The 144,179-nt window shown below is 42.0% G+C and overlaps 1 protein-coding gene and 1 long non-coding RNA gene across 7 annotated transcripts; one reads left to right on the top strand and one right to left on the bottom strand.

The window, feature by feature from the left end:
• Positions 1–31,176: 31,176 nt before the first annotated feature.
• On the bottom strand, positions 31,177–110,051 carry deptor (DEP domain containing MTOR-interacting protein). Of its 6 annotated transcripts, XR_011352082.1 has the most exons (11): positions 109,621–110,051; positions 108,881–108,989; positions 75,249–75,427; positions 67,334–67,457; positions 59,289–59,467; positions 44,216–44,398; positions 42,025–42,162; positions 40,185–40,255; positions 39,317–39,421; positions 32,702–32,805; positions 31,517–31,596 (listed from the first exon to the last, which is right to left on the bottom strand). XR_011352082.1 is itself a non-coding variant. In XM_069920597.1 (10 exons), exons 1-10 carry the CDS (start codon positions 110,027–110,029, stop codon positions 31,468–31,470), a joined length of 1,626 nt encoding a protein of 541 aa, XP_069776698.1. In that variant the 5' UTR covers positions 110,030–110,051; the 3' UTR covers positions 31,177–31,467. The 6 variants fall into 6 exon arrangements, 5 of the variants coding, with proteins under 5 accessions (XP_069776698.1, XP_069776699.1, XP_069776701.1 ...); XM_069920597.1 differs by lacking the exon at positions 32,702–32,805 and having other exon boundaries at positions 31,177–31,596; XM_069920598.1 differs by lacking the exons at positions 32,702–32,805; positions 39,317–39,421 and having other exon boundaries at positions 31,177–31,596.
• Positions 110,052–129,383: 19,332 nt separating this feature from the next.
• LOC138752649 (uncharacterized) lies at positions 129,384–141,930 on the top strand. The gene is made up of 3 exons (XR_011350804.1): positions 129,384–129,538; positions 129,652–129,762; positions 141,681–141,930. It is a non-coding gene; the product is annotated as an uncharacterized lncRNA (long non-coding RNA).
• Positions 141,931–144,179: the final 2,249 nt, after the last annotated feature.

The following is a 144,179-nucleotide window of genomic DNA, read 5'->3' as shown; positions in this document are numbered from 1 at the left end:
CCCATCCCTTTCACTAAGCCTAAAATTATTTTTGATGATCTGTGTGTCTGTGGCTTCATATGAGAGGAGCTTCTCAAAGCTGAAACCTATAAAGAACTATTTGCGATCTACCATGGGACAGTCAAGGCTTCGATCTTGCAATATTATAAACTGAAAAGTGAGTTGGCAAAGAGCATTGATCTTGATTAAATGATTCACTAGTTCACAGCTTTGAAGGGTAGGAAAAGAAAGTTCTGAATTAGTTGAGATGGTCGCTAAGAACTGAAATGCTTGTGTATTTGTTCCTGTTTATCTCTTATCTCTTATCGAAATACCACATAAAACTATGAAAATACATTTAGGCTTTGCATTTGATATTGGAATTTAAAAGTGCAATTTTAATTTTGCTAGTTGTTTATATCACTGCTATTGCCCTCACATTCAATGATATATGGGAATTATGATTTACAAGTAACATTAGTACAAAAAAATTACTAAGAATTCTGTATGGTCTTATACAGGAGGAGGCCCATGATGGGGGTTGGGGGGGGGGGTGTGATACCATGAGTTACTGCTCTGGGTGACACCAACCCTAGTGACACTGGTAAATATTTTGTTCCATTTTACTGTCCTACATTTTCAACTCAAACAAGTAATGATATTTGTAATGAATTTATTGTTGTAGACATAAGTGCAATGTACACATGCACTAAAATTTTTACTTGCTGCTGCCAAACATGTAAAAGAGAGACAACTGCATTAGTATACATTATATTACCCCAGGATGGAAAGAGATAATAAATATAAAAGATAGAAAACAAGGGCAATTGAAAAGTGCAGACAGGTCTTTATGTGATTAATGATGAGGGCAGTAATGGAGGTTCAAACGCTTGATAGACATTGGGGGAAAAAACTATTCTAAAACCAAGAAAAGATGATCTTCAGAATCTGGTATTTGCTTGCAAACATTTTTGTTCTGTTCTGAACAAAATTCAGTAACAACTTGTACAAAGTGTATATTTATCTCTGAAAAAAATTGTGAATAAATTTCAGAGGTGTTGGATACAAAACTATTGTGATTTGTGCTGCAACCATCCTTACTGCATTTGTTGGGACCTATGCTGTTATTGGCTGACATGTTGGAGCCAGTGATGAGAACATTTGCAGTCCAGTCGTGTGATTAGGAGTATTTCTCATTTGCCACCAACATTGGAACAAAGTGTGGATTTGCTTGGAAGGATTCCAGAAATTTTTCTGATTGAGCGTGAATTGGAGTAAATGTGTGACGGTCATCCAAGTGACACTGTGATTGCTGCACATTTCTAAGTTAAGTGGCCAAGTGCTTGGTGAGACAATTGCTTCTCACTGGTCATCAGGAAGCAATGCAAAGCAGGATTAGTTTAAAGGAAAGGGGTGGGAGGCCCATTAAGCTAAGCATTGGAAGAGGAGCAGTGGAAAGCATCTTCATGTGAACTGCTACAGAACTGTCACAGAACTGTAGCTCAAAGGTTATGATTGGGTCCCATAACCGCATCTCAAAGAGTTTTGCTAAAATCATTGTTTGTAGATATATTGATCGTGGCCATGCTGAAGGCATGTCTGGAACTGATGACAGACCAGAAAGAAACAGAAGAAGGTTCACCAGCGGCTATATTTTGTGAGGTATCTGAGGAGAATCGATATGCCACCAGAGCCTCTTGAAAACTTCTACAGGTATACCATGAAGAGCATTCTGGCTCGTTCCATCACTACCTGGTATGGAGGCACCAATTCTCAGGAGAAGAATAAACTCCAGAGGGTTGTTAACTCCGGAATTTCTGGCTTCCGTAAATTGGGACCAGGGGTCAAGGAGGCACGACGGAGAACTGGCAGCTGGATATGGAAGCTCAGGCTCAGGCTTGGCAGATTCAGGCCCTGAGGCAACATCCAGAAATAAGCTGCTGGAGTGAAGGTCATAGTGGTCATGGGGATGGCAGTAGAGACGGCTTCTCTGGAGGAAGCAGAGTGATCCTCCACCCATCGTTGTCTCCCAAAAAACTGCTTCTTGTTCCTTTCCTATTTTTTTTTTGCAAGGTGGAGCAGGATTGTGGCAATTCTTTGCTGGCTTTTGAATGGAACACAGAAGAAAGCTTTTCACTGTGTCTTGTGAAATCATAAATAAATCTAAATCAGTTTCTGGACTATCACTCACACTCCTAGCACCAGAAAATGTTCAAGGCAAAGATTCAGATCATAAAATTGATTCAGTGAAAACAAAATGAAACACTTGGCTGTACAGTATTCCCTTTATCCAACTGATTACCTATCAATTCGATTCAATTCAATACAAATCATTTCTCACCTCTCCTCTTATCATATCCAATTAACACCTTTAGGTCTGGTCTCCTCCCCCTGCCAGTCTTCAGTCTTTATTCTGATGCCTATACCTTGATGGAGGGCTCAGGCTTGAAACGTCGGTAATATACAGTATCTTTACCTCCTATGGATGCTATAAGATCAGCTGAGTTCCTCCACATTTCTGTGTATTGTTACTGAAATCACAGCATCTGTGGCTTTCGTGTTTCACTGCCTTCCATTTATGTTCTTTTGAAATTAGTTGTTCTTAGCAGTGTGATATCTTCATTTAACAACTACTGAAAATAACTCACTAATTATTTTTATATTCTTATATTATTTGCCCACCCTTCAGCTCATCTGATTTTTTTCCTGAATTGCATATTTCTGAAGCATATACTTATATTGTAATATACAAAAATTGGATTATTTGTCCTTCTATTTCATAAAAAAATCCACAACATAACATAAATGCGAAGATGTACAGCTCTCTTGGCCACACAATAATACAGTATTGTACAATATTTGTCATCATTTGCTTCACTCCATCAGCCTGCACATTTGTTTGGGAGGATGAGACATAGCAATATGGCATCTGGGAATAATCACTTCTGTGAATGGAAAGTACAATTACAACCATTACAAAGACATTACAAAGGCATGTTGACCAGTGTTACAACTCCCACCACTGCTAATCGGCTGATATGTATGTGTAATTTTGAATCATTTTTTTACCTTGTTTTGATATTACTAAATGCTTGTGACCTAAGCATCATGCTTTATAAACAAAGAGATAACGAAGGAATTATTTGCTGATATTTGGATGCCTCAACCTATTCTTTATTCACATGGGTGATAGGTCTCTTGATTAACCTGCAAACCAAATTCAAAACCAACTGAATTGCTCACTGTCCATATGTCTTTGCAAGGTCCAACTGAATAGAAATGGTTAAAATGGGAGAGCTCCCAGACACTAGTCAAATAACAGCCTGACTATAAACCCTACCAACTAGCAGTTCAGACAGCATTAGGTAATGTACAGGCAGGAGAAAATGCCCAGAGAAATCTCAAGACAATTGGATGTCCCATGGCAGCAGTAAAAATGAATATTTACTGTCATTTGTTGATCCCATGTCTAAAATTTATTTCAGCTGTGCATTCAGCTTTGTGAGCTAGTTAACCAATTTGCATTGAATTCTCACACCTCATCTCATTAAACTAAATGCAAGCAAGTAAACCAAAGAGAAGACAGAAGAGATTGCCTGGAATAAACCAGACAGTGGTCCTGGAATATTGTTATGGTGAGGGTAGATTGGGGAGTTTCCAGATCTTACCTTTCCAAGAAGGACTGCCAAAGTTCATGACCACCTTTTCAATTGGTATTGAGTCAAACTAACAAATCCATGCCCTGTTAAGGAATATAAAGTACTTAAGCCAACCAACAGTTATGGCTGAAGCATCAGGTCTCCACCAAGTTCAAGCTTTGTTGGTACAGGCCTGAAATTATACAGACATACACAGCACTGTGTGGTTAGTTCCTTTACTTATGACCTGCATCTTTATAAATGCGAATGGCCAAGATTCAGGCAATTTGAGCAACAGACTGGATCATCTGCTCCATCTGCATTTTGTCAGCAGCTGACATGAGATCACCACAACCAAAAGTAAGAAAATGGCTGATGAACCATCAATCACTCAGGAGACTATTGAGGAGAAACCAATAGGCTTTAATTCATTTGAGCACATAGCATATCTCTACTGTTCGGTTGTCCTGCACTGAGTTGCAGCGGGCTGTGGAACAGTCACCTTTATACAGGAGCCTGTGGGGAGGGGCCACAGGTACAACCAGCCAATAGGTGTGCCTGGCCATATAATTATATATTATAGTGGTTGATCACAGTGGCATTAAGTAAGAGCCTGAACACATACTGATTTTACTTTGCTCCATTCAACCCCATACTTTTAATTTTGTGTCTCCCTCAACAGTGGCCTTCACAAAATGACTTCAGTGTGAAATGTTTACAGCTACAGCATAATTCAATGCCAAATTATGTAATCAGACCACACAGGCATCTAAATTGTTGAAAATGCCATACTAATGTTGGCCAACATCTTTAGCAGCTGTCAGAAATAGGACTAATTCATCTGTCATTTAGGTTGGATCCAGCACTGTCTCAGATTTTCTGGGGCCAATCTAAAAAATTTAGATTGGTCTCCTTCCATCTTTCCCCACCATGTCAAAATTTGCTTTTTTATTTGTGTCATGTTTTATCCAAGCTCCTAAAAGGGAATAATTTTCTTTGAATATTAGTGTGAGGGAGGGCAGCAACTGCTGACCAGTGAAAATAATGGGAAAGTAATCTTGCCTTTTTCAAAAAATTCCAAAATAAATAAATCAGATGTTTGGCTGGCTTTTCAGATTCAACGTTAGAATATGCTGCTGGCAATCACAACTGTTATTTTCCAAAGAATGAGCATTCTGAGATCTGAAATGTACAGTGTCCTGCCAAGCCGCTGAGATCAGGGGAGCATCGAGAGCCCAGTACCATTTGAAAGTGTTGCAATTGATTTACCAAGCAAAGTAGTTATGGATTCTGATCAGAGGTTTGTGTTGAATTTTAAAAACTTAAAGACAAAAGCAAGCAGAGCTGTGAATCTGCAAGGTAATATTTTCTATAAGGGACTTGATTTTAACCACAGTTTAAATGTTTAAATGTAAATCTCAGTAAAAATGCTACCTTATACACACTATCCTGAAGCTTTGTTGCTTGTTGAACCATCCTGGCAAACGACTAGCTGCTTGCAATTGAGTCAAAACTCATTTTACATTGCCAGTCACTTCTTTATTTGTTGCTGGAAGATAATGTGTAAAGATTAGAAATAATCAAAAAGATGAGATTGTGCCAAAATGTATGTAACCTTTTAAAAAGACGGGACCTCAAGAGCATTTGCACAAAACGCACATGGATTCATTGTCACAGTTGGTGCAAAGCTTCATGAAGGAATACATTTATCAATATGGAGATCAAAGCTGGTGGCTCCATTCAATCAGCACTTTCTGAGATGGCTTGTCTTTTCCCATGCACACCCTATATGAAATTGGAGCTCACATGCAGAATTACTTGCCTTATTCTGAGATGCTGGAGGAAGATCCAGTGCTCCCAATGAGAGTTAGATGAAATGCAGAAATGAGAACAACAGAGCTCCCCTTCATTTTCATTTATTGCCACATCTTTAAAGCTTAATTCTTGAAGTAGAGGTGAAAGATCCACCTCCTCACTCAGAATAAACCTTTTTTTTTTCTGGCAGAAAATAGAGTTGCAAAAGACTAGATTTACAATATGGAGACAAGAAGGAAAAAAGTATGAAAAATAAATACTCAGGACTTTTGGATTCAAACTGCAAGACATTTCACAGACTAATGGAATTATGGCTTCAATGTGCATGGAACATAGCAAAATCCTAGGAACAGATTCATCTCTGCTAGATGGTTGCAAGAAATGGGATGAGGATTTTTCAGAGAGATCTCTTGGGATCCCCATCCAGCCACATAGTTACTTTCTTCTCCTCTCCCCATGTACTGACATTTTTGCATAAGACTGCCCCAATGAGCTGAATGCGTGAATCCAATTTCTGAGAGGTAAAGATAGCAATTTACCTTCCAACAGAACACCACTGGAAATGCCCATTTCTATAGGCTGCTGGCAGAGTGGTGAAACTAGCCAATCACTCCCAGTGGATTGCAGGGGGCCCAATTAGGGCCTGGGCATCCGAGGTAACCAATCGGAAGCTGCTCTTCTCAAACCACACCCCGGTGTGACACGGCCGAGCTGACTACAAAAGGCAGAGCTGCCACTGAATAAACTCAGTGTCGAATGCAGCCCTCGGAACAAGGAAGGGATGTGGCCATCAAAGAACTGTTAACCTGCACTTTCAGGCTCTCAAAGCACGAGCACGATGCCCGACTGTTGCATATCGGTGGTTTGGGATACAGAGCCCCTTCCACCCTCATGAGTGACGTGTTCGCTCTCAATGATGGCCACACCTCCAATCCACTGTTCCAGCAGATCTTCCTGGAGAGGCTGTCTGAGGACGTCCGGCTGCTTATCGCAGAGGAAGACTTCGATGCCCCCAGGAAGGTGGCTGCCTGAGACCTGTTAAGGGTGGCAAAGAGGGATGCCTGTGCTTCGCTCGAGCAGGTGACAGCACCGTGTCATCAGCACCTGGCCAGGAAGACCACCGACCGACTGTCCGACCGACTGACTACCTGAACACCATGCCCCACCAGTGAGAAGTACCTGTTTCTATCACCAATAGTGGGGTTCCGAGGCCCATCAATGCCGTTCCCCCTGCACGTTCCAGGGAAATGCTCAGGCCAGTCATTGTTAATGGCTGCAACGACCGGCCAACTGCATAGCCTGCTACACATTCAAGACTCCCTGTCAGGATGACATTTCTTGGTTGACACTGGGGCACAATACAGTGTCATTCCCCTGACCAGCCTGGAGGCCCGATGTGGCAAGGTGGGCCGGGAGCCCCAAGCAGCAAACGGCTCCAATATCTGAATATTTGGCACCCACACCATTCCCCTACGCTTCAGGGACAGACAATTCACTTGGAAGTTTACGGTGAGGCCGTGCAACAACCATTATTGGGTGCAGATTTCTTGCGGGCCAACTCACTCCTGATGGTTATCAAGGGGCACCAGCTGGTGTACGCCTGGACATTTCAGTCACTCTCACTCAAGAGCACTGAACTCACCAGCCCCCACCTGTATTCAGTGAGTACTGCTGACAATGAATTCGCTCAGAATTCCCCTCCATCACCACGCCTCACTTCCATTCAGCTGAACCCAAACATGGGGTGAGAGACCAAATCATTACAGAGGGCCCTCCCCTCCATGCCAAGCATTGCGTCTCCCCCCGAGAAACTCAACCTAGACAGGGACAATTTCAAAAAGATGGAGAAACTCAGCATTGTGCGGCGCTCTGATAGTCCTTGGGCCTCCCCTCTCCACATGGTCCCCAAGGCACGAATATTTTCAAAGGTGGGCCTCATCAGGGGCTATCACCAGATCTCAGTAAACCCCAAAAACATCTCAAAAACCCCCTTTGGATTGTTTGAATGTCTCCGCATGCCCTTCAAATTTAAAAACGCAGCTCAGTCTTTCCAGAGGCTGATGGATGAAGTGGGCTGGGATCTATCTGCATTTTGCATTCATCTACCTCGATGACATTTTAATTGCCATCCACACCCGCACCGAGCACACCACCCACTTAAAACAATTATTCTCCAGGCTGAGCAATCTCTGCCTTACCATCAACCTGGCCAAGTGCCGGTTTGGCCCATTGTATCGACTAGACCGTTACCCACTAAGATAGATGCTGTTCGCTCTTTCCCCATGCCATTGACAGTGAAGAGTTTACAGGTATGGTCAACTTTTATCGTCGCTTCATAGCTGCAGTGGCCCGCATCAGGAGCCCACTCTTCCCCTCATGGCAGGACCCAGTAAAAACATACAATGGGCCCAGGAGGTGACCGAGGCCTTATAGGCCAGCAAAAATGCCCTAGCCAAAGCCATCCTCCTCATGCACCCACAGGCAGATGGTTGCCATGGTCCATTCACCAGTTGCTCAAGTACACCCTGACCACCCTCATGACAGACACCTCGGAGGAGTCACGTGATGGAGTAGTGGCCGGTCAGGGAATTCCAGCCCTCTCCCAAAAAGTTAAAAAAAAACACAGAAAGCACAAAGGTACAAGATTAAAATTTACAATAAAGTAAAAATAAAGGTGAGAAGAAAATGGCAGCGAAGAGAGAAAAGTCAAAAACAACGGGAAGAAAAGAGGAAGAAAGAATGTCGGAAGAAGAAGGTGAAGGCCTTACCTGTCCGAAGAGGCCCGCCGCGGAGAGAGAAGACCGCTCCCTCAGGTCAGTGGAAGTCCCGGGCTCGGGACTACAAAAATGGCTCATAGAGCCGAGTAAAAGTGCGCAACCGCACATGCAAAAAAACACACTGACGGGAGGGGGGAACAGCTGCGGAGTCGATCTCCACAGCTGAGAGAGACACCTGCAACACAGCAGCAGGTGCAGAACACAGACAATAACGACAGCAAGAAAGAAGAGGGTAAAATGAAAACAAGGAAACAACAGATGGTCAACCCAGAGGAAGAAGAAGAAGAAGAACAGAAAGAAATGGAAGAAGAAGAGAAAGGCAAGACAATGGATATATCTTTTTGTAAAGAATATATGGAATCAGTGAAAGAATGGCAATTACAAGAATTTAATGAGATAAAAAGAAGAATTAAGAATGCAGAAGAAAAAATGAATAAAATAGAAATGGTCATATCAGAGATAGGAAAAAGTGGAAAATATGGAAGAACGAGAAATAATTGTAGAAATGGAAGTAGATGACTTAAAAGAGAAATTAGAAGACTCTAATAAAAAAGTTAAAGAGGCACATAGGCTGTTAGCTCAGAAGATAGATATAATAGAAAACTATAATAGAAGAAATAATATAAAGATAGTGGGCCTTAAGGAAGATGAAGAAGGCAAGAATATGAAAGAATTGATAAAAGATTGGATCCCCAGGGTCCTAGGAAGACCAGAATCACAGGAAGAAATGGAAATAGAGAGGGCACATAGAACCTTAACCCCGAAACCACAACCACAGCAAAAACCAAGATCCATTTTAGTAAAATTCTTAAGATATACAACAAGAGAAAATATATTGGAGAAAGCAATGAAGAAAATAAGAGAAGACAAAAAGCCACTGGAATATAAAGGTCAACAATTTTTTTTCTATCCAGACATAAGTTTTGAACTCCTGAAGAAGGGGAAGGAGTTCAATACAGCAAAAACGATCTTATGGAAAAAAAGGATATAAATTTATGTTAAAGTACCCAGTGGTATTTAAAATAGTTATTCCAGGGCAACAAAACAGACTATTCTCGGATCCAGAGGAAGCAAGAAAATTTGCAGAACAACTACAAAACAAGCAGAGAGATGAAGGCATGTAATGAGAGTAAAAATGATCACGAACTATATGTATGTGTGTATAGGGGTATATGTGTGTATATATATATAGTGTGTATACATAAATGTATCCGTATTTAGAGTATAGATAAGAATTAATAAGGGAGGGAAAGGGAATAGAGGGAATAAGGAGGGAATTAAAAGAGTGACCTTTGTTACATATGAAAATTGAAATCTTTTCCAGGGGGGGCTGGGGGGGAGGAGTTACGGTCACTGCAAAATCAGTTGACATTTGCGAGTGAATTCGCAAATCCAAATGGAGAGGGGAGATGTGGTTGCCCGACAAGGGATAAAGGGCAACTCAGGAGGGGGAGGGGAGAATGGGGTTAAAGAAGTTTTAAATAGGAGAATAAGGAAAATGTTTGATGTTTTAGAAATGTTGTCTTATAAAGTGTTCAAAACAAAAAAGCAGAAATGGATAAGAAGGAAAGGTGATGATGGAGAAACGGAAAGGGAAGATAAACAAAGTATGAAATGGCTACGCTGAACTATATGACTTTAAATATTAACGGAATACATAACCAAATCAAAAGGAAGAAACTGCTAAATTTACTGAAAAAAGAAAAAATTGATATAGCATTTGTGCAAGAAACACATTTAACTGAACTAGAGCACAAAAAATTAAAGAGAAATTGGGTAGGACATGTAACAGCAGCATCGTATAATTCAAAAGCAAGAGGAGTAGCTATATTAATTAGTAAAAATGTGCCAATTAAAATAGAAGAGGAAATAATAGATCCAGCAGGGAGATATGTAATGATAAAATGTCAGATATATTCGGAGTTTTGGAATCTACTCAATGTATATTCACCTAATGAAGAAGATCAAAAGTTTATGCAAGATATTTTTTTGAAGATAGCAGATACGCAAGGGAACATATTAATAGGAGGGGATTTCAACCTGAATTTGGATTCAAATATGGACAAAACTGGGAAAAAAATTAACAGAAAGAACAAAGTAACCAAATTTATAATTAAATTGATGGAAGAAATGCAACTTTTGGATATATGGAGGAAACAACACCCAAAGGAAAAGGAATATTCATATTATTCGGGTAGACATAAAACATACTCAAGAATAGACCTATTTTTGTTATTAGCTCGTATGCAAGATAGAGTAAGAAAAACAGAATATAAAGCTAGAATATTATCGGACCATTCACCCTTGATATTGACAATAGAGTTAGAGGACATCCCTCCGAGAATGTATAGATGGAGATTAAACTCCATGTTACTTAAAAGGCAGGATTTTAGAGAATTCATTGAAAGACAAATTAAAATGTACTTTGAGATAAATACGGAATCAGTGAAAGATAAGTTTATACTTTGGGATGCAATGAAAGCGTTCATTAGAGGGCAAATAATAAGTTACGTAACCAAGATGAAGAAGGACTACAATCAGGAAACAGAGCAGTTGGAAAGGGAAATAGTAAATATAGAAAAAGAATTAGCAATGAAGGAAGATACAACTAAAAGAAGAGAATTGGCAGATAAAAAAATAAAATATGAAACACTACAAACATATAAGGTGGAGAAGAACATAATGAAGACAAAACAGAAATATTATGAACTAGGGGAAAAACACACACAAAATTCGAGCATGGCAGCTTAAGACAGAACAAGCTAAGAAAATGGTATTTGCATCAAGGAAAAAAGACAAACAAATCACATATAATCCAACGGAGATCAATGAAAACTTTAGAGAATTCTATGAACAATTATACCAAACTGAAAACGAAGGGAAAGAAGGGAAAATAGATGAATTTCTAACTAAAATTGAACTACCAAAACTACAAATAGAGGAACAAAATAAATTAACAGAACCATTTGAAGTAGTAGAAATACAAGAGATAATAAAAAAACTACCAAATAATAAAACACCAGGAGAGGATGGATTCCCAATAGAATTCTATAAAACATTTAAAGATTTATTAATTCCTCCCCTCCTGGAAGTAATCAACCAGATTGACAAAACACAAAGCTTACCAGATTCATGTAAAACAGCAATAATTACAGTAATACCAAAGCAAGGGAAAGATCCACTCGCACCAGCGTCATATAGACCAATATCATTACTTAACACAGATTATAAGATAATAGCTAAACTATTAGCAAACAGATTAGCAGATTATGTACCTAAAATGGTAAATCTAGACCAAACTGGATTTATTAAAAAAAGCCGGACAACAGACAATATTGGTAAATTTATTAACTTAATTCATGCAGTAGGAGGGAGTAAAGTGCCAACAATAGCAGTTGCTTTAGATGCAGAGAAGGCCTTTGACAGAGTAGAATGGAATTATTTATTCAAAGTATTGCAAAAATTCAGTTTACCAGAGAAGTATATTAATTGGATTAAAGCATTATATAAGGGGCCATTGGCGAAAGTGACAGTAAATGGATATATATCAAAGCAATTTAATTTAAGCAGATCAACAAGGTAGGAACACCCACTATCACCCTTATTGTTCGTGTTAGCTATAGAACCACTAGCAGAATTGATAAGAATAGATAATAATATAAAAGGAATAAAAATAAAAGACAAGGAATATAAAATCAGTTTATTTGCGGATGATGTTATAGTGTACTTAACAGAACCAGAACTATCAATAAAAGAATTATATAAGAAATTGAAGGAATATGGAGAAGTGTCGGGTTACAAGATTAACGTAAATAAAAGTGAAGCAATGCCAATGAATAATGCGGATTTCTCAAAATTTAAGAAAGAATCACCATTCAGATGGCAAATGCAAACAATAAGATACCTAGGTATACAAATAAATAAAAATCTTGGCCATCTATATAAACTCAATTATTATCCACTAATGAAAAAATTACAGGGCGATTTAGAGCATTGGAAAGATTTACCATAACACTAATAGGAAGGATAAACTGTATTAAAATGAACATTTTCCCAAGGATACAATACCTATTTCAGGTATTACCAATACACGTGATGGAGAAATTCTTCAAGGAGTTAAAGAAAATAATAAGGAAATTTTTATGGAAAGGGGGGAAACTGAGGATAGCACTAGATAAATTAACAGAATGGTATAAACAAGGAGGCTTACAACTGCCAAACTTTAAAAATTATTATAGAGCCGCACAATTAAGATACCTATCAGATTTTTACCAAACAAGGGAAAAGCCAGATTGGACTAGATTAGAACTAGATAAAATAGAGGAAAAGATACCTGAACACATATTATATAAATGGGATGAAAAATTGGTACAACGTAGGAGTTCTCCATAATCTACTCAATATTTGGAAGAAGATTCATGTAGAAAGGAATAAAACAAATTACCAATTACCAAAACTAATATTGACACAAAATCAGTTACTCCCTTTACAATAGATAACCTTTCCTTTAGAGAATGGGAGAAAAAAGGGATCAAAAGAATAGAAAATTGTTTTTCAGGAAATAGATTATTATCCTTTGAACAAATGAAAGATAAATACAATATAACTCAAGATACAGTGCTGGCATATTACTAATTGAGATCCTACTTGAAGGACAAATTAGGAAGCAGTCTGAGGTTACCAGAGGGAAGTTACTTTGAATATGTGATTACAGATACAATGATAATCAAAAGATTTATAACAAATATGTATATTAAACTGCAAGAAAAGGAGAATGTGGAAACAAATGGTAAAACTAAACAAAAATGGGAACAAGATTTAAATATAAAGATAAAAAAGGAAACATGGGAGAAGTTATGTTCTGGAACGATGAGAAATACAATAAATACGAGGTTACGTATGATACAATATAACTGGATACACAGGCTATACATTACACCTCAAAAGTTAAATAAATGGGACCCAACAGTATCTGACAGATGTTTTCGATGTAAAAAAGAAATGGGAACAACAATTCATGCAATCTGGACATGTGAGAAAGTAGAAAAATTTTGGGAAGATCTAAACCAGATATTAAATAAAATTACAGAAAACAATATACCAAAAAATCCAGAGATCTTCCTCCTAAGTAACATAAAAAACAAAGAATTTGGAATTGATTTGGATGGTGCACAAAAAAGATTTGTTAAGATAGCTCTAGCCGTAGCAAAAAAATGTATTATGTCAACCTGGAAATTGGAAGATAATTTGAAAATACAACAATGGTGTATAGAAATGAATAAATGTATTCCATTAGAAAAAATAACATATAGTTTAAGAAATAATATTGAAATATTTGAAAAAATATGGGAGCCTTACATGAAACACAATAGAGAAAACATACCGGGGACATTCACTACCTAAATTAATGAAAGGAGAAGGAAATGAAAAGAATTGACTCAGTGGAATTTCTTGTTTATTTTTATTGAATGACAACATTGTTTGACTGGTTTAATGTATCTTAGATTTTGTACTTTAAATGGATGAGGTGGGGGAGGTAGGGAGGGTGGGATGGGAGTGGGGGGGATGAGAAAATGACACTGTATATATTTGAAAAGGAAAAATGTATGTATCATGGTCAATGTGGTTTATGGTGTGAAAAATAAAAAATTAAAAAAAAAATGACAGACACCTCCAGCTCCATGGTCAGGGGGTGTACTTGAGCAACTGGTGAATGGACCATGGCAACCACTGGCCTTTTCCAGTAAACACCTCAGGCCACCAGAGCTCGTGCAGTGCCTTTGATAGAGAAGAGTTAGCCTTATATCTGGCAAATCGGCACTTCAGTTACTTCCTGGAGGGCAGGAATTTCAAAATTTACACAGACCACAAACCCTTCGCCTTTATTAAGGTGTCAGATTTGTGGTCAGCCAGGCAATAGCAGCACCTGTCCTACATTTCCAAATTTACAATGGACATTGAACACATAGCTGGCAAATCCAACCTGGTGGTCGATGCCCTGTCCCATCCAGATATTTTGATGGTGCATGACCCTACCTCTGCATCGACTATGCGGTCCTGGCTGATGCACAGCAAGCAGACCCTGACATTCCAGCATACCGGACAGCGCTCACCAGCTTACAACTGGAGGACATCAGGATCACCCCCGGCAATCTGCGACACCTCGATGGGTAAACCTTGCCCTGTCATTCTGGCTGCATGGAAGAGGCTGGTTTTCAACTCTGTCCATAACTTGGCTCACTCCACTAACAGGACTGCAGTCAAAATGGTGGTGAACAGGTATGTCTGGCATGGCCTTTCCAAAGAGGTTGCCCTGTGGGCCAGGACTTGTACTCACTGCCAATCATCCAAAGTCCAGACTCATATCAAAGCTCCACCACAGACATGGAGCCAGCACGTCACTGTTTCAGCCACCTCCACATTAACATTGTGGGGCCCCTTCCCATATCTAGAGCTGCACATTATCTTCTCACAATGGTTGACCGGATGACCAGATGGCCAGAGGTGCTGCCACTATCAGAGGCTTCCACTGAAGCATGCGCACGGGCTTTACTTAACGCTTGGGTAGCACGTTTCAGGGTCCCTGAACATCTTACTTTGGACAGAGGGCCCAATTCACTTCCAGTCTGTGGACCACCTTAGCCCACGCCATGGGGACTCAACTCCACCACAACACGGCATATCACCCACACACCATCAGGTTCCAAAAACACCTTAAGGCAGCCTTAATTGCGCTGCTTACTGGACCTAACTGGGCTGACGAACTCCCTTGGGTCCTGTTAGGCATCCGCACTGCACCCAAGGAGGACTTCAAGGCATCCTCTGCCGAATTAGTCTATGGTGTACCCCTAGTTATACCAAGAGAATTTGTGACAGCTCCTGAGGACTTAGGAGAACCCCTGGCGACCACATTGTCCCACTACATGAGTGCCTAAGCACCCTGGCCCCTGCTAAACCTAGACCCCATGGCCAACCCTGCACTTGCATCCCAAAGAACTTTACTGACTGTATGGGGCTCACTGGCCACCTCTACAACGGCCTTACGAGGGGCCATACCATGTCATAAGACACAACGGCTCCACCTGGGCTTTGGAAATTGGTGGCAGGGAAGAGACTTTCATATTCGACCGGTTGAAACTGGCCTACTTGGACTTTGACCAGCCCATCACTCACCCAACCCCACAGCACAGGGGTCGGCCTCCTGTAAACAGTGCCCCAACCTCTGGTCCTGGGGTAGGGGGGGGGGGGTCGTGTAGCAGCCCACAGCCCTCGCCTTGGGCTGACACAGGAAATGACCGTTGAATGTGGCGACCAGCAAAACATCTTGTGGGCTGAAACACCTGTTTCCATAGGCTGCCAGCTGAATGGTAAAACTGGCCAATCACCGCCAGTGGATCGCAGGGGGCCCAATCGGGGCTTGGGCATCCAAGGTAACCAATCAGCAGCAGACCTGCTCAAGCCACGCCCCGGTGGTGACGTGGCCGAGCTGACTATAAAAGGCACTGAATAAACTCAGTGTCAAATATAATCTACTGGTGTGTGTGTCTTTCTTCTCCTGCGGATTCGAGCTACAGCCTTAGGGCTATAACCGACAGCTGTAACCTAGATGTAGCCATAGTGATCTCACTACACACTGCAAATTTCTCAAAAGAAATATACTTCTCTATGACCAATTTCCAACATGCACAATTACCTTAAAGTATATAGAAAAAATTAATATTGAAGAGTAGATTTTCAAAGGAATTTTTAAAAGTCCACCTCATTTTAATACAGAAAATTATCCCAAGATAATAATGCGATCAATGTTGGAACCATAGATTCTGGTACTTATGTGCCAGGCTACGCCTCGGGACAGGTGGATGGGTGTTGTGAGGTGTTGCACTCCTTTTTTTCTGCCATTTATGCTGGGCTTCCATGTGCTCCTGGCCCACGCATTTGATGTTTGCAGCGCTTCCCCTCATTAAGTGGTCATGGGCCAGAGATTCATTCCCAAGAGACACTGAAGGATTGCAGTTTTTTTTTGGGAGAGAAAATCCTTGAATTATACCCTCTGTCATCCTGGTATTTTCTTCCCATGACAGAACCTGGACCAATTTGAGTGAAATGAGGACCTCGAAGCATGGGATGTTAGCCTGGAGTGGGTGATAATATTAATGCTCGTTATTCTTCCAGTTGATTTAGAAGACTTGGCAGAGACACCATTGGTGGCATCAGTTAACTTAGTGGTTAGCACAACCCTGTTACAGAGCCAACAATCAGGACCAGGTTTCGAATCCCATGCTGTCTGTAAGAAGTTAGTATGTTCTCCCCGCATCTGCATGGGTTTTCCCCAGGGGCTCCGGTTTCCTCCCGCCATTCAAAAACTTACTGGGAGTGTAGGTCAATTTGGTGTAATTGGGAGACTCATGAGCCAAAAGGGCCTGATCATCAACTACCCTTTTCATCAATCAAAGACCACATCAGTGCATCGAAGCCAGTGATAAATGTAATTTTGTCTGCCTTTTGCTGCTTTCACAACAAAATGCTTACTGTCAGATGACAGGGTTGTGCAACAGGGGTGGACTGTTAAAGGGCCCAGTCCTGCAAATGTCAAGTGTAAGTTCTGTCTTCCTTCACATCCCAAGTTTGGTAATGGCTTAGGGGTCAGCCAATGAATGTGAGACCACTGAAGGCTGCATTAATCTTGGTGTCATAGGTTAAACAGTTTCCATACATTCTGTGGATTAGTAGAAAGCCTGTTGGAGGTGAGATGCGACAGTGCAGTAAGAAAAATTAAGAAAAGTGTTTGTTTGCCTCTGGTTATCTGTTGCAAACTCATTGGTTAGGATCATGGCTCATATTCCATCATGAAACAAATGTAAGAGAAGGGCAGATTTTAAGGACAAAAGGAGAATACACCACGATCCCTTCCAGTTGATGAAATGAAAGGCTTTACTGAGGTCATAGAGTCATACAATACGGAAGCAGACTCTTCGATGAAAACTGCATGGAAATTTCTGCCCAACTTCCCACAGTGACCTTGGGTATGCTTAGTCAAACCCTGGGGATTTATCCACCTTGATGTGCTTTAAGAGTCCTAGTATCTCCTCTTCTGCAATATGGATATGCTTCTGGACATCACTACTTGTTAGCTTCGGGGGAGTGGCAAGATGGCATTGAAAGAGGATGTATAAAACCATCTCTCCCCAGCTGAATAACCAATGCCCGGAAATTGAAGACAGTTAAAATATTTAAAATCTGTTCTGATTTAAGTTTAAGAGCTACTTACAGTAATAATGAAGGGAACAAAGGCTCAGACTGGAAAAAAAAACACAATTCAAAAGAGCTGAAAGTGTACCTATTCGAAGGATCCATGAGGGTCGATTCTGGAGGCTCGAAACCAGAAAGGACTATCCAGGCCAAGATCTCAGTTACGCCGGTGCCCTCTTTGCGTCTTACCTTGCAAGATGGTGCTGGTGTGGTAAGCCTTGACTCAGGAAAAGGAGGATGTGAGTGTGATTCAGGCCGCACGCCTGAGGAATTGGGGCCTTGCGGAGACTAGGGCTCCATTTGCGAATGCGATCGCGAGTGCGCTGGAGTAGCTGGTGATGTGTCGATCCTAGGCGCAGAGTCAGAAGACCTGCGCTTCCGGGCCCTGGGTGAATCGGGGACGCGCAGAGACTCACTCTTGTACATAACCCCTGAACAGGCCCAGGCTGCGGAGATGACTCTCTCCCGACGGGCTGACAATGTTGGCCCGGTTTGGGAGGGAGTCCAGACCAGAAGTTGAGTGGCCCGGGCTGAAATCATGGTATCAGATTTAGGTGAAGAAGAAGGAGTTTCTTGGGACACCTGAGGAATGGCAACTTTACAGGCTGCGAAAATCATACAAGGTAGGCCTCAGACTTAAATCTCCTTCTTTACAGACATTCCAAACTGTATCTGTGGAAGGGCATACTACATTATCTGTGTCCGAAGAGTTTATGTGTCGGATGGACAATATGGCGATACAGATACCCAGGGATTTAAGGAAAATAAGATGCAATTGACCGAATTGAGAAAGGAAGTGTCTGGAATTAAAAAAGATGTAACCAAATGTTTGGGAGCAGTGGATGTGGTGCAAGATGAATTTAAAGAAATTAAGCAGGCGTTTTGTGACTGTAATGATACAGTGGAGAGATACACGGAGGGAATGGATTATGTGGAACATTCTATTACAGGTTGGGATATGCAAAAATGAGAATTTTTGAAAAAAATTGATTCTTTGGAGAACCAAAGTCGGCGCAATAACGTTAAGATAGTTGGATTGCCGGAAGATATTGAAAGAACGGATCTGGTGAAGTTTTTTCAAAAATGGATACCAGAGATGATGGGAAAAGATTCATTTCTGGAAGGATTAGAACTGAATAGAAGAGATAGGGCGATACGGCGAAAGCTTTGTTCAGATCAACTGCCATGTGCGGTTCTTATTCGCCATCTACAGTATCAAGTCCGTGAGATGATATTATGTCTGGCAGTGCAGAAGGCTCCACAGAATCAGGGACCTTTGGTGGTTCAGGGTAATAAAGTTTTTTTTTAAATGCTGATTTGAGTCAAGATGTTATAAGGAGACTTAAAGAATTTAAACCAGCTAAGGCAGTCTTATGGAAGAAAGGTTACAGATTTGCTTTTAGATATCCAGCTGTGTTGAAAATGTTTTATTGTAATTTTCAAGCTCAGTTTTTTTGAAGATGAAACTGAAGCTTTGACTTTTGCTAATTCTTTACCAAATAATCCACATAGTTTTGAGTTGCAGAAACAATTGAAACGGCAGGGATCTCCAAAGAGGAATGGGAATGGCAATGGCAAGAAGAAAGCTGAAAAACAATAATTGATCGAGATGGGAGATGAAGGTCAAGTTGCTGGTGCTGTTGGTGTTGTGGATCAAGCAGCTGGTTCTATGGGAGTTGTGGACTGAATTTTCAATTATGAACAAGTTTTTTTTTCCTGATATTGGACTATCGGCTGGGGAGGGTGGATGGCTCTTATTCTTCCGAAGTCATCTGCCACTAGTGGTTTAGACCACACCCGGATAGTAGAGGGGGGTTACCACTTGGTGGGTTTTTTATTTCGGTGGGAGGGGGGTTATATATTTAGGTGGAAGGTTTTCTTTTATATTTTGTTTTATTAGTAGATTTAAAGGGTTTTTTTTGGGAGCTTATATTTTGTGTAAAGGTTTGTCGTGTTGGGTGCCACTTGTAAGGGAAGGATGAGTAAATTGAATTTGGCAACATTTAATGTCAAAGGGATGAACCATCCAATAAAAAGGAAATGTGTGTTGGATTATATCAAAAAGATGAAGGTGGACATTGCATTTCTACAAGGGACTCATTTGATGGAGAAAGAACATTCAAAATTGAAATGAGATTGGGTTGGACATGTGATAGCATCTTCATTTAAGTCCAAGGCTCGTGGAGTAGCAATTTTGATACATAAAAAGGTGCCTTTTGTTTTAGAATCATTTTTCTGAAAATGCAGGTAGAGTTTTGAAAGTTAATTGTAAATTATTTTCAGAAGCTTGGACTTTGGTGAATTTTCATGGGCCAAATGAAGATGATGTACAGTTTGTTACTGATGCAAATGAGAACATTATGGTTGGAGGGGATTTTAATTGTTGTTTGGACCCACTGTTGGTTAAATCTCCAAAAACTGTGGAAAAAAACTAGAATGGTGAAAATAATAATTGAGTTGAAGGGGGATTTAAATTTAGTGGAAATATGGCAAAGGATGAGCCCAACTGAAAAGGATTTTTCATTTTATTCAGCACGTCATGATTCATTTTCAAGAATAGATTTCTTTTTGATATCAGCACATTTGCAGGGTAGGATTGAACAGGCTGAGTATAAGAGTAGGATTTTGTCAGACCACTCATTGTTGTTAGTTTCTTGTAATGTTGCTGAGATGGTGGGAAATAGTTATCGTAGGAGATTTAATAAGATGTTGTTAAAATTACCTGACTTTATTATGTTTGTAAGAGATCAGATTAAGTTTTTTTTAGAAATGAATGAGAGATCAGTTCAAAGTAAATTTATGTTATGGGATGCTTTGAAAGCATATTTACGGGGTCAAATTATTAGTTATACAGCAAGAGTGAAAAAGCAATATAATGTAGAAATTCAAGATTTAGAAAAAGGGATTGCAACGTTAGAGAAGACATTTCAGAAAAATGCAACAGAAGACCATAAGATACAGCTGTCTAAGTTGAAGTTTCATTATAATACAAAGCAGACATAATTATGAAAAAAATTATACTACTTTTTAGATTTCTGAGCCTCTCCAGGGGAAATAGAGATAGGAAATATTCTTTTAAGACCTCACCCATCTCCTTGGACTTCACTCATAAACATCCACATTGATCCTGAAAGGGACCTATTCTCTGCCTGGTTATCCTTTGCTCTTAATATACCTATAGAATCCCATCAGATTTTCCTTAACCTTGCCTGCCAGAGCTATGTCATATCCTCATTTTGCTCACCCGAGTTCACTCTTAAGATGTTGCTTCTAGTCCTAAAGGAGTTCACTTGATTCCAGCCACCTTCCATCAACCCCCAGTTGTCAAAAACAATTGGAATGGTAGCTTTTCTTCCCTCTTGGTCAGCAGGGAACTAATTGGGCTTTGACAATGAGTTGCAGAGTTCATTTATTTTTAACTGATGCCTCAGTACCACTTTCTTTTAGGTGATTTGTTTTAGTTGCACCTGTAGGTTTTCCACTAAAGATCCCAAGCCACCAAATAAAGAACAGTACTGGGAATATATTAATTTATTACCACTAATAATATAAAATCTTACTTAAATTAACCCCAACTATGTGTGAATATGCTTATGTGTGTGTGGGATATACAAACCATTACAACTTAGGCACAACTCTGCAAAGTCATTCCAGAGTTTCAGTCTGAGAAATCCTCAGTTGAAACTCAAGACTTTTAAACTGATGCCCAGAAGTAATCACGAAGGAGATGGGAGAGACTGAGTGACTGACCACTGAAAACTCATGAATCCTTGTTGAGTTTCTTGCTGAGAAATATCCTTTAGGATGAACAGTTTTCACAACTCCCTTTCCTTACGTAGGAGAAATGAAAAGAGTGACTTCCGTGATGATTCCAAAGCCCAGGCACAGGTCAGTCAAAATGACCATCACCTTGGCCATGATCCAATGCAGCAATTCTCCTGCTTCATTTACCCAGATATGGGTCAATCAAAGTGACATTTCCTTTGGTCACAGTGGTTCAATAATTCCCTGGACAGGGAGAATCAACTAAATTGTCCATTTCACACAGAGTCACTCCACCTACATGTTCATCAGATGGCTGGTGGTCAATAATAAAATTCTGTTTCTTTAATTGTCCCACTCACATGACTCTCACCACCTGTTTTCCCAAATAACCAACCATTGTTCTTTCTCTTCATCCAGAGTATCAACTTTGAATGTAGTCTGTACTTGACGGTGCTGACCAATCTCTCCACAACTGTGAATGGTTGCAACCTATACTAACCCTTAAAGGACAGTCACACGATATGAAATGGGAGCTCATAATAGAGCCCACTCTGAAATTAAAGCACGACTTATCCATCTGGCTCAGCTGTAATGAGGAGGGTCAAGTGACTGCTTCGGTAAGTCTTATCAGAAGTCAACTCACTTGCTATTCAAGGCCTAGCCCACCCACAAGTGAGCACACACCTAATGATTGGCTCTCTTAATCATCATGCCTCATTTTGGCATACCCAAGCTGACCCCTCCAGACAACTGTAGTATAAAGCCCTCCACCTGGAGCAGCTCTTTCTTTTTCCCCGGAAATGAACCCTCACTCCACTTCAGGTGGCAAGTTGTGGGCAACACTGGAGAGACCATTGTACGGTGTGTGTTGGTAAAGGGTTGGGAACTATAGTAGGTGCACACTTAAGGACTGTTGTGACTTGTTCATTATATCTGTAACCAATCTGGGTGCCGTGCCTGCTGGATAGTGGGTGCTAGTTATGTAATTTATTCATATTTTCTGTGGAAATTGCGGGTTGTTGCAAATATTTATTGTCCAGTTGTGTTTGATGTGTATGAACTGTGTCTGATCCCCTTGCTTGTGTGTGTGTGTGTGTGTGTCTGATCCTGGTTGCGACTTCCCTGCGCGTAAATTAAGATCCTTATTTGTGATTAAACTGTGTTCAAACTTTCTTGGCACCTCCAAATTTGTTCTCCACAGCTTAAAGTTCTGTCCATGGTTGTTTAGGAAACCAACCCATTATACCTGGAGACACAAGAGACTGTAGACCAGTGGTTCAACTTTTTCCTTAAAGTACTTCCTTATTAAGTATTCCCTATGCCATAGGTGCTCTGCAATTAGTAAGGGACTACTTAAGTTGGTATGTGGGTGAAATAAAAAGTTTGAAAAGCACTGTTTTAATCGTACCTCAATGACTCGTTATGTGCACGGTTTCATAACTCCAAAGGAAATGGGCCAATGACAATTTTCCAGAAGCAAAATATTTCAGTAACCAGTGATTCTCAACCTTCCCATCCCACTCACATACCACCTTAAGCAATCCCTTACTAATCACAGAGCACCGATGGCATTAAGATTACTTAAAATGGTATGTGAGTGGAAAGAAAAAGGTTGAGATGCTGGAATCTAGAACAAAAATCAAACTTCTGCAGGTCAGGCATAATGAAAATGGACAGTTGACATTTCAGGTCGAAACCCTGCTTCAAAAGGACTAGCCAGTAAACTTGTTTTGGCTAATCATTTTCTTTCTTCATTCATTTGCAGGTGTTTGGAGAAAATTTAATCAACGGTCAAAGTTCAGATTTATACATGACGTCACATACAACCCTGAGATTCTTTTCCCTGCGGGCCAGGCAGAATTCCTACTTAAAGGTAACTGTAAACTGTACTCAAGAAGGAGGAAATGTAAACAAACTGACAGTGTAAATATAAAAGTATAAATATTCAGTCATAAATAATGAGCAAAGCATGAGTCTTTAACATCGCCTCCCAATGAGCCTGTGGTTCAGAAGTCTGATGGTTGAGCTATAGCAATTATTCCTGAACCTGGAGGCACTTGTACCTCCGTCCTGATGGTAACAGTGAGAATTGAGCATGTCCTGGGTGTGTGGATCACTGAAGATTGCTGTTGCTCTCCAACAGCAACGTTCCATGTAAGAGTCCTTGATGGTGGGGAGAGTTTTGCCTGTAATGTTCTGGGCTGTGTCCACTATCTTTTGCAGGGCTTTCTGGTGCCTCCATAGCAGGCCATGATGCAGCAGGTCAGCAAGTTTTCCACTATCCACCTGCAAGTGTTTGTCAAGATTTCCGATGACATACCGAACTTCCGCAAACTCCTGAGGAAGTAGAGGTGCTGACGTGCTTTCTTCACGATGGCATTAATATGATGTCCAAGAAAGGTCCTCTGAGATAGTAACCCTACCCTCCCCAGGAATTTAAGGTTGCTCACCATCTCTGTGGATATGATGGTAATCACTAAGGCAGGTTAGCATATTCTTCTTGGGCGGCTTATTTGTGACAATTGTCGATCCTGCAATGCAAAACCTCAACTACATTGAGATAGACCATTTGGCTTCTTCTCCCTCTCTGTGGCTCCCAGAGTATCTGACTTCCTTCTCAGACAATCCAATATTCGAATCCAAACTGAGCAGTTTGGACAGACTTTTACACGTTACTATGATTAATAGATTTTACTTTTCTGCAATTTTATCAGCACCATTTACAATTCAGCTGCAAATATTTGAAGTTCATCCAGCAACTAAGAACAGGTTTTAGTTACTAAACTAATTGGTTTCTAGCAAGCAAACAGCAACTTCTGTCACTGATCAAATCTATGCCAAACATCTTTTAAAATTATTTAATTGATTCATAATATTCCTCACAAACGCATTTGTTTCATGCCTCCATCCCTCTTAAATCAGCATTGAATTCACCGCAAGAGCCAGGGGTGTCAAACTCAAATTCACGGAGGGCCAAAATTAAAAACTTGGACTAAGTCGAGGGCCGAACTAAATATTTATTGAAAATTTTCAACAACATCTGCATGTTTTCTCTTCTTTCAACATATGTAATGTTAAACTTTTTCTTATTAAAATAAATGTTTAATAATAGTTTTGGATAAACTCTTTCCAGAAGCATTAACAAATGAGAAATAAAATATTCAATAAATAATATTTCTCTATAGAGGATTTGTCAAATGTTGCTAGTGTGCTGTCGAATAGTAAAATCTGAGGGCTATTGAGAATGTGGGAGAATAACATGATTCCTGAAACAATTAAATGGGTGACTGATTGTGGGCATGAACTCTAGCAGGGTTATTTGCCATGCCCTTTTTCCATTGGTACAGATATCCTTTGATTTACACACTTTCCAAGTTTTATGCCCGCGGGCCAGAATTTGAAATGTGTGCCCTATGCCATCGGAACTCTGTAATTAGTAAGGGATTGCTTAAGGTGGGATGAGAGTGGGAAGGAAAGGGTGAGAATCACTGCTCTAGACCCAATTGTTACTGAAATATTTTGCTTGAGAAAAATTGTCATTGGCCCATTTCCTTTAGCGTTCTGAAACCATGCACATGACGAGTCAATGAGGGATGATTAAAGCAGTGGTCTTCAAACTTTTTCTTCCCAGCCACAGACCACCTTAAGCAATCCCTTACTAATCACAGAGCACCAATGGCACAGGGACGCGAGTGGAAAGAAAAAGGTTGAGAACTGTTGTATTGTGGTAACTCCACATCTGATTAGGTTAATTGTTAGGCAAGTGGTCAGAGAAGGAACTCCCCCCCCCCCACCCCAAGAAAGGCTTAAATCACAGGAACAAAATAAGCTTCTGTCTCACTGCTCCCAATCTTGCACACAGTCCTGATGTGGAATGTGGGGTCGCAGCTCCACGTTCACCCGAGTTCAGGTGCTGTCTGTGTGGAGTTTGTACGCTCTCCCCTTGATTTGGACCAACAGGTCGGTCGCCTGACGAAGGCACCTGAATCCCCCGTTGAAACGCCGGCGTCCGGGGCAGTGGAGGAATTGGCTGAGAAGAGCGCGTTGCTCCCACCCCCCTCCCATGGTTGGAGAGGGATTAAACTGCAATCTCACGGTGCCGGGCTCGTCTCCAACAAAAGGAGTGGGAGGCAGGGTCCGCCGCGCACGGAGCGAGGGGGAAGGCATCGCCAACGAGACATTCGGTCTGGCGTCGCCACTGAAGCGCAGACCCAGCGAGGATGGTCCCCAACTTCAGCCGCGTCTGTGTGTCCGGGAGCCGGGCGGGCTGAGTGCGGCACTCCGATCCCCGGGATTCAGTACTCTGAGATCCCTCCACACCTCCAGCGTCTTCATGTTCATCTTCAGTGTGCATGCACTATACTGGCGCGGCGGCCAGTGGGCCAACTCTAATTATATTGGCCCGCGGGCCAGAGTTTGACATGTGTGGCAAGAGCTAACATTGTTAGCCAAATAACTAATAATGAGTTCTAATACAGGATGAAGATAAGAGAATTTGACTGTGCAATGACACTAAAACAACAATCTTGCACTCAAAAGACCAAATAACTTGTTGAGGACTTTGAAGGGTCCACACACCTATCTTCATTGATGGAATGGCACACACACCAACGTTCTAAGAAGCCTGAGACTTTGACTGGTTATCGAATACACTATTGAGCTTCTACACATGTACTGTGCAAAGCAGACTGACAGGTCGCATCACAGACTGGTTTGGTAATTCGAGAGCCCAGGAACACAGAAATAACAAACCTAGCCAAGTCCTTTCAGGCTCTGACCTCCCATCCTTTGAAGACGTTATTGAGAGACATTGCCTCAAGGCAGACCCCTTCTCACTGTGCTTTCAGGCATAAAGTACAGATATCTGATATCCAGCACCTACCCCTACATTGAAGAACAGCTTTTTTCCCCTAAATAGTAATCAACCTCTTGAAGCTCCCCCAATGACTTTACCCATAAACTCCTACAAGACCATAAACACAGCTACCTATTTATCTATCCTTTTATATAATTACCTCTCTCTCTCTTGGTATATTGTACTGCCATAAGCAACCCCATACTAATCACAGAAAAAAGGTTGAGAACCACTGAGGGAGGCCCTTCACAGGCATTGCTCATGGATAGAAAAACTGAATCTATTAGTCTCATTAATAGCAAGGAACTTGAAAAGGAAAGTTGAAGTTGTTATATTCAGCTCAAAATGTGATAACAAATCTTGCTAGACTTGAGTTGGTCTTAGTGAATGAAAGATCTGAAAGTCTTGATTGTATTCCAAGTTGGATAATTACTGAAGTGACAGGATACACTACACGTCACAATGATCTGTCACTGGACTCTGGGCTGGCAGAAGGAAAACAGGAGGGTTGTTTAATATTTTTAATAAATTATTTTTCTTAATAACTTGCTTGTATTGAATGTCATAAATTCATATTATTAAAGTGCCTGAGCATTTTGACAGATAAGGATCTGTCTTCTATTGAATCCATTCAGGGGCAATTTGGGTCTGGGGCACCAAGACTAGGTTGCCTGAGGTTTAATAATTGATGACATCTCACCTCCAAACTGGAGGGTTCATAGATGGGCAGCCAGATCAGTTTTATCGCTTGGATGATGTGAATGCAGGCAAGTAGTGAGATAGCTAGTTCAAGCAGTGGCGTCAGTCCTGTGAAATCTGATCCCAGTCCCATACCGACTTTGGAACATTGTATTTCCACTTACTGAGCATTACTTCTTTGGAGATAGACCCTGTTAATATTACAATGAAGCTCCAACTGATAATATTCAGGATAATAAATGTGTGAAATGTTTGACATTTATACAAGAGCTTAATCTGGAAATTATTGCAAGCCAACATCACCAGGGAAGACCCATCTGTCATCCATTTCTTAACTGATCACAGTGGTGCGTCCTTTCCACAAGAACTGAAGGTTTTGAACTCGGCAAAACTGCATGTCATTTTCTCGAGCCATTGATTGTCTGACCTGGGTCTTGTCTGCCTGACTGCAGCACATTGGTATCTGGGAGGTGCTCTTCCTGTTCTGGATAGCAGCTGGAGATCACTGGTGAGCAGATGGCAGGAGTTCACTAACCGCTTTCACAGCAAAACATATTCTAAATGTTCACAGGTGAGTTGAGAGTATTAGGGTTCTAACAGCATAGTGCCCAGGGTCATAATGGCAGTAGATAAGGCCTCACACATTCACATCTGCTGTGCTGTTATGATCTGATCTTCCTCATTTAAGCTTAAAAATGGATCCCTAAATAAAAACAAATTTGCTTTATATGCAAGTTTTATGCTTGGAAAGCTTCAGGTGTAATGCAAGGCAGAAAAGAACGTTATCACAATATATCAAACATTCCATCATGCGTTCAGAAGGCAAATGCATCTCTGACATAACAGGTCAAGTTGTGAGCTGAAGAATTCATTCATTCATTTGCAAGAAACAAGAAAGAGCCAGATGCCAAGACCTTCCAAGAATTGTTAATAAAGCATGGGTTCTCACTGCTTAAAACTCAAATGCACTGCAGACCCTCAATGGAAAACTTCAAAAGATTACCAGCTGTGATGTTAGCAATCCAGTCACACACAGTATACCATGCCTGTAAGTGACTCAAACGCCTCACTACAGCATTCAATCAATTCTGAGCATTTGATGTTCAGTGTGTTTAGGTTGTCAACATTTATTGTGGCTCAACAAGAGGCTTTCGGTATTATGCTGGTTCTCAGGGTTACAAACACATTTGGCACATTCCCTCTTCCCTTATTTATCTGCGCTCTTACAACATATTCTCTCTTCCATATACCAATTAACATCCTTAGACTGCTTTTGCCATTACATTGCACCAAGGAGCAACTTGCAGCAATCTACCATAGATGTGGCAAAAAGCAGAAGTGGTGAAGGAAACCCACATGAATAGCCTCCAGAGATCAGGGTTGAAACTGGCCCCTGGACGAGTGAAGCACCACCCTAGCCTGAGAATGCTTCACAAGAGCTCTCTGAACACAAGTTCTTGAAATGCAACTACACACATCAGATTGCATCAGACTCCACTCGCTCTGGAGGCTGGAACCTTAGAACAACCAGAGATCAAAAATGGAGCTAAATGGTTTGGCTCCTTTTGATATGATGTTACAGTCTTTGTTGGAGCTCAGGATAAATTAGGAGGATCAACACGTTAACCACTGCATTACCCGATGCTGCTTATTGATTGAGCTAATAGTCCTTGACCATTCATGCAGAGATCATATTTTTCTTGTTCCCCACAGGGCACTGGTGCCTGTGCTTCCCATTGCCATCCAGTCCCATGCACCTTTGAAACACACTGGAAACCCAACCACCACACTTCTGAGTCCTGCTGGCTTTGATCCCTTTATTATTCCTTGATGAACTGGGGCCCGAAGTCCCTCTGATCTGTGAAAAGTCCTGGGTTTTACTGGTGAATTTTATGACATCATGAAACCCTTCTGACTACAAGCTGCCAGTCCAGCACTGCCCAAGATCTGAGCTTTATCGAAGCTTTCCAGTCCTTTAAATTTTGGCATTGGAAATTTGTTTGAAAAATCTAAGTAGTACTGTTTTTTTTTTAAAACCCAGCAGTACTACCAAAATCTTCAACTTTCAAATCATCTCAAAGCCGGTAGCTGGTTAAATCAATGACAAAAGACTGGGTCAGGGTGGGAATGGTGAAGCTCACATTTATCAGAACCCAACATTTTAGTGTGGTGCATAGTTACGTGTTTAATAGTGGAAGAGTTAAAATATTTTGAAGACCATGTAACTGCCAAAGGCATGACCATTGGGAGGTGCGCCCCAAAATACCAATTTCTCATGGCTGACTGGTTCCATTAATTTTCATTTTTGTCTTAGAGAATCTGAGCTTAAGCTGTAAGATATCACCCAAATCCTCAGTCAGCCTGTTATTTGCAGGTCTTGGCAGTTAAATAAATATGATACTGTAAAAGGAAGAAATGGCAAATCATTGCCTGTTAACACATTCCCACCAGGAAACATTCACCTCAGCAATGAAAGATCTAAATCTTCATAGAATGCACATCTGGTAGACTTGGCAACTTGCCCAAGATACTTTTTAAAAAAAACCACAAGGTGAATTTCAATAACTTGGTTAATGTACCTACAACTTCCCTGGCGATAAATTGGGGAGGGGTGGGGGGGGGAGAGAAGAGGCATAATCACAACTGCAAGCCTCAAGGAACAATATCATAATTTTCCTCCCTCATTTTTGTGCGCAAGGCAATTGCAGTCAATAGTTACGGATTGGTTGGAGGATCATCCTTCAAGTTGCCCAATTCTAATGTCCCATAATCTTAAAAATATATTTCTTGCAAAGTACAACTAAAAACCAATGGTTAATGTCATGGAATAATTCCACTGGCAAAACAATCCCTGCTTCCCAAGGCCAGGTAAAGATGATGCAATACTGGTGTGATGTTCAAAATCAGGCAGTGTTCCCCGTGGCCTCTAGATTGGTGAGGACATCAGAAAATGCAATGCTAACAGCTTCCAGAGATGTGCACATAATGAAAACCAGTGGGAAGGCAGATTGAATACAGGGGCTATCAAACTAGAGCTCAATGGTTAAGACACCACCAGTAGCTTTACCCACACTCTTTTCACAAGTCACTAATAAAACCAGTCATCAATACCAGTTGCTATCTGCAAGCTACCACTAAATGCAAAATTAGCCTTCACAGCAGAATAAGTGACCACACCCACACTATTGCATAGATTGATGGCATTGTTTTTTTCTTTGAACTCCCCCCCCCCCCCCATTCCAGTAACCCATAGCACAAAATATAGTCAGTCAGTGGATGCAATTTTTCTACGAACAACTGCTTTGTGCAAGATTAAAAAAATGGGTAAACACACTATTTAAAACCAAACAAGTTAGTCGTATGTTAACTGTTCTTTTATAACCTTAATACACAAAAGACATGTACCATTGGTTAACACAACTACTGAGCTAAATACTGTATCTAAAACTACAAGATCAAATTTCAAAGCTTCAAACTGAGCCTGCACAAAGTGTAAGATTGAGGTAAATACAGGCTTGTGTGAATCAGTTTCTAGAAAATTTAAATCACAGCTCAAGAAAACAACCATTTAACTAAAAAAAACAGTAAACAAACATTGCTCTCATTGAACATAGTTAACATTTAAATTGTAATCACCAATTAGTCATTTAGTCAAATAAAACAGTTCAAATCTTGGCAACAGCTTCCTTCACATACATTTGGGTGGTGGGAGGGGGAAGGAGAGGAACCTGCAAAACTGCAACAATCCAGACCAGACAAGGTAAAAATTGAACCATTTCGATTGGAATTTCATTAACATTTTTTTCCCCCAAATGAAAATGTGGCAAAAAGCAGAACAATTTTGTTTTTGTTTTCTTCCCTCCATTGAAGATAAACCATCTACTTTTACTCAACTGTTGGCACCTGGATAGGAACGGTCCAAAAGTGTTCCATTTCTACTTTCAGTATTTTTTGGTACTCTCATCCTGGTTAAAAGTAGAGAAATTTGTCCAGAATATACTTTTTAAAAAAATGTTTGTTGAACAATGATTATTCTAATAAAGGCAGATGATTTGTCAATGCGTCATTAGTACAAGCAGATGGAGGTGGAAAAAAAATGCCTGATATTTGTTAACAGAGTTTATTCACAAAGGCAAAATTATTTTTCCTTTTTCAGAGCTTTTTTTTTGTCCGTTTATATTGTGGTCAGCAGGAGTTCCCATTTTAGGGAACTTCATCCTATCATTTCCCAAGGTCCTGTCCACTGCACAAAATCCAGATTGGCAAACTCAAATTACTTCAGACTATCTTGCACAAGGACCTTGTGTATATTCATTTAGCATTGTTGAAATAACACTGAACTCAGTGGCACTTTGTTTTCAGTTGGCAAAATACAAACACTTAATCCAGAGTTGAGGTATTTCTGTCACACATAGCAAAACATTTAATATCCTACACCCGACTGTAAACAATGAACCCAAAAAAACTGAAGTACAAAACATGCTTTGAAGTATCTAATACTACAACACATCTAGTTCCAGTGTTTAGAAAATTTAAACGTTCAAACAATGAGGCAGTTCTAAGCACATTAAAGTTTATATCAACAAGGCAATGTTTAACTGCTGAAGAGTAATGGTGTACTTTCCCTTCTAGTTTCACATTATCTTCCCATGCCACTTTAGGACTGATAGCGTATTTCCAAATCATCTGTTCAGAAGTTGACTTCCTCCATGATCTCCATTACAACAGTGCGTTGACCAGTGAGGATAATGTTGCTGACAGTTCCGTAATCTACATGAAGAACATTCAGACCATTTACAGCAACAACAAATTGGCGAACCTAGAAAAGAAATGGAGATTAACAAATGATACCGTTTCCAAGTGGAATTCTTAAATAAAAAGACGGCATTATTTTCCCACTTGCAAATGAGAGTTGCTTCATTAAGGCAAACCTTCAATAACTATCTACATCTGTTCCAGATCATCAGGTACTATTTTATAATCGATGTAATCTTCAAGTGTGCATTTGACATTTGTGCTTTCAGATATCACAAATGCAAGTTGGACGATGAGAAATTTACTGGAAACTTTTAATCTATTCACTGGCAAAAATTAACATGACTTTAAATTCATGGATTGGCTGTTAAATGTTAGTGCTGGACATTGGAACTATTTATCAGTGTCTGCAAATATTCCAACATTAGATTAGAGTATCCCTGCCCCCAACTCAACCATAGTTGTCCTCCTCTTGCAACTTTGCCTTAAATTTCAGAAATATGTTTTTTTTAAAATATATAGCTGTTCAAGATATTTTTCTGCCCTCATCAGAAGTCCCCACTATCCCTGGAAGACTGCAAATTAATAGATTTTGATGAGACAGAATAGTGAACTTTCGACGTGGTCCAAATGAAGTGATATTTTTTTGTTTGATGGGAAATCATCAAGGATCCACACGACCCAGCACACGCTCTGTTCTTACTGCTACCATCAGAAAAGAAGTATTGTTGCCGTAAGACTCTTACCACTAGGTTCAGGAAAAGCTACCCCCCCTCCACCATTAGACTCCTTAACAAAATCAATCATCTTTCTTTTGCACTGAATTTTTTCCTGTTTTATAGTTTGTTTACATTTCTTTATTTACATGTATACATTGAGTAGTTATTTTTTGCACGACCAATAAGTGGTAATTCTGTCTCATCTGCAGAATACTCAGGGTTGTATAGGATGTCATGTATATACTCTGACAATAAATTGGAAATTGAATCATTTTCCATTTTGGAGGTTTGTTATGAATCTTTTACAGTAAAATTGTCAGAGGATAATGCAAGGCAATTTTGTTGTACACTTTATTGAAGCTAAACAACCCACTGCCTCACATCCCCTTCACGTTCCTCCCCTCACCCCCACCCACACTTCACAGAAATTTGCATAGCCATTTGCCGTACATTTTATTCTTCAATTAAATGCATGATTTTCTGGTGCTTGGGGTCTTGTTAAGTGGAAGTTAGAGAAACAACTCGAAGATACTTGTGTAAAAGTAATCCAAATCCTTGTAATAAAAAGATATTAAGTAAACAATTATTCACACATTCAATAAAACAAGTGTCAGGTACAAAACTAGGAAGGAGACCTGAAGACCATATAGGGTTGAAAATAAGAGGCTACATTTCTCTTTCTTTAAAAAAATATTTGTAGCAAAATTTGATTACTTCCAGTAGTGTTTGAGTGGTTCTCTCACATTATGTCCTGTTTAAGTTTAGAAAAAAATTAAATGTCATGTATTTGATTCATTGGTGAAATTTGAAGATACATGGCAACCTTTTGTCTTATTTTCATTTGATGTAAATATTTTTAATGTGATTAGATGCATTTACTTTTCTACATTAGATACAGTCTTACCTTTGTTTTATTTTTGATTCACAGTATGAATCAAAAGCTACAAAATATGTAACCCTTAGGATAAGCTGCTCAGATGATTTTTTGGTTAGTTTTCTCTTTTTTTAAAAAAAGAGTGGGTTGGGTGGGGTTTTTAATTTTTTTATATTTTTACGTCTTTTCTGTGTTCATCCAGTGCAGTGGAAAGGGGACCAAGTTGATTCTTTTTGAAGTTTTATATTATATAAATAAAACACATGTGAAACTGTTTTTTCGTCATTGTACTGTATTTATTATAAAAAAAAAATCAAAGATTGAAAAATAAAACTCAATTAAGTCCAAATTGTGCAGGAGAACAGCAACTTGGAGATTCTTATCACCTCAATGCTTGGAATGTACAACAAATGTTAAGATTTACCCTGTAATCCAGATGCTGCATGACTGAATGATGTTTTGGGGGGCCCCCTCTCAGCACAAAGCATGATTGAATCATACATAGTCGGTGATAAATCTATAAAATTTATCGATAAATCTATAAGAGTCCCTGCTAGAAGTTCTGATATAAAACTTAAAAGTACAGATAAAAATTAACAGAACTCATTTTTGGGTAAAAGGGTAGCAGCATGAGGGGAAAAATGGCCAGAACAAATCAGCTGATTATAAGTATTCCAATTCCCATTTGTGATAAATGGTTAATGCCATTAAACCAAAAACCGGCAGCTTCCAAGGATAACAAAGAGAAGACAACTGGAAATGAAAGGGAGCATTATAAATGAGAATCCAGATTACTGTGTTGAAATGAGCACAAAGCCTCAGGCAGCATCCAACGGCACCGAGCATCTGGTACTTGGTCAGGACCCAGAGTGACCTATTGTGCTACTGTGACAAATCTAGCATCTCTTGCTGGTAGAAATCTTGTTCTGAATATACAAGATAATTTAATAAGTTTTAATTTTGTACACAAAAAAAAACAAGGCATCTTTCAAAATGAGTACAAAGTAAGTTGCTCCTGGTTATACAACACAATTTCCAATCATTTACTTATTGAGATGCTGAATTCCAAATACCCTAAAGAGAGAAAAATCAATGCTGTCTCAACACCCATCCTTGATTCCTGGTTCTATTTATTCCAGATACCATCTGGTCCCTTGTCTGACTGGCAATTGTTCAATACAAGCATCAACAGCAATTAGAGACAATAGCAGATTGTAAAAAATTTCTGCAATAGTACTGGGTCACTCCCAATTGTCTCATTCCCAGAAAGCACCCAAGTTCCACAAGATCTAAACTGTAATATTTGCAGCAAGTGTCAGACTTTGACGTACAAAACAGGCTTAACAGAAGGAATATAGAATCTGTTCCATAATGTGAATTTTATGCAAGCCAAAGATGAAGAGAGCTCTATGTGTATTTACAATCTTATATCAATGTTTCTACCTTGTTATCACATTTTTATACTGCAGGAATGTATTCTGCAATGAATTAATGGAGATAGGATGCTGGTGGTGACAGAAGAATCCTAGCTCCTCAGGATTGTGTATGATTGGTGTGACCCGTTGATCATCTGAAAGGTGCTCGCTTTTCAATCTTCATTATCAACTTCCCCAAGGAAGACCACACCACACAGCAGCCACTCATTTCCACTGACTAGTAAATCTGGAGGCTTTTAGTTCCAATGGCTTTCCCAAAGTCCTTCACTGTGAACCTTCCCGCAGTTCAAGCTAGAGTCTCTGCAGTGACCTTTTGAGCCTCCTACTCCAATCAATAAATCCTCATTCATCAGCTTTTGAAAGAAAGACTGCACCACGCATTGACATCAACTTTCACCTCAAATTTGAATGATGAGTTGGAGCAACAACTTTCCTCAAGACTTGACCAAACACTCTTGCAGAAGCTGGAGATGAGCTTAATTCCAAATCCAATTCAGTTCATCTCCTGTGCTCGTGATCATCTAAAATTCCTTCAGTGTCTTTCTTCAAATTCGTCTCCCCCTCCCTTCCATGATTCAAGAAAGGTTTCTTTCCCACTACCATGAATTTAGAATGGCTCTCAGAGCCTCAGGCAGGATCCAACATCACCGAGCATCTGGTACTTGGTCAGGACCCAGACAGCCAAAAGATGATGCCCTTGCTTTTTTATAAACTATTTTTTCTCTATTCCCTACACTGTTTTTGCTTAAAGGTAGAAGGCAACTGCCTCACCAACCCACATGACCACAAATTACTCCCACTAACATATACACATCCACAAAATCATGCAAATTGATTTTTATTTACGTCAAGTTGAAATTGTACAAGTGACAGGCTTTCTGAGGAATATTGGAACCCTTCAAATATCTCATTAATCATTCAATTAAACTTGAACACTTTGAAGGGTTAGGTCAAAGTATTTATCTGTAGATAGGCTGAAAAATGGTCATCTGTATTTTGGTTGCATGAAAGCATTCTCTTGAGAGTACTTGCATGCAGCAAAAAACAGATTATTATTCTCAGGGTGCCACACAACATACAAATGCTCAATTCAGGTTTATCTTGGTCTGCTGAAAATTCCTTCCTGCTTTCTTCAATTTCATGAAAATACTGAAGGTGGTAATTGATACAAGATACAATGAAGCTCCACATGAGCCAAAGTTTACAGACAGTGAGAAATGGAAAGTTACCTACCTCAAATAGTCAATAAAAAATACTGTGCCCAAGGTTTAGCAACATTTTGGGGCTATTATGGGAAGCAGCCTCATGTTAGGGTCAAAGTGTGGCTTTTGATATCAAACAGATGCAAAAGGTTCCAATGAAAATTCATGACCAAGGCCAAGAATGAAACTAAGTAAGTAACTAGGGGACAAAGTTTGTGGCTAAAGCAAAGAATCCCAAACTACAATGCCACGCTCATCCACAATCACAACTGTGCAAGCTGCCCAAAGGTGCCGAGGTACAGGTAATGGAGGTATCCCCCGCATGCCTGCAGCATAGTTTCTTCTTCGTAGTAGAGGTTGTGGATCTGCCAGGTCCCACATGCCTGTAGCATAGTTTCTTCTTCGTGGTAGAGGTTGTGAATCTGCCAGGTACTGTTGGAAAAGCACTGATGACTTTCTTCATTGCATTTTGTGGGTGTTGCACACTGCAGCCATCATACACAGGTGGGAGAGGAAGGAATGTTTAGGGGAGTGAATTGAATGCCAATTTATTCACTGACTCTGCCCAGGATAATGTTAGGTCTTTGAGAATTTTTGGAACTGCACTTGGCTTTAGAGAGTGATTACTTATTTAATGAATATTCAGCTGCTGACCTCCTCTTGCAGCTGTAAGTACTCAGAACTGCATCTGTTAAGCTTCTCGTCAGTGGCTCATAGGATGCCAATAGCCAAGGATTCAATGGAGATTTTCCAGGTACTATCTCATCAGTGATCTAGCATTTCAGCAAGCAATTGCAACTCTTGCACTCTTATTGTTGTCGCAACAAAAAAGCTAACGTTTGCTGTAGTACATATTAATTTTTTTAAAGTAATGTCTAAAAGGATGTGGAAATCCCTCTAAACATGAGGTTTGGTTTCTCACCACTTTCAAAAACTGTTCTCTGAATTTTTCTTGCACTTGACTTCATCTGCTGTATCTTGGCACATTACCCCAAAGCTTTTTTTGCATCTTCCATACAACTGATTGCAGTGGATTAGACGCCAAGGAAGGATATCTTACTCCAATTAAACAGAACCACTGTGAGATTACATCTAGAATGTTGTGTACAGGCCTGGCCTCCTCAAAAAGGAGGATCCATGAGTGACAAAGATAAGATTCACTAGACCGATTCCAGGATGGGATCTTGAGCGCCTTTCACATTTGCCAGTGATCCCAGGAATCGAACGCCAATCAGCCTTTAAAGTAGCAAGTGTGAAAGCAAAATCTGCTCAATAGTGGCGTCAGATGACGTCATCTCACACTGGGTATTGCCGGCCTCGACCCCAGTACAATCCCAGTGAATCTGCAGACGCTGGCATTGAGATCAGGCAAGAGTGAAACAGGCAATTGCACTGCAGGCACTTCCAATTAAAGGTATAACAGACCAAACACCGGAGATAGACCCTTGCAAGTGTGAAATCCTTCAGTATCCCAGTTAGGAGTGGTCTAGTGTGAAAGGCCAAACCCCCATTCCTATCCCGGGACACTGATTTACTGGGATGCAAATGTGAAAGGGGCTTTGGTCACCAAGTACATTCAAAGCTGGGACTGCTAGATTTTTAAATATTAAAGGAATCAAAGGATGTGACCATCATTTCTCCAGTTTTTTTTTGTGAATCAATTTTTAAATTTTCATTTCCTCCCTCTCTCTCATTTTGGGTTGCTCTTCATTATTTCCCAGAGCTTTTTGTCTTAACTTCCATGAAAGCAGAAAAAATATTTATTTAAGTTCACTGCCACTTCCTTACAACACCCTCCCCCCCATCCCTGATGATTTTTCTTGTCTTGCTCTGCGCGACACAAGTTTTTTTTTTTAAATTTGAAACGCAAGACATACAGACCCTTCCGACCCATGAGCCTTTGCCGTCCAAATATCAAAATTAACCTACAACATCTGTACGTTTTAAAAGGTCAGGGTTTTGTCATTCAATAGAAGCTTGTGTACTGCTCATGTTTCTTACTACTTGTATTCCACTTCCCCTTTCTTTATTAATGCCTTTGCGGTCTTATACTAAAGTCTGAACCTTTCCTCATCCTTTGGCTAATTGCTCTTGGCAACATTGCTAACTATAAAGCTGTACACTGATCATTTAGGTGCAGATATGTTATGAGAAACCCACATCATCCTCTGAGAAAGACATCTGCCATTCATTGCTCAGTGTTGTGTAGCACACAGCAACTCTCCAGCAACGCGAGGTATTAGAGCTGTTATGTCTCCCACTTATTTTAGATTTTACTGCACTATTTACTTACAAATTTTTAAGCACTTTTAATTAATTCCTCTGTGTAATATTCTTGGGTCTTTTTGCAGAGTGACAGGTGCCTACTAATGGTACACTGCAGGGATCAATGCTTGTGCTCAAGTCATTCACAACATAGATCAATAATTTTGATGGGGAACCAAATACTTTTGCCAATGAAACAAAACTAGGTGAGACCAAGTTCTCAGAAAGGGCGAGGGGGGTTGTGGAAGGTATTTACATGATTAGGCAGATACATTTTTGAAAGATCAGTAAATTTAGGGCTATGCGGAACTGGCACAAAAGAGGAGTGGAGGCTTGAAACAGATCAGTTATAATCATACTGATTGGTGAGTCAGCTTGAGGGATCTTACTTCTGTTTCCTTGTGAGAAGACAAGTGGCTTTAAGGTCATTTAAACAAGTTGAGCAAATGGGAAAACATACGACAGCTGCAGTGCAAGGATTAAATTGAAGTTATCCACTTTGGAAAGAAAGTAAGAAAGGCAAGAGAATATAAGTAGTAATAGATTGAGAAATATTGACATACAAAGGGATCGGAGTAACCTTGCAAGTTTCTGACCACACACACAATGTTGAGAGTTGATTGTTATTTGCACACTTACAAATGCACCAAAATTCTTATCCGCTGACAGGTACGCAAGATCCACCAACAATAACAAATTAAATTACAAAATGCCATGAGACAGAAAAGATAAATAAATATAAAAGGATGATATTTGCTGTGTTCCTATCAAAGAGAACGTAGCAAATAATCAACTGCTTTATTACTGCAAAGGTGGCTCAACCAAGCATGGAAAGATTGGTTGTATTTTCTAATTTAAAACGACAAGGTCACATCTGAGAGACAGATGGAAGATCACCATCATTGTGTTAAATGGCAGGAGACTCAACAGGGGATCTGCTTAATCCTGTTCCATTTTTCTACATAAGAAACCCAAACTCAGATTGCTTATCTGAATATCTATGTCAATCCCCAAGATCTTGAAAATTACCAATAAGTAAATTGGGGTGATTGAAAAAGGTTGAAGTAGTTCTGGGTAATTGCTGTGTTGACGATCTGCAGCAAGCTCTGCACGCCTTTCAAAACTGTCCCTTAAATTTGTAAGTATGGATTCTTGTATCATCCTTTTTCAGGATGAAGTATAAACTGTAAAATCAAAATAAAAACCATTGTTCAAACCTGGAACTCTCAGAGACTCTCAATGCTTGGCCATCTGCACTTGGGAATGAGCCAGGAAAAATAAAAATTACCTTCATTCCAGCTGCAGCAGCTGGACCACTGGGATCCACTGCCTGAATATGGCATGGTTTATTTCCACGTACAACAAATCCCCAGCCAACTGCATCGCCCACAATCTGGAAAGACAGCCAAGATTTGGGGAAAAAAAACACAAACATTCTTCACCAAAAGCTGCAATTAAAAGAAAAAGTTCCCTGCTGCTCAAACTAGTTTTTGTACTTTTCAAAGTTCAAAATGTACACAGTCACCACTTCTTATAATCAAAAGAAAAATGTTTGAGGAAGATCCTTGATGTTTTCAAAGTTGAAAAATATGAAATTTTGTCTTTTATTTCACTTTCATTATAAACTTAACATTTATTCAAGTGTAATAAAGTCAAAAGCTTCAATTAAGAGAGTTGTGAAGACAGCTCTGATCATCATGCAAAGCAAATTGAACGCCATCTCTACCTCCCACTGATTTGGGAAAGCTGCCAGAATATTAAAGGACTCCTCCCGTCCGGTCATACACTCTTATCTGCTGTTCTCTTGGGCAGAAGATAGACAACTTTGAAAATACAAACCTCCAAATTCAAGGACAGCTCCTTGCCTGCTATTTTCAGTCTCTTGAATGGACCTTTCACTGGCAAAACATTATGCCTCTTGCATTATTTCACCATCTTCATACCCTGCCCTTGATCTTAGGAACACTGTATAACGACACTTTGTTCCATATTGCACTAACTGTAGCACTATGTATAGATTGACTTGCCTGGAGAGCCCACACAATAGTTTTTCACTGTATTTCTGTGCACAATAATTAAAAATTATTGTTGAATTAAAGTACTTATTGTACAAAGTTAAGCATTGCATTGTACACAATTTATGTAATCAGACTTACTGTAAGTGTCTTCTTCATGTATGGGGCTCCAGGGGCGAGAAGTTCCTCAATAGTAACTGGCCTCTTCAATACTGAAGAAATGTTCAAAGTCAGCAAATTTTAATTCAACTTCTAGTACAGTGAATATGTTATAAAATCAGAACAATTTAGTGGCAAGTACAAATGGATCAGGTAAGCAGCATCTTGCAGAGCCTGGACCACTGAAGAGACACAACAGTTGCCACCCACAGGCTGGGTGATTATAATCTCAGTGGCAAGGCGAGCAGCCAAGTTTGCCAGCAGGCAAGAGGATGGAGATTTAGCATTCGTGCAACCAACAGGGAGGAGGGAAGTCTGGCAGAAAATTGGAAAGCCTGCGTCCTGTTACGAATCAGTGTGATTGACAGGCAGATCTACAAAAACAAAGCCAGGAAATTCTGGTCAGCAGGTCAGACAGCATCTATGGAAAGAAATCGCTGATATTCCAGGTCAACTCTTCATCAGAACTGTTCACTCTGATCCATTAACTCAATTTTTCTTTCTGTAGATTCTGGCTCACTTGCTGAATTTTCCAATACTTTATTTTAATTCAACGCTTCCAGCATCTGCAGGGTTTTAAAATCTTATTGAATATTAGATGGTATTTAGATCTTACGATAACGTTCACTACATTTCAGCTTTTTACTGGAGCAAAACACTATATTCTTATGATATCAAATTTGTTGTTTCTTTCCAATAGCTCAGTGGTTAGAGCATTGGTCTAACCAGGGATCACGAGTTCATTCCTTGCTGGAGCCTCATTTCTGTGAGGGACGCTGGACAAAGAGGTGACTCTCTGTCTTCCTCATGGTAGACAAAAGTTAAAGAATTTCATGTTGTTACATTCTAAGTGAAGTGTCACATGACAATAATGGAACCAAAAGTGTGGATAAATTGATGCAGGATAAAATTTCAGACTGAAGCAAGTGTTTTAAAATTAATTTTTCCAATTAAAAGTTAAATTTAACAAATACATCTGCTTCTTTTGGATTAGTAAGACAAGACATGCTCCAATTCAAAGCTTCTTGCCTTCCCCCAAGAACAGCCTCCCAGCTTCCACTTTTAAAAAAAAATGACATCCTTTTGGGGCCAGTACCAATTGCTTTCATCATGGCATCTATCAAGGATTTTCACATCTCCCCCCCACTACCCCCCCCACACACACACACACACCATCCCAAAACAGGGGGAAATGCCATATTTTGACATGCAAACTGAACTGTGATGCAAGCTAGTTAATGCACTCAATGCAAGAAGGGCTAAAAACGATTTAACATTTATCATTTGAGGTCAGGAATTTTACTGAATAGTTATTTCTTTCAATAAATAAAAACTAAATTTGCCATCCATTCTACCCATGTCATGGAATGGTATTAATTTTTTTTTTAAAAAACAGCCTCTGTGTGACATTCCTAAAAATATCTCAGCTGACAACCTGCTCCATATGAAGCCGCATGGTAGTATTAGAGGTGCCACCTTTTGAATGGGGCATTAAACCAAGCTCATGCCTTGCTTCTGAAGAATGCAAAGAGATCCTTTGACATTACACGAGCAGCAAGTTATCATTTATCCCTCAACATGCCACATCAAAATGCCTTCGATCTTCATCACTGCTGCTTGAGGGAGCTTGATGTGTGAAAGTAGTGTTTGCGTTTTCTATAATTCAGCAGCAAATGCTTTAATTAACTACAAAGCACTCCAGACTTTTCTGATAGGTGCAAAGGCATCAAATACAAATCCTTCATTCCTTCCCACCCCCCCACCACCAATTTACAGCATCCCGAGGAACTTTATTTGGTTGTATATGGACGTGTGCCCTTACCTGACTTTGGATTAGACAAGACAGGAGGGCTGCTGTTCAGGGTGGGGCTACTGCTGTAGTAGCCACTGCTGCCGCAACTGCTGCTCAAGCTACATCGACGCATGGCCGAAATGATTTTGATCTCCTTTGTTGGGCTCACTACGTGAAAAGACCAAACGTCGATTCAAATCAGTGAAGCAAGGTTGGGTGAAAAATAAATTCAAGCTATAATGATTACTTTTACACGTCTAAATGATATTAGGGGCAAGGTTGTTTCCACAATAGGGGAGCCAAGGACAAGAAAACACAACTTCAGGATTAAAGGGCATCAATGTGAAACAGATGCCGAAGAAATTCTTTCGTCAGAGGCCGAGTCTATGGAACTTGTTGACACAGGTGGGCTGTGGAAGTGAGGTTGCTGGGCAGAGATTGACAAGTATTTGATTAGCTGGGGCATCAAGAGTTATGGGGAGTAAGGCCAAGTGGGAGGATGGATCATCTCATGATAGAATGGCGATGGGCCTACTTCTGCTCTTGCATCTTGTGAACAGAATAACCCCCTTGGTAAAACTTCATTTGTTAACTTCCTCTTTGCTGTGTTGCAAAGCCGCAGAAATAAAGCTTAAACTTATCAAAGTTCATATTCCACCCATACCAAGTGCGTGGATCTTGGTCTGTGTAATCTCGGGACACATCCATTAGCAATCTGTACAGAACAAGGGGATTCATTTGTCCAGTTAGCCCATCTAGAATTTAAATGGAATCATTCTCTGGCTGAGAGTGACTGGATTATTCCCAACTCCAGTGATCCTGTTTCTGTTTAATTTCAGAAAACATTATTAAATGTATTTTTTTTTTTTAAAGATACAGAAAATGATTAAAATACATTTAGAATAAAACATAGAACAACCAAAAGAATCCAATAAACAAATACAAAATGTATTTCCACAGCTGAAATTCACTGGATTTCTGATGCCTTAAATACAAACATTCAGTCCATGACCCACAGCAAAAGCTACTGCTTTGTAACTAACAAAACTCCATTCACTTCCGTTGGTGAATGGAGTTTTAGAATGGAAGCCTTGCATCTGCTTGTTTTCAGAAAGCTGACAATGGACTGTTTTATTATCTGGAGAAATTCCTGTAGGACACTGCCTTAACAGAACAGCCCTTCTGCTGCAGATGTATAAGCATTTCTCAGAGATGCAAGTTTAAAGCAAAGTTGCTCTGGGACGAATGTAAAGTTAAATCTTGGAAAAAAAGAAAAATGGGAGAAAATGAACAACAAATTATTGAGCGGTATCTTCCAATTTAAGAATAAAGATCTCCTTCAGTCAAATTATTTATAACGAGGAACAAAATAAGCAATTGGAATTCAAGGATTACTGCTGAAATTTTTTTTTTGTTAATAGTGAAAATTATCCAGAACTGGATTCTCCGAAATCCTCATTTATCCAAAAAAATTAAAATAATTCAGATAAATTATATCTGAAACAATCAGAGATCCTCATTCATCTGAAATGTTTTTGGAGGCAAACAGACCTCACAGGTTGGAAAAAAAAATTCACCTGACATGAAATTAGAACGATGATTGTCCCAGTTTCAGGCAATTCCCTCCCCTCTCTCTTTCCATTTCTTCTTTACATTCCTCTATTGTCTTTTCTCTCCAACTCTCCCTCTCAAACTGTGTGCCGCCGTCTCCCAGCCACAAGTAGTCAGAAGAATCCTTTGTCCTGGTGTCATCAAGGAGAGCAGCCTCCCGAGCAGCAGCAGGTCCTCTGCTCCCAGCAGCAATGGGGCCTCAGTGGGGAGGTATTGGTGATCAGCGGCAGCTAGCATTTTTTTGTGAAAATTAATGCTTAAAAAGCCTTTTCTTGTTGTTTAAACACTGCTGTGATTGATTTGCTTTTGCTCTGGGCTGTTAATAGCCAGTTATCCAGAAAAAAGTTTATCCGACATAGACCCGGTCCTGACCATTTTGGAGAATTGGAGTTGTATTTTTGTAAAGAGAAACTTCAGCTAGACATTGCTAGAGGGCAGAAAAACAAGGAGTGGTTTCAAACCAGAGGGAATGAATGTACAAGCTATTCCATGCTGAGACTAGCTTTGAAAAGAATGGGTGTAAAATGATTAGTGAAGTAAACAGGGTCAAAGAGGTCAAACAGGAATTGTCAACATTGAATTGACGAATGACAGAACAAACCATTCTTACCCGAGAGGAAGCTGGAGCTGGTGTTGTCAGAATTCTGCTTGCGCAAACAAAATGGGCTTTCGTGGCTATCAGGAACCAAGGGCACATTTTCATTTAGCAGCTCCACCAGACGTCGTCTTCGGCGAAAATTCATACGGAACTGGTACAAGTTGTCACCATCCACGAAGTGTTCCTTTTTGGCCACTGTGTGCGATTGGAGGAGCATGGCATGATTGGAGATAGGTCTAATTACAATGCAGTAACATTGGCTGCTTGTTCGAGAAACAACAGAAACAGAACCTGAATTGGATAGCCAATGCTGAGCAAAATAGTTAAATTTTATTTGTTTTTTTCTCCATTTCAATAAAATCTACTTTCATTATTTGTTTCCACTAAACCTCAGTTCTAGAAATGTGATGGTAGAATTTGGACTCCAAATGAATTCACACCACCTTTCTGTTATTTCTAGTGGTCCCATTCATGTTTTATTTGGAAATCAATTACTTTTTACATTTCTGCCTAATGTTGAAAAATCCTGTCCCAAGAGGAGGGTTATTAAAAATGAAATCTAAAACCTGACAATCCTGTATCTTTTGCCATCAACACCATACTCCATGACTGATTCCATTACTCATCCTTGGCAAACATTCAACAATGACACACAATGTAATGGAGGATTAAAACTATGTACCCAGATGCTTTTTGCTTATGTGGAACTGACGACACTGGGTCCACACGCAGGTCACCTTACTTTCAGAACTAGCAGATGTAATTAAACTCAGCCATGGGGACTTATCTGAAGATACACTTTGAAATGAAATTCCACTGTGAGGCCCAGGGAAAGCAGTTGTCAAATGCAACACTCTGAAATTGACGAATTGGTCACAACCTGTCTTGCTCGAGAAGTTTTAATAAGTCTTCGTATCTACGAGATAAACCAGGAAATCATAACATCCTGGTTCCATATAATTAATCTACTAAATTGTAGAATGTAATGTTCAGTTTTGATTTTGACTGACAAATATTAGAAGGAGTAGGCACATGATTAATTGTTTTTGGGGTATATAAGCCTGTGGTCCTACTGCTGAAGTTTAGACTCTCCGAGGGGTGGGAACACCCCTTGTCAAGAAGGAAGAACAGCCAGAGTCCGAGCAACGTCCCGGTCGAGGGAGGTGGAGAAGCTGCTACCAGCGCCCTGACAACCTACTACAAGTGTGCAGTCGTTGCCTCGCTTCGGCAGTTGGGACCAGTCCAAGCGTTGATAAGTATAGTTGGGAAGGGCTTGCATATTGTAATGTGAAATCAGCTTTTGAATTAGTAATAAACATTTGTATAAACTGAACTGCTCTCGGTGTGTGTGTCTATTTTCTTTCGGTAGCTCAAACACTGTGACCAATCTAAAATGAACAAAATGAGAGGTATAAGTTTACCCAAGACAATTGGCGCTGCGAGCAGGGTTGGTCTCAAGATGTTTCGCCGAAAGAAAGAGGTGAGCCCTGAGCAGTTCTTGATTCCTGGATGGACTTTCAAAGACGATGGGTTTGGCATGTTGGCCAATACCCTGTCTTTGTTGGGACCATCCATTAGTTGGGATGAGAAGTTAGACCCATCAAGTGCACCTCTGGGAGAGCGGGCTGCTACTCTCCTTCGAGAAAGTAAATTTCCTGATAAAAAGGGAACGCTGACGAATAGTTTTTGGTTGCTGGCCACAGCATTACGCCACTCCGTTCAGCGTGAAGCAGAATTAATTCAAAGAGAAGTAGAATCTCAGTGCAAAAGAAAGCAATTAGAGGAGGAGCTAGAAGTCCTGCGACAATGCTGTTCCATGATGAACGAGATTGTTCGCACCAGTCAGGACAGAGCCAAAGAATGGGAAGATAAGCATGTCCAAATGATTTGCCATAATATTAAACTCCGGCAGCAGCTCTGCGCAGATAAGGAAAGGCATGGAGTAGAACCCGATCCATATCGTATTCATGCCATGATAAGGAATGGTGACGATCCTGATGTAATTGAGGATTGGGATGGGAATATTTGGAATGAGAATGGTAATAATGCAGATTCTCCTCAGCATGTGTCTAACATACTACCCTCTCCATCTGCTGTTCACGCCCACCCTATAAGGCAGCAGATTTCCCAAACAGACAGAAGGGGGGATGATGTAAGGGTAGAGATGGAAGGGATAGATACCCCGGTTTCCCATGTGGACCCAGGGGAAAATACCCAAACCCCTGCTTATGCTCTATGGCCTACTCCCTCTGTTGGATGGCCTCGACCTCCTCCCCTAGACTGGGTGGAGGGCCCTGTGGGCCAAAGTGGGAACAGGGGTCGGAAACAGTCAATGATACGTGACTTCTCTGTAAAAGAGCTGGCTGCCATTGGAGATCGATTTAGGCAAAAGGCAGGAGAAACTCTGGCAGCCTGGCTCCTGCGTGTCTGGGAACAAGGAGGGGGTAATGTATTTTTAACCCCTGAGGAATTGTTGGGATTAGGAACATTGACTACTGATATCCGGGTCACTGCTGAGCTGCGGGGTAGAGGGAGAGAGATGGATTACTTACTTACTACTCTAGGGGATGCCCTGCTACGAGTATACCCATCACCAATAGATTGGGATTTACATTTGCAAAACAATTGGAGAACCCCAGAGGAGGGTATAGCATTAATTCGTCAACAGGCCCTGGCCTCTGCCTTGTATGGAGGGCGTTTGAGGCTGTGGGTACATGGGGGGAGTCCTGATGAAGAGATATTCACTGCCAGAATGCATACCAGATTGGTTCGTTCTGCCCAACCCACCACACGGGGATTGATTCTGTTCGTAACTAGTCCGCTAATTGGGCATCCTGTGTCTGAGGCGGTGCACGCCTTATCTGGGCTTCAAGAATTAGAGTTGGGAGGTAATATCCACTCACGTACAACCCAGGTTAAATCAGACAAGCAGGGTGAAAAGAGAGGGACTGCTGCTAATAACGGACCGACAAGAAAGGACCTTTTTCTAACCTTGTTAAAGTTAGGCGTACCTAAAAGTGATATTGATGGGAAACCTACTGCGGTCCTTTATGCCCTTTATAAGAGAAAAGCAGGGGAACATCATCCCCAGCTGCTGAGTCCTCCTGGCCCAGCTGTGCTTTCTGCTCCCACTGCTGCTTCTATCGAGCCAGCTTCTCCTGCTCCAGTTACTCATGATGAGGTAAAACAATGGGTTAAACAGGCTCTTAAAGATAACAATAGCATGTGGTCCTGGAAGCCCCCGAACCCTTCTGAAGCCTGAAGGTGTGGGCAGGATTCCCGTGTCTACTCCATCGAGACACGGCGCGCACACACGGGGATCCGCGGCCCTACATACCGTTAACAATCCACTGGGGTGGGGGTAATGATCGCCAATACTTGGCTTTGGTCGACACCGGTGCAGAGCACTCGGTGATTCCTGGTAATCCCGACCTCTGGACTGGACCGGCCTTTCGAATAGAGGGGTTGGGAGGAGCAGTCACCCTGGCAAAGGAAATAAAAGTCTGTGCCATGGTGGGTGATAGCCCTTCCCCTGTCTGGTTACATGCCCTGGTGGCTGCTACTGACGAGTGTATCCTGGGTATTAATATGTTTGCCGGTATGGCCCTTAATACTAGCCAAGGGGGATTTGAATTTGGAATTCGAACTATTACAAAAAAACTAGTAGTGGGTCAGGCTAAGTGGGATCCTGTGATGGTGCCAGCCCCCATGAAACCAGTGTGCATTCCACAATATCGTCTCCCTGGGGGGCAGGAAGAGATTACTGCCCCCATCGATGCTCTGCAAGAAGAAGGGGTAGTGAGGCCCGCAACGTCGCCCTTTAATAGCCCTGTTTGGCCGGTCTAGAAGCCGGACGGCTCCTGGAGAATGACAGTTGATTATTGTTTTTTGAACAAACATGCCCCACCACTTGCTTCAGCAGTTCCGGACATCGTCACCCTTATTGAAAACATTGCGACTGGGAATTCAGGAACATGGTATGCTGTCATTGATCTCGCTAACGCCTTCTTCAGTATTCTTATAGCTGAGGACTCACAGGATCAGTTCGCCTTTACCTGGAAGGGGCGCCAGTGTACCTTCACCCACCTTCCAGTATCGCCTTCCCTCTCAATTCACCATTATATTGATGATGTGGCCTCCTGGAGCCTCTGGCAGAAACAAGAGGGTCGCCGAGTCCCACTAGGATTCTGGTCACGTACCATGCCTGCGGCTGCCACTCGTTATTCTGTTTTTGAACAACAGTTACTAGCCTGTTACTGGGCCCTGCTAGAGACTGAAAGAATGACAGGTGATGCAGATGTTCAATTGCGACCTGCACTTCCTATAATGAATTGGGTCCTGGCTAATGATGCTAATCTAAAGATCGGGCGGGCTCAGCAGTCTTCTATTGTTAAATGGAAGTGGTATATTCAGAGTCATGCGACCAGAGGGCCTGAAGGGGTGGGCCGCGTACACGAACAGGTGGCTTACCATCCCAGGTCAGGAACTCACTTATCGGAGGAGGGGGATGGTGGCTCCAGTCACTATGCTGAGTTGAAGGCAGTCACTTTACCACTAGATCCCCATGATCACCCTCTTCGCCTGTTTACTGATTCCTGGGCTGTGGCTAATGGACTTGTGGTATGGATGCCTGATTTGCAAAAGAACAACTGGATGATACATGACCGCCCAGTATGGAGCAAAGAGTTGTGGCAGCTGTTGTGGGATGCTTCCCACCATCGTGAGATAACCGTTTATCACGTTGATGCCCATACCAATATGGCGACTAACATGGCTCAACATAATGCAGTAGCAGATCAGCTTGCCAGCTGATACCGTCCCCCTGGCTCGATGGGCACATGAACAGAGCGGTCATCTGGGGGAGAAGGGATCAGCTATGTGGTCCCGTACACATGCTTTATCCGTCCATCAGGATGATGTCCGCATGGTCGTACGTACATGCCCAGAATGTCAGCTTGTGAAGTTCCATACCGTTCCACCTGGTCCGCATGGCCGAATAAAACGGGGTGCTCACTCAGCTGCGGTCTGGCAAATTGATTACATAGGCCCCATGCTAGACTGTATGGGTAAACATTACGTCCTAGTAATGGTTGACACCTTTTCGGGCCTGGTTTTTACTTTTCCCACCAAGACGGCTGACCAAGCTAGCACTATCCAAGGACTAAACCATTTGATTTATCGTTATGATGTTCCAGAGGAGATTCACTCTGATAATGGCTCGCACTTCTCCGGGAAAGCAATCTGTGATTGGGCAAATGACAACGGTATTTTATGGGTTCACCATATTCCTTATTACCCGCAGGCTGCCGGGTTAGTTGAACAAATGAACAGCTTACTGAAGGAACAAATTTGTTTGTTAACATCACTGGAGACCCAGAAGGGATGGTGCCATGTGCTGCAGCAGGCAGTCGACAATTTGAATCATCGCCCTTTAAAAGGAGGTACACCTTTCCACCGACTTCTTCACGCTCCTGAATTACAGCCTATTCCAGAGGAAAAACGGTCATTGCCCCCCATTCCCAAACTAGAGAATGTTGGACAAAAGGTATGGGTGGCACCACCAGGTAGTGGCCCTCCTGTAAAAGGAGAAATAGTGACACCTGCCCAGGTTAACACTCGGTGGGTAGCTATTGAAGGACAGGATGATTTAGTCTGTTTAAACACTGAATGCTTATGGTATCGTGAGTGACATGTGTCAGGCTTCTTTGTTCCAGGTTCTCCATTTTACACTCCTGGTGATCTGGCTTAACAGCTGCTTTGATGCCAGCAATTGGATTTGTAATGTCGAGGACGTTCCAAGGGAGTTCCCCGTGGGAAACACGGTCCGATGCATTACACCAAGGAAGTCCTCGGTCACCAGCCTCAAGTGCAGCTTATATAAATATGTTATTGTTCAGCATGTTTCAAAATCTGTTCATGAGCTCCAGTATCTGGGTATTGTGGCCAACAAGGATAATTTGAGCCTTGGTTGGAATCCTTTCTCATGGCTAACTGCTACATTTGGGGGAGTGGGCCACACTATCCACCGTTGGTTGCTCGCGTCATTGCTTATCTTTGTAATTGTTGTTTTGATTTCTCTTTTTTCGCTCCCTCTGTACTCAAATACTGGTTAGGCCTCGCAAATGACAGATGGTGACCAAGGGGTTGAATGTAATGGAGGATTAAAACCATGTACCCAGATGCTTTTTGCTTATGTGGAACTGACGACACTGGGTCCACACGCAGGTCACCTTACTTTCAGAACTAGCAGATGTAATTAAACTCAGCCATGGGGACTTATCTGAAGATACACTTTGAAATGGAATTCCACTGTGAGGCCCAGGGAAAGCAGTTGTCAAATGCAACACTCTGAAATTGACGAATTGGTCACAACCTGTCTTGCTCGAGAAGTTTTAATAAGTCTTTGTATCTACGAGATAAACCAGGAAATCATAACATCTGGTTCCATATAATTAATCTTCTAAATTGTAGAATGTAATGTTCAGTTTTGATTTTGACTGACAAATATTAGAAGGAGTAGGCGCATGATTAATTGTTTTTGGGGTATATAAGCCTGTGGTCTTGCTGCTGAAGTTTAGACTCTCCGAGGGGTGGGAACACCCCTTGTCAAGAAGGAAGAACAGCCAGAGTCCGAGCAACGTCCTGGTCGGGGGAGGTGGAGAAGCTGCTACCAGCGGCCTGACAACCTACTACAAGTGTGCAGTCGTTGCCTCGCTTCGGCAGTTGGGACCAGTCCAAGCGTTGATAAGTATAGTTGGGAAGGGCTTGCATATTGTAGTGTGAAATCAGCTTTTGAATTAGTAATAAACATTTGTATAAACTGAACTGCTCTCGGTGTGTGTGTCTATTTTCTTTCGGTAGCTCAAACACTGTGACCAATCTAAAATGAACAAAATGAGAGGTATAAGTTTACCCAAGACACACAACTCAACATCAAGAGCAGAATACAACAGGAGCTGAATAAGGCCAGTCAGCCCCTCAAGCCGGTCCGACCATTTAATATGATCATGGTTGATCAGTCTCAAGCCCAAACTCCTCTTCTCTGCCAGTTCCACATAATCCTCAATTTTCCAAACTTTCAAAAGTATCCAACACCTTTAGTGTTCCAGTCTTCAAAACCCTCTGGGGTAGAGAAAGTGAGGAGCTACAGGAATTCTCTCAAGAATAAATCCCTAGGTGCCTTGGGACTGTCTCCTCACCTTGTAATATTGTCCCTTTATTTGGAGCTCTCCCATGAGTGCAAACATCTCAACCGCCACCATATTACATCCTCAATCTCATTTGTTTCAATAAGATCACCCAACATTCTTCCAAGCTCAAAAAAATCAAAATGGCAGTCTAACTCTTTTAGCCCTTTGTGATTAGGCAATCTGCTCATCCTGGAAATTAGCTCAGTAAAATCTCTTCAGGACAATGCTCTTAAATTTGGGCACCAAAATGGTTAAGAGTATTCCATGTATGCCTTGCATACATAATGTTCCATTTCTAAACATCAACCTGTAACAATAAAGGCCAATATGCATTTGCCTTCCAAAACCCTTACTGTTCCTGCATGTTAATTTCTTCCACAATACCTGCTTCCCTTAGTAGTTCACTCATTTACAGCCTTGCTCTATTTAAATAATAGTCTGTTTTTTGTTACCACCAACCCACCTTTGCCACAGTAATTTCTATTTTAGGTTTTTGCCCACCCAATCAATCCACATCATGCTGGGAGTCCAAATGTCGTCACTGGAGCAAGACCCTTTACCAGTCTTCAGGCCATCAGTAAACTTGAAGACCATGCAAAATGGGCCAAGAAATGCTCCTTTGGGCCAACTACTATTAAAGTGTTTCTAACACTTCTCCTTCCCACCCCCCTTGTGAACAGGATTGTTATTTCTGCAATATTTGAAAAAGTTGACTATTTGTTACATTTGGATACTTGGCGACGAATTCTAACATGAGCTGTTAATTGCAAAAACATTCCACCATTAAATCCATCTCCATAACATCACCCAGCTGCCTTGCTCTATTGATGATCTCTAGTCGATGTCTTCAACTTGACAAACCCAAAAGATTCCCAGTTGACCTTCATAATTATAATCACTCTTCATAATCTCAAGCTCATACAAAACTCTGCACCAACCTGCAACAGATCTCAGTACAGCAACTCAACCCCATGTGTTCAAATTTCTCCACATCTCTGCATTTCAAAAATCAAGTTGTTTAAGATTTATATAGCGTCTGCGTGAAGTGATTTTCAAGCAGAATAAAACAATTTCAAACCGAACCATGGCTGACATCAGGACCAACAAGTAAACTATGGCCAAAGTGGTACAATTTCAAGAGGAGAGGGACTTGGTGGTTTAGAGTTGGTAAAAGAGGGTATTAAAAATCACGACAAAGTAAATCTCAAGACATTTTCATTAATAAGAGATTCGGGCAAGGGGAGTTTCAAATGGCTGGTCATTTATAGTGCTAGATTAAAAATTCCCTCTGACAGAGTGGGGAATCTCTGAAATTCTGTCCCAGGGAGCGTGAAGGCAAGCTCGATAGAAGTATTTAAAGCAGAGTTAGATACATTTAAAATATTCAGATCAGGAAAATGAGGGCTCTGAACAATCAGTCACAGAAAAGGAGTGAAGATTGTGGTACAGGCCATAGGGCTAACTTTTGCTCCTGTTTTCCTCCAATCTGATGGACTACAGAATCTAATGCCTAAATTAGATTTTTTTCCTTGAAATGCTCAATTATTAAAAAAATAATTAATAAAAAAGATTTTTCCATCTCTGGTTAAATGCTCTCCACTCTGTTCTCAAGTTCCTTGTACAGTCAAGGTCAGTTCCCTGAGCCATGCAAAAATTGCCACTTGGATCAGAATGATCAGACAGTTCCAGAATGGCAGGTTCTCTAATGCCTCTCACCTGCACTGGTCGAGAATGATCAAATAATTGAATACTTTGATAGAACAATTTTCCAAATAGAATACAATTTCAAGTAACCTGGTTTTTAAAAACTGGAACTGGCCAACATGTGTGCTGTTGAGGACATTTCAGAATTAGCTAATCTGACATCTCTTCAAATTCCCTCCTTGCAGCATTTTTAGTATTCCTGCTAAATACTCAAGCATTGAGAGTTAGTGTGTTAAAGTTTCAATCATCTGAATTGTTTGAAGAAATTTACCTCATTTTTTTCAAAATGTGTCAAATAATTCAAAGGCATTGCTAAATTACTATAGTTGGCTTGTGACCCAGGGATTGTCAAAGGGAACAAAATGATTAAAAGTCGAAAAGGGAAGCAAAAAAAAAAATCAGGGCTCCAGCTTTTGCTCTCTTCAGTCTTCCTCTCACACAAGTACAAAATATGCTTGGCTGCAAAACACTACAATAGATAAGCTGTCAAATCACTAGAGCTCACACACAATGAAGCATCCTTGAGAATCAATGGTATCTATGGTAATTGGAGGCATCATTAAGATGAAGAGAGGGACAAGACTTGCAATAAAGAATAAGACCATTATCTGGCTCATTGCTCTAACAGCAGTCAGCAGGTTAGTCAAATGAAACCTCACAAAGATCAAAAAGGATGGAATCAGTTTTCCTGAAATAACTGCAAAGAATGCACAAATTTGGCCATTAGTGAAATTTTGCAGAACAAAATTCTGACACATTATTTCAAACAATAAAGTATGATTCAGAATTCTTCATGTTTACAAAATCTGCAGAAATATTCCAGGCCAGTACATTTACTGATTCCTGTAAGTGAGCAAGAGTGTCCCTTCACAGACCAAAAGGATAATTTACGTATAAAGCTAGGCATTGCGAGTGAGGTCATAAACTAATACCATGTACAGGTAGTCCCTCAACTTGTGACCTACACAAGTTAAATCCATTCACACATATGACTAATTTTTAAAAAATACTGTATATGTGCTGAGATTCTTCAAAGGTTTACGTTTACATTTTTTTGATTAAAAATGTTTTAATACCTTGTTAAAACATGAGAATCTGACTTGGGACCAACCTGAGTTATGACGAATCCTTCGGTTCCAATTACGGTCATAAGTTGAGGACTACCTGTATACGCTTGTAATTGCAGAACCATGTAATAGTCGACCCCTCCCCCTTCTTTTTGGGTGCAAAAATCATGTGGTTTCATATGACCCATGTAAAAGTCAACACCTCCCTGACTGCCTGCCGATCCAAGCTCCTGTCCATCCAAGCTCACGACTCACTGAACAATGCAGATACGTATCACGGTCAAAAGTATTTGACCTGTATAAAAGACGATCCCCAAAATTTGACCCAAAAAAATTAGTCCAAAAATTTGATGATTAAGTGAGAATATACAGTATTTATTTGAATTCATGTAGAAGTGAATTTAGAGAATGGTACATGGATACTATGGAGTCATGTTAAGGTGTTCGATATTACAAATACACAATTCATTAAGGTTGATCAGATATATATGGGAAACAAGAAAGAGTTGTGGACTTGGAGATTTATGCATTTTTGTTAGCAAGATGCATGGAGACTGGAGAATAGATACTGCTCCTTTATTTAAGGGCAGCATGGAAAGCCAGGTAGCTACAAGCAAGCGAGCTTCACAGTATTGATTTAAAAAAAACTGTTGAAGAAAATCCTGGACAGGAGTTATGTACAATTGGAAAGGTAGGTGCCACAACAAGGAAGGCCAGGATGGCTGTGCAGGAGAAATCCTATCTCGCAAATTAGATATAACATTTTGAGGGAACCAAACTGATGAAGGCAGGACAACATACATGGGCTCCAAGGTGGCATTTGATACGGTTTCACCTGTCGGGTGATTCAGAGTGAAAGCATGTGGGATCTAGGGCAAGGGCAAGCTGACTGAAACAAAATTGACTTGAAGGATGGAGGTAGTGAGTAATGGTGGGAGGCAGCCTTTCTGAGTGGGTCATTGACCAGTTGCCTATGGCAGGGACTGGTGTAGGGAGGTGTTGTGGGCAAATGAGGAAGGATAGTGACTGGAGTAGATGGAAAGTGGAGCAAAACATTGGGAAATGGAATTAGATCCAAACTGAAGTTTGAGTGGTCAAATAGGGATAGGACATGTGTAGCAAATGGAAGAGCTCTAAAGAATGTTGATTGACTGAGGAGTCTTGGGATTCAAGTCCACAGTTCCCTTAAAGTGGCAGCACAAGTAACAGCATACAGACTTCACAAGTTGAGGCATAGAAGCAAAGATTGGATGAGAGTCACAACTTGACAAAACATTAGCTGTATTTGCAGTGTTGTGTCCTGGTCACCACACTGTAGGAAGGATGTGGTTACACTAGAGACAGTAGAAAGGAGATTCACCTACATCATGACCTTGGTTATAGGGAGAAATTGGAGAGTTGGGCTTGTTTTTCCCTGGAATGATGAAATTTGAGGGGTGACCCAAGAGGTATATTTAATTATGAGAGGAATAGACAAGGTGGATAGTCACCATCTTTATCCCGTGGCAGGGGTTTGAACAACAAGAGGGCATTGGTTTAAGATAGAGGAATTTGAGGGGAATGTTTGTTTTTGCAAACACCCCTAGGTGACTGATATCTGGAATACACTACACGAGGTGGTGGTGGTGAAGTTGAACAATTGTTAGTTAGAGCCACATTTACATAGCAAGGCACAGGAGGAACCGACCTAACAGAAGCCAAATGGGCCAGTGTGTTGGTTAACATTGAGGGGGGCTGCGCTGTAATTAACCATGTCCAGCAATTGAGAAAATACAGTTCCTCGGTAAGTAAACCCTGAGAATTGGCCATTTAGAGGGGAGAAAGAAAATTAACCATAAATACTTTCATTGGGGTGCAGATGAAATGATAAATTGTGTCTTTTAATCTGTGTGTGTGGGGGGGGGGGGGGGGGAAGAGAGACAAATCAGAATATATTAGATTTAGAAAACAATACTGAAGAAAAGTGGAGTATGAAAAGAAAAATAATAGGACCAGAGATTTTTTTTTTAATTAACTTGCCCACAGAGACAAAAATCATGGGCAGGTCTGGAGTAAATGCATCTGTTAAGTATCAAGAGAGTGGGGGTAGCAACAGAACTTGGAGATGGGCAGCAAAGAAACACACCAACAAGTCTGACAATGAAACACAAAGGAAGAGAGGATCTTTGTATGTCCGCAGACAGGAGTTTGCCCTTTCTGATAGAAAATAAGACAACAGATTTTTCTGCAAACAAAATAATAAAAACCACAAACCACAGGTGTGCAACAGAGCATTTTATAAGTCACATTAATTACTGGAAGTACATATAGGATGCAGAGGACTTTGTTTTCAGGGTGGAAATATTAATTACCTGGGATTGTTGCATTAGGAAAATAATTTGTTTGGGGTGCAAAATTATACGAGCTCCAAATTGGATGGACAGAAAAGATTTTCCTCAGAAATCTCAAGATTTAAAGTGATGCAAGATAATTGGTGGAGGAAAAACTCAATATGGAGGATTTAGTTTTGGACATCGTACTGGAAATCAGGAATGTTGTCTAAAGCCATATTTAACATGATCCTCAATGGGCACTTGACATCAGTCTAGGAGGGAAATAGGCTGGGGTAGTGAAATGTACCTACTCTGATCTTTTCTGGCCACAATGGATGGAGGCTCTTCTGCTGTCAATTTCCATGACATTACAAATATTTGAACTGGATCCATTTAGTGCAGATGTTGAAATCAAGTGTTAAGTTATGCAATCAGGTAAAGGCCTTAAAATGTCAATGGCCAAAATAAAAAATTCAATTTTAAAATCAGATTTTCAAATGCATTATTATGCCTGTTGGTAGCAACATTACATACATCTAAAAAAAATCATTAATTTGATTATAGCTTGCTATATATAACCATATAACCGTTTACAGCACGGAAACAGGCCATGTCGGCCTTTCAAGTCCGTACTGGTTCACTTGAACAACTCCACTAGCTCCTCCGCAAACTCCTGAGCAAGTAGAGGCTTTTTTCATGATGCCATTGGTGTGTTGGTTCCAGGAAAGATCCTCTGAGAGAACATATGGGGTGAACAAGTCTGAGACTAGGATCCCATTCAAACTTCTACAGGTACATTGTGGAAAGCATCCAGATTGGTTGCATCAGAGCCTCACTTGGTTAAGTGCTCGGAAACACAGAATGTTTCCCAAGGTAGCAAACGATGTCAGATCCATCACAGACTCTGACCTTCTGTCCACTGAACGCATCCATGAGAGGTGCTACCGCAAGGCAGAAGTAAACATCCTAAAGGATGTACTTTATAAAGAAAATGTACAAAAGTACAAAATGCAACACTCATGTAAATGTCGATACCATGTAGTTGAGTCCCTACTTTTGGCCCCAAAATCTGGAATTTTCCATATGATCGCGTGTAAACTCATTCCTCCCCCCTCCACACCCCCCCCTCCCTTTATGGCCCTGGCTGCCTACCAGTTGGAGCTCCTGACACCCCAACAATGGACTCCCATCTAGGCCCTGGCCACCTGTCCATCACAACTCCCGACGCCCCGAATGACGCAGGTACTTCCCGTGGTATCCATGTAAAAGTTGATCCCATATATTCAATGCTAACTGGTCTCAAAACTTGATTTTTATGTAAGTATATACGGTAGATGTATAGATTACTAAGTTACCATAGAGCAAGAAAATGTTACACTAGTAGACATTTAAATACTGCATGCTTCTTGCCACGTGTAGAGTTGTAACATACTTCACTTGATCTTAGCCAAAATGACAAGAGCAATTGACTTGTAACATACTTCAAGTGGTTTATGAGATCACCTGTTTTGTTGCACAATGTTGTTGTTAAAGGGTGCGTTTTATTACTATTTACAGCCATAAAGTTCAAGACTGTCACATGACTTGAAGAGGCATTGCAATAGAATCATCATATACAAGACATGTTAGCACATGCCTCAGTAGACAAGTAGCAGAAAATATGACAGACTTTCAAAGCTCGGACAACAATGGTTTTTTGTAAACTTTTGGCAATTAATTTCTATATAAATGTTTACTAATGTTACACTTTCTTGCACTATGGTAACTTAATTATCTATATATCTACCATATATACTTATGTAAAAGTCAAGTTTTGAGACCACTTTTAGCATTGAATATATGGGGTCGACTTTTATATGGATGCTTGGAAGGTTTCGACTGCAATAAAGTGAAAATAATTTATTCCGATTCTCTTAAGTTTGACATAAATAATGGTTACTCTAAACTGTGCCACTATCAACATGCTACTGCTGTTTCCAGCATCTCTCTCATCACCATAAAGGTTAAAACCTGGTCTTTGATTCTTAATTTTGTGCCCATCTCTAAGAAAAAGAATTGTTTGCAATGTTACCATAGTGACGATGACATAATATGCGTGCAGACTAAGAGCTTGCATGAAGGAGACGCGAGCTCAAGATAATTTTCTTTGAATTAGTCTTATTTCTTGTATATCTCTTTAAAGTTGAATATTGTTAATTTTTAAATATTGTTTATTGATTGTGATTAAAAATCTTAATGTGAAGTTATGCAAAATTTTTATCCATTTTATCAACGAATTAAAGCTACTTAAAGCTGCATCTGCAAAGTTTGGTTTATTGGATTAATAATATAGTCATTCAGAATATTGTCCCCATGCTTCCTTGAAGATGACATATTTTGAAATTAGGAAATACTAGAACTTAGGAAGTGTCATCTAGAATCACTAAAAGAAATACTTCTTGCTGGAGCTCTGAACATACCAGCAGGCATCATTAAATGTTCTCCAGCTCATCCAACTGAAGGGAAGAGTGGGTCACAATTGAAAACCATTTTCAAAAACCACAATTTCGCTGTGGCAGTAAAACAAAAAGGACCATCTCCTTTTGTCAAATCATGAGATGCACACCAGCCAGCATTAGATCTAATTAAAAGTGATATGCAGCACAAATAGCTTTGAGAAGCTATTAGATAGATAACAAATAGATAAAGGCAGGCACAATACAACAGCTTGCCAGGGAAGGGAAAGCCACTTAGCATTTACAATGTATATTTACTTAATTGGGGAAACAACATTACATTGAACTTTAAAAAATTTAAAAAAGTAATTTCTCACCATGTTGAATAATGCCATACTCCAGCAGTCTACAACAGAGCTGTTCACCATCACTCCTCATGGTAACTTCTCCTTCTTGTAACAGCCAGTCGATAAATTCACGTGCGATGAAAGCCCGCTGGTATTTCACTCCCCCTTCCTCCTGTGTTTGCATTAGGAAGTTTTCAGTGCTCATTAACCTATCACAGCAAAGACAAAAATACAAACATGGGCTTAAAATAGTCGTGCCTACACGAAAAGTGGCTGACTCAAGGAAGAACAGGGATCCACAAATGGGAGTGCAGTATCAATGCTCTTGAATCCAAGCCAAAATACAAAAGGACATAACAGAGTTTTCAGGATTCCACTACAAAGTATTCTTGAACAGAATGTTACTAACTGCCAGAGAAGCCACTGTAAAGGGATTCAGGTTCATGACTTTGGCTTAGAAAAATCAGCATCGCAGCTCCATATAGAGGAAATAAGCAATGAGATGATCTTTAAACTCAAAATATTCACTGAATAAGTACAAAAACAAATGTTGAAGCTTCTGTTTACTCATTCATGCACAGCCAATGGATTTCATACATTTGAACCCAAGTTGAAAAAAAACAGGCAACTGCAGACACTGCATGCAAAAATTTCCCAAGACAAACCCCTGCCAACTTTCCTCACCTTGACTTGTGTGGTAAACACCATTTAAATGGAATTTTGAATGGATGAGGGTACAGAAAGGAGGAAAAGAAGAGAAAGGATAATTTAAAAAGCACAGGACACCAGCCTGGAAAAGCCAAATAAAATCTGAACCAACTTTTATTCATTTATGTCAAGTTGTTCTCTGCTATGGCAAATGTTTATTTTCTTTTCCAAAAGCAATTATTGCTTTCTTCTACAAACCCTTTGCTGTGAAATAGGACTATATTCCAAGTTTGGACTCTTCAAACAGTAAAATTACTCATTTCTGAATAAAATTAAAATAGCCTCTAGGAAATAGCAAATGAGCACTTTCTTGATGGACTGTAAATTTGACGTTGGTCAGAACAGATTCAAGGGGCTGTGTGACCAATGCTTGCTTGCCAGAGTTGGAATATCCTGTTAGTTGGCTACTGGCATCATTTCCTTTCAAATAATGCAACGATTTCAGTCGAGGTCAGTATAGTTTCTGAAAAAGCAGTCTGCACCCAATTTCACGGCAGGTTTTCAAAATCAGATTTTGGAAAGAGCAATTTATAAGCTTCACTTGTTCATTAACTCCACATTAGGGAATTAATTATTTTTTCTGTAGAGATACAGCATGGTAAGCGGCCCATGAGTCTGCACCACCCAAGTACACTCATGATCAATTAACCCCATCCATCTTTCCACGCAGTCAGTGAGAGAATGTGCAAACTCCTTAATGACAATGCCAGATTCAAACTCAGGTCCCTGGTGCCATAATAGCATCAAACTATTTATCCACTACCCATCTGTCAGTCACTTAGTAGTCGTCTCAGTAATCAGATTGACTGTTACGGTATTGCAGTGCTTGCGTTCAAGTAACTTTTTAAAAAATATAGTTATAAAATTTTTCTATTTTATTGTTATTTCTTATTGTGCCTAATTTATAAACTTTAGCATAGGTTTGTATGTACAGAAAAAAAGGTATATATAGGGTTCAGTACTATCCACGGTTACAGGCTGGGGGTCTTGGAACATATCCCGAGGATAAAGGGGGGGCTATTGCACAGGATTTTAAGTATTTACAAAATAAATTAAATGTGATAAATCATATTCAACTGAATGGCTTTGGAAATAGCCTCCCCAAAAATTAAGATTTCTCAATCTTCCTTTTATATCTACTTCTACCCATAATCAAAAATAAAAATCAAGTTGATGAAATAATCCACAGTGAACTAAATGACCTATTAATGACAAATACTGTCAACCCTCCCCGAATACCAAAAACCAAGTTTAAAAAAAAATCCCTGCAGCTAATCGTAGAAAACAAAAAGTCTCTCAATTTTTCATTTCGAAAGATTCCAATTGTATCACTAAAACTTGAATAGCAGCAGCTTTTCATGGGGAATTTTGCAGTGTAGTAATCAGTGATAATTAATAAGAAAACCTTCAGTCCATTTGTCTTAGCCGTAACCTGTCACATTGTTGTAGTTTATTCTTTGCAACATAGAGAATTGGCTGAGTGATGACAAGTTATTTAAACATCTTTGCAATCAGAACACACTCCCGTGCATGCTGGATTCTTCCCCCCACACCCCACCCACCCCATTAACAAGTTCACATCCCTGCCAACAATCCCCAAGTGTTTTGTACATATGCTTATCCAAACAACTCCCAGTGGAGACTGATGCATATATTCTGATAAATTATCTTAAATCTATTTTGGCAGAAGTATCACCAATTGTAAGACAAAAATTAGTTACTGAAGTACAGTACAACTCCAATTATCAGAAATTGGTTTCTCCAAAATCCTTAGTTATCCGAAATTGTAGGGACTTCAGTGGGGAGGTGTCGGTGATCGGCAGTGGCCAGCATAATTTTGTTGAGAATTACATATTATTTTAATGCTCAAAAAGCCTTCCCTTGTTTACTGCTTTTTAAACACTGTTACAAGTGATTTGCTGTTGCTACTGAGCTGTTTCTTTAAAAAAAATGACGAAAAAAGTTTATCCGAAATGGGCCTAGTCCCGACAATTTCAGATAATTGGAATTGTACTGTACTTTTCCCCAAATGAAAACAATTCTCATTTAATCATATTTACTTCAATTAATAAAACATGTTGATTTACAAAAGGTCACCATTTCACAGCAAATTGGATCAACATGTTCAGCTTGTGTGGCTGAAAACAGGTGGGACAGAGGGGGACCTTAAATTGGTTGCATGTGATATGCTCAGTCCATCGAGAGAGATTTAGATTTTAGAAATCACAGATTTAAGGAGCCATGATTCTGTCTTCTAATTGTAGAAAGCATTCCTAGCTCTCAAAATTAATGCTTTTAAAACACATCCAAAAATTTGAATGTGTCCCTTTTCCCAACATCTTAGATTGTAGGACGTAGAAGATTCACTAGGATGAGTTACAGGGACTGGATTACAGAAAAAGGTTAAACAGGTTAGGACTTTATTCCCTGGAGTGTGGAAGAATGAGGGGTGATTTGATAGAGGTATTTAAAATTATGAGGGGGATTGACAAAATATACTGAAGTTAAGTGAGATACAAACCGGAGGACATAGGTTAAAAGTGAAAGGGGAAAGGTTTCAGGGGAAACTTCTTCATGCACAGTGGTGGGACTGTGAAATGAGCTGCCAGATGAAGTGGTGAATGCGGGCTCAATTTTAACATTTAAGACGAATTGGGACAGGTATATGGATGGGAGGGGTATGAAGGACTACATTTCTGTGCTGTAATGCTCCATGGTTCTTGGGCAGTAAGTCCCACACATCACATCTACTGGGGGAGGGAAAAAAAATCACCCATTAATTCTATGAAAGGCTACAATATATTGCTTTTTCTCAAATCAAGGAATTGTGGCAAATTAATGATGTCTTGGAACATATCCATGTGGCAATCTTAAAGAACATTAAGGTGGACAAATCCCAAGGAATTGACCATGTCTATCCTCAGATGTTATGGCAAGCTAGGAAAGAAATTGCAATGTTAGACAGGGGGGAAATATTGGGTGCTTAATGTTGTTCTTGTAGAAAAACTGCAAGGACAAGCTTATGAAAGGAAAATAGAGGGCTATGGATGTAGGAAGGGCTTTTTTGGTAGAAATGTATAAATCAGCACAACATTGAGGGGCGAAGGGCTGATACTGAGCTTTTCTATGAACTTAAAGTCAGTCACTGCCAAATTATTGGAGGGGATTCTGAGGAACAAGGCTTGCATGCATTTGGAAAGGATTAATTAGGGAAAGTCAGCATAGCTTTTGTGTGGAAAGATCAGGACTCAAATTTGAGTGTTTCTGGAGATCACCAACAGGATTGACAAGGGCTGGGTAATGGGCATTATCTATATGGATCTTAACAAGTTAACAATAGGCCCTTTCAAGCAAGGAAAATACCTGTGAAGGCGGAGGTTCTCCATCATTACTTCTGAGAAGTGCTGTGGCTGGCTCAGAGGCGCTGAATGCAACCCTTCTTAGGGAAAGATAATCGACGCAGCACAGCGCTCCACTGCCCCACACGAATGACAGCCGCTGCAAATAATTAGTTAGGGGAAGGCTGATGACACATATCCCCACTCACCCCTCTCCATGGCCCCCTCAAAAAAGGGGTAGCCAGGAGGAGCCATCAGGCCAGTGGGGGGCTGGCGGGCGCTGGCAGGGGGCAGCTGGTGCAGGCTGTGACAGCCTCACTGGGCCGCTTCAGCCTTAGGGTCACTCTCTGCAGCTTAAAACGCAGCAGACCAATGGTCGTCTTCCATACCTATTATCCCCCACGCAGCCAGAATTGTTCTGGGAAACCGCTGTTCCGGCTGCGTGGGGGATTATAGGTTGGAAAGACAGCCGTTGGTCTGCCGCGTATTTATGGTGGGTGGCACTACTGCACTAGTCGGCCCACCTCCATTGGCTCCTGAGGGCGCTACGAGGTGTTCTTGACATGAACATGATGCTGAAGCAGCCTTTTAGGGCTGCTGTCTGAAAGATGTTTTATGTTTTCCCTCCGCGCTTGTAGCCGGCCTCCAGGCAGAAGCTTGGCATGAAATGGCCTAATGTCCCGCATGAAATTAAGGGTTAAACTGTTTTAAAATACATCGCCTTTAGATTTGTGCAACTAATGACATTGAAATTGTTATGTTTGGGAGCATTGGAAGTATCTGTTAACTGCCTTCCCCAGGAAGGGAAATACCTGATTTAATTGCCTTCCATGTTGGAGAGTTAATATACTGCTAACTGCTGGAGACGACCCAATGAACTGCCAATGGCACAGTGTTTAAATATCTTGGTCTTGTTAACCTCAAAACAATACTTTCAACTGCAGAATAAATTAAGAGAAGATTTGAACTTTGCTGAGTGTGATTGGCATTGCAGCAACATAAAAGGGAATTAACAACGGTCCAATAAAACAGTCGTCATTCTGGAAGTTTTTTTTAAAATCACAAAATCCAGGGTGAGCTCGCCAAGTGGATTAAAAAAGGCTTGGTTGAAGGAGTCAAAAGGTGGTGTTACAGAATTGTTTTGTCATTGGAAGCCTGTCACCAGTGGTGCACTGCAGGGACTGTGAGTTATCTCGAACAACTTGGGTGACAATGCAGTTAACATGTTGAGTTGCCAGATGACACCAAAGTTGGTGGTGTGATGAGCATTGAGGAATGAGGTCCAAGTTTACAACAAGATCCCAATCAATTGTGGGAAAATGCACCAAGGAATGGACAATGGAATTAAATTCGGAAATTTTATTTCATCCAATTACCAAGTAATAATTTAATGGTGGATAGGTCATTGACAAAATGAATTGAAGTGGAAGCTTCAGAAGGACAACACAACCAGTTCTGAATGTTATTTTGTTGAAGGATTTGAAAAGGATTGATAGCTATTAACTACCATCTTTTTCTTATGGATTAAGTGACAGAAAATTCCACAAAATCAAAAAAAAGGCCGTCATATTTGTTTTGATTCTGAAATCATATTATCCAATTAAAAATTGATAACTGATGTCTGACACCATTGTACCAATGATGCAGAAGATTTCAGCTTATGTATTGGCAAAACAGCTCCCGAACTCCATCAGTTCATGATCAGCAAGAAAAAGCAATTTTGATACATTTATTAAATGGGGAGCAATTTTAAAGATTTTTCCATGGCCTTCATAGACCTTGCAAATATTTTGTAATCTGTTGGGCTCAAGATGATTTATAAGAGATTATGCATGTAGCAATTTTGATCATATAACTTCAGATCTCTATACTGAGCCTTTGCTATGACAAAAGGTAGCCAGGGCAAGTTCGCCAAAAATCACAATTGGAAGGGTAAAGCGATAAGACCCACTTTTACCAGCATTGTTTGACTGTGTTATGGACTCATGCACTTTTGAGGAACAAGAGTGATGTTAACCTGGAATGGCACTGCTCTGACCTTCAGTAAAAATGGCAACATTTTAAGAATTATAAAGAGACCAGAGCTTTATTCCCTGAAATCTTGGAGGCCGAGGGGTGACTGCAGAGAAGCATATTTTAAAAAACACGAATGGGAACAAATAGCCATTTTCCCATGATAGGGATCCTGAACTAAAAGAGATTGGTTTAAGGCAAGCTGGGAAAGATTAAACTCGAAGGACCCAAAGGAAACTTCTCCCATACAGAGGTATATCAAACAAGTTGCCAAAAGAAACTGTAGAGAAGGCTAGAGCTACATTTCAAATACACTGGGTCAAGAATATGGTGAGGAGTGAGGAAAATACAGTGAGTGTAGCAGTTAGTGCAACATCGTTACAGTGCCAATGACCAGAGTTCAAATCCGCCACTGTCTCTAAGCAGTAAGTTCTCCCCATGTCTGTGTGGGCTTCCTCTGGGTACTCGTTTCCTCCCACCCCTCAAATAAAGTACCAGGGCGTAGGTCAATTATATTTAATTGGGCAGCCCAGGCTCAGGAGGTAAAAAGGGCCAGTTGCTATTCTCTATGTCTAAACAAAAACGGACAGAGGGAAATGGGATAACTCAGTTAGAAAACCCAGTTAACATTAACAAGTTGGGCCAGAAGACCAGCTGCTGTGCTATACAACCACAGAAGGCCCCAGCTTCTGCCCCCATAGTCCTCCACAACAAAAAGCAGAGGGATTAGTTTCAAGTAGTACAGACATTTCGTCTTCTTCTTCTGTCATTTTAGGCGGTGGAGGTCTGCGGTAGGACTTCTCTGTTGTGTTCCATGTACGGTTCCCAAATTTGTTAGAATACTGTGATGTTATTTCTTAAATTGTATGTTATTTTTTCCGATGGAAGACATTTATTCATTTCTATGTACCATTGCTGTATTCTCAGGCTATCTTCTAATTTCCAGGTTGACATAATACATTTTTTTGCTACAGCCAAGGCGATCAGTAGAAGACACAAATTTCTTGTTTATTTTCATTGTGTGATGACATTGTTTAATGGGTTTAATGCATCATAAAGGTTGAATGTTGAGTGGGTGGGGAGGGGGTGGTGAAGGAGGGAGGGAAGGGAGGGGGAAAAAGGGGAGAAAATGACACTGTGTATATTCAAGAGGGAAATGTTTGTATGTATTTTGGTTAATATGAAAAATTTTTAAAAGTAGCACAGATATTTTCAGCCTGTTTGTCTTTCATGGTAATTTCCATCATGGATTCTACCTCCTTTAATTTCCTTGCCTTGGAAGCTTCCCAGGCCTCATTTGAGAGATACTAGCAGGAGATCTCCATCATATGCCCACTGTGTGTTTGATACAAGTTTATTGTCAAGTGCAATATACAGGCACACCAAAATTCTGCAGCCAAATAGGTATGCAAGATACACCAACAACAAGAGCAACAGGAGGTGTTCACTGACAAGAAGAAGTTTGTTTGAAAGAGAGGGTCAGTGGAGGTTTGAAAAAAATGGGTGATAAGACAGAAGGATGCAAACTGATCAAATGTCAGGAAAGGGTCAAGAGTGGAAAATGAATAATAAGCTAATTAGGCAAAGAGATTTTACCAAGCTGCTATGACCATGAAAGGACTTCTAGCAGCAACATTAAAATCCTAGAGCAAAATCATCCATAATTCTTCAGTTTAATTGACAGAATTCTTCCCCAGTTCAACAATGCACCTTCATGATCCAACAGAACAGACACAGAAATAAAAAGGTAGTACCCGAACACTGATCTTCCTCATTTTCTTTCCAATGGCAATCCCAGCAGGCAGTTCCATTTATGCAAAACAAAAAATCCAGTTGCCAGCCACAGTAAGCAATATTTACTATCTTGGTTACATTATAATGCAGAAACTCACATATGGGTACTATGATTGAAGCAGATCAACACATGTACTGCAATTCCTGCTTGGCAACAAGTAAACAACCTTTACCATTATACACACATGGCACCTCTCCATCTTAAACACAAAATCCACCTACTTTTCATATATTCTTTGGCCCTTCGTGAAGACTTTCACTTCACTATCCAATGGGAAAGTGCCATCATCTTTTCTAAAGCGGTAATAAAGTTTGGCATCCTTAAATTCTTTATGTTCATCACAAACTAAAAGAAAGCACAGAAGAAAAACAATTAAATTTAAAAAGATAGACGAGCCTTTACAGTCAGGGAGCAACAAAAAGCATTACAGGTCATAAAACACTACACGAGTAGATATTTAAATTATTTCGTCAACTTTGCAATTCATCTACTTTCAAGCTATGTACATAATCAGAATAGTATTGGATTAATGACAACTTTAGAGAACTAATACAATTAGAAAACTCACCCATTCACTTCTACCATGCTGAATTCTAAATCAACCAGAATTCAAGCAATCAGCCTCAAGCAAACGGCAAAACAAACCCAGAAAATAAATAAGTGAAAAATACGTACAAAATTGGCGTGCCTCGCCATTAGTTTGTCAATCATGCAATCTCAAGCAACCAGAGAATTCCCTTATCTGGCATCTACCAATCCCCAAAGGTGCCAGATACCAAGGGTTTTATTGTAGTTCAAACTTTTAGCAGTTGATGGGATTTACAAGAGCTCTCCTTGAACTCCCATTCAACAATAACTGGAATAATTCTGCTAACCATCTTTAAGAAAGACAAAAAAAAATTAGTTGGTAATAGTAAAAGTGTGCTTTAGAAAACAGATGATATTTCATGTGAACAGTTACCAAATTTACCATCACCCACATAACTTGTAAAGGTAATATGCTGACAGCACAGTAAAGGCTTTAAGCAACCTGTTAAAGGAGCCAGTTTTTAAAAAACATCCTGGTCAAAATAGCAGCTCCTGTGCTGGGCAGCATTCCACAAGGGGTTGCAGACTCTGGGGGAGCAGTGGACTAGCGCAGGGTGCCAGAAACAGGGAGCACACCCCCATTAAAAATTGGACAGTGACCACAGCAGCTGACAAGCGAGGCTGAGCGGCTGAAGGACCCACAGAGGCAGCAGGCTGATGGCATCTTTCAGTCAAAGGACCCACACAGGCTATGGGTGACTGGCTCATGCAAACCAGTTATTGGAACCAAGATTAGAGAGCAGCTGAGGGCAAGTGGGACACTTGAAGGGCCTCAGAGCTGAAGGATTCCTGATCATATGAGAGGTTTGGACCTGGAGCTCAGGTTGCCGATAATTTGAAATGGAGTCTGTGTGGCTGCAGAGGGTGTGCGACTGTTGGAGGAGTTGAATCCATGGAAACTCAGCGACTCTGAAGGGACTCTTCTCTTTTCCCAGTTGATAGGGGTGCTGGGCAATGCCCATGGAGACTATTTGCCGTCAGGCAGACAAAAGTTAAAGAACAGCAAAATCCCCATTATCTGCCACTCAATCAAATGGAAACTCAAACAGCCAGCAAAATAAATTAGATGGACAATCAAATAAATTAAACTGGCCAGATAGACCCCACGGGAGAGCACTGAGACTTCATTGGAAATGTGCAGGTTTGCCCTGCTGAACTAGCAATGCTCCTCAATGTGCGCATATTCTTTACGCCCTCTCCACTTGCGTGGAAGAGTCTTGTCATCAGCGTGGGGAACGTGCGCCAAGAGCCTGACTGGGACACTGGCATGGAGGGGAGTCAGGTTGCGCCGACACCATGACGAAGAGCTAGTTGATGCCACTCTCCATTGGGTCAACTCCCCATTGGGTCAACTCCCCATTGGGTCAACTCCCCATTGGGTCAACTCCCCATTGGGTCAACTCCCCATTGGGTCAACTCCCCATTGGGTCAACTCCCCATTGGGTCAACTCCCCATTGGGTCAACTCCCCATTGGGTCAACTCCCCATTGGGTCAACTCCCCATTGGGTCAACTCCCCATTGGGTCAACTCCCCATTGGGTCAACTCCCCATTGGGTCAACTCCCCATTGGGTCAACTCCCCATTGGGTCAACTCCCCATTGGGTCAACTCCCCATTGGGTCAACTCCCCATTGGGTCAACTCTCCCGAATGTCTGCTTGGTCAGTCTTTACCAGGTATACTAGTGAGGTTTTATATGTAAACTTGGGGGGAGTGGGCAGCAATGTTAACGTAGCAGCTAGTGCAATGCTGTTACAGCGTCAGCCAACCAGGGTTCAAATTTAAATTTACTAAGTTACAGGACTTGCTTGATTAAAGTGAACATTACGTAATTCTTCTTTGGCTTGGCTTCGCGGACGAAGATTTATGGAGGGGGTAAAAAGTCCACGTCAGCTGCAGGCTCGTTTGTGGCTGACAAGTCCGATGCGGGACAGGCAGACACGATTGCAGCGGTTGCAGGGGAAAATTGGTTGGTTGGGGTTGGGTGTTGGGTTTTTCCTCCTTTGCCTTTTGTCAGTGAGGTGGGCTCTGCGGTCTTCTTCAAAGGAGGTTGCTGCCCGCCAAACTGTGAGGCGCCAAGATGCACGGTTTGAGGCGTTATCAGCCCACTGGCGGTGGTCAATGTGGCAGGCACCAAGAGATTTCTTTAGGCAGTCCTTGTACCTTTTCTTTGGTGCACCTCTGTCACGGTGGCCAGTGGAGAGCTCGCCATATAACACGATCTTGGGAAGGCGATGGTCCTCCATTCTGGAGACGTGACCCATCCAGCGCAGCTGGATCTTCAGCAGCGTGGACTCGATGCTGTCGACCTCTGCCATCTCGAGTACTTCGACGTTAGGGATGTAAGCGCTCCAATGGATGTTGAGGATGGAGCGGAGACAACGCTGGTGGAAGCGTTCGAGGAGCCTAGAACGCTCCTAGAACACATTACGTAATTAAAGACAACAATACTGATTTTTTTTCAAATTGCTTAACATTTTGTTCTGTCTTTTATCTTTTAAACTGCACATTCTTAATGGCACCGTAGGCATTTTAAGGGAGAGTCTCAGTCAACCTGAAAATTTGCATTTCCAACATCTGCAATCCCTTTTGGTGCCAGATAATTGGGATTTTACTGTGCATCGTATATCTTATGCTTTTAATCTATTATTATACAGGTACACGATTTCTTTACTCAGACATCTAAAATCTGGAAAACTCCAAAATCCAGCAAGTGGGGAGAGAGGTGGCAACGCGAGTCGGGGGCACGGGGGGGGGGGGTGGGGGAGACAGCAGGGTGACTGGAAGGAAGTGGGGTTGATACAGCAGCACAATTCAGGTGGGCTTAAATCTGGCTTTCCAAAATTCAGAACACACTGTCCCCCAAGGGTTGCGGATGAAGGATTGTGTACCTATACAACAATAAAAGGAACATTTGAACCTATACATCTCCCCTGGGCCTGACCAAGTATATCCTCAGATATTGTGGGGAGACAAGGGAAAGAATTGTGGGAGCTCTGAAAGTGAGATTTGTATCATCAAATGTGTTGTGCCAGAAGCCTGAATGATAGCTAATATTTACACGAGGGCTGCAAGGTCAAGCCAGGGATCCTAAAATCAGGCATGCACATGTTACTGAAGGGGATTCAGTGAGACAGTATTTGATTAAGCAAAGACTGATGAGGATAATTAGCATGGCTTGGCACATGGAAGATCATGTCTCATGAGCTTAATTGAGTGGATCTCCTCGACTGTGTAGGGTAAGTTGCGCGCCTTGACAAAGTGAGCAAACCTAGTGACCCCTGGATGACAGAGCGCCTCATGGAGTTTCCGTACTCTGTCCATCTGTATGCTGGCGCACGTCCCCCTGGAGAGCGCGTCAGGCGGGTCGTTGAGCTTACCAGGCCGGTACAGGATGTCATAGATAAAGGTGGAGAGTTCAATTCTCCATCTGGCGATTTTGTCGTTTTTTTTTATCTTACCACGCTGGGTGTTGCTGAACATGAAGGAGACCGCGCGTTGATCAGTCAACAGTGTAAAGCACCTCCCAGCGAGGTAATGTCTCCAACGACGCACCGCTTCAACTATGGCCTGGGCCTCCTTCTCGATCGAGGAGTGTCTACTCTCCGGACCCTGGAGGGTTCTGGAGAAGAAGGCTACAGGCCGACCGGCCTGGTTCAAGGTGGCTGCCAGGGCGAAGTCGGATGCATCGCTCTCGACTTGAAACGGGACAGACTCATCGATCGCGTGCAGCAGCGATGTCGGATTTAATTCGATCGAAAGCCGCTCTGGCTTCGGTCGAGAGGGGAAATGAGGTGGTCTTGATAAGAGGACGCGCCTTGTCGGCGTAGTGTGGAACCCATTGGGCGTAATACGAGAAAAGGCCCAGGCAACGTTTGAGAGCTTTCTGGGTATGTGGGGGGGGGGAGGGGGGGGGGGGGAGGGAGTCCATTAGGGGACGCATGCGGTCAGGATCTGGCATGACTATCCCATTCTCCACCACACAACTTAGAATAGCGAGTCGTGTGGTCTGGAAGACACACTTGTCCAAATTGTAAGTCAGGTTCAGCCGACGGGCAGTTTGAAGAAATTTGTCTAGGTTGGCGTTGTGGTCCTGCATGTCGTGGCCACAGATGGTGATATTGTCCAGATACGGGAAGGTAGCGGTTAGCCCGTTCTGGTCCACCATCCTGTCCATTTCCCGCTGGAAGACCGCGACACCATTCGTGACCCCGAATGGTACCCTGAGAAATTGATATAGCCGCCCATTTGTTTCCAAGGCCGTGAATGGTTGGTCCTCGCAGTGGATCGGGAGCTGGTGGTAGGCCGAACGTAGGTCAATAGTGGAGAAAATGCGGTATTGGGCGATCTGGTTCACCACATCCGTGATGCGTGGCAGGGGGTACGCATCCAGGAGCGTGAAGCAGTTAATGGTCTGGCTATAGTCGACCACCATCCGTAGTTTTTCCCTATTCTTGACAACCACCACCTGGGCTCTCCAGGGGCTTGAACTGGGTTCGATGATGTCCTCACCCAGCAATCTACGCACCTCACTCCTAATGAATTGCCTGTTTTCGTAACTATATTGCCGACTTTTGGTGGCCACAGGCTTCCAGCCAGGGGTGAGGTTTGTGAAGAGTGCTGGCGGGGCAATCCGGAGTGTGGAAAGGCCGCAGGATTGGCCCCGGGGGCGGGTTGCTCGGGTGCTTCGGGGGTGGGGCGATGGCAGACCGAGAGGGGGGCGTGGGTCCCCCAAAGTGTAGGGACACCGTTTGGAACTGACACTGGAAGTCTAATCCCAGCAACACTGGGACGCACAATTGGGGAAGGACGAATAATTTGAAGTGGGTGACCGTTACGCCCTGTACTTCCAGCGTGGCGATGCAATACCCCTTTATCCCAGTCGAGTGCGACCTCGTCGCTAATGAGATCCTCTGGGTAGTGGGGATAATGTCAAGTCCCCAACGGAGAGCCAGATCTGGCTGGATAAAACTGTCAGTTGACCCAGAGTCAAATAAGCAATTGGTGTAGTGTCCATGCACTTTAATCAGTTCCATTGCTCTGGTGAGGGGATGAGAGCATTGCTAGTTTAGTGTTATTGAGCAGTTGACAGGGGAGTTTTGCGCGATAACGTCACGCAACGGGATGACGTCACGCAACGGGATGACGTAGTCAACGCTCGAGGAGCGGGTTGGAGGACCTCCCGGAAGTGCTGTTGTGGCGGCGTTGGCGGGTGAATGGTAAGTAGTGGAGTTTGTAGTTGCTCGCGATTGGCGGTGGGTAGGTCGTTGGTCGTGGCGGTCGGGCCCTGGTGGTCGTCGGCGATGGACGCTAGGGTGAGCACCTGGTTGGCCGCAGGGGTGGCCGTGGCGGCGGCAGCAGCAGCGTCGGCCCCGGGGCTGGCTGTGGCTGCGGCAGCAGCGGCCCCGGGGATGTCTGTGGCGGCGGCAGCAGCGTCGAGTGTTCCGCACGGGGGCAAGAGGTGGGCCAACACCATGGTTGCGAGGGTGGGCTGCCCCTTCCGGGTTCGGCGTCTCCGTGACGTCAGGCGTTGCCGTGCAGGGGAGCCCTCGCTCTCATTGGACGAGAGCTCTGTGGAAGAAGAGTTTGAATGGGATAGTGGTGATTGGGCTTCACACGAGGCACTGTGTTTGCTGGCAGCCATTTTAGACCTACAGACTGCAGCAAAATGGCACTTTTTAAGGCACTTCTGGCACCTGGCTTTTCTTGCTGGGCACTGGGACCTGCTGTGCTTGTCCCTCCCGCAGAAATAACATTTTGGGTTCGCAGGGGGCAGGGTAGCAGCAGCCGACAGGCCGTCAGTGGTAGGGTAGAAGGGCACTCTACTTACATCAGAATGAGGGGTCCAGTCCCTAGAGAGCTCGATGGACTTTAAGGCTGCATCCTCCATTGTGATTGCAATCCGGGCCACGTCCTCTAGTTTTTCTACCCCTTGTTCGAGTAAGCGCAGCCTCACTTCATTCGATCGGAGCCCGGCCACATAGGCATCCCGGATGAGATCATTTGTGATCTCGGCAGCAGTTTTGTCCACACAGTTACAGTCCTTGCCCAATGCCTTTAATACTTGTAAATATGCCCTGCTGGACTCGCCGGGCTGTTGCTTCCTCGAAGCAAGCACAAGCCGGGCATGAACTCTGTTCACCAGTTGATTATACAGTTCTTTCAGTACCTTTATGGCTGCGGTGTAAGTGGTCTCATCCTGGATGTTCTCGTAGACTCTCAAGGACACCATAGACAGCAATGCTGTTAGACGCTGGTTATCCTCCTCCACCTCAATGAATCTCAGGAAGTTTTCAAAGTTCAGCAGCCAGAAGTTAAAGGCTTTGAAGGCTGTAGCTGACTGTGGGTCGATATCAAGTTTTTCTGGCCGAGTTAAACGCTCCATCCCTTTCAAAAAAAATTCTTTTTGCTAATAAAATTGTAGAGCTCGTCGAAAGAGCCAAAGACTAGTTGATCCAAACCAAGGCTTTTATTAGCAAAAGACCGGAGCTCTTCACAGGTGGCCGACCAGTCCGGAATGATCCGACCTGGCTAGGGACACAACCCTTTAAGGCCCAGACAATAGGTGTGGCTTTGCTCTCAGCCAATCGCTGTAAGCACAGTCTAGATACAGTAACTATATACACTATGTACATTGGTGATAGATCTGTACTATCACACCCAGCTGTCAAAGGATGTCATTAAGCTGGAAAGGATGCAGAAAAGATTCATCTTACTAGAAGTGATGGGCTAGAGTTACAGGAAAGACTGGATAGGTTGGGAACATAGGGACAACCTTAGAGATATACAAAATCACGAGGGACAGAGACAAGGTAAACAAGTATGGTTTTTTCCTCGGGGTAGTGGAGTCTAACATTAGAGGAAGTTGATTGAAATTGAAAAAGGAAGTATTTAAAAGAACCTTCTCCCACAGAAGATGGGTATGTGGAAGAAGCTGCCAAATGAAGTGGTTGAGGTCAGTAAAGTTTTAGATATTTTGACAGGTTTATGGATAGCAAAGGTGGAAAGAGACATGGGTCAAGCACAGGAAAATAGAACCAGCTCAAGTGGACCACATGGTTGGCTGGAACTGAGAATATAGCAAATAACTTTTTCTCAACTACAAGGGTTTGTTAGAATCATGCAACAAACAAATGCCGAGGTTCTCACACAGCTTGGAATGCACCTGTGAGCAGAGGAAAGTTTCAGGAATTGAAACAGCAGCAATTTACAATAAAGACACTTGTGTAATCGGTATATAATAAAATCAAATATTCAGAGCAACATGTCAACATTTTAGTGTCCAACTCAAGATTAGAGACAAGGAAGTTCAGCAAACACACCCAATGAATCCAGGTTCTGTTTTTGTCTGAGCCTGCTATACCTCATTTAGCAGTTGGAGAAAGATGGTATTCATCAGAACATTAGAATGAGGTGACTTGGCTGGTGAAATAATGGATGACAGCAAAATATAAAAAAAAGGCAAGTTTGTCTCATTCACCAACTCTGTGCACATCAACTGTTTGGCAAAAGTAACAGAAACAATGAAAAAGCTCCATTTAAAACTTACCATGATGGATGACACCATGGTCCAATAGTTTCTGCACCAACTTAATCGCAGTTTCCCTGTCAGGAGCATCTTTGTGATCAAGAAGCCAATTGATTAATTCTTTTGCAACCAAACAATTAGGATAAGTTCGAAGATGATATCGCCGATCCTTAATAATCTTTTCCTCATGAAGTCGCAACCTAAAAGCAGAATTATAAAAATACAATTAAGATTTTAAATGATATATTCTGGACAGTTTTCTCTGGCAGTCTCCAGGGCTACTTAAACAAAATGATCCACTTTCTCTGGGACATTGAATGAAAACAGATAAAGGCCAGAACAGCGATAAGTATTAAACAAAATGGAGCTGCAGCCACTTCCAAGAATTTAAAGCAAAATTGCTTCAAACTTCAAGAAACTATATTTAGCAGGTTGAAAAAATCCTAATGCTCATAATGAATTGTTACTTGCTACTTTGTGGAGAAGGCAGTGTGCCATATTCACAGGGTAGAGGCTGAATGGAACTATTATGAAAAAGACAGGTTTGAAAGGAAACAATGGCTATTTTGGCTCAAGTAATATCTGATAAAATAATGAAATTACATTTAATAAAAAGGTTTACCACAATCTATTCATGAAGCAATGACATTTAGATTTTTTTAATGTAAACATTGTGCAGCACAGGCAGCCATCTTGAAATTGACCTTTTTGCGCTTGCTAAAAATTGGATAACAATGGGAAATAATGGAATTTACTAAACTGACAGCAGCCTCAACAGGAGGTGCTTGTAACAGGATGCAAGAACAAACCTGAGGGGCCAAGAAATGTTGGCCACTGGGACTTCACTGTGGTTGTGAACGGAGCGGAGGTGCAATCTCCCAGTCTGCGACTGATCTCTCTGATGTAGAGAGTGCCACAAAAGGTGCATCAGATGCAGTAAATAAGTCCTCTGAATGTACGTATTGTTTCACATGAAAGGCCTACTTGGGGCCCCAGACTACAATGAGGGTAGAGGTGTGGGCACAAGTGTTGTACCTCCTGCAGGCACAGGGGAAGGTGCTGGGGGTTTGATCGGTGGAGAGGGATGAATGCACGAGGGAACCACGGAGGGAGCAGTCCCTGCATAAGGCCAAAAAGGGAGTAAAAGCAGATGATGTGTTGGATGCAGAGACTGGTGGGGTGGTAGGTGAGGATGAGGGGGATGTTGGTTGAGTCTGGGGGCAGAGGGGGCCAGGGCAGATGAAAGAGAAATGGAGGAGATGCAGGTGAGGGCTGAGTTGATGGTGGTGGTGGGGAAGCCACATTTTGGAAGACAGACATTTCAGAAGATCTGGACTGGAAACCTCATCTTAGGAACAGATGTGGCAGAGACGTAGAAATTGAGAGAAGGGGATGGAATCCTTGCCGGGGGCAGGGTGTGAGGAAGTGTAGATACTGATGGTCTTTTATTAACAACAGAATGGAGGCAGATCCATGCTGGTCAACTGTCCTGGACTGAGGAGGGAGCTGTGGCACAGTCACCTTTATTCAGGGGCCTGTGGGAGGAGCCACAGGCACAGTCAGCAAGGGGACGTGTCCAGACACACTGTAACAAGTACTAACACAGCCCCTTTCACTCTCCTCCAAAAGTTAACTTTTCTCAATTTCACACTCCTTTCCCTGCATTTTCAGGTTTGAATTCTTTGCCTGTGCTTCGACTCTCTCACTTCAATGAAATCACCTTTGGCAATATCAAACATTATAAACTATTCTATGTAATCTTTGACACAATTGATCATAGGTTGCATCTTTTCTGCATCCTTTACAGCCAAATGAAAATTCAGTCACAGTTTGCTCAAGTCTATTTTCCTGTTGCTATAATCAGCTTTCAATGACTGAGCCTCTGAATAAATGTTTCCCCTCAATTCAATCCTGATAACACATACCAGATATCTACCATCAAGAAAACACTGCTTACCCCTCCACTGATCAACTCGGTCCTTACCTGCACCTCCCCCAATCCCTCCACATCTGTTCTGGCCCCCTCTGCCCCCATACGCAACAAGAACAGAATTTCCCTCATCCTCACCTACCACCTGATTAGCCGTTGCATCCAACATATTCTCGGCAAATTCCATCACCTACAACATGATCCCATCTCCAGACAAATCTTCCTCTCTCCCCTCTTTCCACAGAGTTCCTCAGACTTCCTCGATCTACTCATCCTTTGTCACTAATCACGCCCTTGATACTTACTCGTGACCGCAAGAAATGTTACACATGCAGCCACACCTCACTCACCATTCAGCCCCCAAAAAGTCCTTTCAAGTGAAGCAACACTTCACTGGTGAATCTCCAGGGATCACAAACTGCAGACAATTCTCAACAAGGACCCTGAGCAGCCTATCGCACTTGGACAACAGCACAGTGAAGTAAAAGCCTTGTTTTCTTTTCATCTCACAAGTATTTTATGTTTTTAAAAAAAACCGTATCTTTTCTTCTTCTTTGGCTTGGCTTCGCGGACGAAGATTTATGGAGGGGGTAAAAAGTCCACGTCAGCTGCAGGCTCGTTTGTGGCTGACAAGTCCGATGCGGGACAGGCAGACACGATTGCAGCGGTTGCAAGGGAAAATTGGTTGGTTGGGGTTGGGTGTTGGGTTTTTCCTCCTTTGCCTTTTGTCAGTGAGGTGGGCTCTGCGGTCTTCTTCAAAGGAGGTTGCTGCCCGCCAAACTGTGAGGCGCCAAGATGCACGGTTGGAGGCGTTATCAGCCCACTGGCGGTGGTCAATGTGGCAGGCACCAAGAGATTTCTTTAGGCAGTCCTTGTACCTTTTCTTTGGTGCACCTCTGTCACGGTGGCCAGTGGAGAGCTCGCCATATAACACGATCTTGGGAAGGCGATGGTCCTCCATTCTGGAGACGTGACCCACCCAGCGCAGCTGGATCTTCAGCAGCGTGGACTCGATGCTGTCGACCTCTGCCATCTCGAGTACTTCGACGTTAGGGATGAAAGCGCTCCAATGGATGTTGAGGATGGAGCGGAGACAACGCTGGTGGAAGCGTTCTAGGAGCCGTAGGTGGTGTTTTTAAAAAAAACCGTATCTAGTTGGGAGAAAAATGCAGAGGAAACCAGAACTTGACTGCTTCTCTGGAAAGGGGGCCCATACATTGAGCAGAGACCTATGGTGGTTGAGGGGGGTGGGGGGGGGAAGAGAAAGAGCTGAAAAGAGGAGGGTAATCTCTTGCACCCAGTGTTCCTATTGTAAGCTCCACGGCAGAGATCATTTCAATGAGCACCTTCGCTCCATCTCCTGCAACAAATGATGGAGATCTACCAGTGGTCAACCATTTTAAATCATGCACAATTTCCACACCAACAAATCTATTCATGGTCTGATGCACTGCCAAATCAAATTGGCACCTAATATTTCATCTGGAAACTCTCCAACCAAGTGGCATTTACATTCACTTCTCTGATTTCCATTAAACTGCTCTCCACATCATTCCCAATCCATTTCTCCTTTTGTCCAGCTACCCACCCCCTTTCCCTCCCTCTCCAGACAGCAACCTCCTTCCCATCACCTCAGCGTTTTTCTCTTCCACCTCTATCCACCTATGACCCCTTACTTATTAGCCTATACTCCTCCCCCAGAATTGGGATGGTGGGGGGGGGGGGTCAGCCACCAGTGGGGTTCAAAGGGGACCACAGATCTGTACAAGGTGTAAATAACAAAGTTCATAGTGTGGGCTGCAAGAAGGATGCAGAGACATGAAGCAATGGCCAAGGACATGGTTGCTCTGGAAAGTTGGAAGATAGACAATTGTATTCAGGAGACAATGCCATTGTCGACATGGTTCCCAACAAGCCCATAGACGTGGGGAGCTTTTCTGAATATCCCACCTCGATGTTGCTTTGCTGTCTGTGACACGAGACAGCGGTGAAGCCGATTACTAAGAAGTCACTTTAAGAACCACCAAAGTGAATATTACCACTGATCACCAAGATTTGGCAAACCCAGAGACTGACACCATCAAAAGCAAAAATGAAATCATTCTGGTTGCAAGGATATCAAGTGTCCAGTTCCACAATTAAAGTGGAGGTGCAGTGCAGCCATACTAAACAGCTGGAATAATGTTGAGATGCGACTCTTGAGTATTTAAGGTTTGGTGAGATGCTGTCAGGAATATCATGAACAGTTGGTCCTCCTTCAAGGAAAGAGATTAGAAGTCTGCAAAGAATAGCGGGAGTGCAGAAAAAAAGTTACCAAAACAATTTATGGGATGAAACAAGTTTGCAGATGCTGTGATTCAGGGCTGAAACGTTGGAAACATATCTTTACCTCCGATAGAAGCTGTGTGACCTGCTGACTTCCTCCAGCATTTTTAATTTATGGAATGTTAGGCTTGTCAAATAAATAACGATTAAACAGACTGGTTCTACATTCTCCTGTGTAGAAATTAGAGGTGATCTTCTGAGGTCTGAAATTGTTGCATTTAAGAGGATAGACACCATCAACATTTTCTGACAGTGGTGTTTGGAAATTAGGTTTGACAGTTCTTAGGTGTAATCATGACCCCACCATGCTGCTTTGTGACCCATGACTATTCATGCAACTTTCTTTAAAAAAAATCCACACAAATCAGCTAAAAATATTATTTTTTGCATATTCTAAACAGAGTTTAAAATACACTTTAGGTAGATGCAGTTCTATTTTTAAAAAAATTTTAGTTAGGATTTTCTTCTCCCTACATCTATTTGCTCACCACAGAAGGCAATAAAAACAATTATTGATTAAATACAAATATGGGAAAGGAATTTCGATTATGTTTAAAAAAAAGAATCAACAGGATTTAAATTATGAACATGTTCCACAGTGATTACCAAATTTCAAAAATTTTGTCAAACACAAGATGTACAAGCTGGTTTTACAACAACACTTCTATCACTTATGCCTGGATGCTCACAATGACTTCCTGTGAACAGTTCCTTTGGTCATTCAACATTCTCACTGCTCAAGGGGAGGAAGTTGTTTCTTTCTGCTTCCTGACAGGAGTAGTTGGAAGATGCTGTGTGCCAGGTGGAAAGGGTCCTCAATGATTTTGCGCGCCCTCTTCAGGCAACGATCCCAGAAGATCACGATGGGGGTTTCTTTTTGGGGGGGGGGTGGGGGAGAAGAGGGTGGAGGGAGACTCCAGTGATCCATTTTAATGGTCCTGTGGATTGACCTCTAAACCATTTCTCTGCAGCAACCATACCACACTGTGATGCAGACGGCCAGGATGCTCTCAATGGAACTCCTGTAAAATGCTGACAAAATGGTGGCTGGTTCCCTTCATTTTTCTCAAAATGCAGTCGCTGTTGCAGTTTCCTGACAAGTGAGATGTTGAGTGTCCACAATAGGTCACAAGATAAGTGTATTCCAAGGAACTTGGTGCTCTCCATGGCAGAGTTATTGATGTGTAGTGGAAGGTGCTCTTTCCTTGTCCTCCTGAAGTCCACGATCATCTCCTTCATCTTAAACATGTTGAGACTCAGGTTGTTACTCTCAACATTTCATGAGATTTTCCACCTCTTCTCAGTTGCTGATGAGACCAACTACTGTTGTATCATCTGCAAACTTGGTGACACTGTTGGAGCTGGATCTGGCATTGCAGTTGTGGGTCAGCATTGTGAACAGGAGTGGGCTGAGCACACAGCCCCGAGGTGTGCCAGTGCTCAACGCAACAGTGCTTGACATTCTGCTACCAACCCAGACAGACTGTGGTCTTTCTGTAGGGAAGTCCAAAATACAGTAACAGAGAGGTGTTGAGTTCCAATAAGGATGGCTTCTGTACCAGCCTCTGGGCAATGACAGTGTTAAACACCGAGCTTAAGTCAATGAACAGCAGTTTGGTGACGAGACGTCATTCTCCAAGTAGGTCAGGACAGAGTGAAAGGAAAAGGAATCAGTGGAATTGAAAAGGGTCCAGCATCTCTGGAAGGTGTATTTTGATGCGTTCCATCACCAGTCACTAAGAATTTCATAATGGTGGAAGTCTCCGCTGAAGAGCAGTAGTCATTAAGGCCTGTTATGGTCATAGTCTTGGATACATTTATTTAATAAAGGAGCTAAAAAGAACAGAAGCTTAAACAAGAGAAAAAATACAAGTCAATAAATGGACTGCAGCCATTTAAGTCCACTGATTCTGCCCAGAGGGAAAAATGAATTTGACAAGATTTGTTAGTTTTCTTTGTGAATGCAACAAGAAAAATGGATAACAGGAATCCCATGGATATAGGAGATTTGCAGAAGACAGATAAGTTGACAGTGAAAGACCATTAAAATCAGAGATACAGCAATCAAACAAGGTCTTGCAGTAAATTATGAAATACCTTAAGTATATGTCTTAAGATTTTAATATGTTTAACTTCTATTCCAACAAATTTCTGTAAATATTCTCTGTGGTCGTGGAGAAACACCATCTCATCCTTACCGTGCGAGCATGGTATGAACGATTAGATGACTTGACTTGAAAATCTAAACACTGTGGTAGAAGTAAAAACACAAAATGCTGGAGAAGCTCAGCAGGTCAAACAGTGTCCTTTATGTAGCAAAGGTTAAAAATAATACACAAGTGACATTTCAGGCTTGAGCCCTTCATAAAGGTATGAAAGAGAGTCGGCAGGTGTCCAAAAGGATGGGAGCCTTTTGCAAGACAAAAAGAACAAAGCTTTTTGTCCACCAGCCTGGACTAACCATCAACACCCATTTCCACCAATCCATCCCCAACTATTTTATTCACTCATCTATACCTCAGGGGAAAATTACTATCTAACAACTAGCTTGTATTTAGTATTGGTGGGGGTAGTGGTTGAAATCAGCGCTTTCAGGAAGAATGTGAATACTCCATACAGATTGGACAAAAGGTAAGGACTTGACACTTGATGGCGAGGAGAGTCAAGGATGTCTGGCAGTGGATTTTTGGTTTCCATAATTAAATACAAGCACAATAGAGGCAGTGCAGAGAAGATCCATTTCTTTCATTTTTGGAGTTACGAGTATTACAAACCTTTGAGTTCTCGATTAAATGGAAGTCAAGGATGACCCAGTTAGGTTGGAAAAGCTACTTCTCTCAAATATTTTGGACATCGGGGTCATGTCAAATGCTAAAAAATGCATTTTTTTTCTTTTTCATCTCCCAGAATTGTTAAGTCAGACCTTTTAAAATCAAAATTGACCATCTGTATTTCAGTTTCATGAAAATTCCAAGTTCCTGAGGCCATCAAGTTCCTTAATTTATATACTTTAGGTTCTGCATCATTTCAATAAAAGTAAAACTTCCAATCTCAATTTCTTCCATCTTGTTCTGGTTCAATTTTCTGATCGTTGAACCACAATGTTTAAAGTCTAGTAGTTGCTCATGATGCATCAAGATGTCCACTGGAAATGACTAACGTGGGCTCAGAAACTGAAGATTGTTACATGAACAGTTTTCCTCAAAGGAGGAAACAAAATTCACTTTGTACTTTCATCAATTCTAAACTTTTGAAAAATAAAAACTTTTCTTTGGCTTGGCTTCACGGACGAAGATTTATGGAGGGGTATGTCGATGTCTGCTGCAGGCTCGTTGGTGACTGACAAGTCCGATGAGGGACAGGCAGGCACGGTGGCAGCACTTGCAAGGGAAAATTAGTTGGTTGGGGTTGGGTGTTGGGTTTTTCCTCCTTTGTCTTTTGTCAGTGAGGTGGGCTCTGCAGTCTTCTTCAAAGGAGGTTGCTGCCTGCCGAACTGTGAGGCGCCAAGATGCACGGTTGGAGGCGATATCAGCCCACTGGCGGTGGTCAATGTGGCAGGCACCAAGAGATTTCTTTAAGCAGTCCTTGTGCCTCTTCTTTGATGCACCTCTGTCTCGGTGGCTAGTGGAGAGCTCGCCATATAACATGATCTTGGGAAGGCGATGGTCCTCCATTCTGGAGACGCGACCCACCCAGCGCAGTTGGGTCTTCAACAGCGTGGATTCGATGTTTGCGGACTCTGCCAGCTTGAGTACTTCGATGTTGGTGACAAAGTCATTCCAATGAATGTTGAGGATGGAACGGAGACAGCGCTGATGGAAGCGTTCTAGGTGCCATAAGTGATGCCGGTAGAGGACCCATGATTCGGAGCCGAACAGGAGAGTGGGTATGACAACGGCTCTGTACACGCTGATCTTTGTGTGTTTCTTCAGGTAGTTGTTTGTCCAAACTCTTTTGTGTAGTCTTCCAAAGGTGCTATTTGCCTTGGCGAGTCTGTTGTCTATCTCGTTGTCGATCCTTACATCAAATGAAATGGTGCAGCCGAGGTAGGTAAACTGGTTGACCGTTTTGAGTTCTGTGTGCTCGATGGAGATGTAGGGGAGCTGATGGTCATGGTGGGGAGCTGGCTGATGGAGGACCTCAGTTTTCTTCAGGCTGACTTCCAGGCCAAACATTTTGGCAGTTTCTGCAAAACAGGACGTCATGCGCTGGAGAGCTGGCTCTGAATGGGCAACTAAAGCGGCATCGTCTGCAAAGAGTAGTTCACGGACAAGTTGCTCTTGTGTCTTGGTGTGAGCTTGCAGGGGCCTCAAATTGAAGAGACTGCCATCTGTGCAGTACTGGATGTAAACAGCGTCTTCATTGTTGAGGTCTTTCATGGCTTGTTTCAGCATCATGCTGAAGAAGATAGTAAAGAGGGATGGTACGAGGACGCAGCCTTGCTTCACGCCATTGTAAATGGAGAAGGGTTCAGAGAGCTCATTGCTGTATCTGACCCAACCTTGTTGGTTTTCGTGCAGTTGGATAACCATGTTGAGGAACTTTGGGGGGCATCCGAGGCGCTCTAGTATTTGTCAAAGCTCTTTCCTACTCATGGCGTCGAAGGCTTTGGTGAGGTCAACAAAGGTGATGTAGAGTCCTTTGTTTTGTTCTCTGCACTTTTCTTGGAGCTGTCTGAGGGCAAAATAAAAACTAGAACCATTTTAAATATTTGATCACTTGCATTTAGCAATTTGTGAAACAGGTGATCACTGAATAAACAAGTATTATGCACTAAAAATATTTTCAAGATTCCCTTATTAACATAACACACCCTTTGATTTTCTTTGTTGCCCCGCAAAGACAGAGGTGCCACTTGTCTGGCAACTTTGAAGTTAGAAAGAAGAGTTTTGAGTCTCTTCAGGGACATGGGGTGTCAGGATCCCACCACTTTTTCCAATGCCATTATCCTCAAGGGGAGATGTTCTCTGACAGCACCCTCATGAAGTCAATCTCCAACAACCCAGTATGAGGACTATGGCCATCAAGCCCAGCACTGATTTGCTGCATGGTCTCTGATGCAGTTGGGTCCTCTTCTTAGGCTTCTCCTCGACGGGTTGGTGTTCCCCATTGCCACCCTCCGTGGGACATAATGTGAAACTATGACTGGCCAACTTCTCTTAGCAGTTTAACCCTGCAGAAGACCACCAAGCATTAGGACACCGCAGTAGAGCACTGAGAGACTGGTCTCTACTCCCCACTCAGGGTCAAAATTAGAATCTTAAGTGAATGCACAGAAAAATGGAATGTACTGAACAGACAAGAACGTGCAATAGGAAAAGACCAGCTTTTATTCTTAAACAGTCCCTTAGATCAGGATGATTGATTCCACTCTTGTGAATAAGAGCTGCCTCCAGGTCTTGATCCAATGGCAAAGAGATCCAGGACAAATGAGATGAGATTCTGCTCCACAGCTTATAATAAAGACTGCACAGTGGCAGAGCCTGTGATCAGGTGACTGGTACAATATGGGATGAGGTGTAGAATTTGTAAAATGGAATCAGGGCAATGGTTGATTAACATTGACTTGGAGGGCCAAGCCCGTGGAAACCATCACATGTTCTTGCTGATGTTTTTCCTCAGAGCTTCCCCTTCCCCCCACCAACTCACTTCTAGCCCTTCCCAGTCTGCTCCGCCTCACCCTTCCCTTCCCTTCTCACCTCGAAGCCTCTGGTTTTTCTTCTGAGGCAAGTCACACACGAAGGCATTTCCTCTCTCTTGTAACCAAGAAACCATCAACTTGTTTGAAACTAAATACATATTGCAGATCTTTTGAAAGTATTAAAAATTTTAAATGCTATAAATATTGAGTAGGCCCTGCAGCATCTGTGGAAAGAGAAACAGGGTTAACATTTCAGGTTGTAAGAACTGGGTATGAAGGTAAAACAGTTTAAATTACAAAAAGGTAGAAATTTCTTTAAAACACAAGTCTCTGATAAGGAAAGATCAGGACAAGGAGGGTAGAGCACAGACTGACAGGCTGGAGGTCAGAGTGGATCTAGGGAGAGCAGAAGAGAAAAAAAGCTGAGTAGTGATGGGACAGCAGGTACCTCTCTGAATGGGGAGGGAAAAAGGTCTGGGAAGCTGAAGAAAAGGAAACCAAGGCTTCTTGTGTGCAACCCTGTGCTCCTTCCTCACCCCACCTTTTTATTCAGGCACCTGTTTGCTTTTTGATCAAACCTTAAAAGGCTCAGGCTCAAAACATTGGATATCCTTTATCTCCCAAAGATGCTGTGACCTGCAGAGTTTCTCCAGCACATTTGTGCACCACACTGCAGCCCCAGTATCTGCAGACTTTCCTATTTAACTCAAATCCAGGATGGATGATATACAGCAGAACTGAGCAGCTTTAAAATCACAAGTTACTGAAAGCTCTTGAATTTAATATTTCATCTAGAAGACTGCATTGTCTACTTATATGCCATGTTAATCTTTGGTTGAAAGATTAACCTCCTAAACTATTTCACTTGATCACCAACTAAATTCTTCCAGTTAAGTCAAGGATTCACTAATTTACTTCAATTAGTTGCTAACAGTAACCTCCCATTGGGACAGTATTTAGCAATGCGGCAGTGTTTTTTCACACAAAAATGTGTTTCTGCTCAGAGACATAGTTGTCAGTAATTCAATTCCTCCACACTTAGGTTCATAGGTCCAATGGAAATTTCACGGACACCATTAAACACAAAACATACAGTGAGTCTATACAATTGAATTTCTTGAAACCAAAGGTGATCAGGCTTCATTTCTAAGTAGTAAGAACTTGGATAAACACAGGTACCAAGTTCAATGCATCTGGTTTTTAAACAGCAGTCCTGTCTGCCTGAGAGGATGGGTCACACAATGCTTTATAAAATTCAGTACACGTTCTGTAGCTCAGCTGGAACATGCAGCTTTGTTCCTCAAGGTATAGGGGACCAACAAAGGAAAAAAATAACCCAAGTCAACAGATCAGACAGAATCTGAGGAACAACCACACCAGATCAACAAGCTTTCAACAGAATTGTTTAACTTATGAAATACAGCACCTCTGAAGGAATAAAGGGGAGAGGATGGATGAAAGGTCTGTTGAGTTTTTAAAAAAACTTCAATGCCAATTTGTGCCTGCATACACTAATCCTATTTAGCTACATGAATCATATCCTTCTACATCTATTCCTTGTCTATTCAAAATGCATGTCTAAATGCTTAATATAGTAACGGTATCTGATCTCAATCACTTCCTCTTGATACCAACTATGCTGTCCTTACAACAACTTCTCAGTTTTTTGATACTCCTGCCACAATGAAACAAGAAAATGGATGCAATTGTATCAAGGAAAAAGTGTTGAAGTATTGCAAACAGAACAGATGTTGTCTAGTTAGAGTGGGGGGGGGGATTGTGAACTGAATGAATTTAAAGAAACAATTAACAATTCTAAATAGCCTAATAACAATCACCAGATTCAAATTTTATTACTTCTCCACAATGCTGAATAATACATAAAAAATCAAAAATTCACTTTACAAAACTGCGTTTCCGTCTTTAGGGTGATCCTAAAGCTTATTTAGACCTCCATTTCTTTAAAGTTACTTTATATTTAGAGCCTCACTATTGAAAGTTTTAAATATTTTCCCTCGTGCAGATGCCCAGTGCCATCATGCAATGGTTGTATGCAGCATTTCACAGCACATTTTGTAATTATAGCTGACTCGTGAAACAATGAATCATGCACCAACTAATCCCACAGAAGGTCAACAGTGCATCATCTATTCACAATACCATTCTTCACCTCCCTACCAATTAGATGGTCTCCTTCACAGTAAATGTACACGAGACTTCAGTGCCATAAGGGACAGTTCTCAACAGCTAGAGGTGTCAGATTTGAAATAGACATTGAACGGAGCCAACATCTTCCACAGCACAATTCAAGAATTTCTTCTACTGTTGTCCCATCATCAGTTTTGCAACTAATATCTCGAGAAAACATCAACTACGACGAAGACAAATGCAAAATGCTCAAGTTTTAAACTTTTTGATTAGCCACTCATACAATTTCATCTTTCTAGTATAAAATTCTCTATTTCTTGACTTTTTAAAATTTTATTTCTAGTTCTGTATACAGTACAATATAGAATCATATCCAAACGATACTTAACAATTATCAAAATAGAATAAAAAATAAATGGTTGTACAGTACATAAAGGTGGAGATAAAAAAGTACAAGTAAAAAAGAATATATATACACATGCAAAGCTACTGTGATAACTACTCCCCCACCCACCCTCTCAAAAAGTCAGAATATTAATAAAATAGTAGAATTAAACCAACACAAGGCTCAACCATTAAGATTTTTTTTTAAATAGTGGGGGAAATAGAAGAGAAAACATTAGATATCCAAACCAATAACATCCAAATATGGTTTCCATATTTTTAAGTAGGCATCATACCCATTTCTAATATTATAAAGCATCTTTTCTAAGGGAATACAATTTTGCATCTCCCTCTTCCAACAATCAATTTTAAGATAGGATTCAAATTTCCAGGTAATTGCTATGCATCTCCTGCCACCACCAATGCAACTTTACAAAATTTTTAATTGATATTTTGACAACTTCGTTTGGGATTCCAAATCGTATACATTTCCCAAAAGAAAAAGCTCAGGTGTAATTAAGTAGATGGTATAATGAGTTGCAAAATTGTATACTTTTGGAAAAAATTACATATAGTTTAAGGAATATAGTTGAAAATTTTTATAGCTATTTGGAAACTAGATATGGATTTTATGGATAATTTTCCATCCGCCTCTTTGATCTTATCCACTCCTCTTAATTCCTAATATTATTGTATATTCAATGATAAGTGTTTCTTTCCTTTTCTTACTTTTGGATGGGAGGAAAATATATAAAAGTACATTTTGTATCATTAAACGAAGGATTAATGTTTTATTCATTTTTTTTCCTGTAATGATGCAAACAATTAAATAAAATTCAATAAAAAAAAGCTCAGGTGTTAATGGAAAAAGTATTTTTATTTATTGTTCCAAAAACTTGCCCACATCTTTCCTTGGTACATGACCAGGTAGAATGTATAAACATACCAATTTCTGTGTCACATCTAAAACATAAATTTGGAAAATTTGGATTAAATTTATTTAATTTATGTGGCATTAAATATAATTGGTGAATAATCTATAGCGAACATTAATTATATCCCTTCATACCGTCCCAACAAATGTCAGACCAGCAAAAAGGATCAATTTCAGTTCCCAAATCTAATTCCCATCTTTCTTTTGATTACTTCAAATCTGGTTTTGGAGATTCCTCCTGAAGTAGAAGATAAAATTTAGAAACAAGTTTCTTTGTAATTCCCTCATGAATCACAATTTCCAATCCAGTAATCTGCGGCAAAATTAGTCTGGGCCCATTATGTCTCTTAAAAAAGATCTCAGTTGAAGATAGCATTTTGTGAAACCCCAAATTTATTTTTAATTTGATCAAACAACATAAATACCCCTTGCTCACAATAGTCTCCCAAATATTTAATCCCAATGTTGGAACCAGTTTTCTAAAGGTTTATTGTCATATAGGATTGATAAGAGTCTGTTCGGAGAAGATCCATTTTCAATGAGACTGTTAATTCATTTCCTTTGTAACCATTAATTCCCAAATACTAATAATATGTATTTCTTGACTTTTTAAATAGGAGGTTTTTTTGATCATGGGATCCAGACAATTTCATCATTAATAACTTGCCTCTTTTTTCATGTGTGTTCCATTCTTCTCTGATTGCAATTACAATTTTGCCCTGAGATTGTTTTCATTTTAATTCTAATCTACCCGTGAGAGGTTCTGAATCATTACATGACAGGTCAAATTTCAAAGTTTGTTCTTGCAAATAGAATTTCCTGGTCCTTATCTCCACTCATCTTTGCATGATTGATAGACACCATTTCCCAAATACTGGAAAAATTTTCTCCAGAGAAGATCAACAGTACGATTTCATTCCTCTTGCAGCAGGAGAGGAAAGAGCAAGCACATCTCCCACACATACAGACAGCCATCTTTAAATAAAACTACTTTTGAAATAGTTTTAAACGAGCAACAGTGAATGCTCATCATTTGGAATAACATGCAAAGGCAATTCCCAAATTAGATGATATCCATGTTAAGCACTCACTCTTCCCAAGTATCATTGTAACCAACAAAACTTCTTAAAAATTCTTAAATGGATATTTGTCAGGATACATTTGCACAGAATTTTGCTTTTTCCAATATAGATTCTAGGGTAAGCCTGAAAGCACCACGCTTAGTTGAACTTCCATGAAGAGAAACACATTTTTGCGCTTCCACCAACATAGAGCAGGGAGGTTCAAATCTGCTGGCAATGCCTTCACAGATAATGGGAGAAGAGGACAAGTGGAAAATAACAATTCTGATAAGCAACTATTTTTTCCCTCTGTTTCTTACAATTAAATTTACCAGGTATGGAGTTATACATGAAAGATATTTTCTCACTCCTCACCAGTACGATCAAATCTTAGATTTTTGATAAGGTACATTTGTAAAAAGGAGTGCACATACTCCATTAAATATTGTTGCTATTAAAATTAGCAATGCAAAAGTAACAATGTACAGGATATGTTGCTTCTGCTAGTTTCTGAATATTAGCTCTGACTTGCTGACAAATTTTAATGTATCATTCCTCTGAAATTTGAGTTATTTTTGTCATCCTCTAACAAGATACAGTGGAATCCCCATAATCTGGCAACTAAGAGGACCATGGATGTTGGATATGCAAATTTTCTGGTGGACTGAGATGCACTCTTCCAATGCCTAATTAATACACCTGCATTAAGAATAGGCCGTTTAAAAGACAAGAAAGCAAAATGTGAAGTAATTTGGGGGGGGCGGGGAGAGACCAGCAGTGCGAGTCGGGCGGGTGAAAGACCGGCAGTGTGACTGGAAGAGGGTGGGGGGAGGATACAGCAGCACAATTCGGGTGGATTTAAATCCGGCTTTCCAAAATTCAGGCCACACTGTTCCCCAAGGGTTCCGGGTAAAGGATTGTGTACCTGTATTGACATCTTTAATTATGTAAAGTTTATTTTAAAAATACCCATCATTTACAGAATTTAAATTTGAACCATGGTTGCATGAGCTGCTATGCTAACCACACGGCCATCATAATCAACTCCCGCCATGGTATAAACGATGGAGAAAATTATAATGGACCAATCTATATTTGGCATTGATAGTAGCCAACATACTTCCCCTACAAAGATCTGACCAGAGCCATTTGTGAATTGTTGTGTCTAAGTCTGACTCCCATCTCACTCTAGATTTAAGCAAACCTGGCTTTGGGCTCTCACTCATCAAATTAAAAAGAAATACATTCCAGCAATAAATGTCTATACATTTCCTTCATGGAGCAGGTTCTCCTTTTCAATAAGACCTGGTAGAGTAATTTTAGGGTCCAAAAAGGCCCCAAGGAAGGATAGTAACTGAAGGCAACAAAAAAGTCTTATTGGACAAGTCATATCTCTTCTTCAGCAGATTTTCATAACAATCTTTCAAATGTTGTATCCCCTTATGAACAATAACATTTTGGAAACCTGATATCAAAGTCATGGGTGCAACTTCATTCTGTCAAAGGTGTCCTCTATGATAATCCTCTTTTCTGTCCAGAGCCTACACATTCCACAGGTATCACTCCATATTTTAACCAAGTGTTTTAAAATGGGGTTGTCTGTCCTGCTGGCTATAATTCTGGATTTACACACCTCCTTTAGAGAGTGCAATCCAATTTGTACCCAAAGGGGTATAGGTCGCTCTCAAAAAATGAATCTCATTTGGGCCGCCAAATAATACTTTCTGAATCTTGGCAACCAAATGCCTCCTAACCTATAATCCCATGATAACTTTTCCCACGAGTATTCTAGGTACCTTAAAGTTCCAAATAAAGTGCCCAACATTGTTTTAGTAAAGGATTGAGGTAGAGGAATTAAGGATGGAAAAGGTATTGCAATTTTGGCAATATATTTATCTTCACACAGTAACCTTGCCAATTGGAGGATTGGGCAAATTTATCCATCTACTTAAATCTTCTTCAATTTTACTAAGTAGAGGGGAGGTCATTGAGTTTGTACAAACTCTAAAGATCATCATCCACTATTATACCAAGGTATCTGATGCCACTCGACTGCCATTTGAACGGATTTTTCCACTGGTACTAAGTGTGATCAAAATTTGCTGTAGGGAGGTTTTCACTTTTCCCCAGATTATCTTATAACCATATAACCATTTACGGAGCGGAAACAGGCCATGTTGGCCTTTCGAGTCCGCACCGGTTCACTGATTTTGTGCACCCTCTTCAGGCATTGGTCCCGGTAGATCTTCATTCAATAATGATATACCCTGAAACTTCACCGTAAGCTTTTAATAGATTTTTAATAGATCAAAATTAATCTGATCTGTTGAAAATATAGGATTACATCATCTGTCATAAGATTAATTTTGTGGTTTGTCTGATCCTCCATAAAACCCTTCATCTCCAGGTCTCGTTAAGGGCTCAATAGCCAAGACAAAAAGTCCCTGAGACAAGGGGAAAACCTGCCAGCTCAATTTGCTCAAAGGGAACACTGTTGATCTGTCTCTCAGTGGCAATTCTAGGTTTGGATCGGTAATAAAGAGTTTTACACCAATTAAAGCACTAATTTTAATCTTGCATATTTTTTTCTTACCTACCATAAAGGACGACCCTTGAAACTTAAAATTGTCACTTCAAAATCAGGGTTGTCTTGTACATCAGATCTAAAATCCAAACCTCGACAGCAAAGTCTCAACACCGCTGCCATCTTCCCCCTTCCTCTCCATGTCAAGTTTATTGTCATCTGATTGTATAAGTACAACCTAATGAAACAGCGTTCAGCGGTCCTTGATACAAAACAAGTTCACATACAAACAATACATATGGAGGACAAGTATTTCATACAAATCAATATTGTTTCATAAATACAAGTAGCATGCAGCACTCATCCACAAGTGAACCGGGTTCAGAAGGTGCAGGCTCGCACTGGGCTGACATCACAATGGTCCCAGTGGGAGGGGCCAAATAGGATCATGGGAGTTGTGCTGATAAGCTCTCTCAGAGTTCCAGTAACGTCACTTGGTTGGTTCAACTCATGGCTTTGTTTTTTTCCCCCCCTTTTGCTTGCAGCACACTGACCACAGTAGTGACCCCGATGGTTCAAAATGTCATTTTGGACCCCACGATGAACGACACAAGTGCACAGAATGCAGTCTCGTTGAAGCTGCTGAGCTTCTGGACCTCACAGCCGCTAGTCTGGTTCGAACAGGCTGAGGCCCAATTTCAGGTTAGGCAGATCACTGCAGACTCCACAAGATATTACGATTATGGTCAGTTCGCTCAACAAGGAGATGAATCATCAACTTCTTACATCAGCTGGCAACAGGTATGAGGCAATGAAAGGGCTCCTCATCCACAACTTCTGCCTTTGCACCGCGAATGAGCGGCATACCTGCTCCACATGGCCACACACCATCCAGCCTTATGAGCGATATGCTGGTGTTAATGGACAGCCTCAGGCCCTGCTTACTGTTTGAGCAGATATTTCTTGAACAGATGCCAGAAGACATCCGCCTACTCCTTGTGGATGACTACTTCAGCGACCCATGCAGGTTAGCCAGTGTGGATGTCCTGTGGTGCACCAAGCAATTTGGCAGGGTGTCCATTTACCTAGTTGCTGTGTCATACCCAGAGATTCGTCTCTCTTCCACGCCAAGGAGGCCAGCTACAGCTGCAGCAGGTGAAGACTCAAACTTGGAGTGGTAGTGTTTCTACATCAGAAATGGGGTTCTGGAGCCTGCTGCTGCTGTCCAGCTTGCTCCCATTCTGAAACGCTGGGGCCAGCATCTGACCAGCTGACCTAGGTTCATCGTTCCCACTGCATGGGTTGACCCACCCATCCATCCAGACAACTCAACTGGACACAGATTCATGTGGCATGGCCTGCTTAAACAGGTCAGCCACTGGGCCAGAACTTGCCTGCACTGTCAGACATCCAAGGTGCAGAGGCACATGAAAGCCCTTCTTCAGTTCTTCCTGCCGATAGACAGACGATTTGACCACGTCCACATGGACATTGTTGGGCCGCTGCCAGTTTCCAGTGGTGCCATGTACTGGTTCACGATGGTGGACATGTTCATTGGATGGCTGGAAGCTATCCCGCTCTCAGACACCTCCACAACATCCTGTGTCAGGGCCCTCATCGCCAACTGGATAGCCCGTTTTGGCCTTCCTTCCAATATCATTTTGGCCAGGGGCACAGTTCACATCAAGCCTATGGGCAGAGATGGCACAGCTCCTAGGGATCCAGTTACATCACACCACACCCTACCACCCACTGTCTAACGACCTGGTGGAAAGGTTCCATCGGCATTTGAAGAAGCCTGGATTTCGTGGGTGAGCTGCCTTGGGTGGTCCTTAGCATCTGCACAGCACCAAAGGAGAATTTATCCACGTCCTCCACTGAGCTTGTCGATCAGGTCCCACTGACAGCCCCTGGAGTTTGTGCCAGCGGCTCGCGGCCAGGAGGAAACACTTACAGCATTGCTAATGCGACTCTAAGAAGGTGGGCACCTTGGCCCCCATACCAACCTCATGTCAAGAACCAGCTCCATCCTGTCCTGAAGGATCTTGAAGACTGCGAATAAGGAGAGGCGCACACCGGACGCCCCTTCAGTGTCCATACGAGGGTCCATACAAGGTGTTACGACACAATGGGACTATGTGCCTTTTGGACAAAAACCATGAACATTTCCTGCCTACCCCCAATCACCTCAAACTGGCACACCTTGACCTTGACCAACCAATAACTGTTCCAGCCCTGTGGCGGTGAGGTCAGCCTCTCAAATGTACAAACTGTGGACTTGGCACTTCTGAACACCAGTTCTTTGGTTGGGATGGGGGGGGGGGGAAATCATGTGGCGAGCTGTACTGATCCACAGGTCAACTAGGTCACAGAGGTGCAGGCTCACACCAGGCTGACATCACAATGGTCCCAGTGGGAGGGAGAGGCCGAAAAGGATTGTGGGAGTTGTGCTGATAAGCTCTCGGAGTTCCAGTGACATCAGTTGGTTGGTTACTTGAACCAACCAAGTAGGCTACTTGGTTCGGCTGGGAGTCGGAGGAGGAGCTTGGAGAGAGTCAGGCTGTGAATCAGAGGAGGAGCTTGCTGAAAGTGAGTCAGAGGAGGAGGAGCTTGCTGAAAGTGAGTCAGAGGAGGAGGAGCTTGCTGAAAGTGAGTCAGAGGAGGAGGAGCTTGCTGAGAGTCAGAGGAGGAGGAGCTTGCTGAAAGTGAGTCAGAGGAGGAGGAGCTTGCTGAAAGTGAGTCAGAGGAGGAGGAGCTTGCTGAAAGTGAGTCAGAGGAGGAGGAGCTTGCTGAAAGTGAGTCTGAGGAGGAGGAGCTTGCTGAAAGTGAGTCAGAGGAGGAGGAGCTTGCTGAAAGTGAGTCAGAGGAGGAGGAGCTTGCTGAAAGTGAGTCAGAGGAGGAGGAGCTTGCTGAAAGTGAGTCAGAGGAGGAGGAGCTTGCTGAAAGTGAGTCAGAGGAGGAGGAGCTTGCTGAAAGTGAGTCAGAGGAGGAGGAGCTTGCTGAAAGTGAGTCAGAGGAGGAGGAGCTTGCTGAAAGTGAGTCAGAGGAGGAGGAGCTTGCTGAAAGTGAGTCAGAGGAGGAGGAGCTTGCTGAAAGTGAGTCTGAGGAGGAGGAGCTTGCTGAAAGTGAGTCTGAGGAGGAGGAGCTTGCTGAAAGTGAGTCTGAGGAGGAGGAGCTTGCTGAAAGTGAGTCTGAGGAGGAGGAGCTTGCTGAAAGTGAGTCTGAGGAGGAGGAGCTTGCTGAAAGTGAGTCTGAGGAGCAGGAGCTTGCTGAAAGTGAGTCAGAGGAGGAGGAGCTTGCTGAAAGTGAGTCTGAGGAGGAGGAGCTTGCTGAAAGTGAGTCTGAGGAGGAGGAGCTTGCTGAAAGTGAGTCTGAGGAGCAGGAGCTTGCTGAAAGTGAGTCTGAGGAGCAGGAGCTTGCTGAAAGTGAGTCTGAGGAGCAGGAGCTTGCTGAAAGTGAGTCTGAGGAGCAGGTAAGGTATTAAAGTCGGGGGCTTATCGGGGCTTGGGTCTACTTGTTTCGGCTGGGAGTCGGAGGAGGAGCTTGGAGAGAGTCGGGCTGTGAATCAGAGAAGGAGGAGCTTGCTGAAAGTGACAGGGTTAATTGGTCAAGGGGCCAATAAAAGGAGTGAAAGGGGAGGGAGCAGCCAGCGAGGAGTGGCTCAGTGAGTGAGTGGAGCAGTGAAGGAGTGAGACTTCCTGGCTTTGGCTTATCAGGCTTCGGCGAAAGCAGGCAAGGAGAAAAGGTAAGCTGAGTTATTTGCCTTCGTATTCAGAGTCATGCCATTAGGGTTAGTGCTCTGTACTGGGTATCAGATGTGGGAACAATGGGTGACCTCCACCCTCCCAAATGGCCACATCTGCACCAGGTGTACCGAGATGCAGTTACTAAAGGAGCGAATTAGGGATATGGAGTTGCAGATTGATGACCTGCGGCTTGTAAGGGAGAGTGAGGAGTTAATTGACTCAACTTTCAGGGCGATAAATACTCTAGAACCCATGTCAGGTAAGAGGGAAACCGTCAGGGGTGGGGGGGGGGGGGGGGGAAGAAAAAAAGTGAGAAAAAACAGAGAGCATACCAGTAACTATCCCACTCAGCAACAGTTATGTTGTGTTGGATTCTGTTGAGGGAGATGACCAGACAGAAGCTGGCCACGGGCACCAGGTCAATGGCAATGAGCCTGGCAGAGTGGTGCAAAAGAAAAGGAAAAGGAGAAATGCAGTAGTTATTGGTGACTCCATTGTCAGGGGCACAGACAGGAGGTTCTGTGAGCCAGATAAGGAAACCTGCATGGTGTGCTGCCTCCCTGGTGCAAGGGTATGAGATATCACAAATCGGGTCCAAAATATTCTGAGGAGAGGGAGAGCAGCCTGATGTCTTGGTACATGTGGGTACAAACAACATTGACAAGAAAAGGGAGGAGGTAATGAAAAGGGATTACAGTGAGCTGGGACAAAAGCTGAAAGACAGGAACGCTAGGGTGTTGATCTCAGGATTACTACCTGTTCCAAATCTAAGTGATGAAAAGAATGTAAGGATAAGGAAAATGAACGTGTGGCTGAGGTGCCGGTGTACAAGGCAAAGATTTTGCTTCTTGGATCATTGGGATCTCTTTTGGGGAAGGCATGATCTTCACAAGAGGGACGGGTTGCACCTAAATCCAAAAGGTGTCAACATTTTGGCAAGTATGTTTGGTACAGCAGTGGGGCAAGGTTTAAACTAATTTGACAGGGGTATGGGAACCAGAGTGATAGGAAAAAGGGTAGGGAAGATAAAGTAATGGCCAGGAAAAGTAAAATAGGAAAAGTAATGTTGGGAGGAGAAAGTAAAAAAAAATCAGATGGTGCAGTGAGTTTTCGGGTCAATGATAAGAAAATTACAAAGAAAAATAGTGGGCAGAAAAATCAAAAGAAAAGGTTACAGAAGTCACTAGATATTAAAAGGACAAAGAGCATAAGGGCACTTTATCTGAATGCCCGCAGGATTAGAAATAAGGTCAGAGAACTTGAGGCGCAAATCGGTACCCATGCCTATGATTTGGTAGCCATCACGGAAACATGGTTACAAGGTGACCCTAAATGGGAATTAAACTTTCAAGGGTATCAGGTGGTGCAAAGAGATAGACAGGATGGTAAGGGAGGTGGAGTTGCACTCTTAAATCAAAGATGAGCTCCAGGCAGAAGTGAGGAATGATATAAGATCTAAAGAGCATAATGTTGAGTCCATTTGGGTAGAGATAAAGAATAACAAAGGGAAAAAATTATTGGTGGGTGTTATCTAATCGCCCACCATATAACAGTAGTTTAGTGGCACAGGAAATAAATAGAGAGATAAGTGAGGCATGTAATGATACGGCAGTCATCATGGGGGACTTTAACTTCCACATAGATTGGGAAAATCAAGTTGGTCGTGGGAGTCTGGAAGAGGACTTCATAGAATGCATCCACGATAGCTTTCTTGAGCAGCATGTTAAGGAACCCACAAGAGAAAATGCTCTCCTGGATCTAGTGTTGTGCAATGAGATAGGTAGAGTAAATGATGTAATAGTCAGAGACCATCTGAGAAATAGCGATCATAGTATGATTGAATTTCTCATTCAGATGGAAGGGGAAATAGTTAGATCTAAAACTAATATATTATGCTTAAACAGGGGTGACTACCATAGGATGAGGGAGGAGTTGGGCAGAGTGGACTGGGAGCACTGGCTACTTGATGAAACAGTTGAGGAACAGTGGAAGATTTTCAAAGAAATATTTTGTAATGCTCAACAAAAATATATTCTGGTCAGGAAAAAGGGCAGCAAGGGAGGGAAAAATCAACCGTATAAAATTGAAGGCACAGGTGTACAAAGCTGCAAAGAGCAGTGGGAAACTGGAAGATTGGGAAAACTTTAAGAGACAACAAGAGGTTACAAAGTGGGTAATAAGAAATGGGAAAAAGGATTATGAAAGTAAATTGGCACAAAATATAAAAACGGAAAGCAAAAAATTTTATAAATATATAAAACGGAACAGGGTAGCCAGAGTTAACATAGGACCCTTGGAGGATGAGAAAGGAAAACTGGTAGCAAAAAATGAGGAAATGGCTGAGGCATTAAACATATATTTTGTGTCAATCTTCATGGTGGATGACACGTCCACAGCATGCCCAAGTGTGGAGTTAAGGATGCGAATGTTGGGGAGGGCTTTGATAAAATAGTTGTTACAAAGGAAGTAGTGATGGAGAAACTAATGGGACTAAAGCCAGACAAATCACCTGGTCCTGATGATATGCATCCAAGGGTTCTGAAGGAAATGGCAGAAGTTATAGTTGATGCATTGGTGGTCATATTCCAAAATTCCTTGGATTCTGGGCAGGTCCCAGCAGACTGGAAGACAGCAAATGTCACGCCACTTTTTAAGAAGGGATATAGGCAGAAGACTGGAAATTATTGGCCAATTAGCTTGACGTCTGTAGTTGGAAAAATGCTTGAAGCCGTCATTAAAGATGAAATAGTGAAACTTTTGGAACGTAAGGGTTCAATCAGGCAGACGCAGCATGGTTTTAGAAAGGGAAGATCTTGTTTGACAAACTTGTTAGGATTCTTTGAGGATATAATGGGTGCGGTGGATAGAGGGGAACAGGTTGATGTTGTATATTTGGATTTCCAGAAAGCGTTTGATAAGGTGCTGCACAAGAGACTTATCAGTAAGTTACAGGAAAGGGGAGTCCAGGGAAATATATTGGCCTGAATTGAAAACTGGTTGTCTGACAGGAGGCAGAGAGTCGGGATAAATGGGAGTTTTTCAGGTTGGCAGAGAGTGGTAAGTGGGGTGCCGCAGGGGTCAGTGTTAGGCCCACAACTGTTCATCATTTACATTGATGACTTGGAGGAGGGGACAAAATGTGGTGTAGCCAAGTTTGCGGATGACACTAAATTGAGTGGAAGAGCAAATTGTAATGAGGATGTGGAGAGTCTGCAGAGGGATATAGTTAAGCTGGATGAGTGGGCAAAGGTCTGGCAGATGGAGTACAATGTTAGTAAGTGTGAGGTTATCCACTTTGGCAAGAAAAATAAAAGAGCTGAATATTATTTAAAGGGTGAAAAACTACAGCATGCTGTGGTGCAGAGGGACTTGGGAGTGCTTGTACATGAATCGCAAAAAGTTAGGGTGCAGGAGGTTATTAAGAAGGCAAATGGAATGTTGGCCTTCATCGCAGGAGGAATTGAATTCAGGAGTAGGGAGGTAATGTTGCAATTGTATAAGGTACTGGTGAGACCGCACCTGGAGTACTGTGTCCAGTTCTGGTCTCCATATTTGAGGAAGGATATACTGGCTTTGGAGATGGTCCAGAGGAGGTTTACTAGGTTGATCCCTGGGATGAAGGGGTTGACTTATGATGAAAGATTAAATCATCTAGGATTGTATTCGCTCGAGTTCAGAAGAATGAGGAGATCTTATAGAAACATATAGGATTATGAAGGGTATGGATAGGATAGATGTAGGAAGGTTTTTTGAGCTGGCCGGGGAAATTATAACGAGAGGACACAGTCTCAAGATTCGGGGGGAGTAGATTTAGGACAGAGATGAGGAAAAATTGTTTTTCCCAGTGGGTAGTGAATGTTTGGAATTCTCTAACCAGGGAAGTGGTTGAGGCTGCCTCATTAAACATATTTAAAATTCGGTTAGATAAATTTTTACATGATAGAGGAATTAGGGGATATGGGGAGAAGGCAGGTAGGTGGAGTTAGGTCATAAATTAGATCACCCATGATCGTATTGAATGGCGGAGCAGGCTCGATGGGCCATTTTTGGCCTACTCCTGTTCCTACTTCCTATGTTCAACTCACAGCTTGTGTTTTTTTTCTTTTGTTCGCTGCACAGCACATTGATGAAAAGAATCTCGAATGGTCAATGTGAGCAGTTCCTTTGGTCGTTCACCATTCTCACTGCATGTGGGAAGAAGCTGTTCCTCAGCCTGGTGGTGCTGGCTCTGATACCCCTATATCTCTACCTCAACAGGAGCAGTTGAAAAAAGGTGTCCTCAATTTTGCACCCCCTCTTCAGACGATCCTGGTAGATCGCATCAATTGTTTGGGGGGGGGGGGGGGGTGGTGGGGGAGAAGACGACTCCAGTGATCCTCTCTTTTAAAGGTCCTGTGGATTGACCTGCACTCCATTTCTCTGCAGCAACTGTACCACATTGTGATGCAGACAGCCACGATGCTCTTGATAAAGCTCCTAGAGAAAGTTGACATGATGATGGCCAGTAGCCTTGCCCGCTTCAGTCTTCTCAGGAAGTTCAGTCGTTGTTATACCTTCCTGATAAGCGAGATGTGTGTCCACGACAGGTTACTAGTTAAGTGAACTCCAAGGAACTTGGTGCTCTCCACTACAGATTTGTTGATGTGTAGTGGAGGGTGGTCATTCCTGGTCCTCCTGAAATCCATGATCATCTCCTTCGTCTTTGTCCAGGTTGTTACTCTTGCACCATTTCTCGAGATTTTCCACCTCTTCTCAGTAGTGTGATTCACTGTTGTTGCTGATGAGGCCAAATAGTGTGTTTTCCGTAAACTTAACAATTGTTGGGAGCTGGATCCGGAAATGCAGTCATGGGTCAGTTGCATGAACAAGAGCGAGCTGAGCATCCAGCCCGGAGGTGCGTCAGTGCTTGACATTCTGCTACCGACCCGGACAGACTGTGGTCTTTCCGTAAGGAAGCCTAAAAATCCAGTTTCAGAGAGGGGTGTTGAGTCCCAGCAAGGAGAACTTCTCCACCAGCCACTGGGGATTGATAGTATTAAACACCAAACTGAAATGAACAGCACCCTGGCCCGTGAGGAGCTGTCTCCATGTGGGTCATACAGATTGAGGAGACAAGGCTATAGCATCATCTGTGGAACAGTTTCTTCTCCAAGCAAACTGAAATGGGTCCAGCACCTCTGGAAGGTGTGCAATGATGCGATCCATCACCAGACACTCAAAGCTTTTCATAATGGTGGTGGTCAATTCCATAGGGCATTAGTCATTCAGGCCTGTTACTGTTGTCTTCTTGGGTATAGGGATGATTGTGGCTGTCTTAAACCCTGTGGAATGATGGACTGCTGCAATGAGGTGTTGAAATTGTCTGTGAAGACCTTTGTCAATTGGACTGCGCAGACCTTCAGTACCTGACCAAGTATCCTATCCAACTCAAGTGTCCTGGTCAGGCCTTGGGTGCACTCTACCAACTTCCTCGTGCTGACAACCTGACTCACTTCCACTCAAGTATCCAGGTCAAGCCCTTGGCACGCATTTCCATGCTGACAAGTGGCAACAGTGAAAAGAATGCGCACATCAAGGGCCACTGCAAGTTCAACAGGGCAAATCTGCGCGTGCCCTACAAAGTCTCAGCGGACTCCTGCAGGGCCTACCCGCTGCCCAGTCTTATTTGAATTTTATTTACTTCCTCGATTTCTTTTGCTGGTTGTTTGAGTTTCCATTTGATTACATTCCAGATAACGGGGATTTGACTATGTTCACAATGCCAAAAGTCATACATTCCTGCACAACATCAAAACGGAAATTTAATGTAAATCTGATCTATTGTGCACATGAAATGTAGTTTCAGGTCATCAATAAATTTTGATGTTCCCAGGCTGCCTTGTGCAAGTTATTTGATGGGAATCTTGATTTTTCTTTGATAAGATTCACTCTATGCTGGTATTGAGGAGGACACTTAATTGGTCCACAACAACACGTCTAAGGTGAGAGGAAGATTTCAAAATAGAATATTAGGGGGAACTTCACAGATGGTAGTGATTGTGGAATGAGCTGCCAGCTGAAGTGGTTAATGGAGGCTCAATTTTAACATTCACGAAAAATTTGTACATGTACATGAATGGGTATGTAGGTCAGTGGGACTAGGCAGAATAGTTCAGCCCTCAAGGGCTGGTTTTCAGTGCTATTCTTCAGTTATATGGGATCCAAATGGAAACATATACTATGGTTAATATCCACAATATACTGATATGTCATGTAGGCAGGCACCTGAAATAGGCCAAGTTTCGGATACAATCCTCAAAGACAAATGGGATTACAGTAGATAGGCCAAATTTCTGGCAACGATGTCATGGGCAGAAGGCCCATTTCTGTACTATGATCCCATGACCAAAAAAAAAATCTAAAACAATGTTGCTGTGAATTTGCAATTCATCACTGTTGTCAAAGAACAATGCTAGGCAGACATGAGAATTTACTCCCTTTTCTGAAATAGCAGAATACCTTTTGAAGTTGGACATCAGTTTCCTCCCCAAATGAGAGTTGCAGGCCTCAACACCTGGTAAGTGATAGGGCAAATGTCATTTAGCTGGTGCACACAACAAATCAAGCCAGACAAAGTTGCACAAGACCGTACAACCCTCGTGGACAGAATTAAAGGGCCAATATCTGGGTACCTTCACAAAATGTAGATAGTTTGCAAAAGCAAACAATAAATCTTGCTACATTGAAGTTTAAAGTTACCACTCTGATGATAAAAGGTCAGAAGTAGAACTAAATGGCTGCAAAATCTTCTAAGAGAAGGAAGGGTACACACTGCCTGTCATGGTCCACATCTGTTTCAATGGCACTGGCAAGAAATTTTTTAAGGTTTTAAGAGATAAAGCAAAACATCAATCATAAGGCTATTCCCAGCACCACACACCAACAAGGACAGAAACAGAATAGTATGGAGTAAGCAGCTTCAGAGTTGGGAGGGAGAAAGGGCAGCAGATTCTGGGGCAACTTCTTCCTTTTCTGCCACCTTTGGAACAAGTCTGAGATTGAGATCCCATTCAAACTTCTACAGGTACATTGTGGAAAGCATCAGGATTGGTTGCATCAGAGCCTCACTTGGTTAAGTGCTCAGAAACATAGAATGTTTCCCAAGGTAGCAAACAATGTCAGATCCATCACAGGCTCTGACCTCCTGTCCACTGAACGCATCCATGAGAGGCGCTACCGCAAGGCAGAAGCAAACATCCTAAAGGACCCCATTACCCTGGACACTACCACTTCTCACTGCTACCTTCAGGCAGAAGCCTGAAGACCAACACCTCCAGTTTGTTTCTAATGGTGTTCAGACTCTTGAACCTCCCCTTGTTACACTAATCACACTGCTCTGACTCACTGAAAGATTGTCTGCACTGCTACAACTCCACTTTGTTCTCTTTTGTATTCATCTCTTTAATTTCACTTTTTTTTTTAAAGTTCTTGTTTGGCTGCAGCAGGTTGGTGCATATACACATTGAACAAAGTATTTGACAATTAACCTGTGATTTATTTTATCCTGGTCTGATGATTAATGCAAAAGCCCAATGTATTCATTCCTCTCGCTATTCGTCCATCCCCACCCATTCAACAGTTCGCACATGGAGCAAGTGGGAGGGAAGAGCTGACCAGAGTGAACCTCAAAGGTCCAGGAACTATGTTCATGGACAGGATTTCTTTGCTGCAGACAAGGGTGGTTTAAAGTAGCATGGCTAAGGTATGGGAAACTGAACAAAGAATCAGAGGGAGAAAACAGAACTGTAAATGGAAAGCAGAACGTTTTAGTATAGAAGGCAGAGCTGAAGTTAAACAGAGAATTCTGGCTGCGTTGAATCCTGAAAGCAAGAGGCAGGCAAACAGGCCAATGAGCTAAAGGAACCGAGGCAAGAATGATTGGAAAGTGGTCAGTGAAGTACGGCTTAATGCAGGTGAACATTGCTGTTTCTGGACAAAAGATATGGTGGCGATATTAGTTATGAATAGTGTTGGATTTCAAGCTCCACAATATTAATGGGATCTAACCAGCACAAAAAGATCGCAGGCACAATTCCCAAAATGTTATTAGGAGATATCTGGCCAGTTAAATGGAAGCCTCAAGAGGGGTGGGGGTTGGGTGACAGCTGTCCAAAAACTAAAAAAAAATCCATTCAATACCACCTGTGCCAATTTTAGATCAAATTTGTTCTTCAGAACTGTCAGGATTTTTTTTCCCTCTCGCAACATACATATCCACTCATATGCTGTCACGTGAGAACAAGAGATCACATTTGAAAGCACATAAATGGGGACAGATAAACACTGACAACAAGACCAGTTCATATCTGAAGTTGTGTCAAGTAGCCTGCCAGCTCCAATAACCACAATTTGGCAGGGAAATGTTTTGCTCTCAAATGTTATACTACAAAAATGCAAGGAATACTGTGGCATTAGTGTACATCATGGCATTCTCTTTAACAAAGCCAGGAGCAAACTCAAATTGCACATTGATAATAGCTATGTTCAATTTGAGCAACTTTGTCTGATGCAGCACATTTGAAATTAGTTTGTGGCTAATTGAACTTCAGAGCATGAACACATCTCAATGTATATTGTACATTAAAAATCCTATTGCAAAATTTAGTCACCAAGCTTACAAGTTTGTATGACTGTAAAAACTTTTGCCATGTTAGTTCTGATTCTTTTCTGGTAGTCCCTCAGGACTGAATATGAATCAGTCCCACTGGAGTTCTGAAGAGTGGAACATGCTCAAGCAATTGTTGGCACATTAGTTGCCACACACACTTCACAGAGCAAGGTCTTCATCTACTGGCATGACAACTCATAAGAACAGCAAACAAACCACAGTAGAAATATAGGCAAACAATCTGGCTGGACATTCAAAAATCAACAACCTCATCCTCAGCACATTCCCCTTCACCTTCTCATGTCCTTGCTCAGAATCTCACACCCACTTCACTTCCTCCCCTGAATTTCTCAGTCATACAGTACAAGCACGTAGCAGACTTGCCACACTGAAGTGCTACCACTGCAGTCTTTCCAGAAGACCAAGTACTCATTCTGCATTTATGATTATTGTACATCTCTTGTAATCTAGAGACCATCCACTTAATATTGCACTTAGTCACAAATGCGCCTTTCAATTTTTATTATGCAATTCACCAACATTTTTTTTAAAAAAATCACACTTGGCCATAAGTCAAATTGCTTTGGACAGTTCAAAACAAAACCCACAAATTTATTTCATGAATTGACAACATATTGAAGAACAAATGTACAGATTTTCCATGCCCCCCATTAGAACAGTGACCAGCAGAAACTTTGCTGTCCTTTTCAACAAACTAGGTCACGCAAGAAACAGCAATGTGCAAGGAATTCTTTAACGACATCACACTGTAAATAATTCCTTATGGTGCAGGCCAACGAGTGTTGTCCACAAGAAAATTTATCAAATGGACTCTATAATACAGAAAACACAATTACACTGTAAACATATACAATCTCAGGAACATCAGGTTTGGCTATACAATTTGAAAATGCTGGGAAAATTCAGCAAGTCAGAGAACATGCAAAAAAAATCAGACATATGACCATCAGAACTAGATAAGAAATTCATGTTAATACTGAAAATTTTCACCTCTCTTCCCCAATTCAGGAACATAATAGTTACTTTTCCAGAGATACTGGTTGACCTGCCAAGATTTTCCAGTATTTTCTGTTTTTATTCAGCTTTGATTGGAATTTGTACGACTACAGAAACCCAGTCTAGCACATACTATTTTAAAAACAGTACCAGTAGTCGTGCTTGAGGAGCAGAGACGCTGAAGTATACTTCTAATACAGGACACGCTCTGAAAGTATTGAAAGGTCAACACCAACAAATTCTATTCTAACATACAAAAATAATAAAATCAAGTAGACTACATGCTCTGGACTTGCAACTCATTTAGTATGACAATGTTGGTGAACTGTTATCAGCAACTGTGGTATCTTGTCCAATGGATGTGCACAAGGCAAAAAAGTGAAAGTTCATATTGATCTACACTTATTTTGATAAACCGATCCACACTTACCCCAAACACTTCAATAACCTGCAAGTTGAAAGTGATTTTAAATTCAGATATTAATAATGTCAAACTATAGAAGCATCAAAAAGGACATTGATTTTTTTGGCTTTTAAAAGTAACCGTGAACCTTACTTTTGCAGGAGCAATTGAGAGACTTACCGTTGATGGTGCAATGTGCAAAAGGCGAGAGTAGAAGCACGATTAGGAAATGTTTTAAAAAGTTTGTGACAAGAGTATTTCGAGGTGGTTTGGCAGGAATTGTTAAAGCAGCTTGCACACACACACACACACACACACACACACACACACACACACACACACACACACACACACACACACACACACACACACACACACACACACACACACACACACACACACACATTTTAAAACAGAATATTTGCAGGACTTTTGCAGAATGCTTTTTGTGGGAGGCAACAAAGTATCTGCAGCAGCTTGCCTGGGAAAGCATGTGATCTTTGCAGGCAGTGGAGAACAGTTTTTCTCTCAGAGGGAGGGTGTAAAACAGAGAGAAAGAGGAGACAGAAATCAGTTCCTGAAGGACAAGCTGGCAAACTTTGGAATGCTGCCTGGTCAATGGAAAAGACTGGCGGTCTGAAAGGTGACCTGAAAGAAAGAGGATCATCTGGAGAACCCTGAAGGGGGCAAGTTTCGTCAGCAAAACTGATTGAGAAGGAATCAGTTGCAGATGTCCTGGAAAAGGAATCCCTCTCTGAAAACCAGCAAGAACCCTCCTGAGTAGTAACCATTTGCCTGTTAAGCATTAAAGACTGGCGAACTTTGTTAATGGTAACTTCTGTACACAGAACAAGAATTGCCTGCAACCAGTGCGATTGGACTGTGATCCAAAGAAATGTTCTAATCTTAAATATACATTACACACACCTGCACTTAGTATTAGAGGGGAGATTAAGTAGTTAGATAGGTTAAGTAATAAGTTAAAGTTCAATTCTGTTTTCTTCTTCAACTATAATTAAAAACTACTTTTGCTTAAGTAACCCTGTGTTGTAGTGCATATCTATTGCTGCTGGTTCTTGGGGTCCTCTGGACTCCGTGACAAGTTTAAAAAATACGAATGACACTTCAAAGCCAAGTGCAGGTGATAAGTAGCAATAAGATTTAACTGCCCTGGATATCAGGCTGATTATGAAAGTGAGCAATTGAGCAGCTTTGCATTATCCTCTTTGGAGTTTGGATGAACAAGAGGGTAATTTTCAAGGAACACTAACATTATGAAAGGGCTTAGATACAGCAGGGGGTTGGGGTGGGGTCGTTTCCACCAGCAGATGAGACTAGAACTTGGGGACATGGTCTCAACATTCAGAATAGATTCAGGATAGTGATAAAGAGGAACTGCTTCTCCCAGAGTGGAGAATCCATGGAATTCTCTGCCCAAGGAAGCAGTAGAGACTGCCTCATTGAATGTATTTAAAAACATAGGTGAATAGATATTTGAATACTAGGGGAATTAAGAGCTATGGGGTACAGGTGGGTAAGTGGAGCTGTGTCAATGGCGATCTTATTGAATTCCAGACAAGGTTCAATGGTCCAGATGGTCTACACCTTTTCCCTTTTTTTTAAAAAGTGTTCTTATCGAGAGGGCAAAAAAGTGACTTTATTGGAATAAATGAACACCAAAGATAGAGTACGTAGCAAAGAGTCATTTTAAAATTAACTGGAAGTGACTGAATATAAACATTGAAAAGAACTTCAACAGCAACATGCCTTGAAATATTAAATACTACAAACTACACACAGTGCTTTTCAATTGATTTCTGATGGAGCAGTTTTGTTTGATGAACATGTCCTTTCCTGATGTTCCTAACACTTTTGTTTTCACTGCAAATGCCTAGAGTCACCACTTTAGTTATAAAAATACCAAAGTAATCAAAGCATCAAACCCTAATGACATGGAGGAGCAAAATTAAACATTTAACTTTCCCCACATTCAACTGGCAACATTACAATTTTAGTAAGTCAACTAGGAACATCAGGGATCTATTGTTGAATGTTTTTTTCTGTGGCACCATACTTTCCAAAAACTAAAAATAGTTGCATCTCAGAACTGATGACACAACATGAACTGGTTTCAAAAATAGTTTAGCATTATCGATGTGAAAATGCTTCTGATGAAGACAACAGCCACTGATTGCCTACGATCAGGATTCAAAGCATGATCTCAAATGCACAATGAAACTTAATTATTGTTTTTAATGGCCTCCTGTTGACATTTCAGATCTTTACCCCTTCCCATCAAAACAAAAATGAGCAATAAGATATCAAAACAGAAACTCACCCCTCGAGATGGCTATTCCAATCAATTTGCACACAATTTTTAAAGCCAGAGTCAAATTTTGGAATTCTCACGCAAAGTGCGCAATGTTCAGAAACTTGGAAAATAAAGCATGACCAAACCCAGCATTTCTCCCAAATAATAAAAATGCAAATACATTCCCCCCAAAAATTGAAAGGGGGTGGCTCCCTTCTCATTCGAAGGGAAAAGTCTTGAGAGGTTGAGGGCAACACTTTTCACAGGTGATGCCTAACTAGAATGAACATTGATATAAATAACACCGAGTTTAAATAGAAATTCAATAATTTTCTATAAATTAACCACAGGAAATAATATAAACTTAGCTTTATTCAAGTTGAAATTCAAACCTAACAGTGTCTGGCAGTGGTCAGCTTCACCCAACAACCATCCACGTTCCACACAATTGCTCCAAGCCCAAACGGGATGAGCAATTTAAAAAAAATCAACTTGTATCAATAGAAGTTCGCCAATGGAAAAGAAACAACCCTTTCCCCTCAGTGCGAAAGAGAGGGAAGGCTCCATGAACTCCTTTCTTACCTCAGTTGGTCGCCAGTGATCAAAACCTCAGCCATGTGCTGCAGTTCGGCTGTCTTCCTCTGCACCGCGTTACCAGCCCCCTCCATTTCTAGCAAGTCTCCAGGAACGACTGGGGGGCGGGGGGAGAGAGAGAGAGAGAGCAGTCTGTATCCACCAGCTTCAGCGAACACTCTGGCGAGTCGACCAAAAGCCAACTGCCCCCAAGTCCCGACGCTGAAACAACGCGGCTTCGGCGGTGACCGGCCACGGCATTATTTTTGGCCGAGGTCCCCGTCCTCTCAACAAAGCATTTCGGCAAAGTTCAAGAGGGGGAATGCGGTAGATGGTCGGCGGCGCCAGCTCTTCGCGAGCCCCCCTCCCAGTCGCTGCGCCCGCCCGAGCCTCGGCTTCCCCGTCGGTCGGAATGCGAAGAGAATTCCTGACCCACTGCCGTCCCGAGGCTCCACCGTCGGAGCAGCGCACACCCCGCTGCGCCTGGCCGCTTCCAATGAACCAGGCACGCTTCATTCCATCTTCAATGGAAGCTTCGTTCCCAAGCCATAAATTCCGCAGCATCGCACGGGGTCAATTCGCAGAAGCGTTTCGGCCCCAGTGAGACCGCTGGTGCAAAGGTTCAAGCCATGCCCTTTGACTCGAACCCCAGACCTAATCATCCCTTTGGCTCTTCCTCAACTAAAATCCCAGCATTTTTTTTAACGGAAAAACACCATTCGTCTCGAAACGCTGCTCCGCTTTCTTACCTTCCGTCAGGAGTCGAACGAAAAGGAAGCAGACTTCCAGCCGCGGGCTCCCACCGTCTGGGCACTGAAAGTTGCTCGGCTTCCAACGAGACGGTGCAGCTCCGCCCAGCTCCTCGAACCCGAGCCGAGACGCACTTGGGACCCGCCTTCGGCTCCCGGGGCCGACGTCAGCCGCGGCCGGCGGGGAGCGAGCCCAAACCGCAGTGAGCCTGCTCCATCGAACCTGTGCGCCCTTCCACCAGGAGCTTTGGAGGAGCTGGAGCCAAAGATAATGCTGGGAATTAAGAAGAGATTTCTTGCTTCCTTCTCTCATGTGATCTTGGCCACCCTGCCAGTTATAGTTTGGGACATCAGAGCTCAGATTTATTGTCAGTGATACATCACATCCAACCCTGAGCTCCTTTTTCATGCGGGCGAGGCCGAATTTCCACTTCTTGGTGATGCCAAAAGCTACACAGCATAAACAGGTAAACACATAAAGAAATGTCAACAAACTGACTGTGCAATACAGGGAGAATGGACAAAATCAAAGTGTAAAAGTAAGAGTCCTTCAATGAGTCCCTGACTGAGTCTATTCTTGAGGGTGGAGGCAGGGCCGGGGCCAGACTATTTTGCACGCTAAGCAAGGATCCCCCCCGCCCCCCCCAAAAAAAAACTGCCAACTTCAATTTGCAAAAACAAATGGTCTTGTATAGAAAAATGAATGCACAAACCTTGAAACTGCTAAATTTATTTTAAATTGCAAGAATAAGTAATACATCAATCTTTGATTATCTTTCTCCTTCATTTTGTCTGCTTATCATTTGCAGTACTGAGCTCCAGAAGATCATTTTTAATTAGCCGTCGTATTTATCTCCCACAATCTGAGTCCCAAGAAAATGAGTCTTTAGAACCATAGAATATGGTCATACAATAATACATGCATTCATACAGTGTAAATAAAGAACTGAAAGGAATGAATATTCATTCCCCCTCCTTCAAATCCCACCACACTACTCCACTCGATGGGCTAACTGAAGTGCTGTTGATCATGCCAGAACTATGTGCCTGAACTAAAAGTTTCCCCTTCTGTGGGCCCACTGTGCATGTGCCAACCAGCCCCCAGTAACTAACGCACCGTGCATGCACTGGCCCAATCCAGTACTCCAATCCATTGCCCATGCACCAGCTGGCACTCGTGCATGCATGCAAGAAGAAACATGACTATGCACGACTTACAGACTCCGGGATGCCACATTTAACAAGGTAAGCATCCCCTCCCTTACCCTTTCTGTCCCTACACCCCCAAAATGAAGGCCAAATTAATGTCTGGCTCAAGATGGTGCCAGAGTGCCTCAAAAGCTAGACTGTCTAGCCTAAAACTGGAGGTAGTGAGTATTATCCACAAAATCCAATTGGATGCTGGGTGATTATAAATGTGTCTTTATTCATGACACATTTCAATTATTTCCAATACAAGTCCAGATTTATTTAAATCCTTTATTTTAACACATAAAACTTGTAACCATCTTCTTTAACATACCATGAAATATCTATAAATAATGTTTTATGATAATGATCTGTAATAATAAACACGTGTTACCATTCTGTGTAAACGATCAACAAAAATTAAGTGAGCTTCACACCTCTATGCTGTTGCCACCCTGATGCTCTAACGATCTGAATTCGGACCCTTAACTATTGCACATGCACCACCAAACTACCGTATGCGAACCCACCACGCATGCTCCAAATGACCCCAGAACACCAACCTACCATGCATGCGCTAGCTGACACTTGCATATGTGCACAAGAATAAAGATGGCCGCACCCAACCAATGGATCCCAAGACGTCAACTAATAAGGTAAGTACATTTTTGCACATTCTCCCCTACACCGGACATCTGGCCACCCTGACAGCACCCTTCTGAGGTTTGCGCCCATGGCGGCTGCCTAGTTGGCCTAATGGTAGCACCGGCCCTGGGGGGAGGAATAGCACCTGTTCCTGAACCTGGTGGTGCAAGATGTCTGGCACCTATACCCCTTTCCTGACAGTAGCAGCAAGAACGGAGAATGTGCTGGAGGGGTGTGGGTGATGATTGCTGCTGCACTCCAATGGCAGAAATCCCTGTAAATGTTCTAATTAGTGGGATGTCCTTGGCTATGTCCACTGCCTTTTGTAGGGCTTTTTGCTCAGGTGCATTGGTTTCCACATACTAGACCGTGATGTAGCCAGTAAGCACACTTTCCACCATACATCAGTAGAAATTTGCCAGGGTTTCTGATGTCATACCAAACCTCCGCAAGCTCCTGAGGAACGAGGCTTGCTGTCGTGCTTTCTTCATGATGCCATTAGTGTGTTGGATCTAGGAAAGATCCTTTGAGATAGTGACCCCCAAGAACATAAATTTGCTCACCCTCTCCACCTCTTAACCCTCAATGATCACTGGATTGTAGTCAATCAGAAGTCAACAATCAGCTTGGTTTTGGTGACATTGAGTGCAAGGTTGTTGTTGGTGCACCATTCAGCCAAGTTTTCAATCTCCTTCCTGCATACTGACTGTATGCTTTTTTTTATACTACTGTGGTATTGGCAGCATATTTGTAGATGGTGTTATTGTCATACTGAGCCAAAGAGACGTAGGTATAAAGTGAGAAGAACAGGTGCTAAGACACAGCCCTGTGGTGCTCCAGAACTGATGGAGATTGTGGAAGAGATGTTCTTTCCAATCCTCACATATTGTGGACTGGAGGTGAGGAAATCCATGATCCAATTACACAGTGGGGTGTTGAGTCCCAGGTCTTGGATTTTGCTGACCAGTTTTCCAGTTTTGAGGGGTTAATGGTGTTAAAAGCCAAACTAGACAAGACTAATTGTTTCATAAAATGAAACTCTTCCAAATGTCTATTTGGTCCCACTTACCCATCAGTCCTGCACTGGCCAACTCCTATTGTTTCTTGGTTCAATAACACTCATCTTCATGCCCTCAATATTCCTCCAAGAAATTCTCCATTTGTACTTCCTGCTACCAACTTAGAAAATGTGCCAGATCATTCAGAATGACCAATGGCTAAGATGTAGCTTGTTATTCTTCTCAAGCTTGGATGAATTTATTCTAATGGCTGATGTGTTCGAATGCTTCTACTTCTGTGACACACTTTTACTACATTAGAAGCTCTGGCCCAAACTTTTATCTCTTAATTGTTGCATGTATTACACATCAAGTCGGCTCCTTCTAAATATCCTCTTATGTTTTCTCTGAGAATAAGCAGTTTGCAAGAAGAATTCCAGATCATCACACCTTCCTTGACCCAAGGTTATCATGTGAGGTTACATTAATACTATCACTGCCAGACAAATCAAGATTGATTTAACAAACAGATATTTGGGTTGAAATAGGTTAGTGACGCGCAACGTTTGCTGTACTTGCTCACAGACTTACCAGAGGAGCCAAGACTATAAGCAAGGGAATAGGAAATTTAAAATGCAATTGAAGGAAGAGAAAGGAAACCATGGAATTAACATTTAGGTGAGAAGATGGAGGGGCTCAGTGGGTTGGGCAGCATCCACAGACAGAAAGAGGTCAGTCGACGTTTCAGGTCAAAACCTTTTATCGAGAATAAAGTTAGATGTTGTGAGAGAATGACGGGATTTATTTATATCTATACCAATTAATTATAGGGTTAAATTTTCCATCATTCATTTTAAATCAGAAGGCAAAATTTTACAATCTAAATGGAATCTCAATCAACTATCAGGCATTACATTCCAATATTACAGCTTTCACTGTGTTTATACTTCTTACACAGACTATTTCTAAATTCATGACATTGTTACGTCCTTATGAATAGATATTTCAGTGGGATTTCTGCCAACTTAGTGAGATATATTTGTGAAATTGTTTTTCTGATAATATATTCATAATGAAATAACATCAAATCTTAATTTGAGGAACAAATGTTTCCCAATGCGAATGATATCCCAAAAAAAGAACATAGAATATTTATTATCTAACTTCTTTGTGTGTCTGTCTTTTTAATTCAATTCAGTAATTTGTTTATAGGGACCTTGTAATTGTATTTTTTTCACAAAGCAAGTAAGAATTGCACTGCATATATACATTGTGCAATAAATATGAGAATAAACTCATTCTCATTAGAAGAATCAAATGATTGTTGTCTTATTTTTATTGTTTCCCTATTAGGTACTAATTATGCCCAAGAGTAGTTTGGCAACCAATATGGTCATGTGCTTAACTCAATGCTATCTAATATACTTCCAGAAATCTTGCCAATAATATATTACCCTTCCTCTTCTGATATTTAATTCATTTTTGTGTAGTACTTAAACAAGCTTTCTGGCACAACTCTGACAGGAGGTTGGTATGAAAGAGTGCAGCTTTTGTTCTTTCGACCTCTGTAAAGAGAGGAGTGGTTGGGTGTTTACAACTAGATCTAAAGTGAATAGAAAATCTAATTCACAAATCTAATACCTTCTTAAGTAATCCATTGCTGCATGGAGCTTGTGATTCTCACCAGATCTGTTGAATGCAGGACTCAGCAGGTGTCTTCATGACGCAAGTGCCGTCTGAACTTCCCACTGTCAACATGTTAAAGGACTGTCATCATGTCACACTGTCCTCTTTCTTCCCTGAGGCAGAAGATGCATGCATTTGAAAACACAAACCTCCAGATTCATGCACAATATCTTTCCTGCTGTTATGAGACTTTTAAATTGATCTCACGATGGTAAAAAAAATGATGCCCTTGCTGTACTTTAACTGCACTTTTCTCTATAACCTAGACTTTGCCTTGTCACACCACACCCTAAATTGTATTTATTGTTGTAAATAAAATGGACCTATTGCTGGCTATCATAAGATGGGCACTTATTGAGGAACTACACATTGAGGTTGGAGAGAAACAAATAGATGATGAATATACTTGCATATTGATTCCTTGTCTTAGCTCAGGGAAAGAACTAGTGTAGACATGAGGGGCAACATTTCCATGCTGCACTGTAACCATTTTATGATCTGCAGAGGGTGCAAGCATCTACTTTCCTGTTCCCGCCCCCCAATCCATGTCCATTTCATTTCAGATGGACAGTCAGAGGAGAAAGAGGAAATAAGAAAGTGAAGATGAACACACAACATTGCTTGATTTTGCACATGCAGCCACAACATGGAATCAGAGACTGAACACACTTGAGCGTTTAGAATAGAGAAGATAGTGTGAGAAACAGAAGTACCTTCACAGAAATTCCTCAAGACAAAAATTGAGAACAAAGAACATTTATTATACAACAATGCAAAGTTGGGTGCTTCCCCTTACCCTGGGAATACACACATACACTGGGGCTCACCCAACTTTTATATAGTTTATTTCAGTGTAGAAGTACCCTTCCCCTTACATTCTTCTGCCTCCTGGATGAGTTTGGCATTAGGCAATCCTGTCTGCCTACCTGCTGTTTCTGTGAACTTGGAGGACCAGGGGGTATCCTGTTGGTGTCCCATCATGTCATTGTCCTTATTCACACCTTCCCGACTCTCAGGGCTTACTAACTTCTTATATGCAGAACTTGCTAATTCTGCCTAAAAGGCTAGAAGACCCTTATCTTATTCAGACTAACTTCCTACATTCTATTATCTATTATCTATCCTTATCTTATTCATACTGGCTTTATTCATTACACATATATCCATACTAGTTTTCTTCATCTTTCATATTTTCATATTAGTTTTACTCATCTCTCACAATCCTCACTTTTCTTTTATCTACGCTTCGTGAATTCTCAACTGGAATGTATTACTTGTAAACTTGGTCTTTTTCCCAGCGGGTCAGTAAACGAACTGCAGTCTCAGCATCATCAGACAGAATTTGGGAAACATACATCCTTTGGGTATTAGTGATCTGACGAGGGGTCCGTTGAATTAAATACTGCACACAAGTCTTTAGGCAGGGGAGCACCATAATGGCCAGAATAGTGAGTCCAGCTGCTATAAGGGCTGTGGGTATCAGAATCCAGTTACCAATAAAAAGTCTAGTCCATCCCACAATGACCAAGGTTGCCAAGTCTGAACCTGGGCATGGGAAGATTTTCGAACTCCTGAAGAAGTGTCTTTAACCGTGTTGGAATCTAGGGGTTAAAACAGTATGAAATAAATGATTAATTAATAAGTGTATATTTACTGCATGGTTCAGGGAAAGAGGAATGTGATTAAGTGGCAATCACAGCATGGAGCAAAGTTGGCTGAGCAAAATTGTCTGCTCCAAAAATACAGGGAGAGGAAATGCATAAAACGATTTAGGAGGAATGCTCAAACTAAAGGAGGTGGTGAGTAGCACAGGAGACACAGGCCAGATCAGAACAAAGAATGGCCTGCAAGAAACAAAGGGAATGGAAAACCAGTCTAGGAGGAAGATTAAGGCAGGAGGAGGTGTTAAAGAGAACAGCAGAAATTGGCCGGACAAGAACAGAATGGTGATTAGAAATATCTGGGGATGAATTAATTTCTGATCAACACAACAGGATAGTCTGGCCTGGAGGATTAAGATGGGAGTGCTACACCCCAGATATCTGCAAAACAGGAGATGACTTGTGATAACCCTTATGCAAAAAGATCTAGCAAAGGAAGACAACTTTTGTTCTGTATGATAATGAAATCTAGCAAAGGAAGCCAACTTTTGTTCTGTATGATAAGGTTGACCTATATAAACTGAACCAACTGGACAATAGGGGTCAGTCTTGGGGAATAGCTCACTGTGCAGGTGACCTATGAACTAATGACTGACCCAGAGCTCTGTTAAGTTTTATTCTTGTGCTGTGTAATAAATTGACTGTTGAACCGAATACCTTCTCCTATCACTTCATTCAAAGAACACGCTGGACTCAGACTACACATAGACTAAATTAAGAGTAAGGTAAAGCCAGAGTCCGACAATTTGGTGACCCCGACGTGATGAAGATGGAGAAGTGACGGAAGAAAAAGATACGAAACACCGGTCGATTGTGGTGTGGTGATAACAACAAGTGACCATCCTACAAAGGGAGGGAAGCAGACGCCTGTTTTAACGAAGTTCTGCTATTGGCAAAGATAAATTGTGTGTTGTCACTACTCTGCGAAAGCCCTCATTAAAGCCAAAGAATAAAACAAAAGGGGGTTGGAGTCCCCCTAGTAGAACGGGGTTGGAGTCCCCTGTAGTAAAAGGGGGTTGGAGTCCCCCTGGTAGAACGGGGTTGGAGTCCCCTGTAGTAGAAGGGGGTTGGAGTCCTCCTAGTAGAACGGGGTTGGAGTCCCCTGTAGTAGAAGGGGGTTGGAGTCCTCCTAGTAGAACGGGGTTGGAGTCCCCTGTAGTAAAAAGGGGGTTGGAGTCCTCCTAGTAGAAAGGGGGTTGGAGTCCTCCTAGTAGAACGGGGTTGGAGTCCCCTCGTAGCGATCTCGAGAGAATAGCTTTAGACACTTGGCCAATTAGAATAAGGTGTATGGTGATGGTTATTTGCTTCTATAGTGTGTATTTTGCCAAGGCAAATAGCGCCTTTGGAAGACTACACAAAAGAGTCTGGAAAAACAACCAACTGAAAAACCTCACAAAGATAAGCGTATACAGAGCCGTTGTCATACCCACACTCCTGTTCGGCTCCGAATCATGGGTCCTCTACCGGCACCACCTACGGCTCCTAGAACGCTTCCACCAGCGTTGTCTCCGCTCCATCCTCAACATCCATTGGAGCGCTCACACCCCTAACGTCGAGGTACTCGAGATGGCAGAGGTCGACAGCATCGAGTCCACGCTGCTGAAGATCCAGCTGCGCTGGGTGGGTCACGTCTCCAGAATGGAGGACCATCGCCTTCCCAAGATCGTATTATATGGCGAGCTCTCCACTGGCCACCGTGACAGAGGTGCACCAAAGAAAAGGTACAAGGACTGCCTAAAGAAATCTCTTGGTGCCTGCCACATTGACCACCGCCAGTGGGCTGATAACGCCTCAAACCGTGCATCTTGGCGCCTCACAGTTTGGCGGGCAGCAGCCTCCTTTGAAGAAGACCGCAGAGCCCACCTCACTGACAAAAGGCAAAGGAGGAAAAACCCAACACCCAACCCCAACCAACCAATTTTCCCTTGCAACCGCTGCAATCGTGTCTGCCTGTCCCGCATCGGACTGGTCAGCCACAAACGAGCCTGCAGCTGACGTGGACTTTTTTACCCCCTCCATAAATCTTCGTCCGCGAAGCCAAGCCAAAGAAAGAAAGAGAGTGTGTAATAAGTATTTGATTAAGGATCGTGTACCATAGTAGTGTATAAGTATCTGTATAAGGTGCATTGTGATGGTTATTTGTTTTTATAGTGGGTAATAAGTATTTGATTAAGGATCGTATACCATAGTAGTGTATAATCAGTATCTGTATAAGGTGTATTGTTTTATAGTTATTTGCTTCTATAGTGGTTAAGTATCTGTTTAGGAATCGTCTAGTGTATCATAATATTTTATAATAAGTATTTGTTTAAGGATCGTGTGTAGTGTGCTGCTGGTGTTTATAATAACGTGGGAAGGGACGAAGTAGATTGCAGGGTGTCAAAATCCTACCAGGGGAGAGACCCAGTGAAGTACGAAGTCTAAAGGGTTAAAGATCAGAACGGAGATGGAAGGAGTAAATAGGGATGTAGGGCAAGAGCTCAGGGGAGACAGAGGGGTTCCCCCATCTGTAAACCGACAGTGGGAGAAAACAAGGAATCAATTACTGGGAGGATTACCGAAGGGAGAGGAGGTACAGGCTATGGCACGGTACGAACAGATATGGAGAGAGCTGCAGAATCAGGGGAAAGTACCACGAGGGTTTGAAAAAATCCGGCTGGTACTGTACTTAGGAGAAGCAGAGAGGGAAGCAGCCAAGGGGGTACAGGAACATGAGGCAAAAGGACAAGGATCTATATGGAATAGAAGAAGGTTTAAACAACAGAGAGAAGTGAAGGAACAGAGAAGGGCAGATTTACACATTATGACATTGGCTTGCATGGCTGTGGAAGCGAACCTTCAACATGATATTAAACAGGGATCCCATAACACTAAGGAGAATACGGGGGAGGTGAAGCCGTCAGCCCCGTTATATCCAGAGTTACCGGAGACATTGCCACCACCTTATCCTATTCCCCAAATGCCAGCGATGCAGATAAGTGAGGGAATAGTGAATGTCACTGAGTTAACAGGTCCAGAACTACATGAGGCGAAGGAGAGACTGAAGAGAGTTGCACAGGAGAGAGTGGAGGAAACAAAAGAGTGGGTGCACGAAGTACAGAACGATAGATGTGCAGTAAGGAAAAATAGTAGGGGCTTGGGAAGTACAGATGAGAGAGAGCTGGGACAAGAGGAGAATAGGAAGGGAAATGACCCAGCGAGTGTCAGATGGGAACGGGAGAGAGAGCAGAACGAGGATACTGATCTAGCTAGTGTGAGTGTTGAGAATGAAGAGGAGGAACAGCCAGTCACGATCAGGGGAAGCATGATCACACATAGAAGACAGAGTCAGGATTACCCTCGTTCCCCTCTGGGATATGCGTTGCGGGACAGGGAGGAAGTACGGCTTCCAGAAAGGTATAGACAGATGCCGCTAATTTATAAGGGTCCGCAAATTGGGGAGAGGTATCAACCCTTCTCATTCACTGACATGAATTGTATTTTGGATAAAATGCCACCTCCGACTGAGGGAGGTGGAGTGTGGATGGGAAAGTTCTGCCAATATACGATGGGACATAAGATAGCCATAGGGGATTGGAGAGCATTATTGGGTAAACAGCTTGGGCTGTGGGAGATACAGCAGGTAGAAATGATCGCAGGAATCACTAGGTGCCTCGATGCCGAGCCATTTGCCAACCATGCTACGGCAGTAGGGGGCAATGAGAGATAAGTTCCCCGTTCCCCCCGGTGTCATGCAGTCCCTGACCTTTTCCATAAAGGAGGATGAGGAGACTTTTTTGAGTCAGTGTAGGGTGAGTTGGACTGATAAAGCAGGAGTACACCCAGCCACAGATCCCTTGCAGACTACACTCTTTAGGGCTGCAGTAACGAGTGGACTGCCAGCTGTAGTTAGGGAGGCATTAGAGAATAACCCTGATATTCCTGGCTGCTCGAGTGAGCAATGGGAAAAACATTTGACCCATCACATGAAACGTTACAGGTCTAAGCAAAAGGAGGACAAACATACTATGGAGTCGGCACAAGTGCAACTCCTTAAGCTTCAATTGGAAGAGGCTAGAAAAAAGGCAAACGAGGCAAAAAAGATTTCCTCAAAGGGTGCGAACCAGATGATTCAGCAGCCAACGCAGCCACCACAAGGGAATAATATGAGTTGGCACCCGGCCCCATATTGGGCACCGGGTCCCACCTTTGTGGTCAGAATGGGAGGTCCAATGGGGGGATTCCGAGTAAGAGGGAGAGGTCGGGGTGCTCCACGAATGCAACCAGCCGTATGTTTTGTATGCGGTCAGCCAGGACACTGGAAGAGAGACTGCCCCCTGGCTTGGGATCCTCGGGACACTGGGGGAAGGGGATATGGACCACCACAAAATGAGCATTGGGTCCAGTCCCAGAGATCGTCAGTTCCACCCCCGGTACATCAGGCACCCCATGCGGCTTTAGCTCCAAAGAGACAATTCCCTTTGCTGACAGAGGAGGAGCAATATTGCCCACAGTGACGGAGCCCGAGCACCCACGAGCAGGCTAGGTTGGCAGACCCTTTCCTGCAGATTAAAGTTATGGACATGGAAGTATCCTTTTTAGTGGATACGGGAGCCAGATTTTCAACACTCACTGGCACTGAATTTCAAGATAAAACATCATCCTCTAGCGTCCAGCTGATAGGGTTCTCGGGTACACCAGAAAATCTGCCGTTTTCTACACCACTAGTCACTTCTGTGGCGGGACAGACTTTTACACATCAATACATTTTGTCAGCCAGGGGCCCTACCAATCTCTTGGGCAGAGACCTGTTGGTCAAGTGCGGAGCATCGATCCTTTGTGGACCCAGCGGAATAGAGGTCACCTTTCCAAATGGATATTCTATGAACTGTTCATTAACTACACTGCATTCCAGTTCTCAGATGTTGTTGGCGGCAGCTGGAGGATCCGTGTCTGAGGGACAATGGGCTGACATTTACTGGGGGTTGTTGCAACCAGAGGACCCTCAGAAGGGAGGGCTGCTAAAACTTTATAATCAATGGAAGCCGTGGATCCAGACGTTACACCCGTATACCCCTCCCTCGGACCCTCCCCATATGACCCTCTTTTACGATAGGGATGGGGATGAAATGTATCAGCATGCCTTTTATGAAGAGGTAGAGGGCAGGCAATGGGAAATTAATTCGGACTACATAGTGATAGGAAAGGAGGGAGTGGCCGCTGCGGTGGCACTGACATCTGAACAGCTGGAATGGTATGAGATGGCAGGGGAGGCCATTCCTCATGTCACCCTTGCAATTGGCACTACTCATCAGGCAAAAGATTTGGGACCGATGTGTCGGAACTTGAAGTCCCTAAGGGACTGGTCTGACACCCAAATACCGACAGTGCAGTTCTCCTCATCTGGTCAGGCATACAGAATTTTGTCCCAGACATGTGATCGAGTCCTCCTTGAGCATAGACAGATTGAACGCTTTCATGTTAGAGAGAAGATGGATCACCCCGACTCAGCTCCTATGCTAGATTCTCTCCCTGAGAACCTGTGGTCAGTGGGACCAGCAGATGTGGGTTTTTGTCAGCAGGTTGATCCCATAACCTTCGAACTGTCAGATTACACCCCTATTTGGCAGATGCAGTATCCCCACAAACCTGAAGCTGAGGAAGGTTTGGCAAAGACTATTGATGGCCTTATGTATTCAGGGGTGTTGGAACATTCGCGTTCTAGTTGGAATACACCCATTTTACCAGTTCCTAAACAAGACACGGGCAAATATCGGATGGCCCATGACTTAAGGCGCATCAATGGTATTGTGAGTACACCCACAGTTCCAGTACCAAACCCATATACCGCCATGACTGCTTTAACCCCCAACCACAAGTGGTTCTCTTGCATAGATTTAGCGAATGCTTTCTTTTGCTTGCCGCTGGCAGAACCATTAAGAGATGTGTTTTCGTTCACGTATAGAGGTAGAAAGTTGCGGTATACTAGGCTTCCACAGGGCTTTATTTTATCTCCAGGGATTTTCAATCAGGTGTTGAAAGAACAGCTGGGGGGGCTAGCACTGCCAGGTGGGGTAGTTCTGATCCAGTATGTAGATGACATCCTATTAGCAGCACCTGATCATACTTCCTGTTTGGAGGCCACCTGTCTCCTGCTAGTGCAGCTGTTCAAGGCAGGCTTTAAAGTCTCTCGCTCAAAGCTGCAATGCTGCAGGCAGGTGGTCACCTTTTTAGGGAGAATGGTCTCAGCGAAAGGCACAGGGATTTCCCCTGCACATCGAACAGCGATACTACATCATACAAAACCAAAGACAGTTAAAGAGATGCTTTCGTTTTTGGGTTTGTCAGGTTATAGTAGGCAGTTTATCCCATCGTATGGTGAGTTGACACATCCACTGCGAACTTTGGTGAATGAGCAGGGGATGAGGAACCTGGGAGCTACACTTGATTGGACTGCACAGGCTGAGATGAGTTTTATTCTATTGAAGCAAGCTCTTACAACAGCTACAGATTTGGCGATTCCAAATTATAAACTACCTTTCTTTTTGGATGTTTCTGAAAAAGCACACACAATTGATGGTGTTCTTTTTCAGAAAAAAGGGGGTGGAAGATGTGTGCTCATGTATGTGAGTATCACACTAGACCCAACGGAAGACAGACACCCACCATGTACGAGACATGCAGCGGGAGTAGCAAAGATTTTACAAAAGGTGGCACACATAGTAATGGGACATGGCCTGACGGTATTAACAACACATAGCATTGTAGCATTTGTGAGCTCGACAGCATTTACAATGACTTCACTAAGGCAGACGAGACTAGAAAAGATCCTGAATGCTCCAAATGTTACATTTACCCATGAAGGCATTAACATGGCAGACAATATGGGAGAGGGAGAACCACACTGTTGTGAGAAGAGGGTAGTGAAGGATATTAAAATAAGACCTGACTTACAGGCTACACCCTTAAGAGAACCAGATGAAACCTTGTTTACAGATGGGTGCTGTTACAGACACCCCACAGATGGATTGAAAGCTGCCTATGCGGTGGTACGAAAAACTACAGGAGGATTTGAAGGAATCATTACAGGGACAGTGAGAGGAAAGGAGTCAGCACAACTCGCAGAACTACAGGGAATGATAGCAGCATTAGAATGGGCAGAAGGGAAGGAGGTCAATATATATACAGACTCGGCATATGTGGTAGGGACAATTCAGGTCGAACTTAGTCAATGGATTAGAAGTGGGTTTTTAACAGCAGCAATGACCCCAATTAAACACGAGAAGGATGTTAGGAAACTAGCTGAGGCCCTCCTGAAACCAAGGGCATTAGCAGTTCTTAAATGTAAAGGACATGATAAAACAGATACGATGGTGGCTCGGGGAAATCAGGAAGCGGACATGGCCGCTAAAAGGGCAGCAGGATACGGCCCTCAGTTTATTATGATACAGGCAGACAGAACAGCACATGACTTATTACCACCGTGTAGGGTAGAAGTAATAGTACAGGAACAAGCAAAGGCATCACCTCAGGAAAGGATGGTATGGGAGGAAAGGGGGGCAACCAAGGATCAAGGACTATGGAGATCGATAGACGGGAGGCCAGTTTTACCATCTGGACTCATGAAACCCCTCCTCGAGGAGGCGCATGGGCTAACACACTGTGGAAAGAAGCAGATGATAAGGTACTTGATACATTGGTGGCACCCCTTCCTGCCGGCGATGGTGGAGAACCATATTAGAGAGTGTGATGTATGGATAGCTTTCAATGTAAAGGTGACTGTAAAGCCACATGAGGGTCAGTTCCCTCTACCTAAGTTACCAGGGCAGGAAATCGTACTGGATTATACGGACATGATTGAGAGGGTAAGTGGCTATCGATACCTCTTAGTAGCAGTAGATGTGTTCACAGGGTGGCCGAAGGCAATCCCTGCCAAAAGAGAAGATGCAAGGACGGTATGTAAATTCCTGATCAACCAGTATATTCCGAGACACGGATTCCCTAGAAAAATCAGGTCTGATAATGGAAGTCATTTTAAGAATAATAATCTACAGGAGGTAGAAGCAATGTTGGGATTGAAACATGCCTTTGGAACGGTGTACCATCCGCAATCCCAAGGGAAAGTGGAGAGGATGAACCAAACAATAAAAAGTAAGATCAGGGAAGTACAGGCACAGACCAAACTAAATTGGGTGGATGCGTTGCCCCTGGCATTAATGTCAGTAAGGAGTTCGGTAAGTTCTGTGACAGGATTTACTCCATATGAACTACAAACAGGGCACCAGTTTCCAGGACCGGGAGCCGGAATTCAGACTACGAAGAATGAGGTAAGCTCAATGGGATGCAAGCTTTATTATGAAAAACTAACGTCTCTGGTGTCAGATTTTTCACAACAGGTCACAAGTCCCAACAGAGAAGGGGAAACACCGATACCTTCAGTCGCGGAGTGGGTTCTGCTAAAGGTCATCAAAAGAAAGTGGTCGGAGCCCAGGTGGACAGGACCCTACAGAGTGGTGGAGAGGACGTCCCACGCGGTTCGACTACAAGGAAAAGGTGAGACGTGGTATCATTGGAGTCAGTGTGCAGCAACGGACCCACCGACACGGACACTGGAACAGATTCGAACGGAGGTGACTGAGAACCTGTGAAGCAACCACGGACTAAGAACACTTAACGTCCCTTTTTAAAGAGACTATTGGACTACAGTGACTGTGTATCAGTGGTTGACGGCATAATCAATTTATTGGCATCAAAACAATGAAAGGAGCTGGGATGAATACTATGTGGGGACTATGGGTACTGGTATTCCGAGCCCTTGAAGGGGCTGGAGTAGAAAACCACTGTACAAAGTGTGTGCACTCGGCCTGGGGGTCGCACAACGAAAAAGAACAGTACTTTGCTGATTGGACTAACTTTCCTGAACACTGTGTGGGGACTCACACGGGACGTAAGTGTGTGCATAATGGACAAGTGTATGATGTTAAATTCAATAAGGGCTCTTTACAGTTCACGTCAAATCGAGACCGCTGTCCCCAAGGAGTAACATGGTTTTGTGCCCTGGAGGGAGACCAAGATAAGGAGAAAGGGGGCTCAATTCCCATTCAGAGGATACAGTGGGACCCCATGTGGCAAAAGAAAAAACAACCATACGTATGGGACAGAGAAAAGGGGGATATCTATGACAACGCTAAACGCCAGGCTGCCACTCACAGAGTAGGGGACAACAGATGGGTAGACCTTTGCCAAACTACGGCAGAACTCTTGGGGGTTAAAAACTGTTGGGTATGTGGGGGTCCCACAAGAGATGGATCATGGCCATGGAGCGGGGAGCCCCTGGAAGTATGGGAGTTGATGAGTTTTCACGGATCGGCAGATGAAACGCGCCCCCGCCAGACATGGCATCTAGCTAATCACCCATTGGGAGAGGAATGTATCAGGAAGGAGCAAGGCAAGCATTATAAAGGAGATTCGAGGTGCACAAGGGTTAAGATCTTGGGGAAGTTCCCTCGATGGCATCCTCAGCGACCCCGGTGGTTCCTGTCCCCACAGAAGGTAACACATTGTAGACCTATAACAGATAACTCCCGTGGGAAAGGGGTATGGAATTGCACGGGCGTTAATCCATATGAAGGGGTTCCCTCACTCAGACAATTTTGGGCTCATCCCTATCCACACGGATTTGCCCCAGAGGGTTTATATTGGATTTGTGGGAATACGGCTTACACTTTTTTGGAGCCAGACTGGAGGGGAACGTGCTGTATAGGTATCATCCAACCACAATTTGTGCTGTTACCACAGAACGACTCCCATCAGTTAGCAGCACGTGTATATCAGGGGCTCCGCCAGAAGAGGGATTTAAAGATCGGTGAGTGGGGAGAGGACTGGCCTCCAGAGCGCATTATTTCTTATTATGGACCTGCTACTTGGGCACAGGATGGGTCCTGGGGATATCGAACCCCAATTTACATGTTAAACCGTCTGATTCGTTTACAAGCTATTTTGGAAATTATCACCAATGACACCGCCGCAGCCCTTGATCTGTTGGCAGAAGAGCAGCAACAGATTAGGGCCACGGTGTTTCAGAACCGCTTAGCTTTAGACTACTTGTTAGCCACTGAAGGGGGTGTGTGTGGGAAATTGAATCTCACTAATTGTTGTTTAAAAATCGATGACAATGGGCAAGCAGTAAAAGAGATTTCATCTGGCATTCGCAAATTAGCTCATGTCCCGGTTCAGAACTGGCGACCCTGGGGCAGCTCATGGCTGGGAAACTTGTTCTCTGGAGCCTGGGGATGGATACAGACTGCAGTGCTAGCTGCTGGAGTTGTGGTGTTGGCGTTGGTCCTGATCCCGTGTATCCTTCCCTGCCTCCAGTGCCTGATTCAACGAGCGTTGTCACAGAGAGACATCCCCAGACCCCAAGGCATGTATTTGTCACTACTGCCCTCCCAAGAGTATAGTGACTACAAGAGGTCAGAGATGCCGGCCCTTGCAATAACTCCTGAGGTCTCGGTCTAATAAGGGAACAGGTGGTTGGTCTCATTTTCATGAGACCAAAAGGGGGACTGTTGGAATCTAGGGGTTAAAACAGTATGAAATAAATGATTAATTAATAAGTGTATATTTACTGCATGGTTCAGGGAAAGAGGAATGTGATTAAGTGGCAATCACAGCATGGAGCAAAGTTGGCTGAGCAAAATTGTCTGCTCCAAAAATACAGGGAGAGGAAATGCATAAAACGATTTAGGAGGAATGCTCAAACTAAAGGAGGTGGTGAGTAGCACAGGAGACACAGGCCAGATCAGAACAAAGAATGGCCTGCAAGAAACAAAGGGAATGGAAAACCAGTCTAGAAGGAAGATTAAGGCAGGAGGAGGTGTTAAAGAGAACAGCAGAAATTGGCCGGACAAGAACAGAATGGTGATTAGAAATATCTGGGGATGAATTAATTTCTGATCAACACAACAGGATAGTCTGGCCTGGAGGATTAAGATGGGAGTGCTACACCCCAGATATCTGCAAAACAGGAGATGACTTGTGATAACCCTTATGCAAAAAGATCTAGCAAAGGAAGACAACTTTTGTTCTGTATGATAATGAAATCTAGCAAAGGAAGCCAACTTTTGTTCTGTATGATAAGGTTGACCTATATAAACTGAACCAACTGGACAATAGGGGTCAGTCTTGGGGAATAGCTCACTGTGCAGGTGACCTATGAACTAATGACTGACCCAGAGCTCTGTTAAGTTTTATTCTTGTGCTGTGTAATAAATTGACTGTTGAACCGAATACCTTCTCCTATCACTTCATTCAAAGAACACGCTGGACTCAGACTACACATAGACTAAATTAAGAGTAAGGTAAAGCCAGAGTCCGACAACCGCCTGACCGTTGTGAGCATTGTCATTAACCAGTCTTTCACAAACGCTGCCTTCAGCAGCCAACGAGTAATCGAGAGCCAGGCGGTTTTGTTGAACTGTGGCTCGTATCTGTCGTCTTTCTTCAGCCCATAAATTCAGGGCCATCACTGTCTGTTCGGTGATGATCTCCAAGGCTGCCTGGAGTCTGATTAAACGATTTAAATGCCAAGCAGCTGTGGTGTTCTGGAGCAGCTTATGTCGTTTACAATTGGAACTCCCCTTACAGTGGTGGTTCTTAATATTTCGAATGTCTGTGTGACCCAAAGGATGATTTACAGGAGACCAAGTTGGGGAGGGGTGTTGCAGCTTGTCTGCGAACATTAGCATATGTATTCACTCTATCTCTGCTACATGTACAATCCTGACTAACATTCTGTCTGTCATTGTCCCACCATCTTCTTTGTGCTATCTCTTTAAAACTCCTCTTTTTAATACCTGTAGAGGCCAAAATACAAATCAAATATACTCCCCTAGGGCAGTTCTGTTCCCCTGGTCCATGATGGGATCCTATATTAACCCATACTAAATAAGGTACCCCACTATGACTATACTCTATACCTGCGCCCTGTCTACATTCTAAAGGTAAATAATTGTCACCTCTGCTGCCCCTGTTTCAGGGAACAACAAATCGTAAAAACAGCATTACAGCACTTTTTCCTGGTGTAGTGTAACTTTCAGATCAGAAGGATGAAGGACTGCATGCCAGGTGGAGGGTAGATTATCAATGTCTTTATCCGTGGATCAGCAGCTTGTTTAATTCGTTCTATGTGAGTCCACCCCTTTTCTTTCGTTCGCACTGCAGTGTCTGTAATCAAAAGTACACAATAGGGGCCGTCCCAGACAGGTTTTAGTTGGTGATCTTGCATGCTTTACATATACCCAATCACCAGATTTAATAAAATGAATAGGATGCTCCAGGGGTGGGTTTTGAGCTAATAAACCCTTCCGTTTTAATTCGTATAGAGAGGCAGAAAGTCCCGTTAAATATTTGGATATGTACTGGTCGTTCGCCTCAGGGGTAGGGGTATTAAAAGGTGACATACAAGGTTCGAGTATACCATCTTTCACCAACTGGTCAATTACTGGCTGCAGCCCCTTTCGGCCAGTCATAGGAATTGGGTACAGTTTTCGTCTAATTACTTGCTCAGGATCTTTTAAAGTAATTTGCAGGGGAGGAATATCTAACACTCCTCTATTGCCTCTTTTTGCCCATACTCCAGGATTTATTAGTTCCCGATCCTCCTCGGTTAATACATACAGTTGAACCCCGATACCTGATTCCTGTGGTCTGGTGCCGATAGCCAATTGGTCCTGTAAATCTCGTCCTAACAAACAAACTCCAGCCTGGGGAACTAGTAGAATGTCCTCCGTTACTATCTTCTCTCCCATTTGTATTCTTACATCCCTTAATACAGGGACCATAAAATCTCTTCCTCCTACTCCCGAAATCATCACTGTCCCCTCTATCTTAACACCCTCGGGTGGTTGTAAAATACTAGACCGGGCTGCCCCAGAATCTACTAAAAAGGTTATCTTGTCACTGTGGGGTTCTATGCTTAAATTTACCAATGGTTCTCTGTGCAGCCCCACGGTGTGTACTGAGAACCGCGACCCCCCCTGTCTTGGGTAAACTTATACCTCTCATTTTGTTCGTTTTAGATTGGTCACAGTGTTTGAGCTACCGAAAGAAAATAGACACACACACCGAGAGCAGTTCAGTTTATACAAATGTTTATTACAAATTCAAAAGCTGATTTCACACTCGAAGAGTCTCAAACTTCAGCAGCGGGACCATGGCTTATATTACCCAAAAGCTGCTTACCCAAGCACCTATTCACCTACTCAGCCTTGCTGCAAGGCTTGTGTTTTAGAATCAGCAGACATAAGCTAAATTCCACCGAGGGGCCAGAGATGCTGTTATCTGAAGAAAGGACATCTGTGTACCAGAACATTTAATCTTCCTGCTTGTTTTGGTTACAGACTGTCAGAGGCCTAGCCTTGATGTAAAATAAACCATTGTATTCAAAGTGATAAGCTGAAAATTATGTTATTTGTTAATAGCCTAGCATGCTAGCTTGCTTGCTTATCTTTATTGCTGCGCTGGGAATAGGTGCTTGGGTAAGCAGTTTTTGGGTAATATAAGCCATGGTCCCGCTGCTGAAGTTTGAGACTCTCCGAGAGGTGGAAACATCTCTCAGCAAGAAGAGGAAGAACTTCTGGAGTCCAGCCAATGTCCCGGTCAGGGGAGGTGGAGAAGCTGCTACCGGCGTCCTGACAACCTACTACAAGTGTGCAGTCGTTGCCTCGCTTCGGCAGTTGGGACCAGTCCAAGCGTTGATAAGTATAGTTGGGAAGGGCTTGCATATTGTAGTGTGAAATCAGCTTTTGAATTTGTAATAAACATTTGTATAAACTGAACTGCTCTCAGTGTGTGTGTCTATTTTCTTTCGGTAGCTCAAACACTGTGACCAATCTAAAACGAACAAAATGAGAGGTATAAGTTTACCCAAGACAATTGGCGCAGCGAGCAGGGTTGGTCTCAAGATGTTTCGCCGAAAGAAAGAGGTAAGCCCTGAGCAGTTCTTGATTCCAGGATGGACTTCCAAAGACGATGGGTTTGGTATGTTGGCCAATACCCTGTCTTTGTTGGGACCACCCATTTGTTGGGATGAGAAGTTAGATTCATCAAGTGCACCTCTTGGAAAGCGGGTTGCCACTCTCCTTCGAGAAAGAAAATTTCCTGATAAAAAGGGGACGCTGACGGATGGTTTTTGGTTGCTGGCCACAGCCTTACGCCACTCCGTTCAGCGTGCAGCAGAATCAGTTCAAAGAGAAGTAGAATCTCAGTGCAAGAGAAAGCAATTGGAGGAGGAGCTAGAAGCCATGCGACAACGCTGTTCCATGATGAGCGAAATTGTTCGCACCAGTCAGGACAGAGCCAAAGAATGGGAAGATAAGCATGTCCAAACAATCTGCCGTAATATTAAACTCCAGCAGCAGCTCTATGCAGATAAGGAAAGGCAAGGAGTAGAACCCGATCCATATCGTATTCGTGCCATGATAATGAATGGTGACAATCCTGATGAAATTGCGGATTGGGATGGGAATATCTGGAATGACAATGGTAATGATGCAGATACTCCCCAGCATGTGTCAACACCTCTCCACCTGCTGTTCACGCCCGCCCCATAAGGCAGCAGACTTCTCAAACAGACAGAAGGGGAGATGATGTAAGGGTAGAGATGGAAGGGATAGATACCCCGGTCTCCCAAGTGGACCCAGGGGAAAATACCCAAACCCCTGCTTATGCTCTGCGGGATGGCCTCGACCTCCTCCCCTAGACTGGGTGGAGGGCCCTGCGGGCCAAAGTGGGAACAGAGGTCGGAAACAGTCAATGATACGTGACTTCTCTGTAAAAGAGCTGGCTGCCATTGGAGATCGATTCAGGCAAAAGGCAGGAGAAACTCTGGCAGCCTGGCTCCTGCGTGTCTGGGAACAAGGAGGGGGTAATGTATTTTTAACCCCTGAGGAATTGTTGGGTTTTTACCATAGGGCCTTTGCATGCTGGTACAGGCATTCCCATGCTCCCCATTCCTTTCACCCGAAAGGAAGTTACTGCCTGGAAATATCTTGACCCCTCCAAAGGCAGAGTTTACATTGATGTTGATCAGCCTGTGCCTGAGGAGGCTCGTTTCTTTAATCTGAGTGATATTTTGGGTATTTTCCGAGGATGGCATATTTCTACCTCCTCTCATAATATCACACCCCCCTATTTTATTGTTTCCCAATATGTGAAGTGCTCTGTCTGTTTTTGTAAATTCCCTGCCAAACCTGCTGATTCACTGGGATTCAGTGATTGTCTGACATATTCCCTTTTCATTTCCAAGCCCCCTGTGAACGGGACTTATTGGGTTTGTAGGTCACGCGCCTATGCCTGCTGCCCCTTACCTGGGGTGGTTGCTGCTATTTAGCATATGCCGTCCCCTACCTGCACAATATTTCCTGTTTACAGGACCATCCCTCGCTTATGCATAGGTCCACTGTCCTTCGGCATAAACGTCACCTTTCAGGTGCCGAGATTGTCCTTGGCGCCTTGATGCCAGGTTATGGCGATATTCGCATTTCCCTAGAGGTTCACAAATTATACGATCTGATTAACTCTATTGCCAATGAGACATCCTTTGCTCTTTTGTCTGTAAATCAGGGCCTTAGTGACCTTAATGATGAACTCTCTGCCGTTAGGACAGTGGCTTTACAGAATCGTATGGTCTTGGATTTTCTGTTAGCAAAACAGGGTGGCACGTGTGCTATTGTCGGTTCTGAATGTTGCTCGTATGTTCCCGATGTATCCACTAATATTTCTGTTATTATTCAGCATGTTTCGGTCTGTTCTTGAGCTCCAGCGTCTGGGTATTGTGGCCAACAAGGATAATGTGAGCCTTGGTTGGAATCCTTTTTCATGGTTAACTGGTACATTTGGGGGGTTGGGCCACAATATTCTCCAATTGGTTGCTCACATTATTGCTTGTTTTTGTGATTATTGTAGTTTTAATTTCTCTTTTACGCTCTTTTTGTACTCTTATGCTTGTCAAGTCTCGTGTCTGACAGCCTGTGACCAAGGGGTCATTACACCCCCTATTCATAATCTGCTTCCATCTGTCAGACTCTGGCTTTACCCTACCCTTAATTTAGTCTATGTGTCGTCTGAGTCCAGTGTGTTCGTTAAATGAAGGAGATAGGTTAAGTGATAGGAGAAGGTATTCGGTTCAACAATCAGTTTATTACACAGCACAAGAATAAAGCTTAACAGAGCTCTGGTTCAGTCGTTAGTTCATAGGTCACCTGCACAGTGAGCTATTCCCCAAGACTGACCTCTACTGTCCAGTCTCTAGAGTTTATATAGCTCAACCTTATCATACAGAACAAAAGTTGGCTTCCTTTGCTAGATTTCATTATCATACAGAACAAAAGTTGACTTTCTTTGCTAGATTTCTTGCATAAGATTTATCACAAGTAATTTCCTGCTCTGCAGTTATTTGGGGTGTAGAGCTCCCATCTTAATCCTCAAGGTCAGAAATATCCTGTTGTTTTGATCAGAAATCAATTTTTATTTCTAATTATTTCTTTGTTCTCATCTGGCCATATTCTTCTGTTCTACTCAACACCTCCTTCTGTCTTAGCCTTCTTACTGATTCCATTCTCTTTGTTTTCTTGACAGTCTCTGTCAGGATTCTTTTTGTTTGTGCTAATCAACACCTCCTTTTGCCTTCCTTAACATTCCTACTAAATTGCTTCATACATATCCTCTCTTTTGTATTTTGGGAACAGACAATTCTAAACCTACTGTAATCAGCCAACTTTGCTACATACTGTGGCTGCCCCTTACTTACATTACTCTTTCCCTTCACCATGAGGTAAATATTAAATTGTTACATAGTACTGGATTCATGTATACAAAATGAATAGTACATAAGCATATATTCTACATATTTTCTATGATTAATTAACCCCTATATTCCAACACATCAGTGCGTAAGATCGCGTCTCCCTGGCTCGCATTGGGCATTCTCTCTTAAAATGTCCCTCCTTTTTACAATGGTAGCAAACTAATGCTCCTGTTTCCCAATTCCTACCGGGATTACCACGAGGTCCCGGGAACGGTCGTTGTCCCCGGAATTCCCCTCTATCCTTTCCCCTGCTCTGGTCTCTACTCTCCCACTCCCGGAGCTCCTCCCAATGTCCAGGAGCTGGCACACAGCCCCTACCCTTTCCTTGCTGTCCCTCCACGACTTCCTTGACTGCCTGCATCAAAATCTTAGCCTTTCCTTTCTGTTTATTGGGCATTCTCTCTTAAAATTACGCACCTCCGTACTAGTCAGGGGCACATTTACGAAACCGAGACCCGCTCCCATGGGAACTTCCCGTAAAGGTCTCATCCAGTTAATTTCTGGCTTATCCTCTCCTTTATAATGTCTAGATTCCTGCTCTCTGGGAAATGAATCAAAGGGTTCTGCCCTTCCCTCCCGGAGGGTCGCACACTGTTCTGAATCAAAGTCTCCTCCCTCTCTTGTCAATTGAGGTGGTAATCTAGTACTTTGTGAAGAGGTCATCATACCACCCCTATTTTCTTCTCCTTTCTTTAGCTGTGGGGGAGGAGGGGAAGGTGAAGAAGGGTAGAGCATAGGAGAGAGGGGAAAGATAGGAGCCGGCATAGGAGGAGCATAAGGGGGAGGAAGGGAATGTAACACATCCCATCCTTGTGTTTCAGGGACAAAAGGTTCCTCATCCTTCTTGTCCTTACATTCCTTTTCATTCAAAACCAGTTGATCAACCGATCCACTGAGCCAGTAGGCTAGGCTGCATATTCTCTGCTCTCAATATTATCTCTTTGATTTTGATAGACCTAGATGTTCAATGCCTGACACATCCAGTCCTCATCAGATCCGAACTTTGGCCAATAACCGAATTCTCTTTTATCGGGTTTTTTTAACCCATTCCAGACAGCAATACCTGACCATGGTCTGTTTGTCTTTCCTGCACCCCAATCAGATAGCATTAATCCTAACGGACTTTGCTTAGTTATCTAATCGTCCCGTCCTTCCTTAGTACTATTTCCCTTGCTACTCACACCTCCCATACTAACAGGTAAGTAAAATTCCTCTTACCGGGATCCAGTAGCTATTCCTAGCACGCTTCCTTAACGTCCTCCCGTCGTTTGTTCTCAATGCCTCTTCTCGGATATCACTCGCTTCATCCACTGACCAGTCACCCGCCGTCCGTGAGTCCAGCTGAATCAGCCGGGGTGCACCTATCCTCGTCGTCGGGCACTCTGTCAGTGGAGGGAGTGGGATCCCGGACGAGCCCCCATTTGTGAGAAACAGAAGTACCTTCACAGAAATTGCTTGAGACAAAAATTGAGAACAAAGAACATTTATTATACAACAATGCAAAGTTGGGTGCTTCCCCTTACCCTGGGAATACACACATACACTGGAGCTCACCCAACTTTTATACAGTTTATTTCAGTGTAAAAGTACCCTCCCCCTTACATTCTTCTGCCTCCTGGATGAGTTTGGCATTAGGCAATCCTGTCTGCCTACGTGCTGTTTCTGTGAACTTGGAGGACCAGGGGGTATCCTGTCGGTGTCCCATCATGTCATTGTCCTTATTCACACCTTCCCGACTCTCAGGGCTTACTAATTTCTTATATGCAGAACTTGCTAATTCTGTCTAAAAGGCTAGAAGACCCTTATCTTATTCAGACTAACTCTACTTCCTACATTCTATTATCTATCCTTATCTTATTCATACTGGCTTTCTTTCTTCTTTGGCTTGGCTTCGCGGACGAAGATTTATGGAGGGGCTTTATTCATTACACATATATCCATACTAGTTTTCTTAATCTTTCATATTTTCATATTAGTTTTACTCATCTCTCACAATAGTGAGCCAAAAACAAGCCCATTCTCTCTTCACTTTAGAAGAATGAGAAGTCTCCTCATTGAGGGAGCGTCTTAAAAGTTTGACCACATGAAACAGACCCTCTGCCCCAAGTTGTCCATGTCGACTCACCATGGACAAGGAATGCTTAAAATTCTTAAAGGGATTAACAGGGATGATGTTTCCCTTGGCTGAGATGTTTAGAACAAAGATGAAATTCTCAAAATTAGGGATTGTACATTTAGGGCTGAGATAATTTTTTTAAAACTCAGAACAAAGTGAATCTTTTGAGAGATAAAAATGTATATATTCATTTATTTATTATATATATATTTATAGCCTACTCCAACTTCTCATATTCACATGCACCATCCCACAAGATCATGGATGATCTGATATTTACTTTTCCCGTCTGTTCCCCATATCCTGAGATTCTCGGTCTAAAAATCAGATTGTCTCAACCTTCCTACCTGCCTGGGTTTAGGAGATTCTTAAATCATGCTGCAGAAGTTGCCTAGGGAAATATCCTCTTACTCTGAATTTTTGTTTTTGTTTTTATCTTGTACTTTGAGTGACACAGGAAGCTATTCGGCCCTTTAAGTCCATGCCAGCCCCCATAGGAGCAATTCCAATAATCCCCCTCTTCCCTGTACCTGTGCAATGTTTTTTCTCACATGTGCTCATTGACTTCCCTTTGATTCTTTTCCTCATTCAGATGCACTGAGGGACGGAGGGCGTGGCAAGATGGTGTAGAGGGCCTCAGCCAGTTTTTTAAGCACCTGTCTTTAAAGTTTATCTGAGTGATTAAAAATTGTATTTTTATTTTTGGGAACATTAGTAGGTCATAATGGCAACTAATGTTAAAAAAACAAAAGCTCAATTACAGAAGAAATTACCTTTTAAAAGTCCTGAAGAATTGAGACCTACCTGACCAGTTGAAGCCACGGAATTGTCGTTTGGAACCTCCAAGGCACAGAGAACTCCTTCCAGGCTGAGTATTACACCGGCGTCAACCTTGTCTCCACGAGATGGCACCGGCATGTTGACGAGCTCAGCCAGAGTTGATTCGCGCATTCGTGATGTCGGACACGCGGGCGACCCGGCTGAGAGAAGAGCCCTTGAGCCCGGGCTGCCGTCGGGTGAGCTAGGGACGTGCAGAATGGTGTCAGAAGTTGCCTCTGTGCAGTCCCTGGCCTTGTCGGGCATGCGTGGTGATTCAAGAGTCTGTGAGTTCTGGACCGGGTGTGGGCTGTGGGGGGGGCCCCGAGCGGCAGCGTGTGCAGACCCACAGCCACACCAGGAAGGGCCCGACAATGTTGGATGAAGAGGAAGACTTACCTTTAACGAGCAGTTCACGTGAACAATTGGAGGTGGAATCTTGAGAAGGTAGGCCTCAAAATGTGGAACTGGGATCTGGAATGGTCTGTTTGCACAGTCTTGGAAGGGATTGCATATCATATGGACAATATGTCTAAACAAATGAATCAAGGATTTTTGGATGTGACAACTAAAATATCTAATATGTCTGAAGATATATCTACAGTTAAGAGGGATGTCAGTAAATGTATTAAATCAGTGCAAGAAATTAAAAAAAAATTGAAACAGCTTTTCCTGAAAAATAGAGAAAGTGGAAGATTCGTTTGTGGATTGGGAAATCCAGAAGAAAGACTTACTGAAAAAAATTGATTAATTGGAAAATCAAAGTCGGAGAAACAATGTGAAAATTGTGGGTCTTCCAGAAGACATCGAAGGGTCTGATCCCATAAAATTTTTCAAGAGTTGGACTCCCGAGGTGTTGGGCAAAGAGTTTTTTTTTGGAAGGTTTAGTATTGGAGAGGGCACATAGAGCGTTAAGAAAGAAACCGTTACCGGGACATCCATCACGAGCGGTCTTAGTTCAGTGCCTGAACTATCAAGACAGAGAAATGATATTACAGTTGGCGGTACAGAAGGCACGACAAAGTCAATCTCCAATGATAATTCAAAGTAACAGAGTATTTTTTAATGCAAATTTGAGTCAAGAAATTATTAGGCGACGACAGGAATTTAATTCGGCTAAAGAAGTACTGTGGCGGAAGGATTATAAATTTACTTTTCAATATCCTGCTGTGTTAAAAGTCTTTTATGGTAACTTTCAATCTCAATTTTTTGAGAATAATCATGATGCATTAATTTTTGCTAATTCATTACCAGATTTATGAGGACATGGAAGAGTTTCGCCACCATCGCCTAAAAAGAGGGTAAATGGAAATGGGCAGGATGAGAAGAATGGGGAAAATGGAAAAAATGGAAAGAAAGACAAAGTCTTTTAACACAAAGTCTTATTGACATTGAAGATCTGGAACAATCATTGGGAATGGAGTCATTGGGTTGAATATATTTACAGTACTGGATTGTATTGATGTGAATGATGTATTTCTGGCTGGGGGGGGCGGTGGATAGGACTGAAATCTTTGATAGTCATCTGTCACTAGTGGGGTTGACCACACCCAGTTTTTTAGGGCATTACTACCTTTGGGTAGTTTTTTTTTGGGAGGGGGAAATAATTATTTTTTTATATATATATATATATATATATATATACTTTATTTTAAAAAATAGTTAGGGGAGGGAGAGTGCTTTTCAGTTATTAGAAGGGGAGCGATATTTTGTAGTTAGTGATTATATTGTTAGTTTGTAAGGACGTCTAATTTGAAATTTGCAACTTTTAATGTTCGGGGGTTAAATAATCAGATTAAGCGAAAGTGAGTTTTGGCTTATATCAAGAAAATGAAAATTGATATTGCCTTTTTACAAGAGACACATTTGACTGAAAAAGAACATTTGAAATTGAAGAGAGATTGGGTTGGGCATGTGTTTTTTTCTTCATTTAATTCTAAGGCAAGGGGTGTAGCAATTCTAATTCATAAGAATTTGTCTTTTGAGTTGCAAACTATGGAAGGGAATGCTGGAACGGTTTTAAAGGTGAATTGCAAAATTTTTACTGAATCTTGGACTTTGCTTAATGTTTATGCACCTAACGTGGACGATGAGTGTTTTATTTCAGATGCTTTTTTGTTATTAAATCAAGCTAATGAAAATATTTTAGTTGGGGGAGATTTTAATTGTGTCTTGGATCCTTTGTTGGACAGATCCCCAAAAAGTATAAAGAAATCAAAGATGGGGATACAAATTGGGGCCTTGATGAAGGATTTAAATTTGGTGGATATTTGGAGAAAGGTTAATCCTATAGAGAAGGATTTTTCTTTTTACTCGTCTTGCAATGAATCATTTTCTACAATAGATTTTTTTTTAGTATCGGCACATTTACAAGGAAGGGTATTACAAGAAGAATATAAAAGCAGGGTTATATCAGATCATTCTTCATTATTTTTTTCTTATGTAAGTTCAGAAGTGGTACTTTCATCTTGTCGATGGAGATTTGTTGAAAAAAACAGAGTTCATTATTTTTGTTAAAGAACAGATTACTTTTTTTTGTCCGAAAATGTTAATTCAGTAAAAAGTCATTTTGTGTTATGGGATGCATTAAAAGTTTATTTAAGAGGACAGATTATTAATTATACCACTAAAGTTAAGAAGCAGTATATGGCAGAAAGTTTACAATTAGAAAAGCAAATTGATGAATTGGAGAAGGAATTTCAGAAGGAAGTGACAGAAGATTAAAAAAAAAAGTGGCATTGACTTAATTGAAATTGCATTATAATACGTTGCAGACTTATCAATTTTAATGTTTAATTAATCGATCTAAGCAGCGTTATTATGAGTTGGGTGAGAGGGCACATAAGGTAGTTGCATGGAAGTTAAAGAAGGAACAGGTTTCATGGATTATTAATGCTTTAAAAAAGAATTCAACAGTTACCTATAAACCTCAGGAAATTAATGACCAGTTTTATTCATTTTATAAAAAATTATATACTTCTGAGGGGAAACAGGATAATGGTTCTATTGATTCCTTTTTATCTAAGTTAATGTTATCAGCATTAGAAGAGGAGGATGTTACGGATTTGGAAGTTCTGTTTACAGAATTAGAGATTAAGGTGGCTATGTTGGAAATGTCCAATGGGAAGTCACCAGGTGATGATGTGTTTTCGGTGGAATTTTATAAAACTTTTTATGAAGATTTATCTTTGGTGTTTGAGGAGATATTACAACAAGTGACTGAACAGCATGAGTTACCAGAATCTTGCTCCAGTGCTTTAATTACTGTAATCCCGTAAAAAGATAGAGACCTGTTGAAAGTGTCTTCGTATAGACCTATTTCTTTATTGAATGTTGATTATAAAATTATTGCAAAAGTGTTAGCAAATTGACTTGCTAAGTATTTTCCTAAATTGATACAGGTTGATCAAACATGTTTTATTAAAAATAGAAATGCTTCAGATAATATTCTTCGATTGATTCGTTTGGTCAATGCATATCGACAGCAGCCCAACCATCCAATGGTGGTTGCGCTTGAAAAAGCCTTTGATAGGATCAAATGGGATTTTTTATTTAAAGTATTGGAGAAGTTTAAATTTGGCCCTTTTTTTATTGGTTGGGTTAAAGCTTTATATACAAATCCGACTGCTAGGGTGGTGACAAATTATCATTTCATTATCGTTTAAATTGACGCATTCAACTCAACAAGGTTGTCCATTGTCACCAGCCTTGTTTCCATTGGCTATTGAACCATTAGCTCAAACAATAAGGCAGAATGAACAGATAAGAGGGATGCGAGTTATGGATGAAGAGTCTAAGATTAATTTATTTGCAGATGATGTTTTGATATATTTAACAAACCCAGAACAATCATTGCCACATTGGAATGTTTATTACAATATGGAACATTATCTGGATATAAAGTTAACTGAGATAAGAGTGAAATTTTGCCAGTCGGAGAAGGAGATTATTCAGAGTATAAAAATATTATAAAACTGAAATTGTCTGATAAAATTAAATACTTAGGAATAATTATAAATCGAGTGTCAATCTTTATACAAGTTAAATTATGTTCCATTATTATAAAAGATTAAAGCAGATTTAATTAAATGGAAAGATCTTCTGTTAAATTTATTTGGTCACGTTAACTGTATTAAGATGAATATTTTTTCTTGTATTCAATATTTATTTCAATCAATACTGTGTTCTCTTTCAAAGAGTTTCTTTAAGGATTTAAATAAAGTTACGAGAGAATTTTTATGGAAAGGTAAACTACCATGGGTAGCATTATATAAACTTACTTGGAAGTATGCATTAGGTGGGCTTCAATTACCTCATTTTCAAAATTATTATGAAGTAGCCCAGTTGAAATTTATTAGTAGATTGATGGATTTGGACCATCCCCCGAGTTGGGCTAAAGTTGAGATGGCTTGTATTTCTGAAGTCGAGGTGTATCAATTTATATTTTGATGGAATGTAAATTTGTTGAGGGAATATAATATGCCGATATTAAAACATCTATTGAAACTATGCATTAAAAAAAAATTAGGATCGAAAGGTAAATTGTAAATTTTAACTCCATTCTATAATAATCAGCTTATTTATTTTTCAATGTTTAATAGTCATTTAAAGATTTGGGATTCTAAGGGTATAAAACATTACAGGATTGTTTTGTAGAAGGACAGTTTCTCTCTTTCAATCAATTGAAAGAGCGTTTTGATATTGCTGAAAATTCTTTATTTGTTTATTATCAACTTCGATCTTTGGTGAAAAATATGTAAGGTAGAGAGATGATTTTACCTGTATTGACGGAATTCGAGTCTTTGATTTCTTCAATACCAAAAAGGGGTTATATTTCTGTTATTACAAGTATTACAAGACAATATGGATAAGGCGGAATGGGAGAAGTCTAAGATTAAATGGGAAAATTATTTAGCTTTTGTTTTTCCTGAAGAAGACTGGGCAGATGTGTGTCATGATAGTGTTACTAAACTGACTAATTTGCGGTATGGAATGGTTAATTATAATTTTCTACATCAGTTGTATTTAACCCCAGAGAAATTGAAAAAATATGGTTTTAGTAATTCGGATTCTTGTTTTAGATGTGGTGTAATGGAACTTTTTTACATGCTATTTGGTCTTGTGTGCATGTACAACCATTTTGGGGTGAAATTAAGTTAATTTTGGAAAAATTATATAATTTTAAGTTACCATTAGATCCATCTATTTTTTTAATGGGTTATATGATTCCTTTAAAGGGATTAGGGTTGGATAAATTTCAAATTGCATTTATATATTTAGCATTGTCTGTAGCTCGAAAATGTGTAGCAAGTACATGGAAAGATAATATAGTGATGAATATAATGCAATGGCATAATGAATTGAAACCTTGTATTGTTATGGAAAAAATTACATATAATCTACATGACAATTATTCTTTTTTTGTTAATAAGTGGTTACCTTATTTGGAATATATGCATTTAGATATATTTTGATTTATTATATATTTTTAGTTTCTGTTTATATATTTTTAGCTCTCCTTAAGAGAGCTGGCTGATGGGGTGGGGGGGGGGTGGTGGGGATTTGATTTAATTTTTTTCTCTTTTTTTTTCTTTTTGTTTTTTTAATTTTTTTAATCTATATATAAAATTCTCTTTTTGGAATGTATTTTGTATTACTATTAATGATTCTCCAAATAAATAAAGTTTAATTAAAAAAAGATGCACTGAGGGATTATTTACATGTCATTTAATCCACCAAAACACTTTAGGAAGTCAGAGTAAAATTGATCACCCACAGAAAATGCACACAGTTCCAGAAAGAATGTGCAAAGCCTGCACAAGCAACACCAAGGTCAGGATTGCACCCAAGTCTGTGAAATGTGAGGTAGCAGTGCTAACCATTGCACCACCTTGCTTCCTTTGCTGCACCTCCCTGCCACCCTTCTCAAAGTTGAACACAAGTTTGAACAACTGGAGACTCTCAGCAGGTCAGGCAGCATCAGGGGAGATAAAAGTAATTAACATGTCAGATCAATGTCTTCCATCAGCATAACCTTTGTCATGTGTTTCCCAGTTTTGATAGCTTCATTGACTTGAAATATTGACTAAGTTTCCTCTCCACAGATCCAATGAAAAAGCGAGGTGGATGGAGGACCAATCAAAATGGGCTCTTTGTCCCATTTCTTCTTTTGACATCATAATAATTTTAAATCAAAACTGCAGCTGAATATGGAATCTTGGCTAACACATTAAAGCATTCCTGGTTTGGAGAAGAGTCTCTCAACTCTTTCCTCTGGATTTAAAAGCAAATACTGAAAGTGGAGAACTAGATTTAATGTATATTCATTTCCAATAAAGCATTTAATTGCCTTTACACTGTACTGAAGTCTTCTTTGGCTTGGCTTCGCGGACGAAGATTTATGGAGGGGGTAAAAAGTCCACGTCAGCTGCAGGCTCGTTTGTGGCTGACAAGTCCGATGCGGGACAGGCAGACACGATTGCAGCGGTTGCAGGGGAAAATTGGTGGGTTGGGGTTGGGTGTTGGGTTTTTCCTCCTTACTGAAGTAGTCCAGAGATAAATGTTTAAAGATCTGGTCTATTACAAGAGATTGGGAAAACAAAATATGCAGATAAAGAGATGCAGTCAAATCCATCATCCATCAAAGTCAAAAGAAATCTCAGAAAATAAATGGGTAAAAAAATACGAACATTTAAAATTGGCACACCTTGTGGTTGGTTCTCCATTCACGCAACAAGCAGTGTCAAGCAACTGGAAAATCTGCCAAATTTTGATTGCCGATTACATCCACAATGCTGTTAAGGGACAACCATCTCTATTTTAACTACAAACTTTGCAAGATGCTTATCCGGCATCTACTAATGCCCGTAGTGCCAGATACCAAGGGTTTTACTGTAGCAACAAAGAGCACAAGCACAGGAACACAAGTGGTTCAGATTTACATTTTGGTAATGAAGTAACAATTTATTTCTGAGCTATACTTTGGTTGCCTTTTATAATAGTCATGCATTGCCATTGAAACAAATGGCCAGGCTTCCACTGAATTAATTAATTTGAGAAAGTCATTTATGAGATAACAGGAGACAAGCAAATGATCTGCCACCTTAATGATACAGGCGTGGCTGAAAGCATGGTTTACACTATTTTTGCAGGTGATGGGAGAAAGAATTGGCCAACTTTTAATTAAAATAGAACAATCACTGAGATTAAAAGACCACACACACACACACACACACAAACAAAACCAGACAAAATAAAGAATAAATGTCAAAATTTCTGATGAGGGAGACAATCAGGAGCCAATTGCAGTTGGAGGATTTAGAGGGAGAGGCAAGCCAAACTTTAAAATTTAGCTGAGATGAATTTGGGAAAATTAGAAAGGCCAAAAAAAAGGCCTTTTTAGTGAGGGATAAAATTGGAGCCCTTGTAGATAGCGAAGGTAGGCTGAGTGAGAAGTCAGAGGAAATGGGGGAATTTTGAATGAGTTCTTTGCCTCGGTATTCACTAGGGAAAAAAATATTGAACCAGTTGAAGTAAAGAAAAATAGTGGGGAGGTCATGAAGCATACAAGGATAACCGAGGAGGTAGTGATGGCTGTGTCGAAAAAGATAAAGGTGGATAAATCTCCGGGACCGGACAAAATATTCCCAAGGACACTCAGGGAGGCTTGTGGACAGATAGTGGGGCCATTAACAGAGATATTTAGGATGTCACTGGTCACGGGGGTAGTGCCAAAGGATTGGAGGGTGGCGCATGTGGTTCTGCTGTTTAAGAAAGGGTCCAAATGTAAACCTGGGAATTATAGGCCCGTGAGTCTGACGTCTGTGGTGGGTAAGTTGATGGAAAGTGTTCTGAGGGATGGTATTTACAAATATTTGGAGGTACAGGGATTGATAGGGAGTAATCAGCATGATTTTGTCAGGGGTAGATCATGCTTGACAAACCTGATTGAGTTTTTCGAGGGGGTTACAAAAAAGGTTGATGAAGGGAAAGCTGTGGATGTTGTCTATTTAGACTTTAGTAAAGCTTTTGACAAAGTTCCCCACAAGAGGTTAGGAAAAAAGGTGGAGGCATTAGGTATAAATAAAGAGGTAGTGAATGGATTCAGCAATGGTTGGATGGGAGGTGTCAGAGAGTAGTGGTGGAAAATTGTTTGTCCAATTGGAGGCCGGTGACTAGTGGAGTTCCTCAGGGATCGGTCCTGGGTCCACTATTGTTTGTTATATATATTAACGATCTGAAGTAGGGGTGGAGAATTGGATAAGCAAGTTTGTGGATGATACAAAGATTGGTGGTGTTGTGGACAGTGAGGAAGATTACCGTAGATTAAAAGGTGATTTAGGAAGGCTGGAGGTGTGGGCTGAGAAATGGCTGATGGAATTTAATACTGATAAGTGTGAGGTATTACATTTTGGAAAGGCAAATCTAAATAGGTCATATGCATTAAATGGTAGGCTATTGAGATGTGCAGAGCAACAAAGGGATTTAGGAGTGATGGTAAATAGTACCCTCAAGGCTGATACTCAGGTAGATGGTGTGGTGAAGAAGGCATTTGGAATGTTGGCCTTCATAAATCGGAGTATTGAATTCAAGAGTAGGGAGGT

Source organism: Narcine bancroftii, chromosome 2 (genome assembly GCF_036971445.1).
Source record: "Narcine bancroftii isolate sNarBan1 chromosome 2, sNarBan1.hap1, whole genome shotgun sequence".
Classification (NCBI taxonomy): Eukaryota; Metazoa; Chordata; class Chondrichthyes; order Torpediniformes; family Narcinidae; genus Narcine; species Narcine bancroftii.
The sequence above is the reverse complement of the archived record's forward strand: the minus strand, read 5'-3'. Positions and strand labels throughout refer to the sequence as shown.

Excerpts from the sequence above, each read along its gene's own strand:
- deptor (XM_069920597.1), bottom strand. The coding sequence starts at position 110,029 with ATGAAAAAGGAGCTCAGGGTTGGATGTGATGTATCACTGACAATAAAT. Across the intron at positions 67,458-75,248 it reads CCATGGTGTCATCCATCATG|TTTGTGATGAACATAAAGAA; the intron begins GTAAGTTTTAAA and ends GCTTTCTTTTAG. Across the intron at positions 40,256-42,024 it reads CTTGTCTAATCCAAAGTCAG|TATTGAAGAGGCCAGTTACT; the intron begins GTAAGGGCACAC and ends ACATTTCTTCAG.